Source organism: Cavia porcellus, unplaced genomic scaffold (assembly GCF_034190915.1).
Source record: "Cavia porcellus strain 051 isolate PalLab524CR breed Dunkin Hartley unplaced genomic scaffold, mCavPor4.1 scaffold_18, whole genome shotgun sequence".
In the NCBI taxonomy this organism is placed as follows: Eukaryota; Metazoa; Chordata; class Mammalia; order Rodentia; family Caviidae; genus Cavia; species Cavia porcellus.
Window position 1 is genome coordinate 66,713,370 of NW_026947501.1, and position 144,179 is coordinate 66,857,548.

Here is a 144,179-nt window from a genome sequence, read left to right on the forward strand (position 1 = left end):
TATTTGCTTTGCTTAGTGGTTTTTTCCTTTGTGTATCTAAACTGTCTTTCAATATTTTTTGCAGGGTTGGTTTGGTGTTCATGAAGTTCTTCAGCTGTTCTTTGTCATGGAAGTATCGTATTGCACCATCTATTTTGAATGATAGTTTTGCAGGATATATCAGTCTTGGTTGGAAATCATTTTGCTTTAGGATCTGGAATACTTCACTCCATGCTCTTCTTGACTTTATCGTTTGTGCTGAGAAGTCTGCTGTGATTCTGATAGGTTTTCCTTTATAAGTGATTTGTCTTTTCTCTCTGACAGCTTTTAATAATCTATTCTTGTGTTGGATTTCTGGGATGGTGACTATTATATGTCTGGGTGTAGTTTTATTTTGGTTATGACTGTTTGGGGTTCTATATGCTTCACTGATCCTGATGTCAGTTTCTGATCTCATGCTTGGGAAATTTTCAGCTATTACTTCTCTAAATATCCTCCTGACATCCTTCATGTTGTCTCCCTCTCTTTCATTAATCCCTATCATTCTTACGTTATTCTTCTTTGCATCGTCTTGCAGTTGTTGAATTGTTGTTTCCTGGTTCCTTGTTATTTTCAAAAGATCTTTCCTTTCCTGTTCACTAGCTGCAATCCTGTCTTCAAGGTCTGAAATTCTATCTTCACTTTCATTAAGGCGGTTTTTACAACTTTCAGTGGAGTTTTTTATTTCCTGTATATCTCTGTGCATCTGCATTATGTATTCTGTTTGTTTCTTATATTGCTCGTCTAGGGATTCTATCTTTTTGTTTAGTTCCTCCAATTTTTTATCTGTGTTTTCTTTAGATATATTTAGAATCTCTTTCATTTCTTTTATCATTTCTTCTTTTATCTGGGAGATTATTTCGAGTTTGAATTTCTTTAAAGCTTCCTGGAATTGCTTGTCAATTTCAGTGGCTATTGTGTCCGATATATGAGGTGGATGGGATATATTTTCTTCTATATACATCGCTCCTAGGGTTTCTTGAGATGGGCTGGAGGTTTGAGGTTGTAATTTGGTCTTTCGTTTTGTCATTTTCCTATATTTCTGTGTTTCAAGTGTTACTTGAAAGCTTCCTCAGGATCTGTTGAAAATCCCCTTCTATGTTTGGAGCTACTGGGACTCTGGCGCCGCGCTACTCCAAGCCATTAGGCCTACAGAACCAGTGGCCCTCCTCTGCCTGCTCAGAACTCCGCAGTTCCAGACAAGCTGGGCCTCAGGGACACTGTGCGCCCACCTGCCCCTTGGAAGCTCCACAGTTCTTCAATCGCAGCCGGGTTAGGGTACTCACCACAGGCCGCAGTGCTTCAGGAACCTGTGGACCCTCCCTGGTTGCAGAGATATCCACAGTCCTCCAGACACGCAGAGAGGCCAGTGAGGGCACCCCAGATCTGCCCAGCTCCTCCTCTGCAGACCTGTGGCCAGGCGCGGCAGCTAAACAGGCTGGGCTAGGCTGGTAGTGTGGGCCAGCCCACCTATTGGGAGCTCAGCAGGTCTCCAAATGAAGCCGGGAATGGGGAGGCTGATGTGGAAGCCTTAAACCCACCTCTCTCCTTCACTGCACCTGGAAGCCTGAGGGAACTCCAGCAGTCTGGGCGCAGAAATCCAGAGTCCTCCAGACACGCAGAGAGGCCAGTGAGGGCACCCCAGATCTGCCCAGCTCCTCCTCTGCAGACCTGTGGCCAGGCGCGGCAGCTAAACAGGCTGGGCTAGGCTGGTAGTGTGGGCCAGCCCACCTATCAGGAGCTCAGCAGGTCTCCAAATGAAGCCGGGAATGGGGAGGCTGATGTGGAAGCCTTAAACCCACCTCTCTCCTTCACTGCACCTGGAAGCCTGAGGGAACTCCAGCAGTCTGGGCGCAGAAATCCAGAGTCCTCCAGACACGCAGAGAGGCCAGTGAGGGCACCCCAGATCTGCCCAGCTCCTCCTCTGCAGACCTATGGCCAGGCGCGGCTCAGATTTTTATTTTTCAAAAAGCAAAGAAAAGTGCCAAGGGAGATAATAAATGAATTTCCCTCCCTTCAACTTTTTATCTCTGACCTTTATCAAAGTCCACTTTCTTCTCCTTTGGGGAAGGAGAGTGATTCATATTATCTCCCTCCACAAAGAAAAAAAAAATCTATGGAAAGACCAAATAAAGAATCCTTTCATCAGGTCATAAAACAATAATTAATTGCCCTATTAGCTAACCTATACAAACCTGGGGGAAAGTGGGAAAAAATAAATCTCCTTGAGAAACATTCCTAAAGGATATATATTAACCAAGGCATGTATGATTTAGAGAAAGAAGGAAGAAAAGCCAGAAGAGGGGCAAATCGTAAGAAGATCTGGAGGGCAATGCCCAAACTGATTTAAGGAAATCACCCTTTCATGGTATAGTCACTTTATTTGGCTTCTATTAATCAGGTCATGGGAATATTTTGTGAATTATTATGAAAATACAGTTATCTTTTTCCAGTGGTACATTTGTTTATTTTTGCATGCATAAGAGATTTATCTCCAAGTGGAAAACAGGAAGAGCTTTGAATGGAATGGTCTACACAGTAGATCTGGGGACCAGTGTTCATTTTCATGACCCATATTCACAGGATGGAAGTTCTAATTCCTGACCCCAGGTATGGACAGTCTGATCAAAAGGGAGCTTCTTGCTTTGGCTTTGTTCTCAGATAAATCCTAAACTTCTGAGTAAGGACCAGCTGTCAGTAAATGCTCAGCAATTAATTGGTAAAGAGAGATTACTTAGTTTCTACTACAGTTTACGATCTGATCTTATATTAAGAATGATCCTTGTAACCATAAATGGAATAGAATTTCAAGAAATAGTCAGACAATATAAATTAAAACTACAGAAATAAAATCAGGTTAATCCAGGGGACGGTCAAAGATCCAGTGATGGAATAAAAGGGGAAGACTTTCTTTTTTTTTTTTTTTTTTTATTTAAGAGGAAAAAGAGAAAAACACAAAACAAACCAAAGCGGCGTAAGGGTACACACAATACAGAACTACAAAAAAAAAAAAAAAAACCAACATAACAGTAAGAAATCACCTGCTAGTAGATTACACACTATCATCTTGAAAATAGTTCCTCAAATCACAGTATCAAAGAACACAAGGTGGACATTCAAACAGGGAGACTGCAAACAGCTGTGTTCAATGATCCAAAAACATTGATATAGTCAGCTATTTAACACCCCCAAACACACTTGCTGTTATACCCGTTAGAGCTCTTTTTCTCTTTTTTTTTTTCCTCTCTTTTTTACAACATAATTTACATATCTTGGATTTTATTACTCCTTAGTGCTTATTACTTTCTTTGGGGGGGAAGAATACAGTCAAATATGGCAAAACAAAGCTGTCAGTCAATAGCAAGGATAGACATAGCACATGGTGTAGAACAGAGTACAAGTTTATCAACAATGGTTATCAACGTTGTCCCTTGTTTCCTTAAAAAGAATTGTCTATCTTATTAGATATTATAAAGTTGGACAGAACAGTAGAGAACAAGACCAATAAAACTTAGGCATTGTAAACATTACAGGACTTCCAAAGAAGACAATAGTCAAACCAGAATGGGTATCTTAGTGAATCTTATTGTCTTCAAAGTAGTTGCTTATGTCTTCAAACTTGATACTATCATATAGAATGGAACAAAGTCTAATCAGTCAAAACAAGATCGTGGGAGTACTACAGGCCTTCAAAACAAGTTAATAGGAAATCAAAAAGAGTTACTATTTATATATCCTAATTTTTTGAATTTTTTCTTTAATTAAGACAAACATAAGAAATGACTAAATAATAATTTTTTTTTAAAACAATAAGGGGAAGATTGAGATAAAACAGGACATAACAATATAACAATAGAGGTCACAGCATGACTGTTTCAACAACCTAGTACTTCACCACCTTATAACCTGACTTAATAGTAGTTACCATAATGTCTTTTTCCTTGAACTATTTGGATAAAACTTCATATACTCTAGCTTCAAATATTTTCATATCAAGAAGCCCAGAATAAAGCCTTTCTAATTAATGAGTGTAAACTTTATAAGGCTTCATGGCCACCTAATGGGGAATCATGATTACCACATATTTTTATATATTTGAATCATTATTTACATTAGGGAAACTATTCGGTATTCACACATGCGAGATTGATTTATTTCACTTATGAGTATGGTCTCAAGCTGCGCCCATTTATTGATAAATATCTCAATGTGATCCTTCTTTATAGCTGAATAATACTCCATTGTATAGAAATACCACAACTTTTTTATCCATTCCTCAGTTGATGGACACTTGGGTTGTTTCCAAGATCTGGCGATTACAAATTGTGCTGCTATAAACATAGGTGCACATATATCACTGTGGTATGATGCTTTCAGTTCTTCTGGGAATATGCCTAGAAGTGGAATAGCTGGGATAAATGGGATTTCCAGTCCCAACTTTTTGAGAAATCTCCAGACAGATCTCCACAAAGGCTGTACCAGTCTACACTCCCACCAGCAGTGCAGGAGAGTTCCTTTTTCCCCACAGCCTCTCCAGCATTTGTTGTCAGTTTTCTTGATCCTGGCCATTCTTACAGGAGTGAGATGGTATCTCAGTGTGGTTTTAATTTGCATTTCTCTAATGACCAATGATGATGAGCATTTTTTCATGTATTTATTTGCTATTTGCATTTCTTCATCTGAGAATTGCGTATTCATCTCAGATGCCCATTTTTGGATTGGATCTTTGAATTTGGAAGACTTTCTAGAGACACATCTGTTATTTCCCTTGAGTTTCTTCTTGAGTCTCGCTCAAGTTCCTTTTAATTTGAATAAAACACAAGGAGTCTCTTAACTCAATCACTGTTAACTTTCCCTGCCTCCTGCACAAGACGGTGAAAGCACCCAACAGCTTGGACCAGGGTAGGGGACACAGCAATAGAGAAGGTGAAGAGAGAGAAGCCAGGAGACAGCTACTCTCACTGCTAACCTGGTACCACAGAGAGGGAGGGGGCGCCAACTCACTGAGCGGTAACAGAGAGGACAAGACCACTTTCACCTGAACTTGAGCATTTTATGTCTATTTGATTTCTTTTCTTAAAATATATCCAGCTACTTGTTTAACATCAGATTTTATAGAGGCCTCAACTAGACGACAATATTGTCATAGTCTGATGATGCCACTATAGAGATGTGTGTACTTGAACGTAAAGCAATGCTTATCAAGGAATCCTCATGAACACATCAGAAGTCAAAGAGTAAATTAAAGCACAGACGTTTCCAAATACCAAAGAATTGTACGTCCTATTAAGTGTTTTAGCCTTGTCACCTCCTCGTATGGAACAATCTAAGTGCTTCCCAGGTCTTGCTTTGCTCAGATTCAGCCAGGAGTGGAACTCCTGACACTTCAGTGCCTCTTCCCAGCATGGCTTTATTTCTATCACAGCACAAGAATTTGTATTAATTCCATGTCCATTGTTACTTTTAAAGTTGAATCAGATTATAGAATGTGCTAATTTGCATGGCACTGGAGCACTGATAACAAAATTTTAAAATAACATGGGCTCCAGCCCACAGAGCAAAATTATAATTCTGGACCCTGGCACTTGGTGTTGCTAAATGTCTTTTTGGAGTCGGTGACATTTGCTAGAAAGAGACTGGTGTGAGATTATTTTATTTTTATCCTGTTTCACTCTTGCAAGGATGTCAGTCCGTCAATCCACTCCTAGTTTCTTGAATTTATAAATGACTGTCTTTCCTTTAATGTAGTCTCCAGGGATCCATCAATAAGAAGTTCATTTAAATGGAATGTTTTTGCCATATATGAGGAAAAGAAATAGCCTATGCATAGCTTCCCCTTACAGAAAGTGTTGGAAAACCATGACCTTGAAGAGAAATTATCTTTCTTTGTAAATGAAGTTTTATGAGGACATTATCACTTCATTAATTTACATGTTATGCATGATGGTTTTCTCAGGTACAAAACACAAGCTGAGAATTTTACATAGACATCCTTGTTGTGTGAAGTCTGAAATATTTACCACTCAGCATTCTCAGAAGACAGTGAGCTGAGCTCTTGTATGTATGGCACCAAATCCTTGCTAAGCTGAGAAAAGTACAATGTTAGAGGACCAGATTATTGCACCAGAAGCCCAAATTAAGAATGCATAGTTCCTATCAAGTACAGAAAACTGGAATGTTTTTATTGCCTTTCTTGGCTTATATATCTTCAATGACAAATGTCATTGTCTGTGCCACAACCTCCACAATCTCTGACGAGCCATCTTGCTCCAGGAGGTAATGATGAGTGGCTGTAACTGTGGAAGACCTAGGCCAGTGAGATCCCCTCACCTCCCCCGGGTTTCAGCTGCAGAAGCTGGTTCTATAGACTACCTGTGAGGACGATGCTGACTGGGGCCTGAGGGGCCTTTCAGATGTTTTCCTGAATACTGTCTGCTCTGTTCTGTATACATGCTAAGTCTTAAGGAATGTTTCTTCCTGTTGTATTGTTGATTTCTCCCTTCATCAGTGGCAGGGAACAACTTCCTCTCTTTTTAGTGTGAACATCGAAGGTTTGATTGGCTTTATGATTCTTTCACGTGATTGCATGTTTTCACCTGCCCCTCCTATAGATAGGCTTAGTACTATTTGGCAGATCTCCTTGTTCAAATCTCCTTGTTCCTTTTACCTCCCCTCATTTACTGTGCTGGACATTTTTGTTTTTATCATGTTACTAATTTAGTGAGCTGGGTCTACCAATAGGTACCCTTGCTTCAAATAGATCTTGTCTACCATCGTGAGTTAATGCCACTCAGGAGAATCTTCTCTCATTAGATACACATCTAAGGAAGGCTAGGCCAACTTAGTATGTGCCTTGTCACTTTCCAGTACTATTCTTTATTTGTGCTTTCAGTTCTAATGTTTTAAATTTCCATAGGAAATAGACTGAGTCTATATTCCCATCTATAAGACAGGAGATTCACCTTGGGGTTCACCCTATAATTCTGTGAGAATTTCCAGTTCTAATCCAAAATTAGTCTATAATCACACCACCTGCCCTTAGAGGAGAAATGGGATTGAGTCAGCCAGTTTAGAGTTATATACCATAGTTTGGTGTTAATAATATAAAATGAGATCTCCATGAGTGTTCTCTGGCATAAACAGATTCAAACCTTCTTTATCTTCTTTATGTTAATACACTGGTATTAACATAAGTTCCTGAGGAATTCAGTGTCCCTAATAATGTGTATCCTAAATTTCTAAAGAAAGACTGATTTTATTTAAACTAAAATTCCCTTTCAGATGAATGGTTATACTGTTTTAAACTATAATTATTGTTTTCTGACTTAAAGAGAGGACTTCTATCATTCATGCAGGAACACTAATGTTACAGCTTCACAGGGTGCCTCCAAAGCCTCACAGGGTGCTAGGTGAGGCTTTCTAAAGATGACTGGATCTAGAGTGTGTGATATGGGGATCAATGTGTGATTACTAAATTGGTTCCGTGATTGTTTTGGCAGAGCTGTGGGAGTGGGTAATGGGATGGCCCCTCCATAAGACTGCTGCCTGCTGAGGCATAGAGCATGTATAGAACAGAAGGGACAGAAAGGGAGCTTTTGGGGGCATCTGTTACTTGTTACTTCCTGCCTTCTGCCTGCCATAAACAGTTTCTCCTTTGCCACACCAGCCTGCCTTGGAACCAGCCAACTCTGAACTGAAACTTCTGCAAACTGTGAGCCACAATAAACATTTCCTTCTTTAGCTTTAAGAGTTGATTATTTTTGTCTCAGCAATGAAAAATTAACTAAGGAATCAGTTATAAAATAATGCTGACTTGAAATACCAAAATATCTGTTTAGAGCACTGAAGAAGCACACATTATGTGAGCGACATGGATCAGACTGCAATTGAAGACTTCCCTCAAAGGAACTGCTGCGTGTGAGACTTCATGGGTGAACAAGAGGTAGCTAGGTTACTGGACACAGCTGTTTTGAAATAATACATTAACTCATTCCTTCAAGATAAAACCTAAGAGACAGAAATGGGAGTTGAGGCTCAGTAGTTGAGACATCGGTCAAGTCCAGGGATTTAACACTGGAGGGACAAAGACAGCCATTGAGTGACTTCTGAGCATGAGATATTTTGATGAGTATAATATGAAAAATAAAAATTTTTGGACAAGACAGAGGCAGAGAAGGGAGTTGGAAGGCTACTATAGATACACACCGTTGTATGTAGTCTGTGGGTGAACAGAAGTCTGTACTTCCATAAGAGCAGGAGACAGAAGCCATGCAAACTTTAGCTATATAATGGAAAAGACCAGACACTAAGAGCAAGATTAAAAACAAAACTAGGGAATGTTGTTAGATTTCTGTTTTAGTTTACCCATTGATAGCAATTATGGGGGAAAATTTGGTTTAGGCAGGGATCATATATGGGGTAATAGGAAAAAAATTACAGATAGAGGAAGTTGAGATAAACATAAAACAAGTACCTCTTAAACATCATGATTTTAACTCAGCTTCAATTGTGAACCTGTTGTGACCGTACATACCTGTAGTCCTGGAAATCTGCTGGGGGTTCACAAGCAGTGGGTTCACAAATTTGAGCCCGGGCAGGGCAACTTAGAAACTCAGCAAAAACCATTCTGACAACAAAAATTAAAAAAGAATGCTAGGGATATAGCTCGGTGCAAAGGCCCTGAGTTTGATCCTGGGTATGCTAAAAATAAGTAAAATATAAGTAAATAAATAAGTAAATGAAGACTTGAACTATGTATATTTTACTGTTTCACTAAACATTTCCATTGTGCAATGTAAACTAATGTGTCTGCTCTTTCTGAATACGCCATTTTTGAACTGTCATACAGAAACTGATCTGCAGAATTTTATGGGCTCGCAAAAGGATTATGAAAGCAAAACAGAGCAGAATAAAACGAAGCCTCTGAGTTTGATTTCTGCTTCACTTTGCGTGTTTATTGAGGCTGACAGTATTACTAATTTTGGACTGTGATAATCAGATATAGCCCAAGCAGTTTATAAACAGCACAAATTTATTTTCCCAGTTCTAAAGGCTGAAAGTTCTAAGATCGAAATCCTTGCAGATCAGTGCCTGATTACAGATGATGCCTTTTTCACGTATCTTCACGAGACAGATGAACTAAGGCAGCTCTCTAGGATGTGGGACTTTCTTTACTTTCCTTTTTTTGGGGAAAAAGTCTTCATACACGTTTCAGGCAGGCCTTGAGCTCACTTTGTATCTCAGGCTAGTTTTAAACTCTCAATGATTGTCCTTCCCCCACCTCCTGAGTGCTGGGATTACAGGCATGTGCTACTGCTCCCAGCTGAGATTTCCTTTTTTAAGGACAGAATTTCATAGATTTGCCTTCATAACCTAATCACCTGGTAGTGAATGCTTATAATGTCATCTTACTTTGGCATCTGTTTTAAATGTGTACTGGTCTTGCCCATACCAGAATTTTGAGCAATGTTTCTAGCTGTCTGTCTCCTCCCAGGTCTTCTGTAGGGCTGACACATACTTACTTTGTAGCTCCACTTCCTTGTCACCTATGTCCCTGCCTTCCTATGGGACAGCCAGGTGCAGAGAACTCGACTGGCCCGCTGACTCTCAGGCCCCTTACTGTTGTGCAGGTATGCCACTGTGACCTGTCTTGGCTACAGTGTAAACTCCTGCAAACTTGTCTGCTTGCTTTAAACTGACCAATTAAATCTCCACGTGGCAAACCTGCTTTAGTTACACCCTGGGCCAAATACAAGGTTTGGATACAATTCCCTGTCGCTGCCTCTGAGGTCTGTGCTTGCTCCTTGATTTTCTTAAGTGTGATCTCCAGGTTCCCTGTGTATCTCCAATATCTATCAGTTCTAAAACCTCAAACTTTCATATTGTGATCATGTCACCAAAGCTATGTCAGAGTCAAGAGTGACAGTGAGATAACCCAGGACACGTCTCATTCTCACATTCAGCACACACCCAGGTGGATTCCTGCTAGTGCTCTCTGGTCCAGGTTTCTGGTGGCTGCTATGGAAAGTAGTTGCCAAGCTGGTGATGCAGAAGTTTAAAAAATTTGATTCAAATCATAATAGCTCCCAAAGGCTCTAAGTGGAACTGCTGCAAAGTTGGGAGAGGTACGATGTCAGCATATGAATTAGAAGGACACAGACATTCAGTTCTAGACACTACTTAACCTCGACTTACCTCATCTTTAAAAGACTTCTTGCAATACATGTTTATGAGCTGTTATGATTATACTCATCTTGGAAAATTGATACATGCATGCCACATCTTAGCCATCTTTTATTTCCACTTCTCCTGGTTCTCTATGCTCCCTAGCAACATTGTGTATGTCTGCAAAGTCTACCCTTCTGTTCTATATCCTTTATTCTCCTCTTTAATTCATTTAGATTTTGGGTTCCTCATAAGAGAAACCACTTGATTTTTAATCTTCTGTATCTGTTGGATTTCACTTAGCATTATGGCTTCAAGATGCACTTATTTGTTCTACAAATAACACAAATGTATCCATTCTATGGCTGAGAAGTGTAGATAGATAAATCTATGCATGTCTTTATATATCTTCTTTATTCATCTGCTGGTAAGCATACAGTCTTCTTTTAAAATCAGCTATTATGAATTGTGTCACTGTGAACATGGATATGTTTATACTATTGTAATATGGTGTCTTAATCTTTTGGGAAGATATTTATGGGAGTATATCTAGATCAAGAAGAATTTCATTTTTTGAGACATTTTCATATTGTTTTCATGATGATTATATTTGAATTACCTCATTTAAAACAAGGACTAGTAATACCTCTGCCCAAGGTAGTATCAAGAAGTGAAAGTAAAGACTGTAAGTTTACCATGATTGATTTTCTATATGGTCATTGTTGTTGCAAAATATTTCAGTATTTATTTTCTAAATTATAAAACCAGAAGTGTGGTGTCATAAATAAAGAATATTTTCTGAGCCCTTAATAAGGCAACTAAAATTTTAAAGTAATGTAAGCCAAGTTAAAGGACTTTCCCTTTTGTTTATTTGAAATAAATAATACTGCACTTACTTCCTCCTATAAGTAGTAGAAAATTGAAAACATATAATAAACAGCTGTTTTTAGGCAATAGATACAAGCACCACTAGATTTGGAGAAAAAAGCAACAAATAAGATTAATTACCTTGGGTTTCTGCCTAGAGGCCCTCTCCAGAATGTGGTATAGAGCACCAGAGGTCTCAGTTAGTGGAAAACCTAAAGAAGTAAATTTAGAATGGCTGAAGCAGGTATAAATTGCAAGAAAGTGCTGAAAGAGTGTGTTCCCCCCACACATGGCCTCTAGAAATGTGAGTACTTATTACCATAAGTATGTTATGGAGGAAAAACAGCACATATGTTATTTGAAGTAGAATGTTATTTGAAATAGAATGTTATTTGAAAATACCAGGCAAAATGTTATCGGAGAGCTCCTCAATGAGAATTAGCAGAAATCACAAGAGAAAGAAAGGACTGCTCCTAGGAGCCAGCCTTGGGAGGATCACAGAAGCCTGCAGTGTGGTCCTGAGAAGGACCTCGCCTTCATGATCCCCCAGCAGCAGCAGCTTGCCCTGCACGGCAAAGCTTAGACCCCAATGGTAAAGGCAGTGTTGATGTAATGGCTTAAATTAGCAATGATAATTTACCTTGAGGATGTCAATTGCAATTCTCCGCTTCAAAAGATAAATCATAGATATTTTGAAGCATATCACTTATGAAATTTCATCCCCAATAAAAAATTATGAGACATACAAAGAAACAGAAAAATTGAACTTGTGAGTGGGACCAGAGTGAAAAATGGGGGGACTAAAGAAATAGTTGACGAAGACTTTAAATAGACATCACAAATACAGCATTAAAACATGCACACAGTGAGACAGGAAATGGGATAATGCAAGAGAAGAAAATGAAAATTATAAACATGAACTTTAAAGTTTTAGAATGAAAAAGAAATGAATAGAAGAGTATAAATGCATATTAACTATTATAAATGAAAGACTGTCAGTGATCTTGAAAGATACATTGAGGATGACTTTCCAAATCTAGAGCCAAAGGAAAAATAAAAATGCATTAATAATGAACAGAGATTCACTGACATATGAATAATATATATATATATATATATATATATATATATATTATTCAAATACTGTAAGTCACAGGTCCAATGAGTTTGACTTGATCACAAAATGAAGCCCAAATATAGTATGCTTTTATAACGCCACACTGAGGGATATTATGATTAAATCTTTGAACACTGCTGTCTTGGTTGCTTTTCTCCAACACCAAAAGTTAAAGAAGGAAGGGTTTATAGAGCTCACAGTTTGTGGAGGTTTCAGTAAATAATCAGCTGACTCTAAGGTAGAGGGCTTGGCACAGGGGTAACATTTTAAAGCGCCAGAAGACAACAAAAGCAGCAAGAGCAAAAGGAAGGAAAGAACAAGCCTTTTTCCCTCCCTTATATTGTAAGCAGGTTGCCCACCCTCGGGTAACGCTCACACCATCTCCTTGGCCTCCTCTCGCTGAGTCATTTAATTAAATTACACTTCTAAACTTCTCAGGTTGACACAGTGTATTAACCAGTATAACAGCTTGTGAAAAAAAAAAAAAAAAAAAAAAAAAAGAAAAAGAAAAAGAAAAAGAAACCAGTATTCAGAGCATTCAGAGTAAAAAACAGCATTGAAAAGCAAACATGAGATGAGATTGGGTTGCATGATGTTTAATTTTCAGTGTCTCAGTAGAGGGTGTTGTTGGATTAGACTAATTTCTAAACTGGTAACCCTGAAGGTAAACTGAGCCATTCCTCAAGTCAGTTGAAGACCGGAATAGAAACAAAGTGCAGGCCACCCAGGAGAGGGAGCGTTCTGCAGTCCCAGGTCCTTGGGCTTCATCTGGATCATGGAATTCTCTTGATCTCTGCAGGTTTGGATTATCAGCCTCCTTTAGGATGTATTACTTCCATTAAGTCTCTTCAATTCTTCTTCTCCTTCTTCTTCCTCTCCTTATCCTTAACCTTCTCCATTTCTTTATCCTTTATCTTTTTCTTCTTTTGTTGCCCCTTTCCTCTTTTATCAAAATTTGATCTCATGATGGTCAAAGAATAAATTTCAACTCAAGTCTTTCTCAAACTGGGCCCAGTTCCATGCAGAAATTCACTATGTGTTTAAAGGAGACATGATTGCAAGGGGGGGGGGTGGCATTAAGAGTATTAAAAACAGTATTACTAATGCCCTGCGACTGCAGGGCCACCAAATCAATTTACAACTTTCAATTTTCTAAGAGAACAGTCATCAACATTCACAATATAGTGCTCACATCTGCTGCACATACACTAAAATTCACAATCGAGTTTAGAGATGCAGCAGCTCTGTCTGATGTAGAATTTAAACGCCTAGTTCAAAGCCATTCCACAATGAAATAAAAACAAAATAGATAAAAAGTCAAATAAGAAAAAAATTCAAATAAGAAATGTCAATACTATACAATTTAAATAAAACAAACAGAAAAGGTATTCTTTCTAAATAATTTAATGAAGTTAGCATTATTCTCATATCAAGTTAATATAGAATTACAAGAAAAGAATACTTTCAGTCAATAGTCTCAAAAGCATACATAGTTTTATGAAATGGAGTAGTACTCTGATATAAAGAAAGATAAACTTGAGGCTTTTACAAGTAAATGGATTCAACTGGAGACCATCCTCACAAGTGAAATAAATAAGACTCACATATGTAAACATCAAATTGTCACTCTAGCGTAAAAACTTAAACAGTAAATAGCATCCAAAATGTACTATAGATATTGTGAAAGTGAAGGGAAAAAATTTCTCAAAAGGCAAGAAAATTGGGATGAGACAAAAGGGAAAAGAATATATATATATATATATATATATATATATATACACATATATAGATAGATATAGATATTTATACTACTAATCTGCTAGTTCATCAAAAAATGGTTTGTATTTTCATTGTTGATCTTTTTCATGCCCATCTGAGCAACTATTTTGAAGATAACGACAGGCAATATATTATTAATCACTTATGTTATTTAAAATTCTGTATCATTGTTTTTCGTTTTATTTTAAAATTAATAAAGCATATATGCATAGATCCTTATCAAAATCAAATCAATTTTTATCTAAAATCCTATTAGAAGCATAAAATACCAGGGTGAAATGGGAATTATGCCAAGAATATAACAGATTGTGTAACACTCAAAATTGATCCAATATAATCTAGCCCTTTAAAAATTTTTAAAAACATATTTCAAATGATTTTAGCAGATACAGAGTTTTATTAAGATAAGTTCAATAGGTATCTATAAAAAATACCTGGCAATGTAGAAATAAACTAAACTTTGCTGAAATTGACTAAAAATTTCTGTTAAATCTATACATCTGCTATCATAATAGTGGGAGACCAGGTAGGTTTCCGTAAAGGTCACACAAAACACAAACCTCTCATCCTAATTTTCTTGAATGCCACATCGGTCTGATCATGCTTCCTGTGTGCCAAGTCAAATCCTACCATTAATAACAACAGGCACCTGGTCAGAAAGCCCTGTGACTGTCCTGTGGGAGTGAGTGTTTGATTCACAGATGACATGATCATTTATGCAGCAAATTGAATGTAGGCTACTTTAAAGTCTATTAAAATATTAATTGAATTAGCAAGATTGCAGATTAAAAAATGAACATAGTATCAATTCCATGTCTCTGCACCACTAAAACAATCAGAATTTGAAATTAAAGTATCATTTACCATAATACTGTATCAAAAATTACTTATGAATATATTTAACAGTTTGTAATCTAAAATGCTAGTGACCGAGACAAGCTTTACCAATTCAAGTAAAAGGAAATTTTTCCTGGGTTTGTTACTCAGAACAGTCAATACTTTAAAATGTCACATAAATTGATCTGTGATTTAAATGCAAACTTTATCAAAATTCTAGCAGGAATGTTGTAAGAATTAAGAAATTCATGATATAATGCAAATATATTAATATAATTATATAATTAATATAATGTATAATATAATTGATAATATAATGCAAAATCCATAATATAATGCAAAAGACTAGAATAGCTAAAACAATTTTAAGCAAAATGGGCAAAGTTTTAGAGGCTATCTTTTCTGATTTTCAGACTTATCAATCAGCATTAACCATGACAATGGTTATTGATGATAAATGAACCAATAGCACAGAATGGATAATGTAGAAGTATAACCACAAATAAAAATACAGGAACAATGGTTCTGATTAATTGAAAAAGAATTCAATGAAGATAGAAAAATAGTGTCTTTTCAGTAGTGGGTACTAGAAATTGAAATGTACATAAGAAAAGCAAGCAAAAAAATCATGCAATAAAGTTAAGACTAAGTGGCAAAATATAAAGGCAAATGTATAAGTCTAAAGACAAAGTATAAAGCTACAAAACTCATGGAAACACTAAAGCAGCAGTATATGTGACCTTGGAATAGGAAAAGTGTTATTTAGAAAAAGCATCATAACACAATCCACATTAAAATTTGCAAATTAGGCTTCCCAAAGTAGAGTTTCTATTTTTGAATAACATAGAAAAGAGGATGAAAAGACAAGTTGAAGTTTAATACAAATGATTAACAAATTCTCATATATTTAAGAATTTTAATTCACAATATTAACATAAATTTCAAAGTTCAGTATTAATGGAACAAGCAATATAAATTTCTGAAATGCAGACCTCAGAAGGACCTTGCCTTAGTGATCCCTGAGTAACAGCAGCTTGTATTTTTTTATCAAACAAATATAAATGTAGAAAATATGCACATGTATGAATACTCAACACCTTTAGTAATGAACATGAAGTATCATATAAAGAGATGTTAGCATATTCATTTGTTTGAAATAAAAAGGGCTAATCATACTCAATGATCACAAAAAAAATATCGCAACTTGCTTGTAGGAAATTCAAATAACACAACTACTTTGGAAAACAATAGCCATTTCATTGAAAGTTAAATGCACAACTTCCACATGCTCTGTATTTTAGCTATTTCAGGATTAATATATTTGTCCAAAACTAGGACTGGAATATAGATACTTGAAGTAATATTATTTCCAGTAATTCCAAACTGTGAGTGAATGAACAAATCATAGAATTTTTATAAAATTAAAAATAACACTTGATATACATAGTAGTATGTATGAATATCAAAATATTTATATTGAGTAAAAGTATTTATGTATAACTATAAAGAAAAAAATGAGATACCACAAAAGATTACATGAAAAGTTTTATGTAGCCCAGATTTGTTCATTATTTATATCAGAGAGTGATTTCAGTGGTGGGTGTTTGTACCAAGACATCACATTCAGGTATACGTGTTTTATATAGATACTCGTACAACTCAATTAAAAATTAAACTGTTTTAAAACAAGCATATGACTTGGCCAGAAACTTGCCAAAAAAGATGACGCGAGGACAACAGATTTAAGAGGATTCGCAGCATCAACATCATTAGGAAACAAAATCTTAAGCTACAATGCAGCACAATAAATTTAAAATGACTAAAATATGAAACAAAATATAGAATACCCTGTGTTGATCAACATGTGGAATATATTTAAAACTCATATCACTGATGAGAATGTAGAGGCAGAGCAACTTTAGACAACAGTACACAGAAATGTCTTATAAAACGAAACATGGATCTTCTAAAACTTGCAGATATTCAAGTTTTTTTACATCATCCAAACAATGCAAATATGTGACCATCTAAAGTGCGTTCATGGGTGCCATAATCTTTCACTCATAAAGTCTGAAAACGTAAAATAACATAATTGAGTTTCAATGTATGAATGTAACAGACATATAAAAGCAACACAGCAAAAAATGAAATTCTAAAAGGGAATTTGTACAGCTGTATGCTGAGAAAAACAACTTCATTTATATTAAGTTTTAGAACAAATAAAAATAATCTCTGTTGACAGAAACGGTTTAATAGTTACCTATGACCTGCTTTGGGGAGGGAAATTGGCTTAAAGAGGAAAAAGGAAATTGTTTCAATTTATAGCAGTGTTTCTATTGATTCTGATGGATATTTCATGGGAAATGTGTTTGAGAACACTCACAAACCCATGTATTGATAATGAGTAAATTTTATACAAATTTTCTTTAGTTAAATTGGATCGAAATAAAAATGATAACTTGCTGAAGCTGCCATGTCAAACTCTCATGGAGCAGGGTCTTTAAAAACTTAAATGTGGCTCTGGAAGGAAGAAGTCTAATAAAGTGGAGTAAATCTGCTTTCTCCAGGGGATAGTCATGATGACTCACTTTTCTCTGTGTACCTGCCTGGTTTTCTGTGTGGGGACCTGGTCAGTGTTTCTACTCATAATGATGCTAGACATAGAGGATCAGGGCTCTACCACACTGCTTCATTTTAATTTAGCTCTTGAAAGATCTCATCTGCAAACACAAACTAGGGCTTCAGCATGCCAATGTGGAGAACACAGCTCAGAATACAACATTCCTCCCTTTGATTCTCCAAACCCCTGTGTTTACATGCAGATGCATTCAATTGCATCTGAAAGTTGAAAAACTCTAACCCACATTAGCAACCTCAAATTCTAAACTTCATCTCAGAATTCTTTAGATCCAGTGCAAATGAGATTCTAGGTGTAATTCATCCTGAGGCAGAATTCTCCAACCTTGAACCAATGAAACCCAATGAGTTACCTACTGTCAAAATATAAAGATGGGCCTGCCATTGAAACAAGGGTCCTACTCCAAAAGGAAAAAAAAAAAAAAAAAAAAATCAGAAAGAAATTGGTCAGGGATCCCAAATCAGTCTAAAACCTAACAGATAAATCCATTTGAATTTAAGGCTGAAGAATCATCTTTTTCTTATTGTTCTGCTACGTGGGCCCACACGGATAGCAGCATCACAAATGTTGCAATACTGTCCAGTAAGCCTGTGATGGAAAATCTGTCATTGTGACCCTGGGCACAAGCTCTGTTCTAACATCCTTGATATCACAACTCAGCCTGCCAAGACTAAAGTGACTCGAGAGAAGACAATATCCACTATGCCCCCTTTACTTTCTTGCTTTTAAATTAACAGTCTTTTAAAAACATTTATGAGATTCAATGTGACACTTTGACCTATGAATAAACTGGGAAATTTCAATAAAACTAACATATCCATTGCCTCATCTGCTTAGCTTTATTCATGAGGACAATATAAAAAAAAATCTAGCAGTTTTGAGATTCTACCATATTATTAGCTGTAGTTACCATGCAATTTAATAGATTACTAAAGCTTCTTCCTCTAGTGTAACAGGAAATATGTATCTTTCGATCAGCATCTCTGCTACTGTTATCCTTCGCATTCCCCAGCCTCAGACTCCAGTGAACATGGCTTTTTTTCTCTTTATTTCTGTGCAGTCAAAATTATTATATATCACATATCAATAAGATGACACAGTATTAGCAAAATTTCTTGGCTAAGATACAATGATAAATCAGTAAAATTGTATCAAAGTGAGACGCTTTTATGCAATAAAGGAAAAACTTAGCACAATAAAAATATAGCTGAAAAATTGGGGGAAATATTTACCCCTCGTAAATGATAAAATTGTGATATTGACAAAAAGTTCAACTCAATAGCACTAAAAGAGATAATCCAATTAAAAGAATAAAACCAAAGGATCTGAACAGTTACCACTCCAAAAAGGAGATACGAATGGCCAACAAATACTTGAAAAATATACTCAACATCTCTTTTCAAGGAAATGCAAATCAAAACCAATCTGAGACAGAACATCAAACCCATAAGAATGGTTTTATCAAAAAGATGAAAGGTAAGTGTGAAGAGCATGTGGAGAGCACTTGAACAGTGTTCTCAGGAATTTAAATTAGTACAGCCATTTGGAAAGCACCATGGAGGTTCTTCAAGATGATAAAAATAAAATTACTATTATTATGTTTTTTCTTGTCTTGAAGTACAATACACGTTTGCACCTGGATAGCTCTAGCAGACTGTCTCCCCCCATAGCATCCCTGAGACCTCTGCCTCCTTACTGAGTGGTTTTCCCCTCTCCTTTACTTTGGGCAGGTTGTGTGTCTGGTGCTGTGGTTCCATGTCTGTCTCTGACCTCTGCTTAGATGCCTGATGAAATCACAGAGCAGCACGGTAATCATTTCCTAGAGGACCTGCCCAGAACATGTGCCTTCCAGAACACAGGTAAACTTTCCTTTCTGCATCCTTACATCTTGGTTCTCTTCTGCTTAGTGCTTTTTTTCTTCAGTTTATAGAACTACTTATGCATAAGCAGTAGTGAGAAATCAGGTCAAGCTTCCAACTGTTTTCTTAGAGATCTCTTCAGCTGAACACTAAAGTTTGACACATTTTTTTTTCACATATAAAACACATTTTGGCTACGATTCTTTGACACTTTATAGAAAGGATTATTGTTTCTCCATTTTCCAGTACTATGTTCATTTCCATGTGCACCTTCACCAGAATCACTTTGAAAATCTTTTCAACAATTTTAGCACAATTTAAATTTTTCAAAATATCCTCATAATTTCTCAAGTCTCAATTTTCTCCTCAGTTTAAAGTTACTTTGGCATTCTACATAGATTTGACAGAAATATTCCACTTATTGATAACCAAACAGAATTGTCAGGAGAAATAAAAACAGCAGTACAGATGGATGAATCAATAAAGAAATGATAGATAGATAGATAGATAGATAGATAGATAGATAGATAGATAGACGAATATCTATCCAAAACATTTAGTTCCAATGACTACTTGGATTTGGCAAGTCCAAATTTTGATGAGGTTCACTGCATAGCTGGCAAATTTCTGTGAACTGATTTGTAAGTAAGGATAATAACACTTACCTTGCAATATTATTTAAAGAGCAAATGGATGGTTATTTGTGATTATGTCAGCATAACTTCTGACATATATTAAATGCACAGTTAATAATGATTTACTTGAATTATCTTCTAGGTCTTGTACATGAACATGGATCCTTTGAATGACTGCCTTCTACCTTTCTATTGTCTCTTTACACCTTTCCATTCTAAGAAGAAAGTCTACCTTATCAGAGATCATGAGGTTAATCAATTCAAATTATGAAAGGCAGAATCTCTTGGATTCTCAGCATGTTTATATAGGCGTTGAGAGTTTTGCATTCTTGAATATATTAAAGCATCCAATGGTCTAATATGACAAACATTTGGTTTTCTGGAGAGATTTTTTCCAGAAAAATGATATCTGCAAACATATCTCAGTTGTAAGTGCTAAATCCCTGTGTATTTAGGGCTAAGCTCGCTGCCTGGTACTTTTGGATGGGTAAGGTTTGAGTGTATCCCCACAGGGTTAGTGTGCTACAAAGGGGCTTCCCAGGATGTTGGTGTTAAGGCATGAAATCTCCATAACAGAAAGTAACTAGGTCAGAGGAGTATCATCCTCAGAGTGGCTAGTACTAGTCTTGTGAAGTGAATTAATTCTCATAAGAAAGTGTCATTGTACTGAGAACACGCCCATGTGTCAGATTTCTTTCTGCTTCTTTATCATACTGTGATTCTACCAGGGATCCACACCAGAATGTGGGTACCATTCTCTTCTACCTCTGAAATTATAACTTAAAGAAACATTTCCGTACAAAGTATTCAGACTCAAATAATTTTAATTACAACACAAAGTGCAAGAAAGCACCCTTCACTGGACAGTTAGCAAACCTCTCATCCAACCGAGAAAAATAAAATGATAAATACCCAATAAATATGAATGAAATACATTCCCAAAAAGCTACCTTTTATTTCACTTTGGTAGTGCTACATGTCACCAGCCTTCATATAACTCAGCTCTGGAACTCTGTACTGATTCAATTGAAAGAAATTATTATGCCAGAAAAGATTCTTTCTTCCAAGAGTTTATGATTACAGTAAAAGGACAAGGAAAAACCATGCTTATTTTAAGAATATAGATGAAGTTTAAAAGATTTTAGATGATTGGGTGGCAAAACAAATGCTGAAGTCTAAAATTCAAGGGTGTGCAGGGAGCACAGACAACACAGATGGGGGCTGTAGTATTATTTTTTATAGATTTTATAGATATAACTTTTTATATTGTGGAGGACATCAAAAATATGATGACATAATCAATTGATATATATTAAAGGAGCTAACCTTCATACAAAAAAGACAAATAAAACATGCCTCTCTATCTAGGGCAACTTTTTGGTTTCATTGTACTTTCATGAAACCTGTAATTCATTGTCTACTATTACCCATCTTCAAGGCATAATATTGTTTGGGATTGTAAGACACGGTATTTGGAGTGGTTAAATGTTACTCTAGTGTTTAATATAAGATAAATATTATTTTCATTATATTCTAGGCCTAATACATGCTGACACTCTTGCAGAGCTGTAATGATTCTGCTCTGTGCACTCAGGAAGTGTCTGATACACGTGCTATTACAACTGTGTCAGCTGGGTTGCAATAATATCTAGATCTCCCTGACAGAGAAAGAGTCAGTTATTTGGCCAGGCAGAAGGCGTATGTGCTCACAATAAGAGTGTATATATTTATTACTGCTCACATACCACTGACAAGGTTTAACTGTATGATCCGGGCTCACTGCATAGAGGTCAAAAGCGTTGGGAAATCTTACAGGCATGTGTCCTGGGTTACATCTATTCTTAAGACTGCTCTTCTGGTCTTATCCTCCTTTGCTCTCTCCTTGCCTCATACAGAGCATAGATATACCCTTCCCTAAGGGAAGTAGTCAGTTCTAAATTTGAGCGAATAAGTGGAACAATCCTATTCGATGCTCCCAATGGTTAGCTCCTGCCAATGACTGATCTAGGCTTTGTCCCTTTAGTTTTGCTGTTTTCACAATATCGTTTAAAACACATGAGAATGCATAGACTTTTGAGGTATGTGTCATTCATCTGGTTTGGTGAATTTTAAGCTTGTCTGTTTTGTTGCAAGTTCCAATATTTTTTTTTTCATTTTATCTTTGCCTGTACCATAACTTTGTGGTCCTATGTGTTTCTTATGATCTTATGTACATTTTCTAGTTAAGTGACATTTGGCTTATTTCCAGTTTTGGTCATAATGTGAAATCCTTTGTAAACAGTCATGTATGGGAATTAATATGAACTACTGTTTTTATTTCATTTAGGTTCTATTTTGGAGGATAATTATTGGGTCTTTTGAGAAATATATGTTTAACATTAGAAGGAACTGTCCATGTTGCCCTAAAGTGGCTAAATTCTGCTTACATTTCTGTCAGTCATGGATGAAATTCCTAATTGATCTACATCTGGCCATTACTTTGTATTATCAAGTTTTTTCCATGTGATCCATTTAATAGTATCTCAGTGTGCAATGGACTTGCATTCCCCTAATGACTCGATACGCTGGACATATTTCCATGCGCTTTCTTGCCTTGTGTTCATCTTGTTTGGCTCAGTATTGCTGAGGACCACTAATCCACAATGGCTAGTTTGGCATACTTCCCAGAGATGATAAAATGGTGGCCTGGAATAATCAACACCTCTTATTTGAGATTTCCCACTGATTCACCTTACCATATGATCATCCACACCCTCCTGTGTCGATGTCCGCTCCCGGCCGGCAGGAAGGACACACGACACAGTCTGGTAGTGGACAACCTTTTCTTTTTATTTTCCTTCTCCGTACAGCCTGCCCTGGGTTCTCCCAGCTGAAGCCTCCTTTGGTCCGCTCTCCGCGGCTCCTCTTGTGCTTCAGTCTGCCCCGAAGCCTCTATCGGTCCGCTCTCTGCGGCTCCTTCTGGGCTTCTACTTCCGGGCTTCTACCTGGCTTCTACTTCCTCCCAGGGGTGGCACCAGTATATATACGGGTACAGTGTCCAATCATGTTAAAGTAAGCAAGGCAAGCTGATTGGCTAACATCATCAGTTGCCAGGCAGACTATATTGTTGAGCGGGTTGTTTACGCGGTAAGCAGGAAACTAGCATATTCGATGGGAGGGGTAATCTACCTCAGGCCTCACTCTTTACTACAGGCCTCACGTCCGCCAAGTGAGGCGACCGGGCTCGGGGCTGCGGCTCCCAACATCTCCCCCTTTTTTATTTTTTATGAATGTGCGCATCGTAGCCCTTCCTGGACTGGGTGCAGAGGCTTATGCCCTATGCGTAGGCCCACCGTAGGTCCTTGGCTTAGACCCTGGTCGGCCGTCCCATGGTCTGCCAAGGCCCTGAGGCCCTCGTCCTTTTTCTAGGGCCAGGCACAAACTGGACGGAACCTGGATGCACACAAGCTTGCACTCATTTCCTCTCCGTAAAGAAATCCCCTCGGAGAGAAATTTAGACCTGGGCAGCATCTAACAGTCCAGCGGCTTACGTGCAGGATGGGGTAGGGCCTGGCTTAGGTCGAGTCATGCTGGGGAGGCACGCTCTTACCCGTCATTGACTCATCTACCCTGCTGTGTATTGTCACCTTATGGAGGAGAATGAAGGATGCCCGCCATATCTAGACTCGGTCGTGGGCCAATCGAGCAAGCCATGCATATGCCTGAGGATCTTTTTGTCCATTTCGGGCTACCGCTATTTCTATTCATCTTGTTGGTTGGTCTGTGATGGATCTCCAGTAGGGCAGGTCTGATCTTCAGTCGAGGGCTTTGTTGCCCGTGTCAGTCTCTCCGGTATCCACAGTGGTTCTCGTCCCGGTTCCTGTGGGAAAACACAAACCGCGCCTCGGTTCCAGCTGATTACCGGATCCGGGCCCATCCATTGTCCTGTCAGGACATCTTTCCACTTCACCCACCCTTTATGGTTGGGGGAAGGGTTGCAGTGCTCCACAGCTGGGGAGCGATTATCATTATTTAAATTTAAAAAATTGTGTGTGAATAGTGCCATGGATAATCGTGCCTTTGGGGCCAGGCCTTGGCCTACTCCCCCTTTTTGTTTTTGTAAAATTTCTTTGAGGCTTCTATGAGCCCTCTCAATGATTCCTTGACCTTGGGGATTGTATGGGATACCATGTTTTAATTGAACCTCCATCATTTTGCAGAACTCATTGAAAGCTTTGCCTATATAGGCTGGTCCATTATCAGTTTTTAATATTTTTGGTTTGCCCCATGCGGCCCAAGCCGCCAGGCAATGATTGATCACATTAGACACTTTTTCACCTGTTTCTGCTGTTGCAAATATGACGCGAGAACAGGTGTCTGTGGAAACATGAACATATTTAAGAGTCCCAAACTCCTGTATATGTGTGATGTCCATCTGCCAAACATCACCAGGGATCAAACCTCGAGGGTTTACTCCCCCTTTTTGTTTTTTATTTTTTATTTTTATCTTTTTCGTTTTTTTTTTTTTTTTTTTTTTTTTTTTTTTTTTTTTTTTTTTTTATTAGTACCAGGGATCGAACTAACAACTGCACACTTGCAAGGCAGGCGCTTAAGCCGCTGAGCTAAATCCCCAGCCCCTTTTTCCTCGACCGGCGTTTTTCTCAGCCTGCTCGGCAGAGTAGCCGCCCATGAAAATACCGTCTGCCCAGCGGCGCGACGTCATAAGACTGCGGTCGCGACAGAGTGAAACGGGGCGTCACTTCCTGTGCCGGCTGAGGGAAGGGAGGGTTTCCTGTGGCGGCCTCTCGGCGGGGAGCCGCTTTTAGAAAAGAGCTCCAGGGCGGAGCGGATGGCTCTCTATCTCCTCCCCGCCAGAGAGCGCCGGGGAACCGAGTCTGACCATCAGCGCGCCGACCCTCTCCCACAAGCATTCTCTTGTTCCACCCCCGGTCTCCCCGATTGGCGTTTCTCTCAGCCTGCTCTGCAGAGGACTCTGCATACCAGGCTCGCCAATCCAGGTAACCACCCGAGGGCAGACACGCCCCCGCCAGCTGAATCCAGTCCGCGGGGGTGAGGGGCCCAGAAGACAGATTCTCCAGCATGGCAATGGTGTAAGGCGCAGTCGGCCCAAAAGTTGTAACTGCATTTTTAAGTTCTCTAATCTGCTTTATCTCAAAAGGCTCCCGTACATTGCGTCCCTGGCCTATAGCCACTTGTACAGGAAATATCCCATAGGGGTCACTATCCATCCCAGGTGGTGGATGTACCTCATGAAACAAGCGTCTCCCCTGCCAAAGCCACCTGTGAAAATACCGACCTGCCGGCGGCGGAGCATAAGACAGCGGCCGTGATTGGTCGGAGAATGGGGGCCCGTGCATCACTTCCTGTTCTGACAAAAGGGGGGGGGGCTCCCAGGCGGCCGCCTCGTGGCGAGGGATCGCCTCCGGAAACGGCCCCCGAGGTGGGGCGGAAGGCTCTGCCTCCCTCTCGCGCCGGGGCGCACTCAGGAGCTCTCTACTCTTCCGCAGACCAGGTTGAGCAGAGCGCAATTCGCGGGGCAACGCTGGAAAAGAACCCTGCGACTCCTTATTGAGCGATTTAGGCTCCTGACAGCTGGTCTCTTTGGCCTCCTTGCCATTCAACTTTCCCTCGTCCTCGGAGTCAGACGACTCCGAGGCTAGAGCCCCGTCCTCCTCCTTAGCATCCTTGTTCCCCTTGACGGACCCCTCTCGGGAGCTCCCTGACTGGGCCTGCTCAGATACCCTGCATACTTTTGTAAGCTCTTGAGAGCTTTCTCCACAACCACCCTCGCTCTTAGTGCCGCTACCTAGCATGTTTCCCATTTTTTAATATGTTACTCACCGCGTGAGGCCCAAGGAATCCGCCACTTACGCGTGAGCCTGAGGGGAGTCTAAAAGCCCTGTAGGTGCGCGCCACCCAGAGCCCAGGCTTATCCCCAACTCACCTGTCTCGCAGCTCTGTACTGGAGCGTTGTCCACTTCCACGTCTCGGGGGTGATCAGTCCCCGGGCGGGCCTCCAAATGTCGATGTCCGCTCCCGGCCGGCAGGAAGGACACACGACACAGTCTGGTAGTGGACAACCTTTTCTTTTTATTTTTCTTCTCCGTACAGCCTGCCCTGGGTTCTCCCAGCTGAAGCCTCCTTTGGTCCGCTCTCCGCGGCTCCTCTTGTGCTTCAGTCTGCCCCGAAGCCTCTATCGGTCCGCTCTCTGCGGCTCCTTCTGGGCTTCTACTTCCGGGCTTCTACCTGGCTTCTACTTCCTCCCAGGGGTGGCACCAGTATATATACGGGTACAGTGTCCAATCATGTTAAAGTAAGCAAGGCAAGCTGATTGGCTAACATCATCAGTTGCCAGGCAGACTATATTGTTGAGCGGGTTGTTTACGCGGTAAGCAGGAAACTAGCATATTCGATGGGAGGGGTAATCTACCTCAGGCCTCACTCTTTACTACAGGCCTCACGTCCGCCAAGTGAGGCGACCGGGCTCGGGGCTGCGGCTCCCAACACTCCTGAATCATCCTGGGATTATAATCAAGGACAAAACACTTGTTAGCATATGAATATCTGTGCCCTCTTGCGGCTGAGTCTTCTGATGAATTGTAATCCTTTGCTAGCCCCACCTATCCCTGCATACAACTAATAAATAGGGGCTGCTTTGAGAGTGGAGGAGAACTCATTTGGAGATGCTGACTTCTTAGTCAGTGATGCAATTATATGCTTGTCTCTGTTTTTTTAATTTTTCTTGCTGTACTCTTAAGACGATCAGGGCTGTTGGCCGTGCTCCTATTAAGTATCATATCACCTAATATATCTTTATTATTGAGCTTTATTTATGGAGTTAAGTGTATCTTTCCTTTTTCTACTTCTAAGGTAGAATAGTTTTTATTATTATTTTTATTCTTATCTTTTAACTAGAATTTGTGTTTTAGGCCAGACTCAGCACTTCACCATTTCCATTTCTCCCTTTTACCTTAGGGGCAGAGAAAACAAATTTTAGCAGGGTGCATGTTGACCCACACAGATTCCCCAGGCTTCCTTTACTTGGCCAGCGAAATGTAGGGATGTTGATGAATGTACCTTTTATAATTCATGGTGAATGAAAACAACCAAGTCCTCTGTCTTCTTCACTTTTGTTCTAGCTAAGGTATGCTCTCAAGCCTCCAGGGGCCAGGAAGCCGCCTCATACATGGCAGCATTTGATGAAGAAACTTCAAGAAAAAGGAAATATGGGTTCACAACAATGTGCAGCCACCATATCATTTCTGCACACTTACTAAGCTTGTTTAAACTAGTTTCTCATTGTTCCTTTAACTCTTATAGCTGGACTTAATCCAAACTGATTTAAGATCTGAAGATCTCTTGAAAGATATACAAAACCTTAAAATCAGAAAGATAAATAAATAGCAGAATAAATCTAATGGGAAACCATTAGTGAAACGTTGAGATTTATGAAATTGTCTTTGAGATTATAAAGCCTGAAGGTAATTTTAAATACAAATGAGAAAAAATGGTACAGTGGGAGAATTTAGGGAAAGGAATGTATAGGGTAGAGCTTTCATTTCTGGGGGCCATGTGGTTTAATTCAGGAATACATGAATATTTGGTCATATTGCCCATAGCTAATAGTAGACTTGCAAAATATTAATGATAATCTTCATGTTTCAGCTGGAGGTGCTGGTTTCCCTGGCCCATGGAGAAGGCTCACAGAGTTGGATGGGCATGGTGGGCAGGAGGCAGCCATCAAAGGCAAACAGCCTCTGGCTTCTGTGTTGCCCATATTGTGCTCCATTGTACTTCTGTTCACTCCTGTCATTAAAATTTAGTGTTGTTTTCTCTATGAGCCTCTCTTTCAAGAGTCTCTTCATACACTGGATTCCTAGTATTTGGTGAGATTAAGGATGTCTGAAACATTTGTTCATTGAATGGAAAAATCCATGGGCCCATCTGGACAGACAGTTCTGGCTCAAACCTCAGGATTTTTCAAGTATCGGCTTAGTATTTGTCTATCCAGTTTATAAACCCAGCCTCACATAGAATGAAACTCATCCCCGTGTATGGCCAAGAACACAATGAAGAGTTTTGGCCAAACTCCTGTGCATCCTTTCTCCACCAGCAAGCAGAGGAGACTCCAATATGTGGGCCTGGATCTGAGGTACTGTGGGGCCAAAGGCCTCATGGAGGATTCCAGCCACTGAGGACACCATGCACTATCCCAGGAGGTGAAGTCACATAAACACAAAACCACCCATGACACCGAGCAGAATAAAGGAGGTGTGCTTTGTCATGGGGTGGGTGAGGAGTGAAATTAGGGAGAATCACGCCAAGGCATTGACTCTTGGGAAGATTGTTTAAAAGACAGCTATTGAAGAATCTCTATCCCAAGAAACCTGTGTGGACTGGTTGCAGAGGATTAGAAGTACGTGAAATGGTTCCATTTACTTTCATTTCTAGTGTTTCACAGATACCTATGTTTGTTCAGGTTCTCTATGATTATTTAAGAAGAGATGTAGATGGCCAGAAACAAAAGCCCTGTTTTCCACATGGCTCCTAATCACAACTCTTGTTTCCTGTCCTGACTCTTAGCTTATGGTTATAAATCTGCTATTCACAGTTTGGGCATGTTGTCATAATAATCATTTTATTCCTAAAAGAATGTTGGATCAAACTCACCCCCTGGCTCTTGCATTTGATGTCCTCCTCACATTATGGTGCTGTCAGGTGTCATCCTCCAGCAAAAATAGCACTAGCCAGGTTACCAAGGCTTTTGTTTCCTCAAGTCCAGAGTTTGTTTTGAGTATCATAGTATATTCAAATGTGTGGTTAAAATTTCCCACCTCATAAACAGATGCAAGTTGGTGCATGAATACCCCCTCTGTCTTCATCCTTGTAGACGGTAACTTTGAGATGTGTGCTTCATTTGAGCTTCTGGAGTTTACAAAATGTGATGAAACTATGGTGATTCACCATAATCAAACTACCATAATGGTGCCCCTTGAAAATCTCTTTGCCTTGATGCAGTCAGGTTCTGCCAGGGAACAGATTTAATACAGGACATAAGATTTACAGAATTATTTTATAATATTCACACAAAATTTCAAATGCAGAAGACTGCAAGAGATCTGTCTGTGCACTAAAGACCTGAAGAATCAAAAAAAAAAAAAAAATCTGAAGAATCCAGTTAAGAATCTTGACCCTATCACAATGTCTTCCTTAAGTCCAGCAAGAGACCCCGAGCCCAACGCAATGTCTCACATAAGTCTGTATCAAAGAGCTGTACCAGAAAGACCTGAGGGGCAGTGTTGGAAGCTGAACTGGGGTGAAGAATCTGTGGCAGAGGGCTGAAGGATCTGCACTGGAGCCAGGGAGTGACACCCAAGAAGAAGAGACCAGAGCTCTCCCAAAGAGAACAGGAGCTGTCCCCAGTAACAGAAAGAACCCAAGCCCTCCTATAAGGAGAGCAGCTGAGTTTGTACCACTAAAACCACCTGTGGCAATCTTCTCCAGGAAAATCAACAGCATGCACTCTACTCTTCCTGTTCTTGCTTTATGCTGTTTGGACACAGTCCTCAGCTAGTCTACCATGCTGACTCAGGTCACCTAAGATGACCATTAATTAATTCATCATACTGCCAAATGCTGTTTACTTTTCCAATTACCTACCAGGGTTTTCTTCTATTCATATGTTAACAACTTGCACTTAAAACTTTATCTTAATTTCTTATTAAATGACAACCCAAAATAAGATACTCAAGTTAAATACTGAAATAATAACCTATCATAAAAGCCAGATGTGATGGCACACAACTGTAGTCCCAGTACATGGAAGACTGAAGCAGGAAGATTGTTGCAAGTTTGAGACCAGCTTAGATTACAAAGTGAGCTCAAGACCAGCCTGAACTGCATAGTAAGTAAGACGCTGTCTCAAAAAAAAAAAAAAAAAAAAAAAAAGACAAACAAACAAACAAAAACCCTATCACATAGCTTTTTTGGCTGGTCTCAACTCTAGTCAAAGCATAAATTTCTGTTCTGCTTTAGCTTTTATATGAAAATCAAATAAACAAAAATTGGGTTTCAGCTATTTCATGAAACTGTAAGTATTTCAAAGGAGCATAATATTATTGCTTCTAAGCATATGTCCCTTTGATCATCTGAAAATTAAATGAACCTATTTTCCATTCATCAATGTCTCTAAACTGACTGAAAAAATGTATAATTCAATTAGCATGTGATGCCAAGAAGATCAGATCTAGGTATGCACATTAAATTAGAATTCTCACCCTGCTGGAGAGAAGCAGCTCTTGTATCTTCTCTACTTCCTGAAAATTCTTGCATGAGCATTTCTGTCATGCTGTTCTGTATAATCAGATTTCTTCATTAGCCATTCTAGTCTCAGCAAAGTCATTTTCAATATGTTTTGAGGGTTGCCTACTATTTGTAATGAGCAGAAGACAGAAAAGCCATATGTGTGGAAAAAGCAGTATACATTTAAGTGTATGAGGCTATCTACATGCTGAGTGGATGACCAAAGGAGTCAGAGAAAATAACGAGAAGGCTAAAACACTGGTTTTCCTCTGAACTTAGTGTAATAGTTCAAAATGATTAAATCATTTCTCATGTACAAGCTCCTGCACTTTATCCTAACTAACCAATAATGTGTAGGAAGCAAATATACTAGGGAGAAACACTGAGAGCTGTACCTTATGCTAGACTGAGGAGAGTCTTGAATCTTGTGAACAGGAGGAGTAACCCACAGTCAATAAACGTTTAACACTTTCCTTCAGCCAGAACATAGGAATCAAAAGGATTACATAAGAAAACTTCATAATCCTTAAAGAGCTTGCAGAGCTCTGGCAAAAGGAGAGAAGCCAGCATATAGCAAATACACACTCTATTTCTACATTAATAGCTGGAGAAACGGACTGTGATGCAGACACAGCACTGTCGGAGAAAGCATGAATCCCAGGTTAAGTGCAGGCCAGGAAGGTTTGAGAAGCTGTTCTCAGACATGCTGATACTTGTATTGGGTTTAAAGAACAAGTAGGATTTGACCCCATAGAAAAAGACAGGACAGCCTTTCAAGCAGAGCAAGTAGATTGCACAATTCCAAAATAAATTTTATAGCATATATGGTGCCTCACTCAGGCTGCAGAAGCAATGGCAGAACGTAGGTACAGTAATTTCAAAAAGTGATTCATGTAGTTGCAGCATGGGGCGTCTGAGGAAAGATTTTAATTACATCATTATCAAATGCAGATTTAAGCAATGTAGTCAAAGATTCTACTCTCCTCTCTCTCTATTCCCTCTCCCCTTTTCCCCCTCTGTGTCTCCATCTCTTTCTTTCCCTTCCTTGCTTTCCCTTCCCCTCCTCTGGACTCCTCTCCTCTCTTCTCCTGTCCAATCTCTCCCTCCTCTCCTCTCTTCCTCCTCCCCATCCCTCTTTCTCCAACTCACTTCCCTCTTCACACTTCTGTGTCTCTTCCCCATATATTTTCACTCTATTCTCAAGTAGAATCAGTTTATGTGCTGGAAATTACGATTGTATGCATCACACTGTGATGCATCTTTTGTGCCACACTAAGCAGTTCTCCTCTAGGGGATGAAGACCCCGAGAAAGAATCAGTCTAAAGGACTGGTTGAATTTATAACATCAAATTATTTAATTAATCATGGTGGAGAGTGTGACTGAAGAAGGGGACAATGTACATCAAGGTTTTGGGAAACCAAATATGACGGCTTGGATGTGGTCTGTCCTTAATATGCTCATTTGGGGAAAGCTTGGTTCTTGGTTGCACACTGTAAAATACTTAACATGTGGAATCTAATCTGTGTTCCATACACCACTGATAGCATGATCTCTTCCTGTTTCAAGATGCAATCTCTCTGTCTCTCTCTCCCTCCCTCCGCGTGTCTCTGTCACTACCATCCTTTACAAGGGGATGCCACAAGGGTCCTCATTGGAGCTTGCATCTCTCTTTTTGGATGCTCAGCTTCCAAAACTGTGAGCTAAATAAACTCTTGGCCTTTGTGCAGTTAGGTGACATCAAGTATTTTATTACAGCAACAAAAAGCAGGCTAATACACAACATAATACAGGTGGCTAAGTTATGGTGTCCAGCAGTGGAACCTGCTCACCATTATATTGGCCTTTCAATTTATCATTCATGATTTTTAAATGCACAGCTGCCAGGGGCCTCATCTTCTAATGCAAGGTCAACACAAAATGACACTGTCAAGTAATACATCAAAATGGGCTTTTGTCATTTGGTACAATTGCTTGCCTAAAATAGATTACATGATCCTGCTTTCAGATGGCCAATACTATTGCTGGGGTTCTGCTTCCAACTCTTTTCTGAAATTTTGCTACTTTTCACCAGCTGTGGATTTTTGCATACACGTCAATATTCAGATTGTCATTAGTTGAGTGTTTTGATTTCAGTGTCTGTGCATAATTTTATACCTCAGAAGTCATTCAGGGTAAAACTGTATTCATTTCTCCCTCAGTTCATTAATAGAGTCTCACACTTAATTATTCAGCAAGCATCTACAATGTGCAAGACTGTATAAAGAGCAATGTGTTTTCAGAAATAAAAAAGTCCAGCCCCCAAACTACCATGAATTCAGAATACATTAGAAGAATGGTGAGGTGTTCCCCATGAATTGCTAGGAGGGAAAAATGAACTATGACCAACCCACACCAGGAAAGTGTAATATACGAAAGCTCTCGTGAGGAAACTATTTTTCGGTAATGAAGTGAATGTTATCAATTTATAAAAGGTACTTATGCTTGAAATGTGTTGCCGAAGGCACTGTAAACTGACAGTCACTCCAAACTATTCCATGTGTTTTCTTCCAACCCATGGTAAAAGCCTCTGATTGAGTTCACTAGGAAGCTGGCTGAGGTAGAGACTCACATGCAGAGGTTATTAAGGCATCTTCACGAGTTAACAGGTGAAAAAGGAAAGAAGCAGAACTTAAGGGAGAGATCAAGCTGTGATGCAGGCATGGTGGAATCTTCAGACCTCCCTGGTTGACTGGGGATTTCTACACCTAGGACGGTGGTTTATAGTCATCTTGTGTTGGCATTAAGGGGTTTAGAGTTCCATGAGCTTGCTTTGTTTGGCTTCTGACCACCTCAGAGAAGGGATGACATTGGGCACACTGCTCCCTTGAGGTGACTGTTAGAGGGAGGAGTGACAGTTGAGGCTGTTTCTAGGAAGTTCTCCCGGCAGTTAGGGTATGAAGTTCTTTATTTCTGAATGAGGATCTGGGTGCTCATCACAGCATCTATGATATCCCCATGGTCTGCAGGAACATCTCAGATGTTTAATGGAAGTGTCACTTCTTTAGATTCTGGAACTAATTTTCACCAAATGTTTATCTGTGCTATATTCTAATTTAGGTACATGGAAAAAAGATTCCTTTGATCAGAAGCACCTGCATAGAATGGTTTTATGAACATAATTTAATCTTTCCTTAGGCTTATTTTTGAAATTTAGGATTTGTCAAAATTAAGATTTGGGTACTACGGGATATACATACTCCATTTCTCTCAGTATATCACCCTTAATTCAATTGAAAATCCAGCTAGACATCTTACTCATAATTCAAGCACTATCATTACTGCTTTGAAATAAATTGATTAAGTATTTTTCTCTAGTATATTTAATTGTGAGCCCTTTAACCTATTTTAATCTTACAGTAAGTCTATGTGGTGTACAATATTATTATTCTAATTTTTTGAATGAAGAAACCAAGCTATAGAAGGATGAAATTGTTCATCTCCATTTGTCTCACATTTAAGAAGGAGAAGTGTGATCTGAATCCATCTAGTTTGGCACTGAAACCCATGTCATTGAAAACTTCAGATTAACGGCATTTTCCTATGGACTAATTGACTGAACGGCTCTACCCACCTCTCTGTACATTTGTGTTTTTGCAGTGTGACCCTGCAGGTCTCTATCATTACCAAAAGTGGGAACCATTCTATCTTGACGCTAGATAGAGATATCTCACTAGCTTTCCCTAAATAATCTTTACGTGAACAAGTAAATATCTGAGCAAAACCTGCCTAACTGGGCTTGTTCTCTCTCATTCTTTGCTATGGTCACGAGGATATGTTAGGGTTTGCCTGCCTCTGGTAGAAGATGAAATACATGGAAGAGAATTGTGTTATCGCAGTCCTTGGGGACTTAGATCAGGGGGCACAGACAACTGCCAGCTAGGAACAGCAGGGTCTCCTTACTAATCTGGAGCACAGCTCAGACACTTGAGCCCAGCACAGTTAAGAAAATCCCTGTGTACTGTGAACTAAACAAATGTTTACTGTTGTGTGTCAGTAAAGGCTTGAGGTTGTCAAAGGACGGTGTGATCACATAAATAATGAAACACACAGAGCTACAAATGTGACTTAAATTTAATACAAGTGCAATGATAGGAATCAGAGTATTATGCAGTGGAAGCACAGAGGAGTGGTTAGGCACCCATAGAGCAGAATTAATCCAGATGGTGCCTAGTGGTGGGTTCCCAAGTGCACTAACATAAAACTAGTCCCAGAAAGGTGATATTGAAACAGGAAATACTATTGGGTTAGGGAAATATCTCTTGTTTAGATCAAGGGATATTCAGTATCACTGGATCACTCCATTTCTAACATGCTGTATATGAATCCAGATGTAGTATATCTGGGTGATCAGCACTTCACTAAGCAAACTCCAAGACAAAGATTCTGTTTTCAATGATTTTTGGTCTTTTTCATTTTTATCGGTACCAGGGATCGAACTCACGACCGCCTGCTTACAAGGCAGGTGCTTATGCCGCTGAGCTAAACCCCCAACCCCCTGTTTTCAATGATTTAAAAAAATAAAAGTTTGATAATTTCCAAAATCTCTGTTATGTATGATCTCAAAGTAGATATACCTCCATAAAATATAAATTTGTATATATCATCTCAAATTTTCGACAGTCCAAATTATTTCTACGAAATTTTAATATTTTGGCTTTGTGTATAATCACTACATATATCAGATAAAATATTAATTTTATCTATAACATTTAAAATGTTATTGTGATTCTGCACGATTTTTTGCCTCAAAAACTTGTATGTTTTCCAAAACTTGTTTCCCCGGCATTTGAATGTTTCCCCAAAAGCTAAATTTTTAACCAACTGACCACAAATTAGACTTGGCAAGGAAAGCCAATCTTCACAGAATAATAAGGATGTCTGTGTAATTCTGAATCATGTTATTAAAATAAAACAAAATAAAATAAACTTCTTTGTAGTTAGGTGGGTACTTTATCTCATTTCCCCAACTGTACAAATCTTTTTAAATTTTACTTTGCCATTAGTCACAAAAAGCATACATAATGTGATCGCTGAAAATGTCCTGGAGTGAACGATGCATTGGCTGAGATTCTCTGTGAATTCATACCCGTATTATGGGCTGTGGGTTCTTTCTGGCTCCATGGCTGCAGATTCAAACAAGATGCAGTCTCTACTCTAAGAACATCTGGTCTTTGTGACAGATAAAAGTATAATTAGAAAGAAAGTGACAAAATTTGTTGACATCTAAAATGCATTTTGAAGAGCAGAGAATAGGATAAAATTAATTCCAAAGTATAAACCAGTAAAATAATTACAATAAGACCTAAGAGTCAGACAATAAATATTTTAGGCTTACAGGCTAAATGGTCTCTGTTGGGATTACTCAATTCTTCCACAGCATGGAAAGATGCCGTAGACAGGATGCGAACAGCTGAACCACCCTGTATTCCAATACAGCTTTAGTTACAAAGCAGGAATCAGTCTGGACCTGACCTACGGGCTGTAGTGTACCTGCTCCTGTCCTAGATGACATTGAGCACTGATGATCCAGGTCCTAGGATTGCCTAATTCACTCTCTGCTTTCCTTCCCTAGATGTTACCATTAATTTCTATAGCCTCGAGTGCCACGTTATCCCACATGTGTGTTTCCAGGCTGTATTAATTCTTCTAAAGTTGGACACATAGCCCAGGTCCTCACTACATATTTTCTCTTCTTAGACTACCTCACAGTTCTATAAAATTAAGAGAGTACCTCTCTTGATCTCCACTTAGCCTCTAGGCCAGACTGCACTCAGTCTCTCATTAGTTATATGGAAATAAACCATAGCACCTCCTTCTCCATTACTCCCCATAAAAAGGTTTCAAATTAATGAAAGTATAGCCCCTAAATTTCTCAGATGTGACTCTCTCTGTATCATCCCTGCAACAACCCTGGCCCATGCTAACTTCACTTCTGCTTGGTAGTGGGTCCACTGGAATCCATGTCAGTATTTCTAGTTAATTTCACAGCCAGCAGCTAAAGAAGCCTTTTAAACACCTCTAATCATGCCCATCCTTGCTTTAAATTTTGTAAAGGTTTGGGCTCTGTAGATAAGAACATTCTGTGGCTTCAACTCCTGTTTCTGTGTATCAGATTATCCATATGGCTACTATTAACCAGAGTCTCAGAGCTGATGCCTTAGAACAACACAAATGAACCATCCCACAGTTGGAGGGGTTAGAAATCTGAAATGAAACTCAAGAAGCTGCATTGAAGTCTCTTGTGGGGAGTTGTTATTCCTGAGGTCAGTGTGGAGGCCCATTTCTATGTTTTTTCAGGTTTAAGAGATACCAAGCGCCTCGTGAGTGGCTCGCTGCCAGCAATTGCATCAGCCTGCTGTCTGCTTCCATCCCTTTTACTGGCTCAGCACTCCAGGCTTGGATTATGTTGGGTCCACCAGAGTAAACCAGGGTTCTTCATCCAACATCTGTATTCCTTTACTCAAAATAAACTTTACTACAACCGCAGGGATCAAAGCCCCATAGGGTACTCGCCCTCCAAACCACTGACACATGGACATTGGTGCCTTACCCTAAGCAGCGACTTTTCCTCTTCCAAACCCTCTGCATATGACAGTCCTTCCCCTGGGGGGGGGGTTCTTTTTCTTCAGCCCCGAATTTAGTCACATCTCTCTCTCTTTTAACACATTCCTACACATCTTTCTTGAGAGGAACTTCGAGGCCTGTAGATGTTTAAAGTTAAATTCATCCTCACTCACTGTGTTACATTCTCCTGTATTTTTGACATTGTTTTCCATAGTTGAATTTAAGTCCCAGTCTAACTCTTTGATTGAGGTTCAGGTACGCCATCAGTCTGCAAGCTTGTTAAGGCTAACAGTGCTATTCACATTACAATTGTGTAGAGTATTTGCTGTCTAACATGCTGTGCAGATTCACCAAAGCTGTGTGGAGTGAGTTCATGAGCTATTGAAAATATGAATGCTGTCATGCAAAATTATTTCCAGGTCCTAATTTTAGAGGTGGACTGAAGGGAAGTGTGGAGACACAGTGAAAACAGAAAAGGAAGTTCTGCAGTGCTGCTGCAAGGTACAACGGTTTTTGATAATGATTTTGTGCTGTTTATCTCAAAACACCTGAACAAGTGATTACAAACGGTTTCCACAAGCAGTAAATATTTGGGGAGACACTTTTACTTACATTATTTAAACATTGTGTTATATATGTGACTGTATCACAGTGTGGTGCTTACATTAATATATACTTTTTTTAATCTTGAGAAATATATGGAAGTGGAAGGGAGCATCCAAAAATTATGATAAACATGGAATGTTCAGGGATTACAAATAGTTGGAAGGACTGGAAGTCACATTCCCAGAGTTGGTGATGATTAAAGTGGACTGGGACAAGATTGATTGTAAAGTGCCTACAACATTTAAGAAGCCATAAGTGGCAAATAATATGAATTCACATATGGCTCTTACGGAAGGTAGGCTTCTGATCAGTTACTGGGAGTGAAGAGTCACCTGTGTCTTCTCTCTTTGTTCCTCTCCGGCCGCTGCAGTGATGTAAACCCTCAGTGTGAGCCTCGTGATGTCTACCATGTGGAACAAGAGTAGAATTTCTTATCGTTCCAGACACTCTTGCTTTTATAGATGAGACAAAATCATTCCAGAAACCTATACATATCTTCATCCATACAGAATTACTTATTTTAGCAAATATAAATACAAAGCACTTACATTTGAATTTTAGATAAATAATAAATAATATTTAGCATGATATTTGGAACATACTGGTCATTTTCTAAAATGTGATTTCTATGCAATTAGAGTGGAACTAGACACTGTGTCCTTTACCTGACAATGGTACCCTTATTTCATGAGGGGGTGCAGAATTACAGGCTCAGCAACCACGGCCATCTGGTTTTCCTTTTTGTGCAGTTGTTTGTCTTTTTGTTTTGGTACCAGGAATGGAACTCAGGACCTTGCACTTGCCAGGCAGGTGCTGTGTCACTGAGCTAATTCCCCGGCCCTGGTCATCTGTTGATGCAGTGGCCCTGCGTAGCTTGGCTCCATGGCCCTGCAAGCACAGTAAGTAGAAAGTGTCATGTGTGACTACGGGCGGGAGGTGTTATATAAGCACAAGACTGCATCAGCTGCAGGCCTGGGTAAACCGGCTGGTAGTTTCGTTCCATTCTATACATAATGTGGGAGCATTGAAAGATTTAATTAGCTCAAAAAATTTCATAAAGACGCCTCCCTTGGTTATGCACAGAATGACAAAATCAGGAAAAAATGGTACCAGATATGAAACTATGACACTAAATGTTTCAAAGAATGATAGAGGGCTGTGAGTCTAAACAACTGCAGAAAGAATTTGGAAACCTGCAAGAGAATTATGTATGCACGCTTGTTTATCATGTTGTCAAGGTTGTAGAGTTTAGAATGAAAATGTTTGGTGCTGTATCCTGATTTTGTTATGCAATGTCTTGTGTCAATTTGGTCAAGTTTCTTTATCTTCCGTGATTTAGATTCTTTATCTTTAAATCTGCAAATTATAAAAATATCTAATTTATTATTGACATTGAATGACTCCAGTCAGTAAAATGCTTAGCACAAATAAAGATGAAAAGAACAAAAGAAAGAAAAACACACTTACTAAATAATAGATGGCTGCATTAGTTTTTGTTTTCCTGTTAGCTTTATTATGATGAGTCATTATTAAATGGTTTTCTCGGAGCACTTCTGCTTATTACCTTGGTCCTGATTGCTGCTTCTTTTTGGAGGCTGTGTATGTCACGTATACCTAACTGCTTAATCACCTCACCTGTCCAGCATTTACTCACACTGTACCCACTGACCAAACTGCACCTCAGCCATTCCAGTAACCAGTTTGACCTGTGGGCACCACCCCGCGTGCCTATCCAGAGTCACCTCATCCATTTCTGCTCCCCCACTCATCATGGCCATCAAGATCACTCATTTCTCTCATAATTGTAGTTTATTTTGAGATCTTTTCTTCCAGCACCAGTCCCTTTTTACGTGCCCTGTGTGTAATTGATCAGAGTACCCCAAACAATATATTACAAAGATAAAAGATAAACAATAGACAAAAGACAAAAGATAAACAATATATTATGTTTATCTTTAATAAACACCTGTTAAAATATTAAGCTCTTACTGGGTCTGGTTGCATGAAGGACTGAAGCTCTTTATATTTCCAAAGCTGGGTTATTAAATATTTATTTTGCGTTAAGTACCTTGCAGATTACTGTACATGTGCCATCTTACTGAACATTTGCAAGAACTTAGGCACATGCTTATTTTTAAAGCAGTACATCGTAGTTGCCAGAGGCAATACTTAGGGATATAGCACAACACAGAAAAGCTCAAAGCATAAATCATGGAACTAAAATTTAGCTCTTAAATAAATGGCATAATCCTCTTCCCTCAGTATCTAAGATTATTCATTTGTGAACCTGGGTATAAAGACAGTGTGGCTTTGTAAGACTATTACAAATTACCAGAGTTTACACATGACAGGATTAAGTGAATGTTATCTATTGTTTGTGTAATTGATGTTTTGTTAGTTTTACACACTGTGAGTCTTGGATTTAGAGATGATAAATAACTTGAGAAAAGTCATGGAGGTGGCAAAGGTGTGTTCAGGTCTTTGACTCTAATACTGTGTCTTTAACTACCCTGCAAGAAGGGTCACAAAAGCAAGTGCCCATGGCTGGAGCACAATGAGTGATATATGGATTTCTGTATCTTCACTCCAGGATATATTCCACCTAAATTTAGACTTCCTAGAGAATATCTAAGTTCTGGCTATCTATTTTTTTCTTGCCAAGGTGGCATGAAGCAGATTTAATCTTTGGAAGACAGCACCATCCGTATGATTATTTTTGTGGCCTGTGCCAAAAAACAGTCATGTAAGAGTCTTCATGGCACCCTCCCAACTGATTTCTGCATCAGCTGCTCTGAGAAAAAGTAGGAAATGTGATAGATTTGCTGACAAGCATATTTTATGTTTGATGTGCATAAATTGTTGCAGTGATAAAAATAGAAGCGGTAAAGAGTTACTGCGTGTCTTGTTATTCCTTTTGCATCTTGAGCATTTTGATCTTAAGAACAGGGGCCCTGCGCCTGAAAACCTATGAAAACCTGTGTTTACAGTTCATTTTCTACAGGGCGTGATGTTTCAGTTATCACAAAATATTTAGAGGTCAGTTAGAAAAGCATCAATCACTTCATTCAACTGATAGCAGAAATGGAAAGACAAGAATTTTCCAAATCTAGTAGAAAAACCTTAGTACTAGCCATAGCTATCCCTGGGGCAGAAGCATTGGTGTAACCTTTTCCTGCTTTTAGATTGTCCAAGTGATTCTTCATCCAGTCACCACAGTAAACCCACCCATGTTTCTCTGTAGAAATTCTTTAACAAATGGCAACTGGGGCAAACACAGTACCTTTGCTCTGACCAGAAAGGCTCTACATGTTCCTGCCGGTGTCCACCTTTCCTAGCCCATTTCCTTTAAACCCCACCACATTCACTCCATTTTAACACAACAGATATTTCCCCACCTATCAAAAAATCCAAGCTAATTCTTGACTTAGCACATCTGTGCCTATTGGCTCACCACTTTGCACATCCTATCAGATTGACATGTAGCTAAATTGAAGTTATTCTTTAAATGTTATCTACATTTTTTGTTCTATGGAAGTCTTCTCAGAACAAATAGTTTCAATTATACTAAAGGGATTTGTGCCAGTTACACTCACCCTCTGGTATCCTCATAAGCCCTGCATCAGCCACAGAAAAGTAGATACTTCCTAAAAGACTGTCATGAAGGATTGACTAATTTACTGACTTACAAATATATATGCAAAACAATTAATAAAATTTCAGTACCAATTAATGGGTTCTCTGGGATTTCATCAGACAGAGCAACTCCATTAGTGTAGTTACCATGAACTGCTTTACTGAGAAAGAACTCTTTGAATTAAATATTGAAGCAAATTTTCATCATTATTGTTAAAGAGGAAAGTTTATCATTTACTAAATGTCTGTTCCATAGAGAACCTTATTTAATGTTTACATGCAGTGATTTACTTGCTACACATTTTACATGTGAGGGGCCCCAGGATCAAGGTTGTTAGTAAGAAAGTCAAGTTCACACAGGAAGAGAAAAGCAAAGCAGCCATTTGAGCCCTGACAGGCAGAGAGCAATAGGCTTGTTTTTAATGTTTTAAAGGCCCTGGATTTTGATAAATAAAGAAAAATGTAAAGCTGATCCATTTGTAGAGAAAAAAAAAATATGGTCAAAGGCAAGTAAGAGGGAACATACAAACAAACTATTGGGGTGTATAGTGGCTAATCTATTGTAGGCTTGGTTGTTTTGACAGCTGCCTACTAGGTTATGAAAGCCACTTCCCTGGGTGTCAGAGTGTGGCACGGAGGTGTGCTTGGTGAACCATATCTGGTCCCGATCATTCATCTCTGATCCTGTTCTCCTGTTTTTTGTTTCCAGATACCACGAAATAAACAATTTTCCTCTGCTATGTGCTTCTCCTATATGCTTCTGCCTTGACATCAGAAAACTATAGGCTGAAAATTCTGAAACCATATGGAAAATTATCCTCTTCTCTTTAAATTCTAGGAATCAGATATTTTACCCTAGCAATAAAAAAACTGATCGATATAGGAAACTGATATGAGATATAAAATCAATGTTGTGACTGCATCTGGGCTTTTGCAACTGCTTTGTGGAATTTGGAAAGGTTCTGTGAAGTTGACTAGAATGCCTTGAGCAGAGCAAGACAAACATTTCTTCTGGAAGCTCAGAAGTCAAGCAGGCTGCTAGGAAAACAGACAGTAAAGGCCAGGCTCATGAAGTTTCCAATAGGGATGAGGACTCCACTGGGAACTGTACTAGAGACCGTCTTTTATAACATACTAGCAAATAATTTGTCAACATTTTGCCCATGTCCTAAAACTTTCTGTGAGGCTGCATGGAAGGATGGAAGATTAATAAATCTGCCAAATGGGATTCCAGAGACCAATGGTCAAGTTGTGTAATGAGGAAAACTCGCTGTTTTTAGGTAGATTTAGTGAGAAACAAGAGCAAAAATCAAGATGGAAATATTTGTAAATGTTTAATTTGACCAGAGTAGAAGCATGCATAAAATTTGGGACTAATAAAGGTTTGACTGCTGAAAAATCAAAGCCATAGCAAAGAAATCCATTAGTTTGAACCAGAACAAGAAGAAAGATGTCTTGAATGTATCTCAGAAATTGAAAGAGAACATGAAGTGCAGATTCAAAGGTGTAAAAATTAGAATAATTTAAGATTTTGCTTTGAAAAGAGAGTCCTAGTGAGTCCTGCTCACACAGAGATGCCTAAGGAAATGTTTCCAGAGATTTTACCATCCAGGCTCTCAGCAAACACTGAAGCTTTGGTCCAAGGAGCACAGTCTGCTGCTTACAGACCTTAGTGTTATCCCTATGATGTGGGTTTTACAGGTAAGCGTAATGCAGGAGTTATCCAATCCCAGAGGTTTCCACCAAGACCTCAATGGAATGCATGCAAGGCCAACTATCAGTGTGTAAAAGGGTCACAGTCCCTGTCAAGAACCCTTGAAAAGGTGCTGCATGAAGTTGAAAGGATAAAGCTGAATGTGAAACCAAAACCCTCTAAGGTTACATATGGCAGGAGAGTGCTGAGGAAAGCGGAAGGCAGTGAGTGGAACCAGAAGAAAAGAAGGGCCATGTGAGCTGCAAGCAGCCCAGAGTAGGACTGCTCACGGGCTTTGAGCTGTACCCATGTGCCCCAGATACGAGACATGGAGCTACAGAGCTTTGTGTTTGTCATGAATTTTGGTCTTGGTTGATTGAACTTCCTTCCTCTGTACACTCCTCTTTAGGAATACAAATATTTACCCTAAGCCAATATATGTAAAGATTATGTCACTTGCTTTTAGAATATTAATATTGTAAAGACTTACAAGTTGTTAGTTGCTGTGGGTATCAGAAGACACTATGGATTTCCACTTTTAAACAATGCTGAAACAGCTAAAACTTTGGGGAGGGAATCATTATATTTTGGGTTGTATGAAGGATAGTCATATGCTAATAGGCAGAGCTATAACATTGCTATTGTATTTATTTGGAAATTAGTATGGCTTAAGGGCATGTATTTGGTTGTCAAATTGACAAGTTTGGAATGGAACATTTATTCATAACTGTCATCTTGATTCGTTTGAGAGATGCTAATAAGATTAGTAAATCACATCCCTGGCTGTCTCTGGATGAGTCAGGGGGCATGGCCCTGGAGACTATTTACTGCTCAATCCCTGCCTTTTGGGTCTCATCCCTCACTTTCTGCTCTCCAGATGCCATGAAGGAAACAGCTTTTCCTGCCATGTCCTTGGCCACACTGCTTCTGACTCGGATTTAGATGACCATGAAATATCTGAAACTGTGAGTGAAAATTAACTTCTTGGGGCTGGGGGTTTAGCTCAGTGGCGTAAGCACCTGCCTTGCAAGCAGGCAGTCGTGAGTTCGATCCCTAGTACCCATAAAAAAAAAAAGGAAAAAGACAAAAAAAAAAAAAAAGAAAAAAGAAAATTAACTTCTTTTTCTTCAAATCCTTTAAACCATATCAGAATCTTGTTCCAGAAAGAAAAACCTGAGCAATACACAATGTTGACATATTAAAGCTTAAGGAAAATTGGTGACTGTAAAGAAAACATGATTAGGAAGAGACTTATAAGATGTCATTTGGTACAAACCAGGCTGTCATTCCAATGCTCAGCATCTCTGATGAAGTTTGTCCCATGTGATATTGTCTCTAGTTTCAGAGAGGCAGCTTTGAGAAGAAGCAAAGTGCAAGGTTACTGTACCAAACCCATTGCTTAGAATTTCTTCTTTGGCTTCCTATTTATATCTAGAGGATATACTTGCCTCACTTTGTCTCAGTTGCAAAGGGTTGTTCTGTGAACATAATCAATTAAATTATGTAAAGTGCATATACCAGTGCCTGGTATTGAATAAGCCATCTTAAATATTTCATTGTCGATGATTCTCAGAATAAGTCTGTAAGTGTGGCTACCTCCTTTGAATACCTGGAGAACTGTAGTATATGTTGAAGGCACTACTCCACTTGCAAAGAGCAATATGGGCATATTTACTTTTTACAGAAAAATCTGTGCACTATCACAAATGGAGAACATTGGCCATATTTTTTAAATCATCCCAAATAAGAATGTGATAAAGCTCAATTCCTCTTCAATGAAGAATTTAGGAGAGTGGATGAAAAAGATAGGTTGCAACCTTCCTGATCCAAAATGCTTATTGAGAATTCAATCGTGGAGCTCTGTTCCAAGCCCTACTTCTAAATAAACAACTCTCTGGTCCACTCTTACCCACTTTTAGTGAACTTCTGGGCCTGACCAGAAAAGCACTCAGGAGCACTTTTGGAGTCAGGCGAACAGGTTCAGAACCCCAGTATTATCTTACCAGCAATGTAAATCTAGAAAAGCTACTTAGCCTCTTTTCACCTGTATTTAGTCACATATACTAGATGCCTCATGTTTAATGTTCAAAAATCTTCAAGATCATACTTCAGCATATAATTATGTGATATTTAGTGTGTGTTCAACAGTAATTATAAGCTTACCACCTTTTACTATTTCTTAGTAAATGCAGATGGCCAATATTTTACATGATTTATAAGTTTCTAGTTCTTGGTAAATGAGAGGATTATCTGCAAATTTGTTTATGTGGTGTATTCAGTTTTTATCAGTGAACCAAGATCCCTGACATACATGATTGATAGTAGAAAAGGTTTATCTGGGCTCACAATTTCAGAGGTTTTAGTGCATGGTTTTCAGGATCCATAGTAGAAACATCATGGAGATAAGACATAGCAGAGCAAAGTCAACCAATTTGTCACAGTCAGAAAACAGAAGAAAATAAGAAAGTCAGAGCAAAAGAAAATAGTGGAGGGCAAGAACACACTCTTACAGATCATTTCTTATTGGGGACCTGGCCTAGATGCCAAGCCTCCCAAACAAATGTGTGGCAAAGGCTTAAATAAATAAGACAAGTGGTATGATTTTAGGGCTTCAGGAGTTTGAGACTGTGGGCTAAGACAGCGAATGTCTCATATTTTTTTAGTATTCAAACAGTGCAGGAAACCTGAGTAGAACCTTGAGAGGGTCCAAGGACCCTTCCACCCAACAGATGATGCTAATTAAAAAGAACTATCCTAAGAGAAAAACCTCCACTGTCCTCAGCTGTGGCCTATCCTGCCCTCTGAGGCATCTCCTCATTTGTAATTCAACCAGGCCTGGGCTGTGCCATAGCCCTGCATGTGTATTCAGCTTCAGTGGCTCCAACAATTCTCCAAGTGATCCAACTCCTCCAAGAAGGATCAACATTCTAATAGTGCACATGTATGAATGGATTAATCCCTGACAACTCTCGTGCCCCATGACCCATTCCACATAGAAATCTCTTACCTGCATGGCAAGTTTTGGGTGAACATTCTATGCCTAATTCACAAACTTTCTTTACTTTTTTCTTTCTAACCACCTTAATTAAATAGTATTTAGGAATGGGCTTTGATCTAGCATTTATTTATCCATGTCCATCAATACTGCATATATTTCAGAACTGTTCTTAAAGTGAGTCATTACTCAATGCAAGACCCAAATCAATTTCATGTATGCACTCCCCACATCACTTCTCTGAATTCAGTGATGTCTCCCTGTTTTATTCAAACATCATCTTACCCTGAGCAGCTAGAAAGAGCAGGAGTAGCAGAAAGCATTGAGCAACTGTTCTGCTGCTCTTGGCACACGGTTAGGCCTTTGTCTGAGTTCACTGGCTCCATGGAAGGGTTCTAGCCTAGGACTGTCAAGTTAGAGTTTGCATTTCTTCTACGCTCTGTGAGGATGAATAATTGCAAGGAAACCTTCAGGTCAGGCAGGTTGGAGGCCAAAAAGGAAGCTGTCATGTGGTCCAGGTGAGCACTAATAATTGTTTGAGCTAGGATGGTGGCTGAAGTATAGGCAGGAGGGGAGGAAACAGCTGTGTCCCAGCCTTCCCTCCTCGCTCTTGCTTTTGCTGCGGTCCTCTGTCTGTCACTGAGGTCGGGCCATGCTGCTAAATCCATCATTTTATTTTTAGGCTGGTGCCTAAAAGACCACAGAGAGACAAAGTTCTAAAGACAATGAGAGGCAGACGAGTAAATACAAAAGTTGCTGTGATCCTCTCTGGCCCTCAGACCAGCTGTAGCAAAAGTGAAAAGTAACATGATGTAGTCTGAGGAAGCAGTCCAAACTGTCCCTCTTGTTTGCTGGGGTGAACTGCCCCAGAAATGCCCCCACATGTCTATCCCCAGCCAAGCTGACTGCCCTCCTCGAGCTAATCTTGTTTCTCAGCTGTGCTCACCGCGTCAGTGTCTCTGGGAATATTTCCAACAGCATTAAAGAATTCTGGGGGCTCCATCATAAGAAGTTTGGGCACAACTTCTGATTCTTCTTGCGATGTTACTGTAACATAACTGCAGTGTTGACTGGAGCAGCAGAGAAAACTAAATGATGCCGAATGATAAACAAGGCTGTCCTGTGCTTGATGAAGAGGTGCCTGGCTGGAAGTCAGCCGATGTTTCACTGGCTCATGTTCTTACTATATCATCAGGAAGAGGTGGCTGGAGAAGCAGAGGCTGTGGTGATCAGTGAGGGTAACTCACACACATGGACCATTAGCCCTGAGACTGAGGTACGGGCTCAGAACCCCACCATCATATTTAAACTTCTCAATGACCTTCTGGAGGAAGGTCCCTCACTCTCCATTTTTGCAGGAATGGGAAAGAGGCTCATGGAGATTAGGAGCTGGCAGGAAACCATACAGCTGACAAGTCATCCAGAGAAAGTCAAACTCCAAGTTTTATTCTGAAATCTTTGCTCTTAATATAACCCTTGCAATTTCAGCTTGTGCCAAGTATGTCAGGATTGGAGCCAAATGGATCTTAATCTGATGACGAATTTCTGCTTTGCCAGCTGTTTGCTATCAAATAAATACCCTGATTTTCTTGTACTTTCCACTACCTTCTCCATGAAATAAAAATGTTACTAAGTATTTGATTGCAGGTTGGGTTTCTCTGGGATCTCGGGGTATCAAAAAGACTTTGGAAAAATGTGGTCAGATACTACAGTTGCACATCACAGAATGTAATCTTTGTATCCTCTCAAAATGTGCAAATTTAAATATCTCGGTTAAAACCTCGAAGACTCACGTGTGCACAGGGTCTAAGTTGGACTTAGCTAAAAGTGTGTAAGAAAGGACTAAATTAGCAGACAATGATACAGAGCAGCTCGCACACTGTCAAACATACATCACCTTCTTAGAGAGGCCTATTATCTTCTTAGTATAGTTTATGAGGGAGAAAAAGTTCAACAATACTGTGTGGGTGCCAGGGATTCCTATCATTACTAAAAGATTTTAATTCTGTGCATAATTATAAAGAATAAGTAATTAATGCCCTCTTCTAAGTTACCCAGTGCTTTTCAAATGTATTTATGCATTTATTCAAGGCCCTTAATTTTATGACCCATTCATTATTTTTACACATACGAAAAATAGGGAATTGCTTATCTCATATGTCGCTAAGAACTGTTGATCCTAGCAGAGAAGAATTTTTTTGTAAATAGCTACAACCAGGGGATATGAACTCGTATTCTCAAGCTCTGATATTATTCAGAATCTTTTCTTCATCATTTCTCAATTATTATTCCACATGTTGATGATCAAACTCACATTTTCGGGTGACTGCCTTATTAATGGCAAAGTGATGAGAACAGAATTAAATGTTTGCACTGGGGGCTATGCTAAATTGAGTTCCTTCTCTACTTATTGCAAGGTTTGGGTCTTGAAATTAAAGCCAACAAAATGATGCCATTTAGAAACATAGCTAAAATTAGAAGTCTTTTGAATATAATAAAAATTCTCCAGAGACTTGGACTTTGATGTTCATGTTCAAATATATAGTATAATTTTAGCAATGGAGCAAAAGTTATCTCTGATTTTAAAAAATTATCCAGATTATCTTGAGCACCCACATTGTTTCAGAAACAGTGCCAAACAATGAAGAGTGACGTAAAAGACAACATAAACCTTAAAATACTTTCACATGCAATATCATCTCACTACCTCACACAGCATCTTAAAGGAAGGTCATTATTAATCCTACTAATGAGACAAGACTGAACTTCAGAAATATTCACTGGGGCCACCTGTATGTCAGGCAGGTCACAGGACACGAGGGATATACCAGAGAACAAAGCACATAAGACTTCTTCACCTACGATTATTCTAGAGGTGCAAACATTTCCAGAAACTAAATGCAGGAAAAAGCAGAAACTGAACCATATTTAACAATGAAAACCAAAGATGAGGAAGCTTAGGGTTGACTCTGGAGATGAGAGTGTCAGAGAAAAAAAGGGAGAGAAGCAACACAGGATGAAAACAAGGCCAAAGCAAGAGAGCAGGGGGTACCTTGGGGGACAGTGTCAGGCTCGGGGAGGTCAGTAAGGGCCAATAGGAAGCCAAGGACTTAGTTTTAGCTCCAAGAATAATGTAGAGATAATGCCAAGATGTGAAGAAGGGTGATTACTGAAGTATTTTAAGCTGTTTTGTTTAGGTTATTGTTATCTGGCAAATGGACAGCGAGAACAAAATGGAAACAGTGATGCCAACCCAGGTGCTGCTCAGGTGGTCCAAGAGCACAGTGATGTCAATGTATCCTAGCACAGAGGCATGGGAAACATGGACTCAACATCTCCAAGGACAGATCCAGTGCTATAATGGACATGAGGGATGAGAAGAAAATGACTCAGGATGAATTTCCTGCTTCAACATTTGAACTGTGTACATACCATCTATTGTTAAAAAAAAAAGCTGTAGGCATGATTGATTTTGTTTGTTCTGACTTTTTCTTTTTCAATTTTCATGCGACAGGGGCTGCTAACTGTTTCCTTTATACACACTGCTTGAAAAATAAAATTAAAGAAGTGGAGTTGAAAGTGAGATTGGAGTGTATATATATTTGCCTTGTAGATACAAGTTTGGGTTTCCAACTTTTCATGAGAACTTGGTCAAATGTGAGGTTACTACAGGGTGAGTTTATATTGAGTAAAGAATTTAATTAATCTCCAGCTATAGAATTTGTGAGAGTCAATTTTACCTGCCAACACAAATGGATCAATAGATGCCCTAGTATCTGTTTTGACATTATTTCTGGAATCTGTAGGTGAGATTCGTATTTGAATTGACAATTTGGCAAAGAAAATAGCACTTCATAAAGTGTGTAGGTGTAGGTTAAAAGATGTAGGTCCTGAGGAGAATAGAAAACAGAAGAAGAGGAATGGGTCTTTCCTTCCTTGTTATTGAGATGGGATGTCATCGGGTGTTTTGTTTTTTGTTTTTACCGGGGATCGAACTCACCATCTTGCATTTGTCACACAGTCACTTATACTGCAGAGCTAAATCCCCGGCTCTCGTCTCTTTTTTTCTGCTCTGGTGCTAGAGTGAATACCAGTGGTTTCCTTGTTTCTCAGGCCACCAGACTTACACACAGTTACAGCTCTGCCTTTCTGTGGTCTCCAGCTTGTAGGTCCTGGGAGTTCACTGCTGTAATCATGCTATCACATAAAATAATTCTTTATACTAAATCTCACACTTTCATAAGTAGATGCATACTTATGACACACACATAGATAGATACGCATATATAGATAGATACACACATGTAGATACACACATATAGATACACACATATAGATAGATAGTTCAATATGGATACTGATAGTTTGTTTCTATATCAAACCCTGACTACTACTAAATAAGAGTCTTAGCAAAGATAAATAACCTGCTTAGTATTTGATGTCTAGTAAGTAGAAAACTTAAAACTTTTTTGACTCTAGAGTTTTGGCTTTTGTATTTTATTGCCTATTCGATGATATTTTAAGTAAGCTTTAAAAAAAATGAATAGGTATTTGATTTCCAAAGATGTCAATAAAGGCATTACAGGCTAAAGATATGATCATATTTATGGCAAAAGTTTTGCAGCAAATGCAGGGTATAGTGATCATGTTGTCCAGAGTGGTTCCACTGTAAAGTATTGGAAAAAGCATATTGGGAAACAGATCAATCTAATATGTGTGGAAGGAAAAAAAAAAGTCAGCCTTCTCTGTTTTACCAACCAAGGATTCAATAATTGTCAATGAATTTCTACCTTACATCAACTGACATACAGAGGATCACATATTTTCATATTTCATTGTCATTATATATGAATGGTTTCATATGAAAATATTTGATACTTATTCCCTGTAACTCCCAAATATAGAATTAAGAAACAACATATTTTAAGGCGGCATTACACTTACTTAATAAAGCAGCTCCAAAAAGCAGGTACTTCAAGAAAAGGTACTTTCAGTAAAGTCACACATGACCAAGACTGATTAGATTCAGCATTCTGTGAGAATGATTTCTATTTGTCACACATTTTCCCTTTTAATTTTTCAGTAGGTGACCAAAGAAAATAACAACTTTTTCTTGCACGTTATTTTTGAACATTTTTCTTTTTATCCCATTCCTTATCAAGTTTTACATTTTTATCAATTTCTGACATGCATGAATAGAAAAATATATTGCTCAACTTTTTGGCTGCTGAGACAAATTGCCTGACTTACAGAAGTTGGAGGAGGAAAGGTTGATCAGGTTAAGGGCTGCACAAGTTCAGTCCATGATCAGCTTGTTCCAATGCAGAAACATCAAGCTGGCAGCATTGGGTGGAGCCCAGCTCAGCTCTTTTCTTCCTGGCAACAAAAGGCTGGGCACAGGGACTGGAGGGTAAGCACAGGGACTGGAGGTTAAGAGAGAAACCCTCCAATGCCAAGGGCTCAGCGAGCCACACCCTCCGTCTGGGCCCCGCCTCCCAATAGCACATTCCACTGTGAGCATCAGTAGCCTACCCCAAGGGTGAGTGCCACACCCTCGTGAGCTCAGCACCATTCCAGAAATCTTTTAAGGTCATCCACTGGAAATTGGGTTGGAACTACACACGGCATACATTTATGGCACTGTAGACAAAACCAGATAAAGATGTCGGATCCAGACAGCTATTCTAATCAGGAAATAAACTGAGCCAATGGGAAAGGAGAATATAGAAACAGGGAAGAAGAAAATGAATAGAGATTGTTACTCATTGCAATTATAATAAAATAAATACACAACCAATACCTTCTCATCATCAAATCTAAATGCCAGATTGAGAATGTAGTAGATATACATGTATTGTTAATTACAGGTGTAATTTTCCATTATTTAACCTTTGTGCATGTTTCATTGTACAGCAAAATTGCAACAGTTATCATCATAAAGCAGGTTTACTTAATTGAAAATGTTACCTGACTATGTACTGCTTTGTCAAATCTTAATTTTGACATATTACTGTTAGAGAAAGAACTCTTGTTTTAAAGTTAGGTTTTGTTATGCTTCCATATTACTAGCTATAAGGCACCTAATAAGTAATGGAACACTTCAAGCTTCAATTTCTGTGCTGCAAAGTAGGAATGATAATATTGGTTTGTTTATACATCTAAAGATTAAGCAATGTCATGAATATAAACAGTTATGATGGCTAATAATCACTCAGTGAAAATCACTACTTCAATGTAAAGATAGTAGGAAGACACCATCACTGAGGTGTTGGGCACTGAATAGTTTGCTTGTGCTGAGTAGCAAAGACTGTGCGTAAAAACGTAAACTTATTTCTCACAGTTCTGGGAGCTGGATGTTCTAAGGTCTAAGCACGGGTATTTTTACTTACTTCCTGAGTCCTCCCTATTCTTTCTCTGTATCTGTGCATGGTTTTTGCTCTGTTTATCTGCATCTTTACTTCCTCTTTTAATGTCACCCGTTCTATTGGCACAGGGGTCACCCACATGATCTAATTTCACTTTTCAATGCCCCTGTGACCCTTTTTCAAATACAGTCACATTCGGAGGTGCAGTTGGGTTAGAAATTTCATGCGTGAATTTTGGAATGCACAGTGTTCAGCTTATCCATTATAGATAGGGGAGGATTCATTTCAGAATATTTTATATTCTACAGTGCGATTTTGCAGATGTATTTGTGCCTTGGTGTTCAAGTCAGATAAACAAAAAACAAAGTATCCAAATTTAAGTTTTACCAGGAAGTCAGTAAGCATCACCATGTGAGGTGGAGAACCTGTGAAACTTAAGCAACCTGGGAGACAGATAAGGCAGAACAGGATGGGAGGTGACCAGGTGTTAGAGCAAAGGCAGGCTTGTGTGTGAAGGGAGGCTGTGAGGTGATGTCGATGTATACATTGTGTACATTTCTGGGTGTGCATTTATGTGGATGCTCCTGCATGTGCCTGTGCTAGGGGAACAGTGACAGTGGGCTCTTGCGAAGAGGAACCACAGCTATATCCTAAGTTGGGCAGTGATAGCTCCACAGTATAAACAGCTCCATCAGAGACAGCAATCAAGGCACAGTGGTGCTACCATGGGTCGGTGGTGCTTCTCAGCTCCTTCCTCCCTCTGTCATCCAGAGGACATTTTTACAAGCTCAGTGGAAGCTGTATGAAACACATACATCCAATGACACTGTGTAGGACTGCTACATTCTTCTAGGGACCTCAGCGTCTAGAAGGAGATGAGTGGGAGAAGAATTTAAGCCTTACCAAACAACAATCCCAAAGTGTACTTCCCTCTTCCCAGGGAATGAGTGCTTTGTTTATTTTTTTCCTCTCACTTGCATTAAGATGCTCTATGGGTACCTGGAAACTCTGGGTACACCTGTCTCTCTGGCCCCAGTGTTCTCCCAAGAACTTTTAGGAAAACAAGCAATAAGCCCACAGTATGTCGTTGCTGTAGCCAGTACTACTTGTCCTCTGTTATACATTGTGAGGCATGAATATCATTCAAACAAGCTAAACACGAACAATGATCTGCAAAGGTGGATTTTACCTGGAACATATGGAAGCACCTCCACAGGTTAATACTTTCTACCATTTTGTGGAAAAGTGAATCCTGTGGCTTCTCAAAAGAGTACTGTAAAATCATTTCTAGCTACCTTCTTATGTTCTTTCTTCCATGCCCAACTATAATCTAAGTGCTGTGGTTTTGCTGAAAAATTGAAGCTTAACACATTCATCATATTTGCCACATACACCATGGAATGACTCAGTCTTATTTTCTTTCTCAAAATACACCTCATGGGAGTTAGTTCTCTCACTCTCTAGGACCTTAGGACCAGGGTTAGAGGAAAAAATCTCTGAATCATCCTCAAAGTTACAATTTTACTGGAACTGAAAGCCTATTACACTTTGACAAAGAGAATTTACTTTACTTATTTGTATCACCTGTTTTGCCTGATTTTGTTTATTTGCAATAGAAATGGACTTTAATCCAGAAATTATTCTTCCTGAATATATGCATAATTACAATAGCTATGCAGCTAGACTTCAAACATATATTATGAATTAACAGCACATAATGTGTGTCATTCACAATATGTTGAATAATATATGTCTTCACATTTTTACATTTGAAATCAAAGGACTTCATGACTCAAACATTAAGCATAATAAGTAGTCTTATTTTATATGTGAAAAGATTGAGTTTAATGGAAATTTTATTTGTTTACGGTTTTCTGTTTACCAAAATGTGCTTTCTGGAAAGAGAATGGAATTAGAATCAGATCGTTTTTCTACTAGTACAAACACATTTATTTCTTCTAACCAAAGTACATGTATACAAAGCCTACTGTGTGCAGAAGTATGCACTAGATGATTGAGGAATAATTACTGCTGTTTCTAAGAAAATACAGCACAAATATCTGAAGATCAAGAGTGGGAGAAACAACAGTAAGAAGGCAGTAAAGGGTGAAACCAGAAAGATAATCTTAAGGTTCTTCTCCAGAATTCCATGGCCTGATACTCCCCAAATGCCAGAGAAGAAAATGGGCTAGTGAGAGTTTCGGGTTTCAATGAAAAAGCACCAGGTGTTGACATTTTAGGACAGGATGGAAGTGGAAAATACTGTAATAGTATTATTAGTGATACAGTGTGGAATTTTGACATTTGGGAGAAAAACAGTTTAGAATAAAAAAAAAATAAATGTGGGTAGAAGCAATGTTCTAGGGGTACTAAAATGCTGGGTTAAACGTTTGAGAATTTGTTCTATAAAAAAAAAAAAAAGCAATAGGGCTGGGGATTTAGCTCATTGGCATAAGCCCCTGCTTTGCAAGTACACAGTCATGAGTTCAATCCCCGGCACACACACACATACATACACACACACAAAAAAATGCAGCTAGGGATATCACATCACCTATCAATTACTGAAACCTAACTTTCTGTTCTTCCTGTAATACAGAACCTTATGTCCTTCTTAGCCATAGCTCTAGACTCATTAGACACAGTCCATCCCCATACCGTTGTTTGTGACTCTCAGATACTTTCTCCATATGTCACTGGAGATTTCTGAGTCATAGTAAAATCTGCAAGGACTTTCAACAGTAAAGCTGTGTTTTTTCTTATTATGGTCTTTGATATCAACTCCTGCTATTTAATTCAAGACACATTCTTTTTGCCAAATCACAAGTTTTATATTCAGTTAAGCACCTAGGTGTTTATCTAAGTTGAAATCATGACATAGTATATGAGCAAAGTAGTAAAAGTGGGATTTTATAAATTGGGCACATTTGGGCCAGGGCCAGATCCCCGTGGCAGCTGGATTACTGCTGGCTTCCATGCTGTTTAGCAAACAACAGCTAACGTTCTTTCAAACACTGTCCAAATTCAATTTGGCTTGTGCTACTGCCTATTTTTGTAAGAAAAGTTTTCTGGAATCATACTCATATCTATTTGTTTACATTCCCTATAGCTATTTTCTGTCTTTAGAAAGAAAGTGAAATAATTTCTACTAAGGCACACAGCTATGAAGCGTGCAGCACTGATTAACTGGCTCTTAGGAATGCTTCAGTCTTGTTTTCTTTCTCAAAAGAAAGAAGGTGACTGGATCGTGGGAGTGCTGTGGTCATCAGTGGACTTTTGCATTGGTGAGTTCATAGCTAAATGTCTTCTGAGGAGGTAGGGTCTGGTTGGAAGAGGAGGGGGCACGGGGAGTGGGCATTTGGAGGTGAATCACCCTCTCTGCCTCCTCCCTTATCACTCTCCTTCTTATAATTTTAGTCTATTAATTGTGATACTTTTATAAGCTCTTATTACTCTTGAGGTTTGGACCTCTGATAGGAAAATTCTACTTCTTTTTTTCCCATCTGGAGATTTTTTAAAAAGTACCATTTCTGTGCATCGCTCTTAAATCATTTTTTTAATGAGTATTTTAGGCAGTATAGTGTTGGACATTTGAGTACTTATCCCTGGTCTCCTCTGGGTGTACTGTGGTTTCTCTTTGCTTACTCTATGTTTCAGAGTACATGGTTTACCATGTGCATGAAAGTCTTTCTCTCACAGCACTCATAAAAGTACGCAGTCTCCATCATGTGCAAGGTTACCCTGGGATGGCACTGATTTTAGCACAAATTTCCTTGATTTGTTTTCTTCTAATCTCCATGTCAAGCTTTCTGCTTCTGTTGCTATCACACCCAAGTGTTACTCTCCGCAAGTTGCTGACTATTTTCTCTGTTCTTTCTAATACTGTACTGAGGAATCAATTGTTCCACAGTCTGATCCAATTAATATCCTACCCTCTGCAGAGATTATTCCTAAAGCCTGTGTTTTGAGTTTACACTGAACACAGGAGGGTTCTTCTTACTGGCTCTTTCTCCGGATGAATCTTGTAAATTAACCAACATAAGGTTGCACTTGTTGTTCTTGCAGAGCTACCAGCATCCTCTTAATTGCTTACCCTCCAAAACTGAGAACATAATTAGGCTAAAGTCCCACAGGCTTTCTCCAGAATATGGAGTTCCTTTGGGGAAAACGTTGGGGAGTTCTGTTCTCATGACTTCCTTCCTCTACTCTAGGTGAAATCTCTAAGCCGCTGCACTGGTCTTGGTGGTAGAGGAAGTGGCCTGCCTCCCTCACAGTAGCCCCCTGCTTGTTGCGCATGAGGATTGGTGCTGTTATCTTCTTAAATTACCAGTATTCGTCTCCTGGTGTAGAATTACTGCCTTCTCACTGTGCTATGTTGAGGCTGATTGCAATACCAGAATGTCCATCCCACTACTATGGAGTAACACCTCCAGTGAGGAAAGTCTGTGTGGAAAGTGGCCCCACAGGTCAAGGAAGAATGGTAATTACTAGCAGCCTGACAGTTCCAGAGATGTCATGGCCCTTTTCTTGGGACTGGGGGAAGGAAGAATGCCCAACATTTTAGCTACATCTACTCAGAGTCAGGCTTCCCTTACACCAGGCTGGGGAAACTACAGAGGGGGAAAGAAAGTTGTACTCATGAGCCGTAGAATCTCACTGTTTGGCACTTAGTAGATTTTCCAGAATAACTGCTTGGGTTGATCTTAAAATAATTCATACATACTTTACATAGTTCCTGTTTATTTTTTCATCATTTTCACCAGTTATGCTTGCTGCATTCATGAGCTTCTCATGCCCCATTCCACGGGAATGATATTCTGGATCCTGGGCTTTCAACCGCTCTGTTCACAACCCAAATCTCACTAAGCACATGATTACTCACTGAAACTATGATTGAGCAAATGTTATCAGATGTTACTATGTACTGAAGGAATACTCAGTCATGAAGGAAATAAGGATCAAAATGTCATTAAATAAAGAGCCCACTTATCTCAAATGACTTCAGGGCAGTAATACAGCCAGACCTGAATACCTAGCAAATTTAGACACTTGTACATGTCTGGAAAAGAACCATTTTTCATAGAATGGACAAAAGAGCTTAGGTGAAAATTCTTCCTAAAGAAAAAGAGAATCATTCAACCAATATCCCTGGCATCTTTTTACATGGATAGTGATACTAAGATGTAATGTGAGAACCAGAACAATTTTAATAATGAAGCAAGACACTAGTAATACAGTGCACACAACATGACTCTTCTCTGTAAACTGAGGGTATTCAAACCACTGCTGTGGCCAATATAAACTAAGTCCACACCTTATAGAATAGCCAATGGCCACCAGGACAAGTTCGTGTTTATCTCATAGCAGAGCAGAGGAGAACATGTTAACCAACAAATTATATGAAAATTCAGTTATGAATCTGATAAAGTTTATATTATCCAGCTTCCTAATTTTTAGGACAATTTAAAGAAGGACGATTTAATTTGTCTCTCGATTTAAGAAATTCAATTCCATGACCATCAGGCTCTAAGGTGGGAACATCGTAGCAGAAACCGGTGGTAAAATTGCTCAGGTCTTGTTTGCTGGGATGGAGAGGGGCCAACAAGATCACAGAGGAAGGGGCTTGCGATGAGACACAGACCCAGAGTCAATGACACTGTGACCCACCCAGACACACCTGGAAATTCACTTTCTGAACCTGCAGGATGACTCACAAAGTCAGCCACACTCTGTACTAACTGCGACAAAGAAAGGGATGGGCAACTATGAAAATGTTTATAAGGAAAATTGAGATAGGATGGCAAATTGAGAAAAGTTGGCTTAGAAGGTTCATCTCAAAGGGAAAAATACGAATTTACATTACTTAGATAAACAAAGAGAATGAAAGGAGTTCAGTGCTAACTGAGCAGCCTGTGCCAATGATAGGAGAAGAAAGGAGCTTCGCAGATTCTAAAATGGGAATAAGGAGCTATAAAATACAGACAAATAAAAGTCAGGGACCCAATTATAAGAAGTTTGTTGTGCTATGTTAGGTCCTAGGCAAATTATGGTAGTGGGTTTGTTTGTTTTTAATTTCTGTGCATGTGATATGCATGAGTGGTGTGCCTGTTTCTCTCTCTCTCTCTCTCTCTCTCTCTCTCTCTCTCTCTCTCTCTCTCTCTGTGTGTGTGTGTGTCTGTGTGTGTTCAATATTCCTCTGCAGTACAGAGATTAAAAAGACAAGGTCTTGAAGCAGAGTTCCTAAGATGAGTTCCATACAAATTAAAGTGAAGTGTTTAAAGTATTATTTATCACCACCAATTTTATATCCAATTACATAGACCACAAAGCATTGCTGCCATGAACTACAAATGCCTCCATGAATTCTAATAATATGGTTCCCTTGGGCTTCTGTTACAGCCTCCACTCCCATTGAAGGAGAGGGGCCACGGAATAACATGATCCCTTTATTCTCTTTCATTGACGAATGCCATTGAGCAAACATGCGCTCTCGGTCATGACACTTTCATTAATGTGAATTATTTTCTAGGCTAATTAATCTCTGGGATGCCAAGGCATGGTGTGCATGAATATGTATGGACCTGTGTAAACTGGGAAAAAAATTAGCTACAGAGATTTTTTTTAAGAAAAAAATAAATACAATGGTGCAAATTTTCAAAACAAGATTATAGGAGAATAACAATGGTTAGTATATAGTGTATTGTTGTCTTCAAAGTAATTGCTCATACTACAAGATATAAGCATGAAAAACTGATCAAACAACACAGGCACAAACATTTATTTTCAGTGAACTAAGAGTAATTAGTAATATAACTATTTTAGATATTTTGTATATATACATATATATATATATATTTTTCCCTTTTTCCTTCTTTCTCCCATCCCAGTTGATCTTTCACTTTGAACGATTTCTTCTCATTTCACAATACCTATTGTATATTTTTCATGTTATTTGCTTTTTCAGCTGTTTTCACAACTAAAGTAAAAATGGATCAAAGATCTAAATGTTAAAACAGAAACACTAAACCTATGGGAAGAGAAAGTAGAGAAAAATCTTGCAGAATCAGGGATAGGCAAAGATTTCATGAACAAAACGAACCAGTACAGGAAACATTTCAAAAAATCAACAACTGGAATATCATCTTATTAAAAATACAAGTAATACAAAACCTACTGTATGGTTGATACATTGTGTCAACTTGAGAAGTCTAGAGTTAAACTAAATAACTCAATGGTTCTACATCCTAGGGTGTAGAGGACATGCCCTTACTGCTCTAAGGTGTTGATTATCTGTCAACTTGAGAAGTTTAGAGAAGTGACTGAACAGGGAGCCAGGATTCCTACTTTGTAAACATCCTGAACCTGTGTAAGAGGAGGGCATGGAGACAGTGTGAATGCTACACCTACCCTAGGGAGGTTAACCTGAATAAAATGTGAGGGAGGAAAAGGGGCTTCCCTCTCCCTCCTCCTGTTACTCTTGCATCTTTTGCTATCTTCTGCCACCTTGAACCATCACTCCTGTTCCATCCCATCCTGCTTTGAAACCACCTTATTATGGACTGAAATCTCCATAAATTGTGAGCTAAGTAAAACTTTGCTTCCTTAATTAAAAATTCAAAAAGTTAATAACATCCGTACTCCTTATAGTCTTCAGTGCAATTGAAAGGGAAGTACTTCCAAACTCATTCCTGAAAACCAGCATCACTATGATTCCCAAAACAGATAGACTTCACTGAAAAAGGAAACTGCAGGCCAGTATCCTTAATAAACACAGATGCAAAAATCTTCAATATGATATTGTCAAGTAGAATGCACAAATCACCAGAAGGATCATACATCATGACCAAGCAAATTTAATTCCAGGGATGCAAGGATGGTTCAACATACCTCAAACTATAATTGTAATTCACCATGTAAATAGAAACAAGGACAAAAATCATACAATCATATCAGCAGATGAAAAAAAAAACAACATTTTGACCAAATACAAACCTCACATAATCTCATATTAGAAATGCAAAGTATCAATAAAGAGCAAAATACAATATGGAAAAAGGAAACAAGATTGTAAATATTTTGCAAATGGTTACGAAACCAAGAGATGGAAGAAGGAGGAAAGAGGGAGGAGAAGGAGATGTAGAAGAATAAAAAAAGTGACATACACATGCACCAACTAACTATAATGAACATAATCATATGTGTCATAGATGCAAGTAAAAGTTAAATGAAAATTGGAAAGGAAGATCTAGAGATGGAAGAAGGTAGGGGTGTGACCTGGAAGGGTGCACTCCTGTCTCCACTCCCTCATTCTCTCTACCTTCTGCTTCCCATAGATTGAACACCTACTCCAACACCGCACTTCTATGTCATACCAGATCTGCCATGAAGCCAGACAACCCTCAGGCAAAATGAGGCTCTTCTCCTTTAAGTTCTGTGAGTCACATATTTTGTCTAAGGGACAAGAAGGAGACTGAAATAGAAAGGCTCAATTTTCCCTGGATTGTGTGATTAGAAAATGGTTAAGTCCAGAAGATGTAAAGTCAAGTGCCTGTTGTAGAAAGGGCACTCAATTGACTCTTGTGATCTTTCTGTAGAAACAGAGAGAACTGAAAGAATCATCACAGAGAAAGTTTCAGGAGTAGAAAGTAATATTGCGCATTTTGGTAAATGGTAAGCAGTTTGGCCAAAATTAGAGTAAGGCAAATAAAAACGAATGTTAAAAAATGCTGAAGAAATGTGAGTGGAGTCAAGGTTAAAGAGGGTACTTGAAAATATGATTAAGGAGGATGTCCTTCAAGAAAATAAAAAATGTCAGAATAAGTTTTTTCTCCATTCTCATCCTTTCCTAAACTTAACTCTGAGCTTTTGCACATGAAATACAAACCAGTCCTGGCTTAGAAAATTAATTTTTCACTTCTTAGAAAATAGAGAGTTGGATCATTAAACTTACTTGGATAATTTTCTGTTAATCATTTGATTCCTAAAATGTGTTTTAGTTATTCATACAAGGAGACTATTGAAGCCATTTTCTAACTCAAAGTCTGTTTGAGATCTGGTTGAGAAAATCCAATAGTGATTCTTCAGGGTGAATTTTGATGTTAATTTTCCTAAACAGAGTGTCTTCAGATCTTGCCCTGAGAAGTTGTGTGATCTTGGGGAAATCATTTTCTCCTACTCAACTTGGGTCAGCAACACTTCAAATAAGGACTTGGATTCAAACGCAGCTATGATACGTGCACCATTTCAGATGTGCAATTGTGAGAGACTGTAATTAAGATAAAGGACACTTTTGTTCTCAGTGTGTGTCTGTGGGCAAGCGTTTAGGGGTGGGGTAGTGAATAACATCCCAAGACCCTTGGTTTATTTAACTTAGAGCCATGTGAAACCCTTCTGGGCAGTAGGCACAGTTGAGGTCTTACAACTGAGAATCCCAGAATTGATCATATAAAAATAACTAACTTAAGAGGACCTGGCCACCAGCCTTGCTGATAAGTGATTCTTCACATATGTATAATTGAGTTGATATTTGACTAGTTGCTTTATTAGTTTATTGGTTATTTTACTGCTATGATTCTATACAAACTAAGTAAAGCCAGGTCATATGATCAATGTCTCATTTTCTTGTGATTTACCTGTGGCTCCACCATTAGTTGAAGGAGCGGATCCCACTACTGGAGTGATTACTGACGCATAAATTGCTATTGTGATGGAATAAATACTTATGGTGTAGTATTTTAAGGACTTCTGAGTGGCATGGGTAAGTTGCTCCTGTGTGTGTGCTGGCCTCCTTGTTCAGATGTGTAAACACCTTTCCGAGACATTTGTTTTCTATAAAACTAGATACATGAGCTGCTTGACTAAGAAAGAATTTGAAGTATTTCAGGCATGAAACAAGAACGGGCTAATCCAGCTGCTTTGGGTGACCTTATACCTTCATTTATTTGACATTCATTCCTGCCATTTAGCTTACCACAGATGGGTTTTGACATTTTCTTTTAGCATTTTGAATAAGCTCAGCTTGGTTATGGAGAGGTTGTAGCTTAAAATACAATGACATATGTATAAAAATATTTCTTTATGGATATTCTGCTGTTTACCTAAAGATAATAGAGGGCACTTACATGCTTACTGATGTTCTAAGGAGTATTTTCTTTCAAAATTTTATGGACAATCCACTTTTAGCCTTTCACAGCAATCTTATGGGGTGAGCTGAGCCCCCAGCCTAAGTTGACATGTTGATGCGGTCACCCGCAGCAACTCAGAACATAACTGTATTTGAAATCAGCATCTGTAAAGAGTGAATTAAAGTAAAATGAGGTTGTTATGATCTGCCCTAGCCTGATACGATGGTGTCCTTGTAAGAAGACAGATTAGAACAGAGACAGACAGAGGGATGACTGTGTGAACAAGTTGGAAGATGACAATCTATGCAAAAACACAGGAAGAGGACTCAGGAAGAATCAAGCCCACCGACACCTTGATTTTGGATGCCTGGCTTCTGAAACCAAAGAAGCTAAATTCTGTTGAGCCACAGAGTGCAGGGAACTTTGCTTTGGTAGCTCCAGCAAGAAGATGTCACAGAAGCAATTTTCGCTTTAAAAAAAATGCTTAGCATTTGTGTGATCCTCATGTAACTCAAGCCATTGAAAACCTGCTTTCCAATTGCACATTCATTCTGAGGAGTAAATGAATTATCTATCAACAGATATTAGTAGTATAGCTATCTATCTTGCATATACATACATGTTCATAAATCTTTTCCCTTCTTCTCTCTCTACTTTCCCCTATGCCAGTTGCTCTTTCCTTTTGAGCAATTTCTTTCTGTTTTACTATCACAATATCTGTTGTACATTTTGGGTTTTTTTTTTACATTTTCAGGATTTTATATTTTTTACAATGGGGAGACAATATGATATTTAGAAATGTGAGCTAGATTTATTTCACTTATGAGTATGGCCTCATATGGCCTCCATTTGCCTATGAAAGTCTCAAAGATTATCCTTATTTATAGCTGAGCAATACTTCATTGTATAAAAATACCACATCTTTTTTACCCATTCTGTAGTTTGATGGGGATATTGGTTGCTTCCAAGATTTAGCTATTACAAAATGTACTGCTGTATACATTGGTGCACATATATCACTGTAAAATATTGTTTTCAGTTTCTCTGGGAATTAGTGTTAATTTTCTAATATTTTTAAAATTCTGTATCATTTCTATCATTTTTCTGTTTTGTTTTTCTAAAATTAAAAAAAATTTAAAACAGACATGTCTATCAAATAATGAAAGAGAGACAGAGAGAATGTGGAGGAGGAGGATGGAGAAGAGGAGGAGAATTGAAAGGTTTTAGCAGGAACAGAAAGAAGCCATTTATGAATTGAATGTCGTTTCTCAAACAGACATGTTGAAATTCTATGTGGCTTTATTTGGAACTTGTCTTTGCAAAAGTAATAATAAGGATGAAGTAATACTGAAGTAGAGAGACTTCGTATCCAATATGCCAGGTGCTCCAACAAAAAGAGGAGAGGACAGACAGACATCATGCAAAACGACAAAACCTCATCAAGATGAAGCAGAGACTGGAGTGAGGCGTCTATGAGCCAGAACCCTAAGAGTGCTGCCAACCACCCTACGTTAGAGTAGAACCTAGGAAATAAGTTTACCCAAGGTAACAAGGAAAAGGAGTCAGGCTAGCCAAAGCCCAGTTTCAGGCTGCAGCTCCTGGACCTGAGAGAATCTGCATGTTGTTTAAGCAGCATAGTGAGTGGTAGTTTATCACTGCAGTCCTAGAAAACTCAGCAATGTGTCTGTGGATTTCACTTTTTGCTTTAGCAGTTTGCCCTGCATAGGTCAGCTATGCTACTATAAAATATATATTTAAATACACTATCTAAATTAAATATATAATACTTAAATACATATATAATATTTATAAATTTGAAGACATGTATAGAGAGCAACATTTTACTTATTTTGATACAGATCAATAGTAGGTTATTTTAACAAAATGGAATAAAATACAACTACTATCCAAATAGAAATAAATATATATTTTTAAAACGTACAACACAGCATGGAAGCGAAAGGTACTCTTAAGTAAAATTTTATGATCATTCACCTATTTTAAGAAATGCTTAGGTACATGTTTCTTGTTGTCTTCAGAATCTCTGCTGAAAGTTAGTGGTAGAATTATCCACACTTATGTATTTCCTTTTGAATATTAGTAAAACTCAATTGATGAAACGGACTTGCTAGATCCTAAGGTATGTGAATGCATATTGCCATGGGGAACTTATTTTTCAGAATTTTTTAGCAGCCTGTATTTGACCAGCAATGAATAATAACTTTCAAATATGTTAGCAAAGTCATATTATTACATTTACATAGCTTCTCTACCAGTTTTCTCTGACCCTTGTAAATTTTTCTAACAGTGTTTAATGTTTTTCTTGTCACTTTGATATAATCTTTATTAGTCATACTATCCTTTTATGTGTTTTATTTACTTCAAGTATGTTTTGCCTTTCTAAATTACTCTTTACTTTGACAAAAATGTTTTTTTGTTCATTCTTAGTGAACTGATATACTAACATTTTGTACTGTGATTATATCATTTCAGTTTAAAAGTTTTCTTACATTTGAGACTGAATAGTTAAATGCTTATATATTTCCTAGAATTTTTATTTTTCATAATTGCCATTTGGCATATATTTGAGCTATAGTGTGGGGTAAAGACCTATATCAAAAGATTTCTCAAATAGTTATACTAATCATCCAAATTTATTTACTTAAGAATAACTTTTCCTTTTCACACTTGTGTGTGTGTGTGTGTGTGTGTGTGTGCTTGTGCATGTGTGCATGTCTGTGGTCCGTGTGTGCACATTTAGGAGCCAGATTTTCTTTTTAACTTATTCTGCTATCTGAGCCTATGTATTTACCCCTCAACCAAATGAAAATAATGTAACTGTCATTACTTTATACCATCACTTCATTGCTGCCACTACCAGCTCTCTCTTTGCAATCTCATTTTTATCCTATACAGGTTAACTTGATATGATATTGAGATTAAATAAATACATTGTAAAGAAAGCAGCAAAGTTATATTTTCAAGAATTTTACCCAGAATATGGTGACCCAGTGGACTGCATACTCACAGATTATTTTCTTTTCTGGAAAATGCACAAAGCATCTTGCCTCAAGATCACAGAACTTTTTCTGCCACCTCTCTCTCTCCCCATCACCACCATCTCCTCCTCCACTGGGGAAATGCCCACCATGGATGATGTGGATCTCTACTGCCTGCGTTCTGTACCTGTGAGTTTTCTCAGTAGCTTCTTTCTTTAGCTTTCTCTAGCTTTCTAGACAGAAGAGATAAAAATCTATTTTATCTCAGCATCACTTAGTCTTTTCTTTGGCACTGGTTTGATTTCCACATGAAGGTTACAATCCTTACAGCACATGGAGTTTCCTTGCGATGTTTTATCCTTGTGATATCATTTTTTTCTTTGGGTTTTATTTCAAGTTTTACTATTTTATCCTTGAACATGCTTGTAGTCTGAAATCTGACTCCATGTCTGGATTTATGATGAATGCATAGTTTTATTTGTTAACAGACCCCTTGATTTGATACAACTTGTCAATGAGCACAGACTTTTTTTTTTTTTTAAAGACTTACGAGTTTTCTGAAACAGATATCTCCATTGGTAATCCTTTATTCTTTTAGGTGTTTGCTTCTGTGTCCTAATGTTCCTTGAACTTTTGCTTCTGTTTGATTTTCTCTAACATTTCTGAGGTTAATGGACCTGAGACTGCACACGTGCCTGGCCCCAGTCTGATTACTTGTAACTGCAGGCCATAAACGCACTTCTGCCTACTGAGACTCATTTATTCCTATTTTTGTGGCATCCTGTCCAAGTTAGACTTGAGCTAACTTTTCTCTTTATTTTAATGAGGTAGTATTATTATTTGCTTGAATATAAACCTGGAACGCTGGCAAGAGTGTGAGGAGCAATGCTTGTTCATTGCTGATGGAAATGTAAAGTGACACAGTACTTTGGAAGACAGTTTGACAGATTTGTGCAAAACTAAACATAATGTCACTGCATGATTCAGCACCCACACTCCTCGATGTTTACCAAAAAGTGTTGGAAACTTATGTCCACACCAGCCTCTGTATTTGTTTGTTTGTGGTGGCTACGCTAACAGTTGCCTAACCTTGGAAGCAACCAAGACGTCCTTCAGTAAGAGAAGGGATAAGCCCACTGTGATATCACCAGATAGGGAATATCAAAAGGAAATGCACTGTCAAGGCATGAGAAGACAGAAGATACCTAAAGAAATGCTAATCATTGAAAGGCATGATGAAAAGTCTGTGTTTTATGTGGTCACAACTGTTGGGCATTCAGATAGTTAAAACAATGAAAATGTTAAAACAACCAGTGGTTTGCAAGGATTGGGGGATAAGGAGAGAGAAACAGGTAGTTTGGAAGCCTGTAAAATATTTCATGTAATGCCATTGTTGATATATACCATTTTACAGTTTTCTAAAACCATAAAATATAGATCAATTGATAGCTTTTTAATGTAGTATTCTGGACGATGTTAGTAAGTCAGTCTAGAACTATCAATATTACGAAATGTGTCAGTGTCGGGCAGGGCTGTCCATAATAGAGAAGGCTATATATGTTTGCGGCAGGAGGGTGTGGGAATTTTTTCCAGTCAGAATTTGAGACGATTTAGTTATATGTATTTTCTGTGACCCTTAATCTCAGATGTGGGAATACCAGGACCAATTTCTGTTTAGAAAAATTATGTTAATTTTGTCTATAGTGGAACCAATAGGATCAAACACAGCTTCGGAAACAACAAACTGAGCTAACCCTTAATTTGTGACTTTTAACTGTATGAACTATATTTGTGATTATATAACAAAATGTAAAACAAATGAAATAATTATATGCAATATATAAATCTGCAGTATGTCAATTTTGCTCTTAAGGGTTAAAATTTAAAATGATTAAAGAGAAAAAAGACAAGTGGAAGAAGAGAAAAAGTTTAGAAGTAAGGTTGGGGAACAAAGGGGATCACATCAACTTGGGGAAACTAGTACAGAATCTAAAGGAAAAGAGAGACTGAAGAGATGAAAGGAAGAACAGAACTGAACCACACCCACAAAGGATTAGGAACCACTTTCACACTCATAAAAACAAAGAAGGAGAAAGACCAAAAAAAGAATAAGAAAAAGAAAAAACAGTCTGCCCCCAGAACTCTCTCTGGTTTCACTAGTAGACAACATTTGGAGACAATCTCAAATCATGCCCATCTATCCCAGCAAGCCAGCTGTTGCTGTACAGCAGAGCAGTGGATAATCTCAGCAGTCCTGTTCTGAGAGCAGACTCATTGGGCTCACCACCGTACAAGCAATTTCCACAGGTCTGCACTTAGCTGGAAGCTGATAGATGCAGCTGGCAGCAGCTCTGGGTTCCAAGCTCAGCCTGCCCATCTCCAAAACAATTCTCGACTAATCAGTGTCTCCCACAGGACTGAGTCCTCTGCACTCACTGCCAGCGAGTGCAGTCCTCTGTGTCCACAGCTCCCCGACACTACTGTGCCTTGCTGCAGAGGCCTCTGGGATTACTAGTCACCACCATCGCAGTTACCAGGCAGCCCCGGGTTGGAACAGCTCCTCTCACACAGTGAGTTCCATCTCAGGGCAAAGGCACCACTGGTTACCACCTTCTTCTTCCTTGAAGATTTTCTCTTCACTCTCCCTGGACCCACTGCTCTCTTGATGCTATACTCCAGCATCTCAGTGGTGAGTTTCAGAAAGGCTGTTTTTGTTTTTTGTTTTTTTTTTCTTCTTATCTCTCCGCCATCTTCCCAGAAGTCCAGCTATATGTAATGATCACATTCATCACAGGGAATTTGGACCTGTATGTGATATACATTGTCTCTTTTATCTAACCCATTTCTCTGCCAGCCCTTCAACCCCTCCTTCCCTCCTCTTTTACAGAACCTTTGTTTCCAATTTTTCCTTCTTTTCTCAGTTTTTTACTTATCCCTTCTTTCCTTTTCCCCTCCATCCTCCATTGCTCTTCTCCCCATTTGAACATTTTCTTCCTATTTCACAACACTTATTACACACTTTGGTTCTTAAGTGCACTTTTGGTTCCTCACACCAGAGAAACAGCACAGTATTTACACACAAGATTTCGATTTATTTTGCTTGGGAGTATGGGAAGCCTTTATACCTTCCTCTGAATGTGACTGTGAATCTACCTTGCTTTCCAAAAGCTGAAGAATTTGAAATACAAAACAAATCGAGTTTTTTTGGTGTCCCGTTTTTACATTTCACCCTTTTCATGATGGCCTCCAGGTGTGTGTGGGATGCTGATGAGATGGCAGGCAGAACTCACTGAGCTGGAGATGACACATCCCGCTTCGTGACCTCATACACAGGGTAAAATGAAAGCCTCTCATTAGTGTTCCCACTCTCGGATGAAGGCAGTGGGAGAAGTACCCAAGAGCTGTGATGCTGTAGGATTCCAGGTAGCAGGATACACTGACGTCTTAATCTTTGCTCACTGAGGTAGGAGAGAAGCATGAAGTGACCAAGCCAAGATTCCATGAATCCCAATAAAACTGGGGGAAAACATCCTCCACCGGTATGTGAGAGGTCTGAAAAATGAAAGTGAAGAATCCCTGCCAGAGTAGCTCTCATACGTGAATGTTTTGCTACAGTTTTGGTTTTTATTATATAATAAACTTACAATATTAACAAGTTAACTGGCAGCATTTTTATATTTGAATAAGCTGGGTTTTGGCAACATAGAATAAAAAAATAAAAGTGTGTTTTCAGCAAAAATATCAAGCTTAAGCTTCTCATTTCTCAACAAAGTTGGCAAAATCCAGTAATTTACATAAAATGCTTTGGGGCAGTAGCACTTGTGACAGGGCCACAGTGTCAACTGTGTGGACAAAGACCTGACATGATTCAACATCTATGTCACAGGTTTTTAGTTGCTATCTGTTTGCTTTATATTTAAGACAATGTCATTCAAACGCTTCCTGTACAAACTGAGCTCCAGTTCAATGGGTGTGTCACATCATGAAATCACATAAAATTGTGAATTAAATTTTTGTTCAAGATCAGTCAATTGACATGTTCATGAATGCCACCTAAGTTTAGGGGCAAACTGAACATTGAAAATGATTTTCTGTTTCTGTGGTGATAACATTAATAGAAACTTAAATAGGACACTTTAACATGGCAGTAGGATGTCACTGCTTGACTGGGCACTTTTGAAACCAAAATACGTAATTGTGAATACTTCAGGTGAATGACTCATTCCAATTTGTCCAAAGATACAGCAAAATTCCTCCAACAGCAGAACCTGCTTTTGTGAAAAGTACACACTTAGTTACTTTTGTCTTAGTTACTTTTTACTGGTCACTGAGACAAAATACCTGATGCCCAAAGTTGGGAAAGGAAAGGCTTATTTCTTACAGTTTTTGGAGGTTTCAGTCCATACTCAGTTGGCTCCAAGGCAGGCTGGCATGGCAGTGTCACAGTTCATGGCAGCTGCAAACAGCAAGGCAGAAACCAGCAAAAGAGGGAGACACACCTTCTTCCTGCCATTATATTACATCCTGGCTCCACCCCTAGGCCAGGGTAGCACTCACACCCCACTCCAAGAGCTAGACAATGAACCAATCACAAATGCACAATGCAAATGCATGAGGCCTGGGGGCCACACACATAAACTGTGACATTCATACATATGTGTTTTCAGAGTAATGGCTTACCAAATGCTATGTAACTATGTAAAATAAATATGTACTTAAGCATAGTCTTACAAGATATCTCTAGCTCATCCATCGGGAATTTGAAAACAGGCCTACATCCATGATATATCACTTTACAAATCAGCTGAAGATGACAGCAAGAATGATTAAAATGAACATTTAAATGTGGTCTGCATGCTTTGCAAAATCAAGCAGAAGTTTTCATCTCAGTATTTAATAAGTAGAAATTATAAATTTTAGATTTTGAAGCTTTAAGTCAATTGTTACCTTACACAACAGAAAACCTTGAATTGACTCTTGCAACAACAAAGGAAGAAGTAAGTAAAATATAATATGAATCAAATGTTTAATTTTGATGCTAAATAAGCGTATCCCAAATATTTCCACTCAGAAGAAGGATGTTTTATGAAAGGCCTATTTAACTAGATGAACATTTATTCCCTACCAAGTACAATAAATGTCAGAATGCCTTGATCTTCCCAGAGCTAAAATTGATGAAATAAAGGAATATACGGACAATTTAATGAATTGTATTTTTTAACAAAAATATGTACCAAATAAATGAATTTCAAATATGCGAGAAAGAAAGTATCTGAAACATTGCTGGACAAAATACTGAAATATTTAAACATAAGTCTTCAAATTGAGAATAGTTTCAGTCAAGTATGTTTGTATTCTCTTTTTCTATGTATTTTCTTGTATTAACTATACATAGCCTAATTAACAGAGGCATCAGTTACAGTATCAATAATTTCAAACATATGAACTATAAAATATTAATTTTATGATAATTATATATTATTTTGAAATTTTCAAATATCATATTAAATTTTTTTCAGAAAATTACCATCGATGTGGTGTTACCAATAGATATAACTAAGAAATTGATTGTAATGAATATGTACTAAAGATGATCACTTTGCTTAAGTGTCTTTAACCTGGATAGCAAAGTTACTTTTAACACACATCTATGGTTCTGTATATTATTAGTGGAATTCATTTTAATCTCAGAAAATATTTGAAAACATTTTAAAAACTATTTAACAACAACCATGTCTGTGAACATAATGAAGTCTATAAGAGCATATTAAAATTATAATTTGCATTCAATTTAATGTAACAGGTTTTATTATTTAAATTTTATTTTAAAGATAAAACGATAAAAACAATGATACAAAATTTCAAAACAGGGTAGAAAGAGAATAACAATTGTTGATGTGTTGTGTATTGCTATCTTCAAAGGAGTTGCTCATATTATATGATACAGGCATGAAAAATTGATCAAATAGTATATACACAAAACTTTCTTTTCAATGAACTAATAGAAATTAGTAGTGTATCTATAGTAAATATCATATATAAATATATATAATTATATATTTTCCTTTTCTTCTCCTTCTTTACTCCTTCCTCCGAACCCAGTTTCTTTTTCCTTTTGAAAAATTTATTCTCATTTCACAATATCTTATGTAAATTTTTGATCTTGTTTACTCTTCTAATTTCTTACAGTAAGGAGACAATATGATATTTATACATGTGTCTGATTTATTTCACTTATGAATATGATCTTAAGTTATATTCATTTACCTATAAAAGTCTCAAATTTAACCTTTAGAGCTAAGTACTATTCTATTCTATAAATCACCACAATTTTTTACCCATTCCTTGGTCAATAGGTATTTGGGTTGTTTACAGGATTTAGCTATTCAAATTGTGCTGATGTTAACATGTACCAATACATCATGATGTTTTCAGTTCTTCTGGGAAGATATTCAGAAGGGGAATGGCTGGATCAAATGATCCCTCTAATCCTGGGTTTTCTGTGAATTTCCACATTGACTGCACTGTGGTTGTACCAGTCTACACTCCCACCAACAGTGGAGAAGTGTTTTTATTTTACACAGTCACTCTAGCATTTGTTATTGGTTGATTTCTTGATGGCAGCCATTCTTTCTGGGGTTAGATGGAATCTCAGTATTGTTTTAATTTGCATTTATTGAATCACTAGTGATGCTGAGTATTTTTTCATATATTTATTTGTCAATTGTATTTCTTCATCTGAGAAATGTGTGTTCATCTCAGTTGCCCATTTTTGCACTGGATCTTTGAATTTTGGAGGTGTCAGGTTTTTTTTTTATTGTTTATATATTCTAGATAGAAGTCCTTTATCTGAAGGACAGCTGGTTGAAATATTTTTTCCTGGGCTATGGGCTGTCTTTCTACTCTGTTGATGATTTCTTTTGAAATGCTAAAGTTTTATAATAAGGTGATATCCCACTTGTTGGTTCTTTGAAATATTTTCTGTGCAGTTTGGGTTTTGTTCATGAAGTGTCTGCTTCTAGGTATGTCTTCAAGATTTCTTATTACTTTCTCTTCTAGTAGATTCAATGTTTCTGTCTTATTATTTAGATCTTTGATCCACTTTGATGTTAAATTAGTTCACAGTGAGAGTCATGAGTCTAGTTTAATCTTTGACCTGTAGAGAACCAGCTTTTACAGTATAATTTATTATACTTTCTTCTAATGAACATATTTCTTCCCTTTGTCAAAGATAAAGTGACTGAGTGTGTTTGTAGTTGTGTCTGCATCTTCCAGTCTGTTCCACTGGTCCTCAGGTCTGTTTATTTGCCACAGTAGCTTTGTAGTATAATTTCAAGTGAGGAATTGCAATGTCTCTTGCCTTGCTTTGTTACCCAAAATTGCCTTTGCTATTCTAGGTCTCTTCTGGTTCCAAATTAATTTTAGGAATGTTTTCTCTAGTTCTGTGAGGTATGCTAATGGCATTTTAATTGAGATTACTTTAAATCTGTATAATAACTTTTTAGTATGATAATTTTCACTGTATAGGTTCTTCCTATCCATGAGCAAGTGATAACTGTTCATTTTCTAATATCTTCTTCAATCTTCTTTTTCAGAGGACTATACATTTCATTGTATAGTCATATTACTTCCTTTGTTAGATTGATTCCTAAGTATTTCATTTTTTGGATTCTATTATGAAAGCTATGGCTTCCCTAATTTCTCTCTCAGTGAGTTTGTCACTTATGTTCAAGAATGCTATACATTTTTGAGTGCTGAATTTGTGTCTAGCTATGATATTGAATTAGGTAATTAAATCTACAAGTCTTTTGGAGAATTTTTCAGGGTCTTTCATGTAGAATATCATGTCATCTGCAAATAATGTAATTTAACTTCTTCTTTTCCTGTCATCTGCAAATGATGTGATTTAACTTCTTATTTTCCTATTCTTGTTCTGTTTATTACTTTTTCTTGTCTAATTGTCCTGGCTAATGTTTCCAGAAGTGTATTGAACAAGGCAGATTATAGTACTCATCCTTGCATTATTTCTGGTTCTAGAGGGAAAGGGTGCAGTTATTGGCCATATAGTAAGATGTTGGCTGGTGGCTTTTCATTGGTGGTTTTTATTAAATTGAAATAAAGATCATCTATTCTAATTTTCTGTGGGGTTTTTCTTTATTGTGAATGAGTGTTGAACTTTGTCAAAAATTTTATCTGTACCTACTAGGACAATCATGTGATTTTTGCCCTGTTGCTGTGGTGGATTACATTTATTGATTTATGTGTGTTGAACCATCTCTGCATTCCTGGGATGAATAGTACATTGTCGTACTGTACAATTTTCTTGATGATTTACTGCATTGTGCTTGCTAATATCTTTTTGAGGATTTTTGCATCTATGTTTATCAGACAGTTCTCTGGAATTCTCTGTTTCTATTGGGTCTTTCTCTGGTTTTCATATCAGGGTAATACTTGCCTCCAAGAAAGAGCGGGGGAGTATTGTTTCCATTTGAAATTCTTAAAAGAGTTTTAGGAATTTTGGTGTTAAATTTTTTCTAAATTTCATGCAGAATTCAGCAGTGAATCCATCCGGATCTGTTTTTTTTTTTTTTTTTTTTTTTTTTTTTTTTTTTGGAAAGGTTTTAATAACATTTTCAATCTCATTAACTGATATTTGATTATTCCAAATTTTTATATCTTCTTGATTTATTTTTGGTAATTTGCATGTATCTAGGAATCTGTCCATTTCTTCTGTGTTTTCTATCACATAAGAGTAAAAATTTTGAAGTAGATAATGATGATCTCTTTGAATTTCCACAATATCTGGAGATTTGACCCTTTTCATTCCTCAGTGTATAAATTTGAGTCCTTTATTTTTTCATAAGTTGGCTAAAGGCTTATCAATTTCATTTATTCTTTCAAAGAAACAACTTTCACTCATTAATTCTTTATATTACTTTCTTAGTATGCATTGTGTTAATTTTTACCAGATTATTATACTTTTCTCCATCTTATGAGCATGACTTGTCTTGCTCTTTTATTAGAAGCTTGAGATGCAAAACAAGGTTGCCTACTTGTGCTCGTTCCGTTTTTCTGATGTGAGAATTGACTGCTATATATTTCCCTCTTCAAATTTCTTTCATTGCATTCCATGTGTTCTAGTATATTGTATCAGCATTTTCATTTAGTTGTAGATACTATTCAATTTCCTCCTTAATGTCATCAGTGACTCATTGGTTATTTAGGGGGGATCCTATTTAATTTCCCTGTGTTTATGCACTTTTTGTACTTTCTTTGTTATTAATTTCCAATTTCATTGCAGTATGGTTACAAAATATCCATGGTATGATTTCAATTACTTTGCATTTACTTAAGCATGTTCTAAGTACTGGTTCATGATATATTTTAGAGAATGTCCTATGTGCAGCTGAGAAGAATGAATATGCTTATGATGTTGGTGGAACACCCTTGAAAACATCTACTAAGCCCATTTGTTCACAGATTTTGCTCCATTCTGATATTTCCTGGCTGGTATTTTGTCCAGTTCAGTTATCTATTTGTGACAATAGGTTATTAAGATTTTCCATTACTTTTGTGTTATTGCTTATTTGATTTTTTTATATCTATTAAAAATTGTCTTATATAGTTAAGTCCTCTTGTATTTAATGCATAAATATCTATGATTGTTATCTCTTCCTCTCAAAGTTTTCTCTTAACGAGTATGTAGTGATATTCTTTATCTCTTTTTATCATTCTTGGTTTGAAGTTCATACTGTATGCTGATAGAATAGTTACTCCTGCTTTTTTCTGGGCTCTTATTGCATGGAAGGTTGTTTTCCAGCCTTTGTCTTTCAATTTGAGATTTTTTTTAAGGTAAATGCTCTGTTTATCCCTCTGTGTAACTGCTCGCCCTGCCTGGTGGTTTCTTACTGTTTTTGTTCTTGGAATTGTGGTCATTTTCTTCTCTGTCTAGACTATCTTTCAGTATTCTTTGTAGGGTTTGGTGTTCATGTTCATGAATTTCTACAGTTATTCTTTGTCTTGAAAATATCTTATTTCTCCATTAATTTTAAAAATTATTTTTGCAGGGTACATCAACCTGGGTTGGAAGTTGTTTTCTTCCAGTACTTGAAATATTTCTTTCTGATTTAAAAGTTTGTGTTAAGAAGTCTGCCATGATTCTGATAGACTGATCTTTATACTTGATCTGTTTCTTTTCTCTAATAGTTTTTAATATTCTTATGCTTAATTTCTGAAATTTTGATTACTATATGTCTTGCTTTTGTTTTATTTTGGTCATGTCTGTTTGGGGCTCTGTATGTTTCATTTATTTGTATGTCAAATTTTTATACAAACTTTATCCAGAAGTTTTCTGCTTTTGTTTGAAGACATTTTCATGGCATTTGTGCTGTCTCCGTTTTCTCAATGATCCCAGTAAATCGTATGTTATTATTTTCTGCTTCATATTGTAGCTGTTAGATTGATTTTTCTTGGTATCTTGCTATTTTAAAGATATTTTTCTTTTCATGACCACTAACTGCAATTTTACGTTCAAGATCTGAAATGTGAATAATAACAATAGGCTCAAGTGCGGCTTAACTGCTTACAAACTATGGTATCCATTAGCCTGCCCCTCCTACCACAGGAGCAAACACTAAAGTGGTGTAACAGAATCAAGCATGTAGCATGTACCTGTATTCAATGATTGTCCCCTTAATGGAATGATTTTACCTCTCTGTGGGGAGCGTGAGGGTTAAGATGTGTAGGGACCAAGACAAAGTGATGAATGAGGTGAAATAGAGTCAAGGCAGGAGTTCAAAGGATGATGACCCGAGTTTGAGAAGCTGGAAGACACAAGAGGGAAAGAATGAAATAAAATATGAAAGAGTAATCAGAAAGGGAAAAGACAAAGTTTACTTACTTAAAAGTTTAAATTCAAAAAGTGGTTGAAGAAAGAGAGGATCAAAAACTGAAAGGAAAGAAACTTAAACACAGAAAAAACAGGTAGAAAAAGGAGAATGAAAAAGAGAAGACAAATAGAAAAAGGAGAAAAGGAGACCAGAGAAAAGTAGAAGAAAGAGAGAGAAAAAACCCTCAAATAAAAAATAACCACAAAATACAAGACAAAATGCAACGACATACAACCAAACAGAAACAGATAGGCAATCAGACAAACAAGGGAGACTAAATGCAGTAAATCACTCCCTGGTGTTTGCAGTTCTGTGACAGTGTCCCTGTGAGATTTCAGAAGTGTGCTGGGTGTGGAGCTGACCTTGGCCTCTGGTTGTGGGGGCTGGGACTGTCTTCTGTTGGTGGACTTCTCCAGAATCGACTGTTGCCCTTCCTGTGCTGTTGCAGATGCCTCCACCTTTCTGGTCTGTCTGATTACTCCGCATTCCAAAGGTCTGTGAGCAGCAGTGCATCCAAGCTGGTTGTACTGGCTCTGGGTATATATGCGTGTGTGTGTGTGTGTGTGTGTGTGTGTGTGTGTGTGTATCTCGCAGAATATCATGTGTGCACCTGCTCTAAGCTTTTGTTTTCAATACTAAGTCACATGTTTCACTCACCATATAATTAATTTCATTATTACCCATTTGGGAAATGGCAATTTATCTTATTTTAATAAAAAATGGGCATTATCTTATTGGCCATCATGGTGTCATTCTGCTCTCTTGCTATTGCATTCAAATTAATCTTCTTCATTTGGATTCTGAAGTCCTCACTCAAGTAAGCACCTGGTATCCAACAACATCTTGTTTATATGAAAACTTAATATGATTCCAGATTGGGAAATATCACTCTATATTAAAAAAAAGTAGAATCATTAAGAGTAAGGAGATGGGCAAAGAATTAGCACTGTTCTTTTCTTTTCTTTTCTTTTCTTTTCTTTTCTTTTCTTTTCTTTTCTTTTCTTTTGTGTTATCAGGAATCAAACTCATGACTTTGTGCCTGCCAGACAGGCATTTATGCCACTGAGCTAAATCCCTGGCCCAAGAATTAGCATTTCTAATAATGTCTCAATAGGTATCTGAAATGGTAGAGAATCTGAAACAATCTCTAAGTATTTTCCATTTTACTGCTGTGGCACATTACCTAGAAATCCCTGCAAGGCTCATACTCAGGGGTTTTCCCTTCTACATTAAAAGATCAACTCTTTCTAAGATATAGAATATCACAATGTAGGTCAGATAACTTATTCAATAAGAAACTATAATTTTACACTAAATGATAGAGCACAGCGGAGAGAGAAAGGAGCATGGAAGAAATTTTCTTGGTCTACAGAATCATTCCTATGTCTGAGAAAGTGCTCCCTCACTGTGGGGTTAGCACAGCCCCTGGTGTCCAAGAGTGGCACAGAAGCAGAAGTGAGCTTTGGTACCTACTGAAAAGCCACACTGTACTGAACTGAGGTGAGGTGTGGCTATACCACAAATTTATATTTCATCCAATTGCCTCAATATGCTTGTGCTTGGAAGAAATTTCCCTAGACTCCGTTTGATAGCTTGTGTTTACTTCAAATGTTTATGGTCTGAAATATGCTTTGCTCTGGGGTCTTAAGGTTAAATCTCTGTTGTTTCCATGTGCTAAATGCTACCATAATACCATCGTCATAATGCTCAAGCGGTTTTCTGTGATTGAGAACCTAGTGAGGAAAGAACCAAAGAAAATTCCATCATATACATACATTCCATCATATATAGAACATATGGACCATGTGTACCTGTACATATGTGCATGTTTATATATGTATATATATGATATATATATATATATGTGTACCATGTATTTATGTGTATATATATGATATATATGTGTACCATGTATTTATGTGTATATATATGATATATATGTGTACCATGTATTTATGTGTATATATATGATATATATGTGTACAATGTATATATATATATACATATATATATATATATATATATATATATATCTGAGATAACAGTAATGTTGTCTGAAAGAAATGTTGGAAAAGAACAAACCTGAAGAAAATATTGGCAAAATATAATTTTTAAATTTCATTTTATTCCTTAAGCATTTGGACTGTTATATTTCTGATAACAAATTCAGATTTATATTTTCATTAAGCAGTTGATGGTAGATATCTTGACTTTATGAATTCTGTAGATAAGAGAATTTTCCATTCTGAGGATACAGTTGAAGTATTATGAGCAAATGTTCCCTTTATCCCAAATATCAAATAAAGCAGTAATAATAATATGTATGACGCATTGTAACACTATTTGTCATTTTTAGAAACACTTTTTATCTCAAAAAAGTCCTGACAAAACACGCCCACAAAAAAGAAGGAAAAGAAGTAACAAAATCAAAGCAAGCAGAAACCAGAATAATTAGGCTCTTTGTAGAAATGGAAGCACACATGTTAAAAGTAGGAAAACTCAGAAAGGAAGTTGAGTTAGGACCCTGTGACATTATCAAGCTGATGGGGAAAAGGCTTTTAGTACTTGAAGGTGATTTGGCCAAGTAAGAGAGAATCAAGAAAATGACATTGCACATGGATGTCTGGGAATTAACACTGTGTTTAAACCAACTTCAGCTGAATTCTCAGGAAAATTGCCTGATTATAGGAAATTGAAATAGTTCTTCCCTAGGATAAGAATTCCCAAGTCATCTGCTGAGATTCCCTGTGATTTTCCCACAGTGTGCAGGCAATACGTTTCAATGGACCACAAAGCTCAACATCTGGGATTCCTCATGGGTCCAGGGATCCTCTCATAGTGTCCAAACCTCAGGATTTAGAGGGCTTCTCAAAGCACCTGAGGAGCAAGGAGCCCAGGTTTCAAATGGCAAAGCGAGTTGAGGGAGCAAGAAAACAATTTTGAAATGCTTTATTTATTTATTTATTTTGGGGGAAAAAAAAAAAAAAAACCCATCCTCTGCTATAAGCGTTTCACTGGGCAGTTTTTCAAATTAATGCAGTTTAACTATTACATTAACTTAATGGCTATTTTCCCCTACTTTAACCATGTTAAATGTGCCGGCAATAATGAGCTGCTAATGCTGTCTCTTTTAAGTCTCAGAGGCATCTTTAGAGCTGCCGCTTATCTCCTGGATCATAAAGCTGCATAATTTAGTATTCAAACAATTCATTTAAATCTGAAGCCCTCAGAATTACCGTAAAATTAATCAGAACAAAGTCATCTTAACCATAGCTTCTTTTATCTCTGGTTATCACATTTGCAACTGAAAATGAGGTAAATAAAAACACTGACAGGGCTCTAGATTTCTTTATTTGAATGGACTACTCTACTCTCAGGGATATCATTACAGGTTTGACAGAGGCTAGGGTTCCCAGTTGATCCTTCCCTCCTAACTGTGTTAAATCAGGGTTTTAATCTTGTGTTATATTGTTAACGCAAGGCTATTCCTGTAAATTGGCTTAGTCTCGCTTTAATTAATTCTTGTATTTATTTAAATCTGAGCAAAAGAATATTTTACAAATTCAACCGTACCTTTGAGAGAGTCTAGAATGCTTTTCTCAAATTTCTAAAATACTTTTTATTATGGATTAAAAACTGGTGGCCAGCTTAACACAGCTGTATTGTATCAGCATGGTTCAGAGCATAGATGTTCCACCTGAGGAAAGTTGCCAGCATAAATAGAGATGTGGAGAAGAAGCTAAGACAGTGATGTGTTGAGGCAATGAGGCGTTGTGGGTTCTCCTATGTGTTGCTGTTTAAGCTGTTGGTTCTCCCAAAGATGCTCTGTCCTCACATTGAGCATTGTGTCCTGGCTCCAGAGGGGAAGACGTGTGCCACTTGATCTCCAGGATGAACTTGTCACGCTGGCTTCCTGGCATGTATTTGACTGTTCTTATCATCAGATGAGCTCGGGGCCTCCATGTCGCTGAGTATGGCTGTGGTGTTTTCAGGACAGCCCTGGTCTTTGTTGTGAGTGTGATTTCTTGGCTCCAGCGTAGAACCCTCAACCTTCCAGCACAACTTCTTCACCCAGCTAGCATAGACTTCCTAGTTTCCACCGCTGACCTTTGGGTCTTCCCAGCACGGATTCATAAAAGAGACAGGTGTGATTCCTTCTTGTAGGCTCTGGACCTCCAGTTGGACTAGTGGGAGGCATTGTCACGAGTTCTGGGAATTCATCTGGACTCATGTGGGACATTGCTGTGGGATTCACGTCCTTGGCTAAATATTCTACGTCTTTGGTGTTGTGGGTAGATTTCCTGTATTTTCTTGTGTTAACTCCTGGTGATCATCATAACAATAATACTATAAACTCCATGTCCTATTTTTAATTGTTTTCTGCACAAACCCTGACTACAATACCTTTTAAGAAGATTTCCAGTGATCTGGGGCAATTTTTCCAGCTGCTAAGGCTTTGATGGAATCTCATGGATTTATCTTTCATTTCTAGAATTTCCTGAATTCATAAAGCAATGATGGATGCATTTTAAAATTTTTATTTTATTATCTATATGTAGAATATATATTATCTATATATTTAATATATATTATATCTATAATACATGAAGATTACATTCATTTTAAGAAATATTACATGTTTGTAATACACCTGGATTCTCTTTTATTCCTCTCCTCTCCCTCTTCATTCCCTCCATCTCTATATCCCCTTTTACCATGTTCATTGTTATTGTTATTCTTCTCATTTTTGGTTCATATATACAATAGATAATACTTATAGTCATTGTTGGAGTTTGGTCCATGTAGATGTAGCAGAATTTCCCAAATCATTAAAATGCTCCAAAATGTATTGGAGTGCTCTAGTTTTAACAGGAGCTTCTACTTTCTCAAGAATACATATTGCGTTTCTGTTCTGGAATGAGTTAATTTTTATACTAAATTTTAAATTTTTACTCTGAGATTTGGGAATCATGCTGGCATTGGCTGGCTTTTTTCCTGATACAAGCACAAGCAGTCAGGGGGCATTTCTGTAGACACCACATGTGAGACTTCACTACATGTTATAAACAGAGGAGATTCATACATAAATAGGAAAAATGTGTGCTACGCAAGGTAAATTTTCTCACTAAAATTGTTTGGCCTTGTCATTTCCTATAAAAACCCATAACATATTAATAAGCTACTAGTAAACTACCAGACAGAAATTACTTTATGTCAGTGATCTTTGGGATGTGATTATTCAAATACCATTGTAGAAATAATCAGGTTGCAGGTGACAGGTAAGGGAGAGGAGATGGCTACACTCAAGCAAAATTGTGTTAGAACAGGCAGCAGTGTTTCAAGTTTTGGGAGCATGAATTTCTGACAGGGGATTTGGCTGCAATTTGAATATTTCAGTCTGAAGTACTCTGTAATGTTTGGGAGTCATCAGCTGGTGTCTAAGAAGACCCACAGAGAAAAGGTAGCATAATGACAGGAGCAGATTTCAGGGTCTTCCACTTGGCAGCTTCATGACTTTTGATAAGAACCTTAATTTTAACAGCCATTGCTGGAAACTTTCATGAAGTAGGGAAAACCAGCTCTGCTTCATATCATTGATGCTGGAGTTAATATTTGTGGCATGTAGTGGTCCTCGATAAACAGCAACCCTACTGTGATGGTCATTTGTCTCATTTCTTACAGTATTAATAGGTTCTGTGCCTTTTACCTTTAACCCTACTTGTGACCCTTCATGTTCAGTGCCCACTGTGAAGAGTCAAAGGAGTGTTTTCTGTATGTACAAAAGTGAAATGCATTCCTGTTTCTGGCCACGTGTCTTTCACCTTTCTACTTTGGGGGTGGACTGCAGTGAGAGCCACTGGCTGATGTAACATCTCAGGAGGCCTCTTCAAAGTGGCTCTCTTGTGAGCACTGTTGGAAGGATGGTAGGGGCTGAAATCCTGGGCCACCCTCCCCCTCAGTTTTCTTATTTTTATAACAGTGTCAAACATTTCTTAAGGACTCATCGGACAAGGTTTATTCACAAGGATTGCTATATATTAGCTCACTGAAACCACGAAGCAATCCTAGAGGACTAGTCTCTAATCTTGAACCCAATTTTTAAACATAAGGGAACTCAGACACAGGTGAATAGGTAGTTGCTCATGGCTACATTGCTAATAAATCAAAGAACCTGAATTGAAAAGCAGAGTGTCCCCCTCAAAAGCCAGTTCCCTCAACCATCCAAGTACTTTCTCTGTTTTGCAGAAATATTTAGATTCTTCTTTTGGACAATCTTTTGGGAACAAATGGAGAAATGAAAACACTCATACCTACCTTACAAGTCTCTTTCAAGGATAAAACATTATTGGGCCAAGAGTTTACTCAGTGGCATAAGTGCCTGCCTAACAAGTGCAAGGTCGTGAGTTCAATCTCTGGTTAAAAAAAAAAAAAAAAAAAAAAAAAGAAAAAGAAAATGTTATTTAAAGTCAGCATTCTCCTGGGTACATTGGAGGGCTTACGAGCACTCTCTCCTTTCCATTGTTGTCTTCATTGTTTTCTTGAGGTCTCAAATGGCCTTGCAGTATAGTAAGAACATTGAAGCATTCCATTTAAAAAAGAAAAACAGCAAAAAAGAGGGCAGTTTGCCCCAAACACTCCTTCCTCTCTCTTTCTGTTTCATTTTTTTTCTTTCCAGACTCCAATGATCTTATTAACAATAAAATTTCTAGCAAACAGTAATATTCCCTTCTGTGTGATTACACATAGATGTGCAAATCCCTTTTGGGAAATGATACCGACTTTCTTTTCCACAAATGTCCTGGGAAGGAAAATTTTGCTACACCATAGGTAGATAAAACTCCAGTGAGCAGTGATGTCGGTCCTGAGAAGAGGCACTGGCCGTGGACCCCCATGGTCGTGCATGAGATCTTCCCTTAGCAGTCCATCAGTGTCCACTGACTGCCCAGCCTCCTTAATACCAAGAACTGAAATCCAGGGTGCTTTCCCGATATGACTTACTGATGCGGTGTCCCAATGTGACTTCTCCCTGAGGTCAGAAGACCCTTGTGAGTCTTCAGAGGTAGCAGCTCCCCTAATGCATGGATTCAGCATTGCCCTGGATTTCACCCTAGAAGAAGGAGCCCTGAACTTTGTCTCCCAGCCGCTGCATGTTTGTAAATCCCTGATTCCCTGTCTGGAACTCTTTCCTGGTCAATAATTGGATAGATTTATTGACTGTGCTGAAATCATACCTGTCCCAGGTAAGAAATCATAATTTTGCTAGGGCTTTCAGGAGGTAATTTATATCTCTACTTTTGACCCAAGAGATCTGGTCCCTAAGTACATTCAAAAGCAGTGACCTATTTTGCATTTTCTTAAAATCAATTCAGTTCCTATTTAACGTGATACCTCCAGAATTTAAGGCCTTCCTGGGTATATGGTGAAACATTCATAAGAAAATAAATAAAAATATATGGGATGTTGTTTTGTGCCCTTGAGCAAAGTACACTCAAATAACCTCCTGGATTTAGACATATATATTGTGTTTTATGAAGCAGGGCACTTACTGATCTCATAAAATTCACGCATAGACCTCTGGGACAAGTACGTAAGTGACATTTTAAGCACAGGGAAATAAGGACCCTCTGGAAGGCCAGGCCATGCTGCTGTTTTCTATCTCTGTGAGTGTCCCTTCAGAACCTGACCGTGTCCACCCCAGAAGAAGCACATAATAAAAGTTGAATGAATGATGAATCAACCAGGTGTATTCAGCAGATCCTTTTCCATAGTTGCAAACGCAGTAACCAAGATTTCAAATGTGAATCCTGTATTCCTAAAGTATGGGAGAGAAATCCTTCAGCTACATGGAAGTGAGTCCAAGGAAGTCTGCATAGCGCTTGCCAGACAGAAAGAAGCTGTTGAAGACCAGCTCCAAGGAACCTGTTAAAAGTCACCAAGCTTACATTCAACTCCAGGCCTTGGAGGTCATGATAACTCCACTGAGCCTCTGGTCTATAAGTATGAAATGTCAACAGCTCCTTTAAAATTAGACAATTTGTCTTTTCTGTGACTTTTACACATATCTGTACAGATTCACTGTTTGCACCAAATGATCTTCACATGACAACATTTTTTTTTAAAAAATCAAAGGTATGGAGCATCAATTCTAGTGGGCCTGGTTCTGATTCAGAGGCCTGGGCATTCCTCCAAAGCCTTCATTCACTGCTTAAAATTTATATAGGCACACACCACTCACCACATTTTGGAGATTATGCAAATGAATTCTAAATGTATCTCAGAGAGGTTTCTATCTTCCACACGTCTATATTGGCTGTAGCAGAAAAATTCACTCTCAGTCGCCAAAGTAAAAACTAGAGTATTCTCTGAGCTCCATCTGTGTGGCGGGCCATGGTAAACTACATTTCTATGGATGAGGCATTTGATTCTGGCCCTCAGAGAGATCATCTTGGTATTGTGCAGCCAATCAAATCCCTCATGGGATACAGATTTCATTTCTTATAAAATGAGGCAGTTAGAACTAGTCTCTACATATCCTGCTCTGCAATTTTGCATTTTAGTTGTGTCTAAGTGTGTGTGTGTGTGTGTGTGTGTGTTGGTTTGTTTTGTTTTGATGTTATTTTTTTGATCTATTTTCTGGAGATTTCCATGTAGCATACATTTATTTGATAATCACAGCCACTGTATTTTATAGTACAATAGAAAGTCTCACTGAAATAGAAAGAGAAAGCATCTCTTGCAAATCATGGAAATGGATGGCCAATTCCCGTATAAAGATTCACACAGGTGGAAGACCTTGCTTTGATCTCGGAGATAGCAAAACTCTAAATCATTACCTGTGAAAATCTCTGGTGGGTCTTGGCTCTGACAGGACCATAAAGGAAAAGCTGACCTAGTTCTAAAGACTCGGTTACAAACAATAATCACCAAATCCCAAATACACAAATAGGTAAGAATTGCCAAGAACTTCAGACTGGGTGGTTCTTTGAGGGTAACTTTCATGTCTTCAATTTTTGCTTTTTTTTTTTTTTTTGGTTAGTAAACATTTTAAGAACATTTTGGTCCTGAGTGCTCTTACTTTACTATTTTTCCCAGGATCCCATCTACACTCCTCAATAGATAGAGGGAGAAACTGGGTAGCATCATTGCTTAGAGGTGGGGCCTGCCTCTGCCATCTTTCTTCCAGTGTGATCCTCTCCCCTTCTGCTTGATTCCTGCAGGCACTGAGAGGCTACAGATCCTCCCAACTCTCTCTTGACTTTTTACAACTCCAAAGATGTGCAAAAACCAAGTGTGGGCTCCCACTGGTTGTGAAGGCAGGATTCAGAGCAGCCTTCCTCCAGGTGCGATGGTGTGTAGATCACTTCAGAGGTAGCACGGGGATGGACCCTTGAGGTCCTTCTTCTGTCTTCTGCAGCCAAAAGGTCTGTATGGAGAGATGGGATTCCAAAGAATACCTCTTTTAGAGCAGAACAGCTACAAAGCAACTGGAAGGACATTTAGAAACCTTGCATTTATGAGTACTTTCATTGACCTTTGAGATACAAATCACCCGTGAAATGTCACCAGCCAGGGAGACAGTGCCCATTTCCCCCCCTCTCCCCACCTGTCTCCCCTCCTTCCTTCCAAGGGAGGATAGGAAGGTAACTTCACAAGGCACCTCCCTCTGACTGACGGCACCCCTTTCTGTCATGAAAATATGAGAGACCCACCCATTCCCGTGTAAGTCCCATTAACAAATTCAAGTGGTCTCTTCCTATGGAGCAACCGCCTTCTAGCTCCTTAGCTCTTCCCCACAACACCTAGCTTTTGAAAACACCATAGCCATTTGTTTCAGCAAATGTGAGTCTAGTCCATGCTGGAGCCTCCTTGTCATTTCCATTGTCATTAAGTAAACTCTGTCATTGTCACTAACAGGGCTCAGGTTTGTCCTTGACACTGAGCAAGAGGAATGTGGGATTAGTGCCGCTCAGCCCCTTGCCTATGACAGTCCCCTCTGCCTTCTGCTTGCATGGGGGCAACTGTCCACAGTGTATAACAGAATGGATCAAAACTTAAAAGGTTGTTTTCCAAGCTCACAAGCCTTGTCAATGGCAGCCAGCCTTGAGCCATAGAGTCCATTTCTTCTACCAGTCAGTGCCATTGCATTTGGCAATGCTTGCTTTACACTCATGCCAGGGCCATGGGTTTGGTGCTGAAGAGGTCGGCTTGACCACATGGTGCAGGGAAAGAGGTCTCAGTGGGAGAGATATGGATAGGAGGGAACTACACTTTTACAGGGCTTGAGGAAAAGGAGAGAAGGAAATGCCAAGGTAGCTTCAAGGCATGAAGAGTACCAGGCAAAGGGAAGTTAATTTGTTTTAATTCATTGAAAAATAGAAGAGATGATTCTCTGTGACACGATGAGAAAGGAACCACCTCCCAGGGCGAATTGGGGCACCTTGGGTTTCGCTGTGCAGCTTAGGTCTCTGACCAAGCTGGTGGCCATGACCACAGCTATGGACAGGCACAGCTACAGTGTAACCTCAGCGGCCCTTAACAACCCTGGAGAGTCCTGTCAGGATTTCCTACTCCCCCAGCTGCTTCTCTACCTCTCCTTCTGTAGTCATTTTGTCTGGTGTTGTCCAACAATGAAAGATTTCCCTGTAGAAACCGTATGGAACTAAAAGCAAAGCCTTGCTCGGACTCTCAGAAGGACACATGTCCCTTGTGGAATGGCCAGCAGACAAAAGGGCTCTTTGCTCCTACACTCCAAGTCCTGTGGGTTCTGTTGGGGGTTCCAGTCATTGTCCTGCTTTAGAGGAATGACAAACCCTAGCACACAGCACGAATTGATGGGAAGGACTGAGTGTCATCAGGGAAAATTGATCCTACATAAATTTCCAAAAGTAACTTGTATGCACACAGCACATGAAGCCATATCATGATGGGGTTGAGCAGCAAGGAAAGTATTAGTAACTTAACAGAGGACCAAGCTAGTGAGAAGACTGAGCTACTGCTAATTCACTAAAGAAAGACATTAAAGTGGAGAATCAAGACTTCAGAATCTTTCACCTAAGTTTCAAGACCTTGGGGTATATTTGTAACTTGAACCATAATATGCTTTTGCCTCATTGTCTCTATTGGTGTTTCATTTTGGAGACAAAGTGGTCGAATATCAGCCTTTTTCTTAGGAGGGGGAAAGCAATCTATTATAATGTTACGCAGTCTTTTTAAAATGTACTCATTCTAGCAGCTTACTGTCAAATTCTTGCTTATGAATCATTATATAAAGAAGGTAGAGTGAAATGCTCTTTATTTTGAAGACAGGAGTGAGAAAATAGTACTAAAGCATGCATTGCTTTTCCAAGCACCCGGTCTGCTGTCAGGTAGGTGTAGTAACTTCAGGACTCGGAAGTTGGGGTCTACCTATTTGTGGATAGTTAGGGTCACCGAAACAAATCCTTGTTATGTGTTTCACCTCTTTTTGTACAAGATGAAGAGTTGATGGAAGACTTTGAGGCTTCTTCTCAGCTCTATGGTGTTGTGATCTTTAGGACAAGGCCCACGAAGGGAGGAAAATCGTGTCCTCTGTGGGACTCGCCTTACCTTTTGCTTACATTGTATCTGGATGTTTCTTGTGCACTCGTTTTGACGGACTGAGAATCATCCAGAATATCCAACTGCTATAGAGACTAAGAGCTAATGTCATGCCCAGGTAGACAAACTTTGACCTCTGCACCTGCAGACTTTCCTGAATTAAAGAGTGTTTTTACCTTCAAAATTGGGAGGAAAACCTAAAAGGAGAGGTGTTTATTCAGGTCTGCAGTCTCATCCCACTGTGTCCTTTTCCTCATCTGTCTACAAAGAGCTCAACTCTTCCAAGAGAAATCACAGCAGTTTTGATTCTGCGCTTAATTCTCTGAAACAAAAGGTGATTAATGTATTTTTGATACCAATGAAAATACTTCATACTAATTATTGAAGCACTTTTTTTGTAAAAAGGAAAGGGGATTTTTAAAAAAACTCACATTTTGCTTTAATTTTTCACTCTGCATTTGGCAAGCAGAAATCTTATAAAAGGAAAAACTTCTTTTAACCAATTTCAAATTAGAGATGGACCCAGTTAAAGCCACATTTCCCCACACAGATTTGAGGGGGAAGGGGCCTCTTTAGAATGAATAATATGTTCCTAAGATTCATTTTCAGTCCTGGGCTTATAAACATTCATTTGTGCAAATGCATATTGTTTCATACAAGGAATGAATATTATAAAGCTGTTCTGCTCTGTCGGTTATAGTAAATTTGTCTTCTGAAAATCCCCTAAATACCCAATTTTTTGGCAACAGGGACTATCATATTAAAAAGTCATTCTAGTTTACTAGATATTGTGGTAAGAAGTTACAGTTATTACATAGCTCGCTTCGTGCTCATATGAGAAGCTGTTTTCAGTAGCGCAATGGGTGAAAGGGGAAGGGTTGGACCATGCCTGGACATCGCACTGGGTCCCCACTGGCTCTGCAGGTAACAGCCTGACAAACGTAGTTTGTCAGATGGACCTAGATTTGACCCTGCCTGATCACTGTTCATTTAGAGCCATCATTTGGGCCTAAAATATTACATATCCTTTGAGGGTTATTAACACAATTATGCTTTTTTGTGAAAATCACAAAAGGCTTCAATGTATTTTATCTTATTAGGTAATCCATTACTACTTTGTGAACCATAAATAAGCATATAAATAAATATAAAATTCAATTAATAAATGTACTATTGCTCATTACAAATATTCCCTTATAGCTTTCTATTTCACTCTCTAAATATTGGAAACTTTTCTATTAAGTCCAGAGCAACATCTTATTTCCTTTATGTTACATTGCATACTTATGCAGTATATATACATACATACAACAAATGCATACAAATCATACACTATGATTTATTAAGTCAACTACCTATGAATTTTGGGGCAGGTTTTACTCTTTGTCTGTACCTAAGTGCAGCCTCCCATAATAACCTGCGTCACAAACATGCAAGTGTGTTCACAGAGTGAGTGTCTAGGAAATAAAACTCGGAAAGGTCCATGTGTTAATTTCACATGATTGGCACTTTCTCTCTACAGCATTTGTAACAATTTCCATTCCCATGGACGCTGATGAAGAATCTTCATTTTTCTCAGTGACCACTGTAGAGAGATTTTAAATGACTGATCTGATAAATAAAACCACTGGCATCTCAGTGTAATTTGAATTTATCTTACTGGTAGCAGGTTAATGTTTCATTTAATTTCATTTTAGTTAATGGATAGTGCTGTTGAAAGTATATTACTTTTTTGTGTTTGCTTGGTGTTGCGTGTCGAATTTGGTGCCTCAAGCATCCTGGTCAGGCACTTTACCCCCGGACTCCCTTGGTATCCCAGCTCTGTTCGTGATTTATGCATTGATGAACTACTTTCCATCCATACCTTTTGCATTTTTTATTGGTGTTATTCTTTTCCACATAATTTTGTCAGTGATTTTCTGAATTATGAAAAATAGCTTATTTCTCTCATATTAATTATAACTGCAGTATTTAATATGTCAAAAGGGCTATAACCATTTTTAAATCTGATATAGTTGTAGGTAAAAGATCATAGGGACTCTATGATATTTTTACTTTCATAGCAAGACTTTCTCACTTTAGAAGCTACAATAGTAATACTACTGTTTCTTTGATCAATTGTGTATTTGGTATGGATACATTTAAATCATTTTCTATTTGAAATTTTTCTTGGTTGAAATTTGAAGTTTAGGCTCAATCAATGTTATTTCTTTTCTATGTCTTCTTATCCAGTCATGTAAAAATATATGCCAGCATTTCCCCCATTTTTAACTTTAGCTATTTCTCAATTATATTAAATTCTCCATTCTGAATGGGCATATTTTTCTTTCTGCTCATTTTATTCTAAACTTTTGGTGTGTTTTGTTTCATTTAGAGGTTCGATACTGTTTTTTTTAAAGGCTTTATAACAACATTCATGGGCTGTGAGACAGTGTATCCTCTTCTGGTCTACTTGATTCATGTATTTCCAGGCTTTTCTTGATGAAGTTGTTTTTCACTGAAAAATAACTCTTAATGAGCTTATTTAATTAAGAGGAAAAGACACACCGACACAAAAAGCACTAACATTTATATAGGGATAATATTACATTTTAGCTTGAAAATTTTGACTAAATTATAAAATTTAATGTTCTCATCCAAAGTGATAAAACTTACCCATTTTTCTATACATGTACATATCTCTCTTGTATTCCACTGTCTTACTACATTATCTCAATCATTTTACTCTTTGCATAGGGGTTATTTAAATTTCTATTTTCCTACCTTTGTATATATCACTGGTTGCCTATGTACATTTATTTTATGTTTGACATGTTCAGAAATATTATGGTTAATAATGCGCATTCTTTTTCCTGACGTTAGTAAGGCTATCTTGTTTTTATTTTATTTTACTTTGTGTATGTTGGCTGTAAGTTTGAAATTAATATTTTGGATTATACTAAAATACATATATTCATATTTTATTTTTTAATTTTAATAGATATTAAATTTTATAGGACATTTTAATGTGCATAATTATAATTCAATTTTTCTAAGGTTTATTAATATGACTAATTATATTCAATATTTCTTAATTTGAATCATTCTTATTGTCCTGAATATTATGTGACTATTATCTAGTATTTTAACATGTCAAAACCTGCCTGCTGAAATTGTGCTTTTGAATTTTGCATCAAATTATTTACTATCATAATTAACTTTGCTTTCTACTTCCTCCTATTATGATAAAAGATCAGGTTTTACTTAATAGTTTTGTTTTCTGTTAAAGTTTTAGCATCTAAACTCTATCTATAATGTTGTAATCAACTGAGATTTATTCAATAAATTGAGAAATTATTGTTTGCTTTCTCTTTTTTGGAGTTTAATGTCAAGTTCAGTGCACTTCATAAAAAGCTCTGAAACATTTTATATAGCATTCAGGCTCTCTCTGCTCCAAAGTCATAATCATTTTTAAATCAATTGGAAGTCTTACCTTGGAATACAGATTTTGTAATGTAAATTTTATGTTACTCAGTAAAGAGACATTTTGTTCCATTTGCATTTGCAAATAGATTTTCAACTTAACACAGACTATTTTCTATTTTCTAAGAGTTTTTTTAATTCCTGTGTAATATTTGTATATGTCTCCATGTTCATATGAATAAGACAGAGATGTTGGATATATATATATATATATATATATATATATATATATATATATTTTTTTTTTTTTTTTCCCCCTAGATCAATCGCATTTGTCTACCTGTACAGATCTGTACTTTTAGTACAGGCAACCTATCTGGAATTAATCTTTACTTCATTTCAGAACAAGATAATTTTTAAAGATGACATTGTGTCTCTCTAAAATTTAATATTTTTATCTTGTTTTATAACATACAAATTGAATTGTAAAGTCTGTGGGCATCTGTATTATTTAGCTCAATCACATTTTTGCTAAGTTTACCCACATGGCTTGCAATTCATTCATTTGCATTGCTGGTTAATCTTCTATACATTGAACTTTTGGAAGAATCTTACTAGCATGAGCAATGATTCACTAAACATTTTTGTTCGTGTCTTGTGCAATTCAAATGATTGTCCTCAAGGTATTTCTTGGAGACTGATGATTTGAACTTTGCACCCACTCAGATTTATACTATAACTCCCAAGTAGTTTTTTTAACGTGCTTCTATTAATTGACAGCCTCCTAGCACTGTGCCAGAGTTCAATTTAATGAATATTTACAACCTATAGTTTGTAAGTTATTAATATTTGCCAATCGTGTGCTGTGAAATCATAGGTAATCATGGTACTAATTTAGATTTCCATATTTGCTAATGAAACAAAGCATATTTCATATGCATTCTTGGCTGTGATACTTATTGCTGATTTGTCTTTCATTTCCAGTGCAATTTTAGGCGACTGATTTGATTTCTTTAATTGTCACAGAATTTTTTAAGTCTTTCTATTTTTTCTCTTTTGATAGTTCTAGCAATTTATAATTTCCAGCAATTCTTCTTACTTAAAAACTTTTGCCATGTGGTCATGCATAGATTATTTTAGTTTAGTTTTAATTTGGTATATATCAGTAGTTATGGTTTCATTCCTGACATTGTGCATTTGTTCTTCTTGACGGTCACCAAAGGATTATTTATTTATTGCTTACTTCAGCTCTTGGTATTCAGTTCCAGCGGGTTTGCTCTCCTCTGCCTGGCTTTGCATGTTGCTGTCGGCTGGAGGCTGCTCTCTCCAATTAGAGATGCCCGCTGAATCTGGGGACCCAGGTCCACCTCCCCCTCGCCTCTGCTCTGTTCCAGGTGGATCCTGTGTGCACATGGGTATTTGCTTTCTGAAACACTTGCTCTACCTAGTCCAGTTATTTCTGTGTTTCTGTGTTTATTCTTGGTGAAATGTTGCCACAGTTACCATTGCTCTTACCTACTCATTATTAAGATGGTGTCTTCAGAAGGATTCTGTGACTTATAACAAACCGCAAGTACTCTAGAAACCTTTTATGCTTTTATACTGTTATGTATGAAGTGTATTTTTCCAGAAGGATTTTTCAGAGATGCCAGCTGAAGCCTAATGCAGTGTTAGAAATGTATCATTTGTGTATTTTCAGATTTTTAAAACTTTTAATGTGTGTTTCTCCTAATTATCACCGAGTTCAGTTTTACTTCACTATAAAATAGAAAATTTTCTTAAAAGTGAATTTAGTACATGGATCTGTGTAGATATACATACAGACTGAGTTATACACACAGATACACATACAGATCCAGTTTTAGGACTGTGTGGTTGATACATATCCAGTTTCTGTTTTAATATCTTTAAAGAATCTGCCAAAATAAGCTTTGTCTTTTTTTCTTTAGTTTTTTTGGTAATATGATATTTTAGAAGGCTCTGATGGTTAATTAATAACTGTTTTTTGAATATAATATCCTTATATTTCTATACTGTCCTAAATTATTTTAAGATATTTATTTCATAATGATCAACTCAACAGAATATGAGCTTATAATTAAAAGTTGCCAAACAGATAAAGATTTGTTCTTAAAGCTTGATAGCAAGCAAAAGTGATAAAAACATATTTAAGGCTTCCTGGGAGCTCATATATTAAAATTATCACATATAACATATAGAGCACTTTTGTGTTGAATGATTAACCCTGGCCCTTAGAATTGTATATTTTAATCAATTAACTTTATAACCCCTGATAAGTTAATTGATTAAAATATACAATTCTAAGGGCCAGGGTTACAGCTCAGCAGCACAATGCTTGCCTGACAAGCACAAAGTTATGCACTGTGGTTTGAACAACTGAATCTGAGGGTCAGATACCATTAACATGCAAGAAAAATGCTGGCATCTCAGAGGATACATAAGCACTAACTGCTAAGCCCCCAAACTCCTTCAGGGAGACCAAGTCAGTAGCAGCACTTTTCAAGCCATCTAGGTCACTGAACCTAGATATTCTCTTTTAGAATCTTCTTGATTTCTGTTTCTGAAAACAGTCTATCTAGTTTTGACTCTCTCTTTTTTATTGTTATAAAAACAGACAATTTTTATTTAAAAAAGCGATTATCCTCTTGCTTTTCTACTCAAAAATATATTAAGACCATTTTTCCAACTTTATGTAAAAAAACAAATATGTGTTGAATTTTGTACAGCCTGCACTGTATCCCATTTCATGAATAACCATCATCTCTATAATATATCCAGTATTGATGAGCATTTAGCTTGTTTTCATTGCTTTGATTAACAAAACAGAGACAAATATCCTTGCACATCCATCTCTGTAGTGCTGCTAAATTACTGCCGTAGGAAAGGTTTCCAAAAGCGCAATAGCTCTCTAGAAGCAATGGACACAACATTTTCAATGATTTATTTTCCTTTTCCATTTGCAAACTGTATGCTCATCTTTTCTGAAGTGATCTATTTGTTCCCACATGCCAGAAAAAGGAAGTCCTGTTAAATTCCTCTCCTGTTAAATCTCTTTCCTACCAATAATTTTGAATTTACTGTCATTGTTTATTCTGACAAAGGTAAGCATGTGTAAATTTTTCTTCATGTCACGCATTTATTGGAATATGTTAATTTAACATCAGATTGATTTTTAGCACTATCTAGCTTCCGTCCCCTTTATTGAATTTGCTTTGAATCACAAAAGCAATTCATATGTTTGGCAATAAAGTCAGATTTGTGAGTCTAAATTAATGGAAATTAGACTCTAGGAGCCTAAAGGCAAATTCACTACTCACCTGCCCAGGGTCGCCTTGTCTCCAGCTGCTACCTGGGTTCACCAGCAATTGAGAGAAAACTCTGTATTTTTCTTTTTGAGTTCATGTTTTATCATCATAATTCTACACTGCCTTATGATTTGAATGTGTAGGGCTTTGGACACACAGATTTACAAAATGGTCTGCCCCAAAGGTGATGGAATCAATCCTCTTGGCAGAAAAGAGCTCACAGACATCTGTGGGATGACAGTAAACTGACTGCCTAAGAGCAATGTGGATCCAGGGCCAGCTGGTATGGTCACAGTCTCTGAGCTCTGGTTCCCAGCACAGTGGTGATAGGACCTAAATGTAAGACTCCATGGCCTAACCATGGTAGAAAGATCTGGAGGTACCATGGTGGTCCTGGTCCTGAAGTTTCTCTCTCTAATCCTCCAGCTCTCCAGTGCAACCCTTTAGAGTCATTACAACCAGAATCATTACAATTTTATCAAAATGGGATCCTTTCTCATTTTCCTGACTAAATCAAAGAATGGAGTGAAATATTTAAGAACTTCTGATTTTCAATATAGTATCATCCTTGGTTAGATAAAAATACCAAGAAAACTACTTTTTGTTTTAAATTTAAAAAAAAATGGGTCATTTGGAGAGATAGCTGTACTCCCCTGTTTGTGGCTGCATTATCTAAAGCAGATGTCAAGCATGGGATAAATGGATAAAGAAAATGTAAAATATGCAAAAGTTCAATACTATTGTAGCCTTTAAGAAGGGAAAGTAACATCATTAGCAGTAACATGGATAATTTGTAGAACACTATGAATGACATAAACCAGGCTCAGGAAGGTACATATCTTACATGTAAGATCAAAATATATTGAATTTCAGGGGAGACAGAATAAAATCTAGACTAAAAGAGGATGAAAAACAAGTGGAGAAGCACAGGGCAACGTTGAGCAAAGGATACCATGTTTCAAGGAAACAGGAGGAATAAGCTTTAAGCATCTTTTGCAGATCAATTGCCACAATAATAATAAGCCAATTTATATTTTAAAATAGCTAGATTAGATTTTATACATTTTTACACACATAAAGTCAGTATGTGAGATAGTAGTTTACTTTCTTTTATTTGTTTCATATTGTAAACACAGATTAAAATGTCAGTGTATCCCATGTATCTGTATAAAGTTAATCAATAATGTTTGTAAAAATGTGACATGTATGATACCATGATTGTCATATAATAGTCTGTATTGTGAAAATCAATTATTTCATTCATTGGTTTATTCATTAGCTTTGCCTGTTCTCTATTGACAACCTAATAAGCAGAAGATCTATCATAACTGACCGACTAACAGTCCTCCCGTAATGTTCACAGGTGAACATGTTGGGAGACTGGAAGCTAGCTCCATGTCCTATGATAATGGTCTCACTGTCCAAATGGGAACACTGCTTGGTCGTACCACCAGTGAGGATTTCTCTGCTCAAGATCTTAGTTGTAAACCAGTGCATAGAGAAACCAAAATGATCATCCCTTTGACAATGTACTAATTAGATCCATCAAAAGTAGCGACCCTGTGAAGAACATGCTGCTTCACTGTTCTGTTCTCCTCTAGCTTAAGTGCATTTGTCCCTTGGTTTATTATCTTTCTTCATAAGCATGAAGTCAATCAGCTCTATGAGGACAGGAACCTCGCTTTCCAGCTGTATTTGCAGAGCTAAGATTGCACCAGACTCACAGTATGTGCTCCATGAATGTTTGCTGCATAAATAAACTGGATTATCTTTAAATCAGTGCTGCTTAGGATACTAATGTCAGACACTGTTGTCTGAAAGGATGACATTTTGGTGGAAATAATGTAGCATTTATTTCTATAAGGACCAGGGGATTATCTGAAAGATGTTTGGCACCTACATCTTAACTCCTCTTTCTCAAACCCCAAAGCACTGGCTTTCTTTCTTTTCAGGCCTTCAGAACATCCTGATTGAGTGTCTGCTAAATGCTTTCACAGGGACCTATTGGTACCACAACTTCCCTCCTCCTCTGCTCACCCAACACGCTCTCTCCTGCCTCTTTTTCCTGTAGATACAAATGCTGCAAATGTCACTGTGCAGAAGGAGGCTGGAGCTCTGTCTCAGTATCAGTGTTCCTGTTAAGCACAGGATAGATGCATGAAAGTTTACCCTGCCCTTATTTATTAAGAAACTCTATATTTTATAAGCTATCTCCAAGTCTTGTGCTTGGATGAAAAGCCATCATTAATTGCATTCACACCGCATTAGTTACTCGATTTCTCATGCATTATTTAATACTTGTGATGAAATACAGAGAATTCTTAATAATTTCCTCAAATATGGAAAAGGAAAGTGAAACAGTAAGTGCAATTGCATTCCACGTGAAACTTTGCTTCTCTGAGGCAGTGTAAAGGGTGATTCCCTCTTCTCATATTAGATGCTACCTGATAAGGCATTTACTGCAGTTATCTGAAGGGATTACGACCCTCAGTTATCACTATAAACTCAGCAGCAGGAATTAAAGGTTTTCTTTTCCTCAGTGACAATATGGTGAGTAACTTTTTCCTGCTAAGCTGATGCTCAACACCATCACAGGGATGCTAAACACAGAGCATCCCAGTCAAGTGAAAGTTGAGTAAGACAAACATGTTGTCACTCTAATGTTACACTTTTCACATCTGTCTCTATTTTTTCTACTATGCACATCCTGCAATTTCACATGTGGTCTTCATCTCTGAAATTCTGGCTTTAACATCGACTACACATAGTGCATTTAATAGTCCTGAAAAGAGATACACATTCTCTTTTCTTGATTCAATTAACATGCTTTTCCTCACAAACCCAGATGTTAGCTAAATATTTTCCAAAATGTACACACCAGCAAAGTATTATTGGTGAATGATAAGTCAACAGACATTCATCACTTGGTTTTACAAACGCTACAATATTTATGAGAGTAAAGGAGTATGGTTACCTCTACCAGACTTCCAAGCTTCAGTGCCACCTTGTTTCGTAGCCACAACACGATTCAGAAGAGTTTGCTCAGGCATCCCATAGAGCCCTCTGCATACCTGAGACCTTGTTTCATGTTGCATTATGTTGTTCCCATCCATATCCTCAACACCTCGTGATTTTGAGAGCAGGGCACATTTGTGTTCTCATTGTATAAATCCACAGCTGTTGCTCAGGTCAGCAAAGTGGGTGGTCAGTAAGAAATCGGTGACTTGAGTAGAAATGGTTCATTAGTTTTCAGCAAAAAAAAAAAAAAATTATATATATATATATATATATATATATATATATATATATGACTGAAGACATAAGTGGACAGAGTACAGGAAAAAAGAAAGTACCCTAAATCATGATTTAGAATGTGACATGTGAATATGGCAGAAAGAGAACCTCCCGACCATTTCATACGAACCCACCCATTGTATGAGGGAGAACTACAAACTTTGCTGCTTACATCAGGCCAAGTATAAAAGTGAAGCTACTGTTGTATTTATTCTCAGTGAAAAAATTTAAATCACAACTTTTGAACCAAGATCATGTATGTGGTGATATCAGGTTTCATTTTAGCATTCAGTTCCTGGAGTGGTTTTGTGACTTTTGCTACTTTAAGTGTTTTTCCCCAGATAGTTTCTGCCTTACTTCTTCATTCATTCAAATTTGGCTTCAGTGGAAGAGGAAGAATCTCTTTGGAAATGTCTTCCCTTAAGATCCAAAATAGTTCCCTGAGTAGTATTCCTGGTTAGCATTCCTGGTTACAATGATTCCTTTTGTCTCCAAGTTCCAGAAGAGTGACTGGTCATGGCAGTGCTTGACAAACACTTGTTAATTTAATTAACATGCAACAGTCTCAATGTTATCCCTCTCCTCTTTGAAGGATGCAGTTGATAGAAATTAGCAAATGAAAAAAATTACGATCCCACTTGCACATTTTGGCCAATTGTTAGATATAAATAATGAAATCAATCAAAAATCTTTTTTAACTACAAGATCACACTGTTTTGATCACAAACAAGGCTATCTCATGCTTCTCAATATTAAGAATATTTTCATGTGCCTTAACCCTTGACATTTATATATTCATATGAGATAATGAATTTATGAGTTTACATTATTTTGTACATCAAGGGAGGCAACTTGCCAAAGGAGAGCTGAAAAGACACCATGGGCAGCGGAAGATCTACTATGCAGGAGAGAGTGAACTCTGTGGAAAAAAAATATATCAAGTAAGATAGTTCCAGAGAAATTCTGTAATTCTACAAATTTATGGGAAAGAGAAAAAATATATATCTGTATTTTTCTAAAAATAAAAGTGAGATGAACCAAAAATATAGTTAAAAAATGGCAGAGTTAAAGAAATGTATCAAAACTGAATGTTATTTTTAGTTTCAATATTCCTAGAGTACCCACCCATTCAAAGTCAGCTCATAATTATGTGAAAATACAGTAAAGAAAAAATGAGATGAAGGGTCTAGGAAAAACTTTGGGTAAAGAACTCTGAAGGTAGGAACTTGGGGAGAAGGTTATTAAGTTGGAGAGATCGAATTACATACATAAACAGAGTCCTAAGCTCTTACATCAAAGCGTGGCTTGAGGCTTCAATCTGGTATAAAGTGTTCAGAGATGGACTGTATTGTGGACTCCTTTGTTACCCAAATTTCTGCTCCTGTGGAATAAAAGGATCCCTGCTGAGCTTTTTCAGTGCTGTATGGTTCTTCAAATGGTGAAAACTCTAGCTTGCAAAGTTTCCTTTCGGGAAGTTTTGAAGGATGCTTGTAAAAGTTGTTCTGTAGAGTGTCCATGAAAGAGGCTTGCAGACACTTCTAAGCAGAAAGCAGCCACTGAGTTTCTGTCTTCTCCTTTAAAACTGTGTTTTTTATTAGTGCATCTTTGCAGTACATAATAATTGCAGTCTCCTTGGAAAGCTGGCACACACACATATCACCTCTTAGCTCTTTTTAAGTTCCCATCCCTTTCTACACTCTGCTTCTCTCTCCTCTCCTCCTCCATCTCCTGAGTTGCTGTCTTCCTAAACAAGCCTCGTGCTTGAACTCTGTCATCCTGATCTGCCACTGCCCTGATCCTGCTTTCTCCTGGCCAGGGTGGTTTCCTGCTAATACCAGAGTTTGCATTGTCAATTTATTCCAGAGTGGTTGTTCTTCCTGACACCACATTAAACGAGTGTCACACATTATATCTTTCCAACTACTGCAATACTTATGTGCCACTGTCTAGAAGTTTTAAGCTAAAGACACATAGTTAGGGCTACTCAGGCCATGATAGCAAATATGTCACATCCAGCAGTTTTGTTCATGCTTCTGTTCATGATGCACATGTACTTTTGGGAGTTAATTCTGAAACATAAATTTTCTCTCTAAAATGAAAGTCATTCTCTTCACAAAGGAATCAACAAATTGAAAAGACAAATATAATTAAATTGGAACTTTACACGTTAATTATGACCTAACCCTTGTGTACCATCCCAAGTTTGTCTAATATATTACTCCCCCTCTTCCAAAAACGTGACATTTTTTCTTATTCTTCTCTTTTTGTTTGAATGTGTCAAACCTCTTATTTATTCTAGTTGCCATATATAACCTGAATTTTTCACCGTCAAATCTGGTCTCATACTATTGTCTCTGGATTCTTGCATCCTCCAGCCTTGGCATTTCTGCAAACCTCAGCTCAAATAACACCATTTATACAATGCCTTTCCAGTTTTCCGGCTAAAGTTAATCACACATAGCTAAAGATCTTAACACTGCCCTGCTAAAACCTCTTCTTAGCACTTACTTCACTTGATCTTTAAGCATGTTTGCATTAGTGCCTTCCCCACTAGATAAAAAAAAAAAAAAAAAAAAAAGTTCTAGGAAGCCAGATAGACAATGGCTCATTCACCTCACTTTCTCCCAAGTGTTCAGCACATAGAAATCTCTTAAAACCACTGCTGCTCAGGAGTTCAGCAAATAGAACATGAAGTTCATTTTGTAGTAAAGAGAAAAACTAATGTTTACCAAGCAAATACTGTATGTCAGGCACTTTGAAATGCCTTATTTTTATCCCAGCAGAAAGTTCTATTCCACATATATATTTGTAAAATGTAAACCATTCTTTTGGCACTTACATTTGACTTGGGTTAATGTTTCCTCCTTTTTCTCCAGTTCCATGCTCTCACTTTTTTGGCATTAACATTTTCCTTGCTAGGCTCTGGTTGGGAGACAAGATTATAAACTCAAATCATCACTAGAAAGGACCCTAAATGTCAGCTGGCTTTCTGGCATGTGGGGCTTGCTGGGAATTTTTAACAGACAAGATTGTTTTTTATGAAGCACCTATTATTTTGCTACCAGTGATACATCTGCCACAGACTGTTTTAGCTCCAGCAAGAGTGAAGTGAAGGTTAACATCCTTGGGATGCAACCGTTTTAACAACCAGCTCAAAGCACCATGATCGATCATAATTAGCCAGACTGAATTTCAAAACAACAAGCAAATACATAAAAGGCAGGGTTTTGTTGCACATGCTTGTCTTCTCTTTACTGGCAGAAATTGTTTCTGTGAGAGAAAGAAAAATGAGTGCATAACCTTCCTGTGGAAAGGCTACACCTGCTTCAGGAAGCAGGACTTCAAGAAGGCTTCCTTCCCCTGGGGCAGCAGTGATGGGATGTGGGCATCTTCTTAAGATCCTAATTCTTCCCAACTTGCACATTTGCAAGACTTTCAACTGGCAAACACTAATTTTTGTAACATTGAAACACAGTGTACCCAAAATAATTATCAGTCTAGCATTTGCTGACGTTTTCCATAGAAACAAGATAGAACAAAACAGAATTGAGGACAGATAAGATGTTCGCATGCTTTTAGGATAAGGGAAGCCAAGTATAGATTAATAGATGACTCCAAGAGAAAGAAAAAAAAAAAAAACCTAGGAAAATGGAGAGCCAACAGTTTCCCTGCCTAATGGCACAAAATTATAACACATTTTTTGGTTTATATTGCAGAGGTCATGTCACATTACTGCTTATTGTTCCTGCCAAATGCACTGATCCAGATGGGAATACTAATTTATTTGACCAGATGTGTGACAATGTCACTCTGAAAGGTGGTTCCAGTATGCTGAACCGGCATACATCATCACAGACATTGCACTGCTATTAGAATGTATCTGAATAGTGGGACTCAATCATTTTGAAGTGTAAAGAGGTAGGATTTTAGAGCACCAGAAGAGTTTAGCTACCATGTGGTCTGAAAGCCTCACATTATACAAGAGAAAGGTAAGGCTCAGAGAGGTAAATTGACACACAAGATCATCTTCACTTAAGTGTAGAGAAACCAAGATTGGATCTAGGAGCCCCAAACTTACTAAGCTAACTACCATGCCTGTTGTAGTCCGGGGTTATACACAGACAACAATTCAGATCAGGACATGGAGTTTATAATATTTTTATAATGGTCACTGGAAGTTAACACAGGAGAATGCAGGAAATCCATCCGCAACACCAACGACATAGATTATTTAGTCAAGAGTCTACACCCCATGGCAATGTCCCACATGAGTCCAGATAAAAACCCAGAGCTCAGGACAACGCCTCCACGAATCCAACTGGAAGTCCAGGGCCCACAAGGACTCACGCCAGTCTCTTTTACGGATTCGTGCCGGGAAGACCCAAGGGTCAGCTGTGGAAGCCAGAAAGTCTATGCCAGCAGGATGAAGGAGCCGTGCTAGTGGGATGAGGGTTCTACGCTGGAGCTGAGAAGTCACACTCACAACAAAGAGCGGGGCTGTCCTGAAAGGAACCACAGCTGTCCTCAGCGACACAGAGGCCCCGGGCTCCTCCGACGACAAGCACAGTCGGGAACGTGCCAGGAAGCAGTGTGAGTTCACCCTGGAGACCAGGCAGCACATGTGTTCCCCTCCGGAGCCAGGAAGCAATGCTCGATGTGAAGACCAAAGCTTCTCCAGGAGAACCAACAGCTCAGACAGCAACTTGTAGGAGAACTAACAATGCCTCCATAATGCCTCAATCCCTCTCCAAAAGCTCTCCTCTCTACCTATTTATCCTTGCAGCCCTCATCAGGTGGAGCATCTTCTCTCAATGCATGCTGATGTAATCCAGCTGGCGTTAAGTTGACCACTAGTTATCGAACCATAACAATGCCCTATGACTTTAACCAAAGTTTTAAATATTCTTCCATTTCACTAAGCACATAATTTTTGAGCACCCACTAAGTAACCACTATTCTGATCATTGGGTTAACAGTGGCAAGAGCATGAACAAGATCTCAGCCTTTCGACAAAATGACAGTGTCAGACAGAAATGGAACAAGGAAACAAAGGTAACTGAAGGATGATAGGGGAAGGTGCAATACTGGACATTAGATGGGGAAGGCAGCAGTGTCAGTGGCGGGAAGACTACAGGAGCTGCCATTTCTCACAGCAAGCTCATAGCAAGTATGAAAAAAAAAAGCCACAGGGAAAAAACTGACAGAAGAGTGAAGGACCTTCCCCAGTGCTCAGAGGAGAAAGCACGCAGACTGCGTGAACCTACGGAGGAGGAAGAATAGGCAAAGACCTGAGGTGGCCACAGCTTACTGGGCAACGGAACTAGGGCAATGGGCTCGGGAGAGTGAGGTGAAGGTGGCCAGCTCATGCAAGGCCTGACAAGCTAGATTTCATTTTCAGTGCAATGAGAAACCACTGGAATGAATTACATTAATAAGCTATAGACTCCAAGCTGCAGGTTACAGGATATCCCAAGATGTGCAGAATTTCAGCATCCAGGTCACTCTGCTGCTACCCTTTTGAGTCTATTAAAATAGTACTTAGCATCCTACTTGAAGGTATGATATGGAAACTTTAAAAATAAGTCTTAGTTAAACTATCAATCAAATGGCTGAGGTTTTTTTTTTTTTTTTTTTTTTTTCCGTTAACTAACTGTGCTGTTTTGAGCCGTTTCAGGTTGACAGAACTGAACCAACGGTGCTACGTTCTTATATATTCCCCGTTCTCCCACAGCTTTTCCTCTTGCTAACATCTTGCATTGGTGTGGTACATTTGTTAGGATTGTCAAAGCGATATCAATACATTTTATTGTCATTAGAGATTGCACTTTGTTTTGTTCCCTTATGATTTTGACAAATGCACAAATATGCTGTGAGAGAGACAGCAATGGAGGAGTTAATGCAGTCTTATTAAGAATGTCACGTATTCTTATCATAAAATAGGGCATTGCCCTGACCACTTCCTGTGGTCTACCACCTCATGCCTCCTCTCCTGCTCATTAAACAATATTGACCTTGTTGTTCTCCACGGTGTTGCCCCTTTCAGAACGGCATATGCAGAGTGTGTCAATCCTACAGTATGTAAACCTTCCCTGTAAGCAACCTTTCCGCTAAGCTACGTGAAGTTTCCTCTGTGAATTTTTATATCGTTGTAGTGCATTTTTTCATTGCTAAAATATCTATCATTATATGAATTTATATAATTTGTTTATTCATTTAAAAAGGCTATTTGGTTTACAGTTTGGAGAAACTGTAAATAGAAATGCTACTGTAACTGTAAATAGAAAGAGAAGAGAAACTGTAAATAGAAGTGCACTGCCTGCACTGCTTGTGCGGACATGAATTGTCAGTGCTTTCAAATAAATACCCTGGAGAGCCGCTGCCGGTCTGGATGGTGTGAGCACAGGCAGCTTCCCAGGAGATTCCCGCGGTGTTCCCGGGGGCTGTGTCCTTTGCATTCCTACCAGTGACACGTGACCACTCTGTGCTCCACTTACTCACTGATACTTTACATTTTGAGATTTTAGCCATTCCAGAAGTTGTCTAATGGAATTTCATTGTTATAGTAATCATGCTGAGGTTTTATCCACTTGTTTTTAAAAAGCAGTAAATAAATGATCATTTTCTATAGTAACATCTCACATACATGAGTATAAAAATAATAGGTCTGCATCCGTTCAGATTACCCGATGCACATCTACCACCTATGGTGTCCTACAGTGGACAAGACACTAAGGGAAGCAGAGGTGAGTCAGACAGCACCCTCTCTCCTGCAAGCCCCTGATCTGACCAGAAGGCCAGATGTGTAAACAACACTGAAATGAAGCCGAATATGAGGTTATGAGAGCCCCAAGGAGAAATACCTAACTCTTCCTTCTGAATGAGAAGAAAAAACATACTGAAGCACAGAATTCTAGAACTGAGTCAAAATAAAGCAGAGAAACTCAGCTGCTGGTGAGGCAGGTAAGGAGCCCTGGGCCTTGCAGCTGGGACACACAGCACATGCGGTTCAGCGGTGCCCTGTGCTGACTATGCTTTGAGCAACAATGGAGGTAAGTGAGCCATGGACTTCTGTTAAGATCTGAGTGACACAAAAAAACTGGCCGGTTATTCAGCCATAAAGTCACCATCACTGAATCAGTTTCTCAATAATGTAAGTAAGCCCTCTTATATATTAAGCTTGGTCATTACAAAACCTCAATGTATTTTCTTAGCACCATCATGTGGCATTAATATATCATGTTAATCAGCACATATTGGGTCTTTACTGCATTTTAAAATAAAATATAAAATTATTACATGCTTCTAAAGAAAACACAAATGTATCAAAAATCGAGTAATAACCTTGCAATCATAAATTGTAATTACCACTATTCTGGTTTACAATATTTTATGCCTCTTTGCCCATATGTATGGACATGCATATTAAAAAATTGATTGCTCAATGCTAGTTCATTTCATTAAGTGGAGGTTTACATCATCATTTTTAATGACTTCTGAGCAATCAATCTTTGAAATGAACAAAGCATGATTTATTTATCAATTATCCCTGGAAGGTTATTTCAGAACTTCTACTTTTCCATCTTATGAATAAGCCTGAGATGAAATTATGGTATGAAATCTTTAGGAATCAATTCAAATTCAGTTATTTTTCTGATGTAATTCATTTTGAGGTTAAATGGCTAGTACTATGTGTATGACCTGCTTAGTAGAACTTTGATAAATGTTAAATAATTAAGTTGGTCTATGAAATAAGATGTCAATAAATATGTACACAATATATTATATATGATTCATATATGTATTTAATACTCTGTTATTTCAATCTTTGTTATTATCATGAACAAAAAATGTGAGTGTTGCTCTCCTTCATTATAGACATCTCTCCCATGGCCCAGTGTAACACATCTCAATCCTTCCTCTTCTTTGGTTTTTTCTACTGATAGTCCATTCTCCATAGAATAGTCAGGGGACATCTTCAGAAGTGAATCTGCATTATCAATGTCCACATTTACAATCCTGAAATAAGGAAGTGTGGTTATTTGAATAAAATGCAGGTCCTATTAGATGGGTCCCTTCCACCTGCCTAATCTAGTTCCATACTTTGTCTATCAAACCTCTCCCACTGCGGTTAGGGAGTACAGTCCTCCTAAGTGTACTCACACTCTTTCTATTCCTTAGAGTGATACACTCACAGTCCCCCCATCTGGAATTTTATTCATTGGATGATTGTGCAACCAGCCTCTTCTGCTGCAGACCTCAGCTTTTGAATCACAGACCAGAGAGGACTTACCTGAAGACACCAACAGAGGCAGCCTCTGCCCAGTTTCAGTGGCCACCAGATGATCCTGCCTTCTTGGATTAATAGCACCTAAGGTGTGGGAATGGTGTTCATCTTTCCTTGTTGCTCTTTGGTAATGAAATTCCTGGGTTATTGTCCATGTTTCTTGTTCTGTTTTAGCTGTAACATCTTTCTGGATTCTGACATATCACAAACAATTAATAAACACTTGCTAACTCTGCGAGGAATCCTTTTATTACAAGTTGAAGCCATTTTTAAAACACAGGCTCTTCCTGTGATAAATCTATTTCATTTTTGTTCCATCCACATTAAATTCCCTATTTATAACTTTAGCCCTTTATTCTACTGAATTTCATCCTTTCTTCTCTTAACCTATAAGAATTATTTCAAATATCAATAACATTATTTCTTTTTATGACATTTCTTTCAAATATTTTAATTAGTCTCTTGCCTTATAACTTTCTATTCATAATTTCTAAGAAATAATACTTCTTCATTTTTTACTTGTCAAATTTATGACTATTTTCATTTTTTCTGATTATGGACCCCTATTTATGGAGTCCTACCCAACAGATGAAAATGCTTATGTCTGTATTTGCTCTTAGTATTCCTATACTTATACATTTAATTATCAACTTAACTAGAGGGTAAGTTATTTTGCTGCAGATACAGAGATACTGCCAAAGTTTATATGTTCCAAAACAACTTTCTGTCTGCTGCAATATGTTTTGAATAATCCATTCTTTACCAGTTATTTAAATTTCTTTTTATTATCACGTTCTGAATGCACAAACAGAATTCAATCTAAGTATTTTTTTCTATTGAATTGTTTGCTTGCTTCCTGTATTGTTGACATTGAGTTGTATTTATTTTAATGTTTCATGTTCAAACAATAGTAAGACAAGACAGCCTGTACTATTTCTTGCATTTCTGCTATTGGTAATGTGCAGATAAGCTTGAAGAGGTTTTTGTTGAATTTGTTTCAAGACCTCTTTGACACTAAGTTGAGATTCTAACTTTAAGTATTTTTGATTGGAATAAAAGTGAAAGTTTTACATTAATATTTCAATTCAAGTTCATAATCTGTCTTTATAGCTCAATATATTTTGGATATTTCTGTTAATGACTATATTTTTAACTTACAGTTATATACTTTCTGATTTTTTGCTGATTTTATTTTAACTTGTCCCAATTTTTATGACTCTTCCTACAAAGTATTAAAACATAAGCTTTTTTTCAAAATGTACTTATTTTATTATTATTAGTTTTTAGAACAAATGATTTTTTTACCCTGCCTTTTTTCTGGCAAGTATTCATATAATTTCCAAGTGACAAAGACAACATTTTTCAACCCATAATAATTATGTTAAACTACTTTTTCTTTCATTTAACTAAAATTTTTGAGAAATTTTCTGAGAACAGAGGAGCTGGCTTCCTTTATAATTGTCCTTTCAATGTCATTTTGTCTCATTTTAAAGAATAATTTCTTATCCAAATTATGCAGAAACACTTTATTATTGACTCAAATTTCAGAATATTCACACGATTTACTAAAATCTGCATATTTTGAGGAGCGCAAAGCAATTTACTCTTCAGATTTTTAGGTATTTATTTTTACCCCTATTTCCAAAACTTATTAGTTTCCTCCATGGAGTAACTTTGCCTGAATCCTATTGTAATTTCTTTATATTCTTTCTAAATGCTTTTAAATAATTCTGTAAAGGTGGCTCTCTTTTATTGTGGACCTACATGCAGGAATATTTGAAAGTTGCTAATACATTTTAATCGTACATGTAAATTTAAAATTATATACATTGGTGGAGCATTCCGTGATGTTTAAACACAGGTAAAAACTGTATAGTGCTTAAATGAATTAACATACTCATTTTCTCAAAAATTTATGATGTCTTTATGGTTAAACATTTAAAATCTTTTCTTCTAGCTTTTAAAAATTTATACTGTACAGTTGTTATCTATAGTCACTTACTGTACATAGCAATCTAGAATTGCTTATTCCTACCTAACATTAATTAGTATCTGTTGGTCAATCTTTCCTCATCCTCCTCTTCTCATGAGATTTTGATAACCTCCATTCTGCTTTCAACGTCTCTGTTAGTATTTTAAGATTCCCTATATGGGCGTGATCATGTTGTACTTGTATTTCTATGCCTGGTTCATTTCTAACCTGAATTTTCTATGGCACTACATGACATATTCCCCAGAGCTGGTATAAACAGAGACAACCTAGAGGATCATGTAAACCATCACTGAAAAACACTGCTTTACAGGCAGATCAATAGTTTTGTGCTGTGATGTATAGACGTGTATTGCTTGGCTGGTGACAGACTTTACGTAAGGTATCAGTAGGTGATTTTGTTGTTTTGTAAGCATCATGGAAAATTATAACAGAAATCTACTATGACTGCTAAAGTATGAGACCACATGTTACATACCATCATCTGTGAGCCTTCCTTGACAGAAATAATTTCATATGACATATGATCCAGAATGAAGAAAGAAGGTATAATCATTCAGTCTTATGAATCAAAGACATATGTAATAACTTATGAAGAAATAACTATTTATCCTGTCTTCTTTATTTCTATAGCATATGTGGCAGTTTACCAGAGATGCAAATTCTCTTGTAGTCTCCCAGAATATCTATTTAAAAGAAGAGATGCTTAAATATAGTGGACAAGTGAATTAAATAGACAAAAGAATACATGTGAAAAACTGAAACAGTAAGAGAGAAAAAGAAGAAAAAAGCAAACAAAGAAGGAAAAAGGGAGAAAGGAACAAAGGAAAAATAATCATTTGCTGCTAAAAATAGAAAGACTAGTCACTATGAAAGCACTCTGATTTAATTATGATGTGCAATTTTGAGAAGACTAAATTAAATGAAGACAAACAAAGAAACTGAGGATGCAGGTGCAGCACACACACACACACACACACACACACACACACACACACACCCACACATGCACATTCATGCCTCTAGAAACCATTAGAAGTTAAAATTGTGTTCCTCTAGAGGAAGCTTTCAGGCTGTAATCTGTTGAAAATCTTGTATCAGCATCTCTGCTAATCTTCTCTCAGTGGAAGGTTTTTCAAAAAGCTTACAAAGGAGATCAATGCTAAATCTGTAGCCCATTGCAACTTTGTGCTTCTCTATGAAGTCTAACAAAATGGATTTCTAAACAATGAATGTACAGTACAAACAATGCCAACTTACTTAAACTGCCATCTGGTACAGTTACTCATAATCCTTAAAAATAAGCTGTTGGAAAACGTGCAAAGTTACTTCCTAATGTAATCCATTGGTCTCTAACAACATATGAGCTGTCAAAATGAGAAAGTAAAGATACTTTCAATGGGCAAATCTCCTTGTTTAATTTCTAATGTCCTGCAAAGAAAAAAAAAAGCATCCAAAACCTCAAGATCTCAAAGTCATGCAGATTCCATAATGGAAGTTACTGCTCTTTTCCTTCCTATCATTGTTGCTACTCTTAGTGCCTGATTCCCCCAAATCACAGAAGAGCTAAGATCTGAACACCTCTCCAACCTCCACCACCTGCCTCTCCAACCAGTGCTCTGCATTATTTTGTATTCACCATCTACCCTTCTTCATTTATTTGGCAACTAACATACAGAATCTTTCGATACCTTTGTCACAGGAATGATCTAATTTCTTTCACAAGTGAGACTGTTAACATTTTTAGAAGGGGTGTTCCAGTCCCCATTTCTCAGTTGACTGGAAGTAGTATATGAATGAGATCACAGGTCTTCTGGAGGTCATTGGCTTATTAAGGAGATGATGCCTCCAGTTCTTTCAGCCTGGGTACCAGAGCTGGTGATCATGCTCCTTCGTGCCCTAAGCTGGGGAAGCTGAGTCTGCCGTGACTGTTTCCACCTTGGCTTTCTAGTATTCTGCTAAACTTCTCTTAGCCATGCTCCTTTGGCACCCACTTACTTTCCTATTCAAAACGCTGAAATAGAAGCCTTGTGTTTTTGTGATAGTGAGGAATTCTAAGCTCTCACTCCTCTTCCCAGATAAGACACCCAGTTTCTAAGGCTTGGAATGCAGATGAAGGCAAAAGCCATTCATACCATCAGCTCACCTATTTCTTTGCTTAATTAAGAAAAATTCAAGAAAAAAACATTGCACGTCAATTTCATGATAGGGGTTTCAAGCTGTCTAACCCCTTCCTGATGACTTCCAGCATGAGTAGTTTATCACCTGTCTTTTTAGTGTTCATAAATAGGATGCCATGGGAAAGGCATTGAGACACATGCCTTCTTCTAAGTGCCAATGGCTCTTGTGAGATTGGACTTCCTTTTGTTTTTCAGATTGAAATCTCTTTCACCACATGCACTGGCCCAGGGAGATGTGTGTGGCTTTCCTGAGAGCAGGAAGACACCATTTTGGTACCACTCAGTAAACACAGGCAGTCATGCCATCATCACCTCATGATTGCCATATTGCCTTTGTCTCCTGTAGTGACAGGGCACATTAGCAAACCTTAGAGCTTCCCAGAAATCCATCCTCAAGTCAACATGTTTGGTTACTGTTCTTTTTTTTTTAATTTGAAAGAGCAAAACAGATTAAAAACAATAAGGAATTTCAAAAAAATTAATAGGAAATTAACACTAGTTAACATATTACATATTGTTATCTTAGAAGTAATTGCTCAGGTAACAATATTTAGGCCTGAAAAATGATCAAACAATGAAAGTAGAAACAGGAAAGAAAGTGCTCAAATGGAAAAAACAACTGGAATAGGGGAAAGGAGAAAAGGAAGAAGGGAAAAGTATATAGATATACATGTATATGTATATGCATATGCGTATGTATATGAGTATGTATATAGATAGATAGATAGATAGATAGATAGATACAAGATAGATAACTATACTACTAATCTCTATTAGTTTGTCAAAAAGATCAATCTGTTTGGTTTCTGTCCTTCTGTTTTGACACATTCTCTTCATCATACTCCAAATGATGTACATCTCAAAGTTGTCAAAACTAAGCTCCCATGTCAGTAAATATGTTACCTTCTAGGGTTGCTATTTGGAGCTCTCCAGAGACATAAAACCATCAAGATAGATATGACTGGGTAAGCTTATTAAACATTATTTCTCGGTGAGTCTGTGTTTCCAGAAAACACTGGCATTTGAGCCTCACAGTGTGTGTGATCACTGTGGGATTATTGTGGGCCTGGGTAGAACAAACAGAGCAGTAAATTAACACTGACTAGTTGAGCTGGGATGCTGCTTGCCTACTCTTGTCACTCCTGATTCCCAAACCTTCCAATCCAGGTTAGAATCTACACCACAAACTTCCCAGGTGGCCAGAAAAGCAGGTAGTGGGACTTAACCTCCATAACACATGACTCTTCACCTAATAATAATAATAATAATAATATAGTAATCTCCTATTGATTCTATATCTTAGGAGAGTCCTGGCCATTCCTGGCCTCTGGAACTTAATATGTCCTGTCTCACTAAACCAATAGTGATAAACTTATGTCATGTATGCATATTGGATCTGGATGCTTGTTACCACTGAAAGTTCTAAAAGGTTCACCAGTACTGTCTAGGTACATGTCTAATATAAGAAAAGTTTCAAGTTTGATTCACCTCATTGTCTCATTTGGTTTCCATAAGATTCACCACAGATATACATTATGTCAACATCAAATAAAAGGAAGAATAAATGACTGAGTAAGTAAACAGAGTACCTTCTTTCTTTAGAATTCTTCTAAGTACCTTCTTTCTTCTAAGTACCTTCATTCTTTAGAATTCCATTTTTTCTCATTTTAAATATTGATTGTATCGCATTCCCCCCTTAAAGACTGAAAATGTTGATGAAGTTGTGTCTATGTTCATTAGTTCCTCTTCTAATAGCTTCTTCTCGCTTCATTTACCATCTCTACTTATAATTCTGAAAATTTTAAATTTAACATTTATAATTTTATAAATCAATTTAAAGTCATACTCAAAAATACTCAGAGAAGAGACTCCTGTGGGTCTCTTCTCTAACAATTTTGTGCAAGGATGACATGAAAAATGGAAAGGAGGAGGAAGAGAAAAATGAAAGAAACAGAAGAAAAGAGAAGGTAAAGCAAGACTGATAGGAAGGAAAGGGCTGACCCCTGCCTTCACTTTCCACGTGTATATACTGCACACAGTCTCATTAAAGGTTTAACACAGTCATAAGATTCCAGAAAGTGGAATCTTCTTTCATTCTTAGCTTCCCTGTGCTATTTTTTCTTGCTCAAGAGAAAAGCATGATAGATTGCCTTAATTGTTATAGTGACATGAAAATGTCACAGCCGTGGTGTACTGGTATAGCAGATCTCTAGGGAGAAAATAAAATAAAACAATTTTTTCTGATATGTGGAATATTTGACCCCATGGCTGCCTCTGACAAGTTTTAAGGTTCCAATGTTTGACATCAACCTTTTAAAATTCCTGACTAGTTAATAATCAGCTCTTAAAAGTGAGATCTAGCAAGCTACAATACAGGATTGGAACATTTGAAAGATATTTTTGCTAAATGCAGATATACATAATTTATTAAATAAAATGCTTCAGACAACAGGCATACTTGAAAGCAAAATGTACCTCCTTATACAGAAAGAGATGGTGAGGATATGTCCAAGAATTAATGGAAATTGACCTTATTTATTTGGCTTAATTAAACACAGAAGCCCAGGTGAAAGCAAAGTGTTTACAATCAACATTTTGGAGCTTTAAATTGAACATGAAATTGGGAGATGAAACCTGCACAGACACCCAGCAATCAAATCAAACCCCTTCATTTTGGAGAATAACGTATTCAGCACCAAATAAGTGAGGAGTTACCTATTCTGAAATAGCAAGCTGATAACACAACCGAGGACATATTCTCCAGGCAATCATGTGGTATAATAGCTTGGATGCGTAGAACAAACCACCAATATTATTAATGTAGCATCTATTTTTATGCTGTTGCAGGCTTTAATTCTCTAGAATGTTTTTATGGGCCATCTTCAAATCATATGCATTAATTCACTCATTATGCATCTATTCCATTTTTAAAGATTATTCATCTATTCTGTGCTAAGGTTAAAGCCTAGGGCACAGACTACACACTAGTAGAGAAAATAGGTTTAGCAAACATCTTACATTCTAGTTGAGATAACAAAAAAGGACAAAACCCAAGAAAGCAAATAATATTATTACAAAAGTTCAGGCAGACTAGAAAAGGATAGATTTGTACAGCAAATACTGTGACAACCATGGGTGAAACACTGATGACAACCCTAGGCATATTAAAAAATACTGAATTGGTTACAAACTGTCGTGAAGAGCTGATTCAATGCTGATGCTACTTACAGCAAGGAGAAGTGAGGATGGTTTTAACTGGGAGGTTACTTTTAAATATGTTAACTGTGAGAAAACTCCTGGAATATATTATATCTTGATCTCAGGTAAAAGTGGATTGCTTGACTTAGCTTGGATAGTACAAATACAATGCTTTTTTATTTTTTTGTTTTTATTTTGAAGAGAATAAAACCAAATGAGAAAAAAACCAAAACGGGGTCAGTCAAAACAAAAAGATGGGCATAGTACATGATTTAGAACCAAAATACAATGTCATCTACAATGGTTACCATGATGTCTCTTGTAATCTTCAATAGAATTGTCTGTATCATCAGGCATAATAAAATTGAACATAGCAATACAGAACAAAATCAATAAAAATGAAGCATTAGAGACATTATTGGACTTTAAAAGAGGGTAATAGTCAAACCAGAATGGGTATCATAGTGAATCTTACTGTCTTCAGAATAGTTGCCTATACTCTCTTGATACTATCAAACAAAACAGATTCAAATAATATCAGTCAAAACAAGATAGTAAAAGCAATATAGGGCTTCAGGTTAAGTTAATAGGAAATTAAAAATGGTTACTATAGTATATCCTGCTATTTTTGGAACAACTGGCCATGTCCTCAAATCTAGTACAAGTAGACAAACAGGAACAGAATATAACCAAACTAAACAGAGCAATGAAAACAATATGGGCTTCAAATCATGGTAGAAGATCAATAATGTCCTCTGCCTTCCCTTTTTAGGCAATTCTCCCCCTTGTACAGAGTGCTTGTACATTTTGGGTCCCACTACTCCTTTACTTTTTAGATTAGGGAGACAGCCCGCTACTTATCTAAGTGTTCTGAACCTTTTCACCCCTGAGCTCGATCTCAAGTTGTATCCATTCACCTCAAGGTTTTCCTTCCTTATAGCTGAGCAGTTCTCCATTGCATAAAAGTGTTATGTCTTTCCAACCAATCTTCAGCTGAAGGGTGAGCCAATCTCACCTTTTTCTGGTTCCCTGTAATATAGAACATTATTCTCTCTTCTTTGACTTTCAGTCCGTAAACCCTCTTTCAGTTTAATTATATTTCTTATATAGAGCATCTTGATAGACCCTATCTCCTGATCCACTCTGCCTGTGTTTCCTTTTATTAGTATATCAAGGCCATCTATATTATTGACTATGGCCAATCTTCTCTGCCTCATCTCTGCCATGCTATTTTTCTGTCATTGGTTGTGTACTTTTCCCTTTCACTCCACTGTCTTCCCCATTCAGTGAACCCCATCTGCCACTGTTCCTGGAATCCTGGTGACTTTTTTTTATCCCTCTCTGGAATGACCTTCAGTGTTTTTGGTAGGGTTAAATTGGTGGTCACGAACTCCCCCCCCCCAACCCCGTGTTCCTCTTTGTCATGGAAGCATCTTGTTTCTTCATTAATTTTGAAAGATAGTTTTGTAGGGTACACCTGGATTGGAGGTTATTTTCTTTCAGGGCTTGGAATACTTCAGTCCAATCTCTTCTTGGTTTAATGATTTGTGTCAAGAAGTCTGTCATGATTTTGATAGGCCTTCCTTTATAACTGATCTGTTTCTTTTCTCTGACAGCTTTTAATATTCTGTTCTTGTTTTGAATTTCTGGGATCTTGATTATTGTATGTCTGGCTGTAGATCTATTTTGGTTATAGCTGGCTGGAGTCCCATATGCTTCATATATCTGAGTATCCTTCCTTTTCCTATGCTTGGCAAGTTTTCTTTAACTATTTCTGTAAATAGCCTTTGTATTTCATTTGTGTTTACCCCTGCTTCTTTACTCACATTTTTTATTCTTAAGTTACAAATCCTCTTGTCATCTTCTAGTTTTTGTACTGTTTCTTCCTGGTTCCTTGTTATTTTTAAGAGATTTTTCCTTTCACAATCACACATTGCAAAACTGTCTTCAAGGCTTGATAGTCTATCTTTAGTTTCTTTCAAACATTTTTGCCAGCTTTCAATGGAGTTTTTAATTTCCTGGTAATCTCCTTTGAATCTGTTTCATGTATTCTAGATTTTTTTAATGTTCTTCATAAAAGTTTTCACTCCTTTTTCTATGCACCTCCATTCTTTCATCTGTGTCTTGTGATAAGCATTTCTTTTATTATTTTTCTTTTATCTTCCTTTAGTTGTATTAGTGTTTCTGTCTTATGTTCTTTTATTTATTTATTTATTTATTTATATATTTTTTAAATTTTTATTTTGAAAGTATACAACAGAACGAGTCAGAATAAAGCCAACTAAGATTGAACAGTGAAATTGATACAGAACCTTCACAGCAGGTTACCAGGATAACAGTAATAGGTATCACAGTATATTTTGTTATCTTTATAATAGTTGTTCTTTCAATCCCGTATATCAAAATGAGATGAAATATAGAACTTATCAAAACAAAATATTGAATAGAGCAGTACCATTAATCAGAAAAGAGCAAAACAGTAATAAAAATATTTGCCTTCAAAGAAATGGTAGAAGGAAGTCCCCCTTAATTGCTATGGTCAACCTCCCAGGAGATGCTCAGATTTCTGGTTCCCACTTGCTAATTGGGTGGGGAGGAGGAGGAGAAAGAGGATAGGGGAAGTGGGATATTTGACTCTAGGCCATGTAGCAGTAGGTTCACTATTGCTAAGCAGGGAGGCAGAATGGTCATTTATTTTCACAGCGTCCTCAGTTCCAACATGGCTTGGGTTTCAGGAGACACTGCTAGTTCTCCCCCTGGAAGGGCTGCAGTGGGCCACATTACACCGCTTACCAGGGAGGGGAGGTGCTGGCTTGGCTTTCCAGAGTCCTAAGTTCCAACATCTATGTTCTTTTATAATGTCATGAAAATAGTTCTTTATGTCAGATGATGCTTCTTCAGAAACTGCAGATGTGCAACCCCAGATCTCTTCTATGTTTACCTTTCCTTGGCCAGTACTATTTTGGTTTGAGGCTAGAGACTTCGTTTCTTCCGCTTGTCATGTTTCTGGTTTCTTTCAGACAAGTGGGTAGTGGAGTTCCTGGCACTGTCTATATTGGTTACAATTACTCTAAAGCATGCTGGCTAGAGTTTGCTGCCCTCCCCGGTCTGCTGATAGCCACTGAAGTACAAGCAGAGGCAGAGCAGGCTGGCCTCTCCCTTCTGAGCTGGTCAACCACTGTGAGTCTTCACCATGTTAGGGTGTGCCACATGGATAGGGCTGGTTATGGATAGCTTCAGAGAAACTTATTGGATCACGCAAAGGGTCAGGACTCATTACAAGCAGTTCTCACCAATATACTCTGAGCTAGGAGTGGCTGAATGAAGTTAGCTGCAGTTCTATTTCCAGGCTTATCCTGCACAACTCCAAAATGTCACCCGAACAATCACCCACATCCATGGGAGGACTGAGTTTCCCATATTCACCATGAGCTGGTGTAAATCTCTGGTCTGCTGCTCCACTCCGTGACTGCATCCTCCCACCAAGGTCCTTGGGCTTGCCAACCCCCTACTTTACCGTGACCATGCATCTTCAGATTCCAGTGGCGTTTTGCACACAGTGGGACTGGCTCAGGTGAGAGCGTGTCTGGCTACAGCCTTCTGTCCACATTTTCCTTTTCCTTTGTCTTTCGCACTTTAGCTTCTTCCTGAGTTGAGAGGATCCATCTCCTTCTATCTTGTCTCCACCAGGCTGCGATATGCCAGCATCTGAGCTGTTTATCTCTCAGAGAATTGTTATTTTGCTGCTTATTTTTCCACCATCTTCCCAGCTTCATGTACAGTGTTTTTAGAAATCCATGATATGCAATAAGCTCATCCAGGGAGTGACAGGAAAAGGAAACTCCTTAAAACACAAGGTCCAGACTACCATGAAGGTGCATACCTGAGTAACTTAAATAAATCAATTAAGGCCAGGGATATAGCTCAGTGGCAAAGCACCTGACTGGCAAGTGTGAGGTCATAAATTTAATCTCTGGGAATCAAACAAACAAACAAACAAAAATCAGTTCAGTCACACTGGAAGGCAAAACCAAAACAACTACATACACAAAGTTGAAGCAGGGTAGGGGAGGACAGTCATTGCCAATTTCTAGGTGGTTTAGAATCACCATATCATTTAATTTTCGTAAGGTCAAGATGCCTATAAGAGAAAGAAAACTCAACAGAAACACTAAGGTTACCCTATTTGTAAACCATAAGTAAGACAATGACAAAGTGAATGACGTACTAAGAAATAAGAGTTTTTGTTTTGCAACATTGCAGAAATGTTAAATAAAATTAAGACTGAGACTGACCTCTGCATTAGCCATGCGGAAGTCACTCGTAACCTTGACACCAGTAGTTTCAGTGGTGTGCTAGAAAGAAGACCAGGTACAATTTGGTTGGTGACAGAATGGTAAATGAGGATATGAAGACAGTAATTTGAACCAACATCTCTTACAGCTTTCTTTAAGTAAACTGGCAAGTTTGAGAGTTCAAGGAAAATAGCACAGAGTGCTCTAAAATACTCAGGGTGGACCCAGCAAGGAAAAATGGAGGTTGCTGGAGGAAAAGTTATACACAGATGTCAAGATTGTGAAAAATGAGAGCACTAGGGGTGCATGGGTCAGCATTAAAAGGGGTAGATACAGACAGATCAAAAAATGTGACCATTCGGATTAAAGAGCTCTAGACTTGCTTTTCTAGTGAAAAATACTGATTCCAAAGGCAATCCTGAAAAACAAGACTGTAATGAAGTTAGGGAAAATTGAGCCTTCAGATCTGTGCATGGCTCTAGAGGAAAGAGTAAGAGTGAAGAGGGGCTTTCTGGGACTAGGAGATCAACTAAAATATAAGACAGATGGAGTCCACACTACACTCCAAGAGAAAGTGCATAACCAGTTCTAACAGATTATTTCTTAAGTTCCTTTATATGCTGCCTAGTATGAGCTCCACAGAGCTGTGAGGGAGAGAGAGAGAGCAATTCGGATAGGACAGCAGGAGCTCTGTGTCCTTCATCCCATCTGCCTGAGAAGCAGAAGCCGCTCTGTGCCTCTCCTTTAAACTCTCTGAGGGGAGATATGAAACTTAATTGTGATGTTTAAATAGACTCTATAATTATGCAAGCTCCAAATTAAACTCACAAAATTTACTCTATGTGAGACTTTTAATCCACAGGAAAATAAAAACATAAGAAAAACTCATTGTGTTAGCTCTGTGGTATTGCTCTAACAAAATCCTAGTAACTGTGTAGACAATGAAAATTATCCCACTGACTGCATGATCCATAGACAATGGAAATTATTTCTTATTTCTTCTGAAAACTGCAAATCCAAGGACCCAGGCACAGGTAGGATTTGTGCCTGTTTTCTTTTTCCATGATGACTACTTGTTACTGTATCCTCTGGCAGGGACAAATACTGTTCCTTTCATGGCAGAGGAGCAAGAGTGCTTACTTCTGTTTGGGTACTGGCTCGCTATGAAAGTGGGGTGCTCCTGTTTGCTTTCTTCCCAAAGGCTGCCCTTCTGATTAATGTTGCTCTAAAAATCAAGTTCCAAAGCTAATTTTGGACAGAAGACTAGCAAAACATAGCACCCACTAATATTATTTAAAACAGTGGTTTCATTTTCATTCTCTGCACTGGTGGAGCCATGGCCAGCATGGCTGGTCAGTCAACCCTCTCCCCTGAGCCAAGGTGAGCCATTTAGATCCTGTGACACAGCATTCAGGACAGCCACCAGCTGTGTCCCCATCACAGTCAGTAGCAGCAGAGAAAACTACCCCTAGTCCTACTCTGCCTTCAGAGACTCTCAGCTCCACTGTCTCACACTTGTCTCCAATTCAAAACTTACAAAATAAATGCTTGCTCTCCAGTCAGCCATAGTATCCCACTCACTTTCAAAGTCCTTCGAATCTCAGCCAGTGCCTCTTTGCCTCTGTTCAGATGCGAATCCCAACTGACCAACCTACCAATAGATGTATATGTAAGACAGGCTGGGATCTGTTCCCTTTTACCATGCTTCCTCCAGGACTCCTGCATCTGAGTTTTCACCATCTATACCCCAAATCGCTGTGACTGGTTTCCTGCCTCTGCCCCTCAGCCAGAGTAGTCTATTCTTAACTGAGCACCCGGAATGTCCTCTCACAACAGGGTTAGATCATGTCAGGTCACTTGGTTGATTATAGTCCTCCAGTGGATTTGCATCTCACCATTTTGGTGCAAGTCACTGGCCTACATGGGGACATAACCTGTGATGCTTTCCTCTCAGACTTCAACTGCCTTCTTTCCTTTGTCATCTCACCCTGGCTGTGATGTAGCTTTCCCATTCCTGCCTATGCCAGCACAGTTCCACCACCAAATAACACGAAGCATGATTCCTGTCTTGGTTACCCTCTATATTTGAGGCAGCACTTTCTTGGCTTGATATGCCGCTCACTCCCATCACCTCCCACCTGACCACTTGCTAATCCTTTAGTAATTTTTTTTTATTCTGCCCAGCATTTATGTCCCTCTCATGTGCTGTATATGTGATACTCTTTTGGGTTTGTTTTCAGCCCTTTCACCTCCAGATGTGTATAAACTCTATTCTAACAAAATACAGGACTTTGATCAATATTCCATCCCCAGCACCTAAATGAGTTCCAGGCACATGGAAGTTTCTTAAAGATTAAATAGAAAGATTAATGAATTAGCAAGCTCTAATCTAAGAAATGCTCTTACCTGAGTGAAATTACTTTCTGTAAACGCAGTATGCTTGAGGATTCCAGTTTGATTCAGCTGGCAATTGTCTGACTGAAAGACTTTCCTTTTGGAATTAATCCTATAAGCCATCATCTCCCTTGGGGTGCTTTCATCAGCTCTGAAAACAAGTTCTGCCACTCATCAGCTGTTGGGGTCTGTGCCTAAGCTCCCAATGTCCCAAACAGGTGCACAGTGAAGGCTCAAAGTAATGAGACAAGTGTCATGATCTTTAGAACTTCAGGAGGACCACAGTCCTCTGCAGAGCTCATAACTCTGCTAGCCGGCCAGCTGACTAGCTCTGGGCAGCCAGTATTTAATCAGAACAAGCAAGGAGTTGAGTGGAAAATGCAGGAAATCTAAGCAGAATCTCGGGAGGGGTTCAAGGACCCCTAAGAGCAACAGATGATGCTAATTAAGGAAAGCTATCCAGAAAAACATCTCCAGGTGGCCTCAGCTGTGGCCTATCTTGCCCCTTGAGGTGTCTCCTCATTCTCAGTTCAGCCATGCCTGGGCCATGCCACAGCCCCACAGGAGTATTCAGCTTCAAAGCCTCCCACATTCAGCTGTTTGCAAGAATATTGAGAAGACCTCTTTGCGCTCAGCACCAGTTTTTCCCCATGGATGTTTGTGGTCCCAGTAAGCTCCCTCACCTGCTGCAGGCAGCCTGTTAGTTGAGTGCCTGTCTGCAGCAGGAAAAGTCACCTTGAAGTACTGGTATTCCAATGTGCAACCACTATCGATTTCTCTCCCTCTTCTTTCTTCCCTTGACTTGGGCTAATCTGCTCATTAACTTCCTTCCACTTAGATAAAATCCCCCTTCAACTTTAATCTCTTATTCTGGCCCTGTGTTTGCCCATCTCTCCAGGGACTTTCCCAAAGCCAGCATTTAAAAACCACTCTTTCAGGCCCAGGTCCATTCGGCAGCCAAAGAGCAAAGAAAAGTGAACTACTTTCCAAGAAGAGAGTACGGCTGAGCATCTCTTTCTTGAGATCTGCTTGTTTTCTGCAGAAATCTAAGCTTCTGTATTAAATATAGGAAGGAACTAGGAAAGAGTTACCATTTGCAGAAATCTGCTTTGTTCCTGGGATGGTGCCTGGTGCATTTATTTTTTGAAGCTGATCTTGAATAATGGCTGTGAAGACATAAATAAAGAAAGTGGATCTGTGAATTCCTGTCAGGTCTGACACACATAGTTTGTGGAACAGGGGTCATACCCTCCTGGATCCTTGATCTCATTTAGTTAACCTTTAGCCACTTTATTTTAATTTTCTATAGATGTACTGATGGCATTAGACAAGTGAATATTTTGAAAAATGCCTGTCTGCTTAGCACAATTCCTACTTCACATCATAGAGAGCTGATTGCCAGCATATAACTATCCTTGTAAACCAATGAAAATATCATCTGATTTGCTGTAATATTCATTTCTTTCATCATTAAAATTTTGGAGTCCTCAGATGCCATTTTTGAGCGCTTACTCTGTGACACTAGATTTTGTGATTCCTGGAAGGCCATTTTCATTTTGGCTTGAATAATATCTTTGTTCTCATTCTCACTGTGCCTCAACTTGCTTTTCTGCCCCCTAAATATTTTGTCCATCCTGTAAACTATACATGAATTATCTCCATGGAAGATGTCACATTTTGAAAAGGAAGTGGAATGGTGCCACTTCCCTGACTGAAACATTGGTGACTTCCCATCGTGCATAGATTGAAATCTAAAGGACTAACTAAGGTCATGTGGGATCTGAACATGAGCTGGACCTAATATGCCTCTCTTGTACATGAACCCTCCCTCACTTTGCAGAGATGAACACTATGGAATTTGGATCTGCTCTTTATTCTCTTGTCTGCTCCCTTCTCCTTTCCATAACAGTGTGGTCTCAGTGTATGAGGACCAGATGCTGTAAGTATGAACAACGTGGCAAGCAGATCCAGAATCGCACAATGCATAATTTATCTAGGGCCTTCCTGATAGAAGCCATGGTTCTGGGTGCCTACAAAGCCACCTGAATCTCTCCAATGGGGGCCAAAGAGGGAAAATGTGACTTTATTCTAGCTGGAATAAAAATTATCTTAAGCCTATATAAAGATTTGGCAACATTCTGGGAGCCATGGTCCACTCTGAAGCTGCACACACCACTTAAATGTACACTGACATGATTTGCGTTAAAAGTTGCAGAAATGTCTGACTAGAGTTACTCTGGGGCAGTCATAGCTATTATAACTCAGGATAACTGCAATGGTGTCAAGAAAAATCTTTACACACCCAGTAAAATTACTTGGTTCAGATTACCTGTTAATTTAACTGTACTCTTCCCAAGAAAAATTAACTGGCTTCTCTGCAACATAGCCACCATTACTGGAAATGGGAAACATATATAACTCATTGTTTATCGATAATACATTTCAACACACATTAAAATAATTGCATTTAAATCATCCAATTTTATCCTCACTTTTCACATCACTGTCTTAGCGCACATCTTTTTTATTTTCAGCTATGTGAATATACCTAACACAGTTCTCTCTCTCTCTCTCTCTCTCTCTCTCTCTCTCTCTCTCTCTCTTTTTTGTATGCATCATAAGCCTGCCAGATCCCTGGGGATAGGACTTTGCTTTGTTTTCCATAGCTCTCTGGCATCAGAAGGCCAGTGCACAATCACACCAGCTTGATATGGTGGAACTGAATGAAGGAATGAGGGGAACCAGTGGAAGCATAAACGTAAATAACTCAATGTCACAAAGGCACTCAGTGAACTTAATAAAATTTGATATGACTTTTGATTCCAAAGTCTACACCATTTCCACTATTTCTAGATGAAGTTTTTCTTGATTTTGTTGTCATTTAATCTCTAAAGGTCCTAAGAGTTGGGAAGGAATGCATGCATAATCAAAATGGAACCTACATGGAGGCTGATGACAAAGAAAGGTAAAAGAAGCAGAAAGTAAGAGAAGGACAAAGTCCAATCCTTTGCTGCCCCTTTTATGTCCTGGCGTTTTTAACATCAGTATCTTGCTAAGCTTCAATTTCCTCAGTAACACTGTGAAATTCAGGATGATCCATAAATAGTAGCTCACCTACATCCATCCTGTAAGGTTCAGACATCCTGTTACTAACTCTAACCTTAGGCAAAGTTAAAATGGTTCTTCAGGTGACTAAAGTCACTACCTGACAGCGTAGATCAGAGATCCTGTGTGTCTTTTGTTGGTGAGTTATGCTGATAAGGAGGGAGGGAGGCCTTGCTGTGCTGTAAGAGGAAGACTGCAGGACAGCTCAGTGACTTCCTTGCTTTCTGTTGTTTGCCTAAAATTATTCTAGGATGCAAAGTATTTATTTTTAAAAGTTTATGGAAACCATTCCAACAATCATTTCTCTATAATCCAGGACAATTTGGCCAGATGTTAAACAAGAAAAAGAAATAGTACCCACTCATAAACCAGGGAACTGCTGCTGCTCTGGAGACCTGAAAAGACAGTGTGTCGTACGAAATCAAATGGGGTCAAGAACCTGTTTTGTTTCTCACCCAACCTCAACCCTTTTACACATTTTATGGAGTATAAGTTATGTCAAAATACTATATTTAACATAAAATAACTGTGAGTTTATGCATATAAATCCAGAGACACAGGCACAATTTCCAGTACTTGCCTACAAAACATTGTTTACTATCACAAATTATCTTTCTGCTAATAATATGTAGTGTGGTCACTGGTTTCCCAGTAGAGATAAATATCCTTTTTTTCTGCTTAAAACTTTTTGAAGACAAAAATTATATCATATGTGTACTTCATGTTCATTTCTTGAGTAGAAAAACATATAAAATATATAAAAACCATCAACACAAACATATGTGTTGATTAATAAGAACCAATTACAGTAAAATTAATGCTTATTTATTACAGATTAACCTAAGTTGTTTTCCATAAATACAAGGGAAAATTTAATTTAGAGGATCCAGAAATTTCTGATGTTAAAAAATAAATTGTTATTTATGAATTTTTACATTTTGGAATATAGTTTCCATATTTCTCATAGTGATTTTCACAAGCGTCTACCTGCTGTCAAGTAAACAGTCATTTTCTGTTCTGATTCACTAGAAGACTGCATGTATCTTACTGATGGCTCTTAATATGATCATCCTTATTTCTAAATTCTTCATATGCTTCTTCAATTCATTTGCTACATATTTATGTTCAATAAAACATTCACTGATTCTGTTTTAAATGTACGGCATGGCGGATCTAAAGACGAGCTAGCAAAAAATTTCAACAGGACACTTTGAGTTCTTAGGATACCCAGCATTCTCCACAGTTGTATCAATACATTAGTAAGAGCAGAAAAACCCCTGTAACTCAGCCACTCGAATACATTTACTAGAAAGCAAAACCGCAGAAATTGTCCACTTCATACAAGTCATGATCACACACTCCATACACCAGGGCAAAGCTTTTTGACAAGAGTCTGCCTAAAGTATGGATTGAGACTCATCACACCAATCCTGAGAGAGAGAGAGAGAGAGAGAGAGAGAGAGAGAGAGAGAGAGAGAGAGAAATAGTTCCTGAAAATTTTATTTCACAAAGTTCAAGGCTGCTATTTGGAAATAGTTCACTCCGTCAAGCAGCAATAAAAATATAGAAATAAGGAGAAGTTAAAATCATGGTTATTTCAGGGATGAAAGAAAATCAGAGGCAGACACAGCCTTTAAGGAAAATGATACAAATTATTAAATATACACCAATGTAGCTAAAGGCAGAGATCTTCACATATCCCCCCTCCCAGAACTCCTCTACTTAATGGAGATTCTTTTCCAGACAGAAGAGCTTGTAAACATTTGCTTACTAGAAGTACTGCTTCTAGTAGTCTCATAGGATGGTGGTATAACTCTGGGATTAAAAGGATTGTGCTATCCTGCTAATTCTATTGTTTTTTCCAAAGATGTCTCCAAAGATGATGTTTGCACAGAAAGTCTATTTACACTTAGGATTTCCATTATTTTGCTTAAAATTTCAAAATGTATAACTGTTCCTATTTGTGTGTGATGTCTTTCCACCTACTAGGGGACCATCTGAAATGCCTCAGCAGCTAAATGAAACAGAGACTATATCTGTCCCTGAGACAACATCACAGAAAACAATTTTCTGTCTGTCTCTGTCTCTCTGTCTCTCTGTCTCTGTCTCTCTGTCTCTCTGTCTCTCTGTCTCTCTCTCTCTCTCTCTCTCTCTCTCTCTCTCTCTCTCTCTCTCTCTCTCTCTCTCTCTCTCACACACACACACACACACACACACACACAATGCTGATCCTCCATAAATGTCTACAGCAATCCCATCTTGGTTTTTATCTTTCAGGTAATTACTTACTCTTTCCACCATTTTGAGGATTGCATTGTTATAACCCCTTACAAAAGAATAAAACCAATGAAGTGCTAAGGTTTTAACAACATCATATATTTTTCAGAAGTCACAAATGGCCAGATTTTCATTGGAAGCCAAGCCTCTGTTAGAATCTCTATACTTGTGTGTGGGCTAACAAAAGGTATTGGATTCTCATGACTAGAATATGCCATAAGTCAGACACGCAATGGGTTCTGATGACAAATATTAAATCCTACTTGACCACAGCTCCTGTGTTGATGTCTTCTATTATTGTCTTTGATTACTTGCTCTGGAAAAAGCTGTCTGTCCTGCCATTAGAGAATGTAGATAGGCCCACATGAGTGAATTGTGAAGCACATCTCCTGCAGCTTTCAGTAGCCAGGAAATGGGTTTAGGAGGGTCTTCTAAAATCTAGAAACACCACTGAAATACATCTTTTCACTAGATGACTATATTTGGGGCTAATATATTGGTAAAAGATCCATGGAAGCCTTATTCAGAACAAGCAGGATAAGGCACTCCCAAAAGTTTTGATCCATGTGCACTATGAGTAATAAATATTTATTGTTTTCAGTGGCTGAGTTCGGGGGAAATTTGTAACTAATACAATATTTGGTATTGCTCTGGAAGCCTGTATCTTGCAGAGTACTTAGTTGAAATTAAATATGTGTGACATTTTCTAACTCATTTATAATTTTTAAGAATTTTAAAGATGTCGTAAAAACACCTTTGAGAGAAGTATATAGCGTCAATTTACAAACAAAACGATTTCACATATTATCAAAAGGAACAAGAGATGTGATTTATTTGGATCAAAACATATTTTAGTACTGACTTTAACTTATAACTAAAAATGGGTTACCTACCATGATGATAACAAATTTAAAGTCGAAAGTAGATGACAGATTCATTTAGGAAAATAAAAATATTGGCTAGAATTGATTTGTGCAGTAGATAAGTGTGTGTACACTGAAGAACAAATGTAGTACAGAGGTTATTTAAATTTTATTGTTGGGGCTGGGGTAGCTCAGCGGCATAAGCGCCTGCCTTGCAAGCAGGCAGTCGTGAGTTCGATCCCTGGTACCGAAAAAGACAAAATAAATAAATAAATAAATAAATAAATAAATAAATTTTATTGTAGATGCCAGGAAAATGGATTTCAGAAACATTTCTATCAACTTGTGGTAAAACAAGCAAATTGTAGAGATTATTTTTTGTTTTCTTAAATTTTGATTGACCTTTAATGTCTCCTCCATCCTCTACTGTTCTTCTCTTAACAAACTAAGAATTTAAGTGTTATTTGCTGAGTTTACAGAAATGTGTCCGGTGCAATAGTTTAATATACATTTCACGCCTGTGAGGTAGAATTTTCCCACCCTAAAGATGTTATGTGTCCATATGTTAAACAGAAATCACAGTGACTGATCTGATTTATGTGGATAAAAAGTTTTAGCCATGACTGTTTTCCTTTCAATTAAAGAATTTTTAGTTTTTATCAATATTTCTTTACTCTGTTGAGTGAATCATCTATTAATTTTCTTCTTTAAAGCCTTTTGCATTATGTTGTAGCTTCCCTTCCTTCTTCTTGGAAATTCCTACTCCTCTCCAAGCTCTAAGTCAAGATGAAGTCTCCGGGTAAATTAGAATGGAATGGCTGTCTGCTGGCTTACAGACAACACTTCTCTCACCAAGCAAGTTTTTTTTTTAATAGACATCTAGAAGCTGGGTTCATAGCTCAAGGATAAATGTCACAGTAATAATTTTGAAGAAAAGAAGTTCTGGCCTGAGATATTGTCTAGACATGGTTCCCCAGGCTGACTTGGCTATTTCCAAGCTTTTTGTTATCCATCAAATCAAAAGTGGAACATAATCCTTCACCAGGTAAAGTTTACAGGCCCAACTCACTTAAGCACCAGGATTCAGTAAATGTTCTAATTGAATTAAATTCATGCAAGACAAAATTAACCATTTCTATAAAATGCAGAATCATGTGGGATTTAGCATACTCACTGTGTCTTGAGACTATCATCTCTGACACTTTGCAAGATACTATCTTTGTTGCAGAAGACAGCTCCATACTCATTAAATAGCCTGTTTCCATGAATCAACCTACCTTGAGCCCTTCAAAATTAACAGTTGTTCTTTTGTCTCTGGGGATGTACCTGTTCTGTGTATTTCATACAACGAAGATATACATTACATGGCTTTTTTTTTTTTTTTTTTTTTGGCCTGGCCTCTTTCACTAACATCGTGTTTCCAAAGCTTATCCCCATTGCATCATGAATCAGTGTTGCATTCTTTCATATGTCTAATAACACCCCACTGTATTACCATATTTTCTTCCTTCATATATTCGTTGCTGGACTTTTGGGTTAGTTCCACTCCTCGGACATTGTAAACAGTGTTGCAGCAGACATTTGGGGAAAGCATTTGTTTGAGTGTCTGTTCTTCAATACACTGAAATGTCCCTTAAGAACTTTAGCAAAGACAATTATGTAGGACTAGAAGTAATGAGGAATGTTTGGACCATTGGATTTAACTATATTCTAGCATGACCTCTAACTCAATTGTACTGCTATTTAAATTTTTACTAGTGCATCTGGAGACTAGAAAGATGCTTGGCACCTACTACATGTTATGCACTTATTGTCCAAATATTTTGCTGCCCAGAGTTGCTGAATGAAATTTTTTTTAAAAATTTCACATAAATCAGTTAAGTCTAAAATGTGAGGACATTAGCATGCTTCCAAAAATAATTTGTACAGCTTGCTTTAAATATTCTAATTTTTATCCTCTTTTATGAGCACTTACTCTTTATGAGACCGCTTACTATGCAAGGCTGCTTTATGATTTGAAGCTTGTTTTCTTCAAAAGTCCTTGGAGTTAATTCCAAAGGAGTCTGTTAATACTAAGCTAAAGAAGACTTCCTAAGCTTGAGAGAGAAAAAGAGAGAGGAAGAGAGATTTCCATGTTTCCTGTCATTGTTAGTGATTCTCCTTGTTATCAGCTTGCTTTATATCTCTCTGTCAATTACATGTCATGAGTTCTGAGTTATATAGGAGGGAACTCACAGCAGCAACTCATAGAATGTTACAACATACTGCTCCCGTTCTGCAGATGATTTGCTATTTAAACCAAGCCCAGTGTGGGGGGACCATATATTTTCTCTTAGTTTTATGCTTCTCCTTGCATTGTTACCAAATCAAAAGATTTTTTTCAAGTATGGCGCTATTTACTAAAAAAAGAAAATAGCCATAATATTTAAGCTCACAAAAAAATATTTCCTTTCCAAGTTGTGGTGCAATAAATAATTTTTGCATTATAGCTAAAAACTGTGTTTGACATTACATTTGAGTTGTAAGAAAATAATCAATAATCTTGGTGCCAGAGGTCTGTTGGTCAATTTTGTTCCTTGGTTTGAATGCCAGGTTTAAAGTTTGGACAGGAGTGTTATTGAATCCTATGACTTACAAATTCATCAAGCTGAAAAAGATGAAATGAATAAAAGAAAGCTTTTCTTAGCACGTGTGGATAAGCCAAGACTAGCATTTCAGACATCTGTAGAAGAACAATAGATTAGAGCTCAAAATGCTTTGTTCATTTGCTGGGGAATAAAAACACAGGATGGAAGAGATTCTCAGATCTATTCTGTAGAAGGCTCCACAGCTGAAGCAGGATGGCAAAAACATTTTAACTGTAAATGAATCGTTACTCGCGTCTTTTGGTGGTCTTGCCCAGTGAAATTTCTCTGCAGGTTCTGGTGATGAGTATTTAATTAGCAGAATGAATATGTTTGGAGTGAAAAACTTCTGATCCAAGACCATTTCTGTTTTCTCTGCTTTTCAGGGAAAGTTCAATAAGCATGTTTGAAAGGAAGTATTTGTCTCCATCCCACCAAAGCTGCACCTGCCAGCTTCTCTCTTCTGTGACGAAACAGTTCCACGTGCAGCCAGACCTTGCTGAGCATGACCCAGTGAGTGACCACACGTCACCCTCCTCTAAAGGCTCCATGTCTATACCCAACCGCAGTCACCTTGCACACCACTCTGTCCACTTCCTGGTTACTCTGATTTTGAAATTTGCACTGTTAGTTGTTTCCCATGCAGTGAGAGTGAATTTAAAGCTACCTGTCTCAGGGCTCAGACCTCATAAGAAGTGCAAGGTATGTGAGTGCAGGCTGAGCCAGAAGTGTTGCAGGCCCTCAGCTGTGTCCATTCTGAATATACGCGCTTCCCTGGGTTTGCCCTCTTCTAACTTGGCTTCGTGTGTGGTTTTCTGTAACACTTTTGCTTGCCTGGTTGTTTTGATGGTCAGAGCTATTCATAGGACTCATTTCTCACATGCCAGCTCCAGATCAATCCCTATTCTTCCTCGTAGAGCTCAGTCAGTGCTTCCCCATTCTCATCCCAATTAAGATCAAATCAGCCTTTGCTTCATTCTTAGGGTTTCAAGGTTGGCCTGTTTTAGAGGAAGAATGATCACGTCAAAGCAACTGATTCTCCTTGCTTTCTATCTTATTTTCATCTCTTCTTTCTCCTCTTTATCTCCTTACTTCTCTGAGGCATAGTGAGGGATTATCATGTGTCAGGCATTCTGAAATTCTGGGTAAGTACAGACACACAAGTGAAATCATGCTTCCTGTTAGTATAAAGCAATCCTGTTCTAGAGGGAGGGATGATAAAAGTAAGCAAGCTCGTAGGACTCCATGTTGAAAGTATTTGGAAACCATCTCAGTAGACAGTTTCTCAAGGGAAGGAGGTGGGAGGATGGAAATAGCAATTCCAAACCAACAGGAGCTGGAATTGCCACCTAGTGGGCAGAAAGGCACAGTGCATGCCTGCTGACTGCAATAGTTGGAAAGGCAAGAGGGTGGTTGCATTAGAGTAAGAAGCCTCAGTTGAGTGGCATAGTTGAAATATTTCCTGAACAAAATATTTAAGCTTACAGAGCAAATATAATTCAAAGTTTATTCACTGGAGAGACAGGATAGTGTTTTATACTTATGACTCCACAAGATAGTAAGCTGTAAAGTCAATTTAGCTTTGAATTGTTTGGAATTTTTTTTCACCTGGAAAAAGCCGATCTCCTGATTAAGTAAAATAGAGAGTTTTAAGTTTTCAAGTCGCAGGTCATTGGTAGGATTCTCACAAATCACTACTAAGGGCTTCGATGATCCATGAAAACCAAACTATGGAAAAAGTCTGATTCCGATAACCTTAGAGAAATGAGCAGGTTTTATTACGAATCAAGAGACTAGGACAAATGAAGCTTTCACAAGAAGAGTGGAGATGTTTGTAATGAAGAAATGCCATTACTGCTTAAATGTTATGTGATTTTAGGGAAAAATATTAGCCTGTCTTACAGATCAGAAATGTAAAGACAGACGATTTGTTGAATGTAAACTAAGTTAGCTTGCAAACCATTTAATTCATTTAAAGTTTAATCTATAGTTTTGTTTTCCTTTGAAGCACTGGGTGCCTCTCTACTTAATTCACTTTTATTCTTTTGTGCCTGTGTTATATCTTCATCTCTTAATTTTCCTTGGTGTTTTGTAATCCATTATATCTCTATATCTGTGTATGACAGTATCTTCTGCTGCATATTGTATAAACTAATCCCCATGACGATCCCGTCAAGTTTTAGGGAATGCTGTAGTCACTATTTCTGAGATGAGGAAGATCGTATTTGAAATGTTGAATGACTTTTTCAAGGTCATCAGGTTTTTAAGAAACAGAAGAGACAACTGAAAGGTTTAACTCCAACATTACAAAAGTCTTCCAAAGCCTCTTAAGAGCATTAAGCCATGATTATGTCTCAGAATCATCTGACGTTTCTTTAAAATATATTTTATGTTTAAACCAGATTTGCACTTACAGAAAAATTGAGAGGCTAATACCAAGAATCCCTACACAGTCCTTGTAAGTAATATTTCATATTATTAATATTTTACATTTAGATGGAAATGTGTTGCTATTAATGAACCAGTAATGATATGTTATTATTAACTAACTGCAAATTTTTATTCAGATTTTTTTTACTTTTTACTTGAAGTCCTTCATATCTTCTAGAATGTCATACTTTGTTGAGTCTCCTGAGGCTTCTCTTGGCTGTGACAGTTTCCTCAGGCTTCAATATGTCTCACCAGTACTAATTTAGACCTTAATAACCTGGTTAAAACAGTATTTATCAGATTCTTCTACTAGAAAGTTCCTCTTTCTCTCCTCTCCTTGGAAGAAAGCTACTATAAGTAACCTACAGGTAAGAAGTGGGAGATATTATGTCCTGGTGTGTGAAGGGAGGAGAAATACAAGTATTATTTAAAGTTCTTCAGCATGAGTTTTCTTTTCTCTCCTACTTAGTCAGTTATTTGGTCTTATCAGTGTATCTTTCAGGTATTTATCCTAACTTTTGAGCTGAAATTGAATACTATGCTATTTTGTTATTTAGATTGTTCTTGATTTTGCCATTGGTACTGCTTTAAAAAAAAACTTATATAAATTTAATTTCAAAGTCATTCCTATGAGGTATATAACACAAAGCTGTAATTTTTTCTATCTTTGTGTCCTCCAAACTCTTTGAGTTTGCCTATTAGTTTCAAAGATGTCCATGTCTACTTTTAGAAATTCAAACCATAGACAATCATGTCCGCTGCAAATAAAGATTTTCATTTGCTCGTATTTTATTTTTAAATAGTATATTCCAGGTATCAAATCTCCTCAGATCCTAAAACAATGCTAAATAGAAATTATGAGGAAAGTTATCCTTGCCTGGCTCCAATTTTGGAAGGAAGAATACCCTGTTTTAGAATTAGATAGCATGCTAACTGTAGACCTTTAATAGGTATGTATTTTAGTTACTTCATTGTTGGGACAAAATACTGACCCCCACAAGTTAGAGGAATCATTTTATTTCAGCTCCAGGTTTCTAGAGGTTTCTGTCCATAGTTGGCTGGCTCTAAGGCAGAGCCTCATGGCAGGGGCATCACAAAGCAGTCCATTGCAGGGAAGGCACGAGGCCACAGTAGCAGCAGCCTTCCTTTCATTTTTACCCCATCCAAGCTATAAACCTTTGGGGAGGTGCCACCCATGCCCAGGGGGAGCTTTCCCTTACCCACACCCAGAATATCCTTAATCCACATTCATACACCCTGGATCCATCTACCTTCTCCCAAAAGCTTCACCTGTGAATGCATGATGCTTTGGGGAGACATCTAGCCACAAACTATAACAGTGTCCTTCATCAGATGAAGCACTTTCCTGTCTATTCTTAAGCTACCAAGAATACGCCTTATGCATAAAAGTAGCAATTTTGCTAAATACTTACCTCAGTCAACTAATAAGATTATCTGAATTGTTTTATCCCAGTGATACAGTTAATTGTATTGATTGGTTTCCAAATGTTGAATAATCTTTCCACAAGTAGACTAAAATTCATGGAATCATGTCATATAATTATTTTTGTATGTAATTGAATTCTCATTGCTAGTATTTTTTGATTTTTTTTTTTTGGGCCTATGTTCATGAGAAACACTAACCTCTAGTTATCTTGCCTGGTTTTGTTAATAACAATATGCTAGGCTTGTAGCAAGAATTATAAGGTGATCACTTGAATTCAGGTTTCTACATTAGATTATGGAAGACTGATAAATTAATCCTATTCAGTATTTGGTGAAAAATCATCTAGGCATGCTGCTTTTTGGGAAAATGTTATTAATTGTTGGTTTAGTTGAATTACTATCAGTGGATCTGTTTAAATTTCTGTATACCAGTAGGTAAATGTTGATTGTGTCTGCCTTTCAAAAAAGTTTGGTCCATTTCAAGGAAGTTATTAATCATCCTTGTAGACAAGAACTTGTTCACAAGATTTTGTATTTATCTTTTAAAGGCTGTGGCATTCTCAGTGATAACCTGTTCTTTCATTTCTGATATTGATAACTAGTGTCTTTGCTGGTTAAATTTTATTGATCTTTTCAAAGAAGCAGCTCTTAATTAAACTCAATTTACTCTACTGTTTTGTTTTCAATTTCCTTAATTTCTGTTCTAATTTTTATTTCTTTCTTACACCCGTTTTAAGCTTAGATTCCACTTTGCATATTTTTGCTGTTAAATTTCATTTCCCAAGAAATCTTTGCTATTGATCTAAAATCTTCCACTCTTAAATCAACCAACCAACCCAGATCCTTTTTGAATCTCTAGAGAACGTGTGCCCTGCTTTCTTGAACTTGGAGATAGCACCGCAGTGCCCCTGAGGCTGAGCGCTGGTCGACTGAAACAGGACATTAACCTCTTCCTCTTTAGCCACACTCAACATGGTGCCCCCAACAGAGGTACAATTAATATTTGTTCAGTGATCCTGGTCATGTACTCCAGTAACCTCAAGTAGAATAAATCAAATAGCACTTTCCTCCATCTGGATGATTGTACTTTCATCATTTATTTCTAGAGTTGGGGGAAAACAGAAGGGAAAGCAGAATGTTACGATGACAGTGAGCTCAGAAAAATGTTTCCTCCCTGAGCTCACAGGAAGCCTGTACCAAGATGATAAAGCCACCACACCTTTCCTGCTGCCAAGAAATGATAAATATTTTGATATGGAGCTAGCCCTTGATTCTATTTCTCCCAGTATGGTGAGATCAAAACATGGCTAGCCAGAGTTAATGTGGATCCAAAACCTACATCCACCTCAGGGTGAGAATAAAAAGGAAAACTACCAGAAGAAAGGTCAGGCTGTGCACAAAGCCACTGGCCTTCGGATGAGGGTAAAACTTGATTTTGTAATTCAAATTATCTCTGTTGTGCAAAAAAGCAAAATTAATCAAAAAAGTTTTAATACTCATATATGGGAATAGATGTGATTTACATTCACTCATGTCCTTTCCCAACTGAAAAAATTTATATTAATTTTATATTAATGTAAATATGGTTTATATTAATTGTTTTCTTACATGGCTCCTGACTTCTCTTTCTGATTGGAAATAAAAATGACAAGAATACCATTTTTACTGTTGTGATTATTTGTAATAACCAAAAAACAATGTAGCTCATCAGATTGGCCAAGGGGCCACAGGTTGTGCAATTGGAGTCTGAATCTATTGTGAGTCAGCTACACAGCTACTTTGATTTATGTTCAATATGCACTTTTGCTAAAACAAACAAAGCCAATAAACATCACGTAAGATAAGCAAAGCTCCCACAAGTCAGGGATTCTAGAACATTACAAAGTCAAAATTGAACCAGGGTTTTTAACTCTAAAGTCTGTGCTTACAGTTTGAGAAATGATGTCTTTTCTTCTTCTTGTTACTGTCAAAGAACATTAGATGGATCATGTGTCTGCTGTCATATAAGCTAAATTTCTTCCTAAGAAGAAACAGATAAATGAGGAAATGAGTTTGGCAACATTAAATAATAATAAAGTTCTGAGTGAGATTTAAGAATTCTCTCTACTGTGAAGTAATTCTGCTGTTGTGACTGAGGTGTGCGATTGTGCTTAGGTAACTTGGTGTGCACTAAGTGATTAGTACAAACAGATTTAGTGTTTCAGAAGAGAGAACAACTAAACAGGACTAAAGGTAGTCAGACACGTTAACAGAGAAAAGCTGACAGCAGATTTGGGCTCCAAGGATGCATATTATTTTCCAGATGGGAACTCAAGAGTGGCATTCCAAACTGATGGAACAGAATATGCAAACATACTGAGGTAAGATGGAACCCATGTAGAGAAATCCCAGGATTCCTATGGAAGTGGGGAACAATTTGGCATGTTGGGACTGCTAGAAAATACAGTTGGGAGGGTGTTCTGGGATCCATCTTTTCTCTGCAAAAGCTAGGTTGGGAGCCTGTGTGGTATGTAACATGTAACAGCTGCTCAAACATGATTTAACAATGACTCCTTTAACTTGCACATAAATGACAGGGGACACCAAAGTGATTACTTAAGACTACATGCTAAAACAACACACTAGCTCAGGGTGACAGAAAAAAGCAAGTGCAATAAAATAGAAGAGAACTCGTGCTCAAGGGGGATAAATGGCCATGGAGCCTCGGCTTTAACTCCTGGAAACATTTCCCAGGTGGAACCTCGAGGTGTCCCATTCCTTGAAGGGAATGAGGAAGGTCCAGACCCTAAACATTTCTCGTTGTCCTCTTTTCAAACCTAGAAAAGGGAGAAGGTTGGCCTTTGAAGCAGTTATAAGAAAAGTCATTAGTGAAATCATATGTATTCCTAAGTGGGTACGATCAAAGCCGAAGACCACAGAATTGTCACTGTTTGCCACAGATGTCTGTGAAACAATGATTACACTAGTATATCTCTGCAGCACAGTCTTTCATGGATTAGTTTCTGTAGTGTTCAGAATGAATGTGAAATTTTGTTTTTTTTAAATGAATACTTACTAAACAGACCATACATTCAAATGTCCTTCTTGCTAGCACCACAAAACTCTCAAACAAAATAGCCTCCTAAGTTCTCCTCTCTCCTATTCCCAGCACAGCAGAACCCAGCAGATCAAGCAAACCTTCAATCAACACAACACTGTTTTCTTAGGATGACATCAGGGTCCCAATTTGTTGAAATAACTGCTTGAGTAAGCTGCCAAAAGAGTTTACTGTTTGTTACACTTGGCGTATGAACGTGGGACATTGACTTGTTTTTTACTAGAACACTTAATTAGCTATTATTTTTAATTTTTAAAAACTCAAGCAAATCTTTCCATACAGTAAAGATGGCCTAGAACTCACCATTCTCAGCCCCTTGAATGCTGGAATTTCAGGTATTTGTTCCCATTTCTGACTAGAGCATTTGCTTTAGAAAACTTGGTCCATTTTTTATTTACCCCACTGAGATGCATCTTCTATACAACACCAATCTATGACTCAATGATGTGGAAGCCATCACCCTGATACATACTCATCAAGAATGACCAGGCCCATGATTCTATGTCTCTGTGAAAATATGGGAGCCCTATTAATATCAATAGCACCAGTTGGCAAACTGTATCCAAGTCACCTTTATACCTTCCCCGACAGCATTGTAAAAGCCTGCAGCCTCTGGTTTTGGTGGAGCTAAGGTGGGTTTTTCTTGAAGTCTTCCTCCCTGACAGCAACTGTCTACATAAAATCCATCCAGTTTTTAACACATGCTGACTGCTCATTCTTTTCAGATGAGTCACCTGCATAATTATTTTACCCTTTGATTTTATTGGTACCAGCATATAGAGGGAAATCTATAAATATATGTTTTATATTTATATTTAGAATTTTATAAATAGTTTATATCTTTTACTTCCTGCCTCTAGGCAACATTGAAATGTTAGAGCATGACCAACCCAATTTGGCTTTCTTTGGCTAACTGAACTTTGGTTCTGGTTAATCCGATATATTAACAGTTGTGAAGATTTAGGGTTCTTGCCCTGCAAAGAGGTATGGCCTTCTATAGCAGGAATGTCTTTTGCTGTTCTGGTACTTTAAAAGACCAAAGTGATTTCTATATTGGGTTTTGCAATTACACTCATGAGTCCTGATTTGTCTTTTGATTTGGGAAATATTTCCATTCATAGGCACATGGTTGTATACTGTAATGTTGAACTGAGTTGAGACCAGAGTTACCTTTAGTTAAAAAACAAGACTAATTTTTTATTGGTTTCAGGTTGTTAGGTTTTTCTTCTGAAACTCCTAAATACTGAAGTCTAGAAAGTAGGAAAGTCGGTTGCTGGTACTGATGTTATGGTTTAGATCCTGACTGTCACCAAAGGACTCATGTGTTCAAACATGGGGCTTCCTGAGGGTGATTGGATCACAGGGGTGATGCACTTGTCAGTGAATTAATCCACAGAGCTAAGTGTGCAGTCCACCATAGAGCCTGGTGGGAAAAGGCAGGTCCCTGGAGTGTATCCCAGAAAGGTCCTTCTCCCTCCCTGCTTCCTTCCTTCTCGCTTTACTTCCTGATCTCCATGATGTGAGCAGCTCTTGTCTGCCTTACCCTTCAACTATGCCCTTGGAGTCTACCTTGGAGCCAGCAGACCTTCAACTGAAACTTTTGAAACCAAAACCTCTCCTCTGTTAAATTAAGGTGTCATTTTTTTTGTTCCAAAAAAGAGAAAGTGACTACGACATATAGTTAGATGGGCACCTTAGTTCATCTTGGATTATCAGGAATTGCTTGGTATATTCTTGTAACTATTATAGGCTCTTCTCATAACAAACACAGTGCTACACATTAGGGATACAGAGGAAAGACAGAACCCTTGTCTCAAGAAACTGACATTTTGTTGAGGAAAAAGTTACACTGCATAATGGTAAGAACTCTGAAAGCAACAGAAATACAGAACACAGGCAAACAGAAGCCTGTAGATCTCTGACTTCCTTAACAATTACTGAATTACATCAAACCTACAAGAATCTACAGTTAGAGGTTGCATCAGATGAAAAGACAATTATTTCCAACAACTGACTCAGAAGGAAATGAGAGCTTTACTTCAGCTACTGGATAGTAGCACAGTATAGATCTATACTGTATATATTAATATAACAGCTTGTTTGTTCCCCCTGACTTTGGTCCCATAGAAAAAACGATCAGAATTCTTTCCTATTTGACCTCTATTAAAACTTTCAAAAGTGACCTGCTGAAAGACAGGATTCAGGGTGGAAAGGACCAGGTTTTTTGGAATGTATAAATTCACTAAAATAAAATTCAAACTTTTGTTGCCATAAACTACAGATATAGAAACCCAAAATTGTAAATAATAGAAACATCAAGCCAGAGGGCCTTTTGAAATCATCTGAGGAAATTCTTAGAGATTATTTTAGAGTCAGAAACTACACTTATAAGACCATTAAGGATAGGCCAAAGCATACTGAGAGGCTAAGCCAGCCTGAATCTTTTGTTGAGATGCCCAGGAAGTATGGGATGGTTTTCTACCCAATCCATATTTCCTTCTAAATGAGAGGTAACACTGTTGTAACCTCCTAATGTTGTTTTGTATGTCTTCGTTGTATCTCACCAATCAAAACAAGGGCAAATGGAACAAGATGTTCCAGTAATTAAGGCAATGGACAAATTATCCCAAACAAGGGCAGAGCATATAGGTAAACACATCTCTCTCTTTCCATCTGATCCACCAGAATAGGCCATGAATTTTGCATCTATTGTTCTGTTTACTTTTGGTCTCATTGCTGAGACAAAATATTTGGTGCCCAAAATGAAAGAAGGAAAGTTTTATTTAGCTTATGGGTTTTGGAGGTTTCATAATCAGCTGATTCCAAGGCAAGATGGCATGGCTCAAGGGCAACCATCATGGCAGTCACAAGGAACAAGAGCAAACAGGGTGAATAGGGAAAAGCATGTTTCCTTCCCTCCTTTATACTGTATACCAATGACATGCCCCCGGGTGGGTGCAGCACTCAAACTGCCAATTCCAGCACTAGACAATGAACCAATCAAAAACAGTAGACTGTGTCACCTTGGAAAGGCCTGCCTCCATGAAACTACCTCATGAAGCTTTGGGGGATATTTAAAAACAAACCATATCATCTATTGACAGTGCAGTGACTCCTTTGAGGGCTCAGCCAATGCACAGATGGAGTCCAAAGCCACAAAGCTCAAAGGACAAACATGACAAATCTATATCCAAAGTTCAGGATGAGAGAACAATTCACCAATATTGCTTCTATTATTCATAGTGATAATTTGTCTCCTAATAAGGGTATGCTAGTGAAGGCTTACTGTAGCATTTTAAGAAAAACATTAAAAACCCTTCACAGGATCTGTAGGGTTCCATGGTGTAAATAACTCCACTAAGTCTTGCTTCAACCATGCCCAAGGACATCATTGCATGAGGAGTGATCAAGACACGAGAAGGAGAAGCTCTTACAAACTTGCACAAGTTAGATTCTGCTTATCACTCTTTCAGTCTCTCCTTCCTCCTTTACCTCACTTCTCCTTGGGTGCAGAACCTCATTATAGAAGAAGAGAGATATTGATCAGGATTTCTGAAACATCAATATTCAGGTTGCCTGACTTCTAGTGCGATGTGTATCCTAGAGTTTTTCACTCTGCATCATCATGTCACTTGGACACTAGACTCCCACTGCAAATCACATAAGCAAATATATAAACACTAGAATATGCATCTATTTATCCATCCATCTACACATGTGCATATGTGCTGTCTGCACATATATAAACATCATAAAAGATGACTGAATATTTAAAATGAGTGAATTGATGCTAAGTAAATTTTATCTCAATAAAATTAATCTTTAAAAAGTGAACATAATCATTTGGAATGAACAAAGTCAAAATATTTGTTCAATTCAGGCACAGAAAACCATTGAAGAACAGAGGTTTGCCATTCTACTGCATCAGATCATGATTTTTTTCTTATTTCTGTGCTTTCCTGTGACTTTTCTGTTCTTCCTTTGATGTTGATGGCATATTTGTGATAATTTAAAATAAACAAAACAAGGAAATGCAAAAGCAACTGGGGTACACTGCCAATAAAAATGGGCCTTTCAGACACATAAACCAAACAGACCAATCTTGCCCTCTCTTAGGCAGTGTTCTTATTGGAGCTGCAGCAAACATCTCCCATTCCTTATGCTGCATGTTTTAATGGGCCACAATTATACACTGCCTGTCCTTGGCAATAAATATCAGAGGATATTGCATTTGATTTATAATTAAGATATTATTTTGACATTGAAAGCTCTTAGTGGACTGGATCTCGGTGAACTTTCTGAACTCCTGGCACTTGAATTGATCATCTAGCCTTTCTATTTTAAATGGAAGTTTCTAAAAAAATTCCTCAAAGATATGACTTCTGTGTATCTCTTTTTGTTGGTTTATATCCCCAAGCTAATCAATTTTATAAGCCACCTCTCTCATTGGAATTACAACCATGTGCCTTCTAGGTATGCATGTATACCTACTACATATATCTGTACACATTTAAACATATGTTAAATATATATATATATATATATATATATATATATATATATATACATTTCAGCCTTAACCCATATAATGAGATATTTTATATCATTTGCAATTTCTATATCAATTATTGAATATCAACACTGGATGATCAAATGCATTTTTAACTTCACACATGTAAACTGCCGAAATAACCACATGTACAGAGAGGCATTCACACAAAGGTACACAAGACTGGAGAAAGAACAGGCCTAACAGGAGCTTTTATGCTCAAAATGATTGTGCTCCCTGCCCTACCCACCCTTGCAGGGGTTCTGTGTTCATAACGACAAGGCTCTTGCTGAAAATATTTCTAAGGATTAATGCACACTCTTCCCCATGCTAATCAGCGACAACACCTGGCAAAATTTGTTCCTTTGAGAGGTAAGTGAGGACCCCGAAACTGCCAAACACACTGGGAAGCAAATCTAATGACTGTGGCTGGTGAAAAAGTCACAGACACTGTTTGGAAACCATGATGCAGTGAGATGATACCATGAGGAAAGTTTATTTTTCTCTGTGGCATCTCACCTGTGTGTGAAGTCAGGGCCAAATGAGGAGTTCGCAGCATGCTTGGAGGAAATGCCTATAAAATCTTTTTTCCTCAAATGCTTCCTTTATCTACACAAAGTAACATACAATTAAGAACATAGTATTCATTTTTCTCTAGTATTTTTATCTTCCTTTTGTCTTTTTAATAACAAAGACATGCAATAATTCTTGGAAAAACATAGTCTAAGCTTTCTACACCAACTTGCTTGTAGGTACATATGTGTATACATATTGTACCCACGCATATTTGAAAACATACTATGCAATGCTGCGTATATAGTACACGGATATGCACACATCTTTAAATATCAGGAATGGAAGATTTAGGAATTTACATACCTTGTCCGTGAAGTAGACGTAGAATTTGTGTGTTAAGAAGCTTTTATGAGGGTTAAATGATAAAACAGGGAAAATCATGCAATGCCTGACAAGGTATTTGTCTATAATATATATTATTTATCTTTTTCCATACCCTTCTGCCTCTTCCCTCATGAAATTTGCAGGGAAGGTGTTCTAAAGTTTTTTAATAATTTTAACAACAACAGAGTTGCAGGCAGTTTCCATCATCTTTACACACAAATGCCAAGGTTTTTAGGGATTTGCACACTCTTGTTTTGATATCGGAAACTTTTATCTGATAAATTGTAACAAACACATCTCAATATGAGGCAAAATACGTCTGATACTTTCAGCATATTTTGGTAGGAAACGATAAAATACAGCAAAGAATGACCACACATATTTACAAAAACCAAGCACATCGACGCACATTTTACCAGTAAATGAAAAGAAAAAGGCTGTTTCATTCTCTCTCTCTCTCTCTCTCTCTCTCTCTCTCTCTCTCTCTCTCTCTCTCTCTTATACATGCCAAGCTTTTCCAGCAGTGTTTCATTTCCGGCTCTTAGGGAACTCAGCTGCAGAGGGAAGATAGGGCACTGCTAATGACGCGAGGCTGGATCTAAGCTTGTGCCTACTTGGAGGTTACAGCCCCAAGGAACCCCTGTTTTCCAAGGTCCCCATTTGGAAGCAAGGAACTTTGCCTGCTCCAAGCAGAGCGGCACCACCTGCAGGGAACGCTCAGGCAGTGCAGCAGCCTTTGAAGGAAACAGCCTCTCTGAATTGCATTTTCTCACGCAGGGGCCATAATAGCCATGGAAAAATTGTTCCCCCGAACTCTTCTACATGTAACATCTCAACCCTCTTTCCTGAGCTGCCTCTCTTTAGAGTAACTATACAGTGGAGTTTTAAGGTTTTTATTTATTTATTGTATTTTTTTTTTTTCCTTTTAGATGGGAGCTGTACTTTTGCGATGTCTTTGGGAAAAATGGTCTAGAATCTGTCATTAACCGGAAAGCGTCCTTGAGATGTCCTTGGCAAAAGCAACCATCCTGCATTACGGTTCGCTGGCCTCAGCAGTCTCCTATAGAGGAGATGCCCGCTGTGTATGTTCCACTGTGCACCCCGACCCTCAGTTGCAGAGAAGGACCGAGGACTGAGTCCATCTGCCACAGGGTTCCTCCTGTTTGGTGGTGGTGATGGTGGGGGGATCCCTTTATATCAATAAGCTTTGTGCATTACATTTCAATAAGTTTGCCTCCTGTCATTGCAGGAGACACTGATGGCTTAAGAGACAATTGTCCAACACCTGGGGAACCATGGTTTAGCAAATGCCTTGACAGGAGACTGTGAAAAGTGTGTGAAAAGTCTTCAGTTTCTCTTTTACACACAAAAGTGAGCAAATGGGATCAGGGATGTTGCATAAACGCATAGGTTACATCTGGGGCTTTTTTAAGGAGTCCAGTGAGGGAGGAGTGAGTTATCTCAGAAATAAAGCAATCTGTTTATGGTAGAAATGGCCAAGTTCAAGAGGAAAGACAGAGACTGCGGCAGCGAGGCATCAAAGAAACAGGTTTGGGAGATGGAATCATGGCAGAGTGGCCATCCCATAGTTCATCCAAAATTATTGTCGATTGGCTCTTTGCTATTGCTTGATTGACAGGGACACCAATCTTCCCTGCAGTTCTACTCAGATAAATGGCCTATCTGGGAAGTGCCTGGAAAAATTAAGTAAGATCTTGTTTCCTGTTTTGATGAGGGCTTAATACAGACAAGAGAACATCTACATGAGAGGAGTATTGAAAAGTGCATAGAAGAACATTACAGTAAGAAGTTATTATTAAAAATATAAGATCTTGAAAACCTATTAGAAAATACTGGAAATTAGTTGGGTGATGCAGGATTGTCCACCACTATTGAGCGAAGAATTGACTGCTTCTTTGTGAGTCTCTGAGGCTCAGTGTGAACTCAAAGTCTTGAAAGTTTGAATACACCCAGGAAGCTGATCTCTGTGATTGTACTGTGTATTTTGAAAGATATTTTCCTTGATTAGCTATACTTCCATAGGTGTGGATATGGCTTTCTGAAGGCTAATCATAAAATCTAAGCTCTGAATAATGGTTTATAAAAGGTATGGCCTTGAATACCTTCTTATTTTTATTTTTTATGTAATTTCCTAAATCTTTTGTCTCCCATACTTCATACTTTAACATGTAGGACTATACAAACAAATTTTCAAAAAAAATTACAAAGCATACAAATTAGATGTGAGAAGGAAAGAACTTACAGGAGGAAATGACACTCTTGTATAAAAAAGAAAAGCTAAAGATTAGTTTTGAGTGATAGAATCCACAATTCCCCTCCTTCCTGGGAGTGATCACTATTCCTGAAAAAATGGACAGTGATTTTCTGCTGAACTTTAAGAGGATGAAGCTGTATTCTGGGACTTGACCCTGTGATTGGCTGCCTGTGGGCTGTCAGTCAGGAATCTAGTGACCTTTAAGGCAACTTTCTTTCCTTTCTGTACCTAGCATGATTGTCTACATTTAACAGATAATCTGACAAGATAGCTTACTTGTTCCTCACTTGCCTTTTAAAAATACCTACCAAGAAGCAACCTTTGAATTTGCCTGTTAGGGCTTTTACAAAAATCTTTTGAGTAAGACTGTAATAAAACTGTGATCTATGCTTATTTATAATTACCTGAATTTTTAAATTAGTAGGTATGTGCAAAGCTACTTTTTTGAAGGTTTCGAACAACCAACTATAAATCTGGGAACCATATACTATAGGCAGCTAAAATTGCAAAGCATATAAATATATTGGAAAATGATAATAGATAATAATT

At 37.9% G+C, this 144,179-nt stretch overlaps 1 protein-coding gene across 1 annotated transcript; it reads right to left on the bottom strand.

Annotated features, from left to right (window-relative positions):
* Positions 1-22,722: 22,722 nt before the first annotated feature.
* LOC134471460 (uncharacterized) lies at positions 22,723-92,516 on the bottom strand. The gene is made up of 3 exons (XM_063230353.1): positions 92,347-92,516; positions 25,859-26,105; positions 22,723-25,469 (listed from the first exon to the last, which is right to left on the bottom strand). The coding sequence occupies exons 1-3, from the start codon at positions 92,514-92,516 to the stop codon at positions 24,555-24,557; spliced, it is 1,332 nt and encodes a 443-aa protein (XP_063086423.1). The 3' UTR covers positions 22,723-24,554.
* Between the last annotated feature and the right edge of the window lie 51,663 nt (positions 92,517-144,179).

Excerpts from the sequence above, each read along its gene's own strand:
- LOC134471460 (XM_063230353.1), bottom strand. The coding sequence starts at position 92,516 with ATGTGCACACAGGATCCACCTGGAACAGAGCAGAGGCGAGGGGGAGGT. Across the intron at positions 26,106-92,346 it reads ACTGAATACCAAGAGCTGAA|GCTTCGGGGCAGACTGAAGC; the intron begins GTAAGCAATAAA and ends GGACCGATAGAG. Across the intron at positions 25,470-25,858 it reads AGTACAGAGCTGCGAGACAG|GGTTCTTTTCCAGCGTTGCC; the intron begins GTGAGTTGGGGA and ends AAGGAGTCGCAG.